This window comes from Haliotis rubra, unplaced genomic scaffold (genome assembly GCF_003918875.1).
Source record: "Haliotis rubra isolate DU_JTF1 unplaced genomic scaffold, ASM391887v1 Scf51, whole genome shotgun sequence".
NCBI classification, from domain to species: domain Eukaryota; kingdom Metazoa; phylum Mollusca; class Gastropoda; order Lepetellida; family Haliotidae; genus Haliotis; species Haliotis rubra.
The window spans coordinates 2,834,916-2,979,094 of NW_025767202.1; the positions used below are offsets into that span (position 1 = coordinate 2,834,916).

Here is a 144,179-nt window from a genome sequence, read left to right on the forward strand (position 1 = left end):
TTAATTATGATGTACAAACAGCACAAGGTACATACAACATGCATGGTAATGTACAACAGATGGCACATAGAAGTGTTATACAAACCATAATGTATAGAGAATATTAACCGAGTGTGTTTCCGTATCATTAAATATCATATACGTGTATTAGGAATACAAGTTGTATTATGTTCGCCAAAGGCTCGCATAATACATATTGTTCATTCCTAATACATGATGTTATTGATACGGAAACACATAATCTCTTTATCATATAATGTTATTCTTAAAATTACTCTAAAAAAAGAAGCAAGTCGTACACGTGAGTTTATATATGAAGAGAATCGAGCATTCGTGTAAGAATACTTAGCGGTACACCAAGGTGAAGGTCGTTCATGACGGCGGCATGTGGTTGTGACTAGTCGCTAATCAACAGGCTTGGGAAGCAACCTGTTAGGTTGTCTCGCAGACTGGTGCGGAGTTGGAAGTTGTCTGACCTGTCTGGGCGATCTTTCAAGTCTTGGAGACTGGAACCCATTATCAGGATGAGATCTGAGTGAACCTGGTACATAGTCAGGTTCTACATCTGGAGTAAGGTAAGTTTCATCAAGGGTGACTGGAGGCTCATTTGACTTTCTCAGATGTCTTCTGCTTCTTCTTAGAACTCTGCCATCTGATGTTTTGACTCCAAAGGATCTATCCCTGTCTTGTTGTTCCACTATGCTTTCTGCAAATAGTCTGTGTTGTATAGTTTCACTCTCACTACATCTTCCTTCTTCAGATAAGGTAATGGGTCTGCTGTTTTGTTGTAGTACTTAGCTTGCTTTCTTTTCCTGGTTTGCAGTTTTTTAACCACTTTCTCACTGTTTTCAGGTTTCAGCGGAGTTTTGGCTGTTGACAGAGTAGTCTCCGTTCTACGACTAAAAAGTCGCTGTGCTGGAGATGTGCCCACTCCTTCAGTTCGGGTGTTTCGCCAACTAGCAAAACAAGATAAGGATCTAGCTTGGATTTCTTCATCAACCTTTTCATTGTTTTAACTGCATTTTCAACCTTCCCATTTGATTGTGGGTATCTTGGTGATGACGTCACATGATGGAATAAGTACTGCTGGGCAAAGCTGGCAAAAGCATTAGAATTGAATGTCGGGCCATTGTCTGTGATCATAACACCTGGAATACCATGTCTGGCACAGAACGCTTTGAGTTTAGAAATGACTTCCGAAGAGTTTTCTTCTCATAGACGATCAACTTCGAAGAAATCAGAAGAGTAGTCCACTGTAAGGAGATAGTCTCGTCCATCAAATTCGAAGAGATCACATGCGATCTTCTCCATTGGTCTTAATGGAATGTCATGGCTGATGAGTGGTTCTCTACCTTTCTCTTGCTGTACTATCTTGCAAATCTCACATTTGCTGATGTATTCGGTCAGATCCTTCATCATGTTTGGCCAATAGACCAGTTCTCTTGCTCTGCGAATGAACCCATTGATTCCAGTGTGACTTGAATGTATCCTTTCAATATTCCATAGTCGGATACTTGGTGGAATGACAACACGTTCACCTTTAAAGATGATGTCATCTTGAACTGAGAGTTCATCTCTGAAATTGAAGTAGTCTTGGGCTGAATTCGGAAGACCGTTTCTCGTTTCAGGCCATCCATTTTGTATCAGTTCTTTCAGTCTCTTCATTCCATGGTCAGCACGAGTAGCAGCTTGAATTTTCTCAAAGGACTTGTTTGAGATTGACACATACTGCTTCATGTCAATGGCTTCAGGTTCTATTTCAGTGGGTGATCTGATAGAGAAGACATGGTCGACATCGCTTATAATTATTTTCTGTACTTGCAATGATATACAGAAAATACCGATAGTTGTAGAGTATTTGCCAGTTTCAACAAGTAAAGAGATTTTTGGGATAATTTACCCCCTGGGGAAGATTTGTTCAAATCTCTGCAAACAGACTATGAAATGATGACCCGAAATTGAAGAAATTTGAGAATGGACAATTCTGAAAATAATGTATCTTTGTTCCCTCATAATAGTTAAGTATCTCTCTCTTATTATGTCTAAAACATTACTGCGTGTATAGATATTTTGTTTGGCAATAATACTGATCCCATTCAATGGATTGTTATGTTTCCCTTCAATCCAAGAATCTTTTTTTCATTTGTGAAACAAATTCTTCCTACAGTTACAGTATTTATCCAATCCGACAAGTAACTCCATAATCTTTTTGCATGTTCACATTCAGGGTCCAGGAAGACATGGTTGAGTGTGTTATACATCACCTGCCTGGTAACTTAATGCGAGCAATACACATACCAGTAAACCCGGTACCCCATGTGCCAAGCTGACCCGTTTAATATAGAACAGGGAAAACACTTACGACAACGTTGCCATATTTACGCAAACGTACAAAGGTGGGCGTGTACTTACAATATAGAACAAGTTTTATGGATAACAACTGCCATAATTGGCTATTGTATAAACATCGCACCTATTGTATAAACATCTCATTGTAACTACTCCTGTATTTATACATCTCTGGCTTCCATTCACTATCCTTTGTGTACTCACTGGCTTCACCAGCTTACCGCTTAGCCAATTATGGCAATTATGTTGTGTCCTTTGTCTAGTATGTTGTTTCATTGTTATATACAGTATAAATATGCAGCTCCTACACTTCATGTATCACTCCTGCTTGACAACGGTACAAGCATCTGTATCGAAACGTCGCATTCACGAAATAAAGAAGTTGTTATCCATAAAACTTGATCTATATTGTACGTCTCAACTTCTAAAATGCAACTCAAACAAGTTAGGCGTGTATTTAGTTTCACCGAAGGTAGACTGAGCATTAGTAATTTTCTTTATCTTAAGTAACATTGCTTGTTATAGATTTGTATCCCTTAAAAAATAATTCAACTATGTCTGTGGATCATGATGTACTTGACGTTACGAAAACCGTTACGTGTAAACACAACACCGGCACGCCCAGCCCGAAATGATACCAAGAGCAATGTATATTACCCATGTCTGTCACATCTGCTGCAAGGGGTTTTGTTCTGTAATTTAATCTGATCTTCCTGACACGCATGCGCACATACATGTACACGTACAGTTAACATGATTACAGCGACAAATATATGGACATTATTAGTCATTCTCTAAAGTGACAAAACTATATCTTAAGCATAATAATTTATGTTATTGAATCTACACTGTCATCATTTCTTTGAAACGGGATATTGAGTTGTAATACATGTATACATAAAAAGTGGAACACTAATCTCGAATTCGTGACAATGAGCTATCTAGCAGATTGAGTGAGTGAGTGAGTGAATATGGTTTTAGGCTTCCTTTAGCAATATTCCAGCAATATCACGGAAGCAGACACCAGAAATGGGCTTCACACATTGTATCCATGTGGGGAATCAAACCCGGATCTTCGGCGTGACGAACGGGCGCTTTAACCACAAGGCTACCCCACCGCCCCTCCAGCAGGGTGAACCATGAAGGCATATTTTAACTCAGTATGATATTGCTGGAACATTGCTAAAAGCGGCGTAAAACAATACTCGCTCACTCACTCACTCATACTTTAACAACACATTTGCCCACTAACAGTTTTGAGCGGTGCCAACAAGCATCTGACATTGCGAATGTCTTGATATCTTCAAAACATTTCCTCATGCAGTTACTAACATAGCTGTAAAAAGTACATCGCAGTTTGAACTAACGGCACGTACCTTTCCATAACTGTGTACATGGTAATTTTTATTGACAAAAATCAACATTATTAAAAACACGGCACCGTGTCCTGGTTACATCAACATGTGCAGAACAGAACCAGATGAACGGAACTGAAGCCATGCCGTTCTATTGACAATATGCAAGGAATGAATGAACAAGGCTGAGGCGAAAGTGCACTTTGTTGTTTTCGTCAAGGGGGCAGATTACATTTAAATGAGCATTCGAGGTAACGTTATTACACTATGGAAAACGTCTCGCATGTTCGATCCACCGACCGGTCGGAAAATCGTATTCACTGCTGAAATATTGACATTTATCTTGGACTAGAGCTAAACCTACCGGATACAAAGGCAGTCCCTTTGTCAGAGCTAAGTGTATTACACAACCTCAGCAACAGACGATCAAACTCTTTTACCAAATCAATAATATTCTACAAGAAAAAGCGCCTACATCAACTACCATTATCACACACATGCAATATACCAAGGCTAGGTGATCACATTAAGTTTACTAAGGAGATGCAGAAGATATACGGCATGATACAGGCTTATCATTGTCTTATTATCTTCGAGTGTCCAGTGACATGACATTAAAACAGACATTTTCAAGAAAAACACGAAATAAATATAAATTGCTAATAAATACAAATACTATTTTCCAATCCCCCAGCCGTTGGTGGACGCCGTACATGCTGTACATGTACACGTTGTTTTGCCAATGCTACATATGCAATGTACACAACACATCGTAGATGGGATCCATCAGTACTGAGAAATCCATTGCATGTGTTGCGTTCTAAATTTCAGGTGAGAGCAATCCTGTTCTTAATCATATTGCAACTATTATTTGATTTGTCTGGCTGTGAAAGCTTTTGTATCTCCAATGTCACAGTTCCGACAATGTCCCAACAATGATTCCGAAATGTGACAGCATATATGTGATGTTAATTTGTTTGTGCTCATTCACATTATGTTTGCAATCAGGGCGGTGGGATAGCCTAATTATTAAAGTGTCCGCTCGTCACTCTGAAGTCCCCGGGTCGAGTCCCCATATGGGCACATATGTCCCCCGCTGTGATATTGCTGGTATATTGCTAAAAGCGGCGTAAAACCATACTCACTCACTCAGTGGACAATCAACAAGTCAAAAGGGTTGGTAAAGATGTAGTTGACGGCAGCACACAGTCCCAGGACTTATGCCGAAATATAGCTGGAATATTGCTGGAATATTCCAGCAATATTCCAGCTATATTCCAGCAATATTCCAGCATATTGCTGGAATATAGCTGGAATATAGCTGGAATATTGCTGGAATATAGCTGGAATATTGCTGGAATATTGCTGGAATATAGCTGGAATATAGCTGGAATATTGCTGGAATATAGTTGGAATACTGCTGGAATATTGCTGGAATATAGCTGGAATATAGCTGGAATATTCCAGCAATATTGCTGGAATATAGCTGGAATATTGCTGGAATATTGCTGGAATATAGCTGGAATATTGCTGGAATATTGCTGGAATATAGCTGGAATATTGCTGGAATATTGCTGGAATATTGCTGGAATATAGCTGGAATATTGCTGGAATATTGCTGGAATATTGCTGGAATATTGCTGGAATATAGCTGGAATATTGCTGGAATATTGCTGGAATATAGCTGGAATATTGCTGGAATATTGCTGGAATATAGCTGGAATATTGCTGGAATATTGCTGGAATATAGCTGGAATATAGCTGGAATATAGCTGGAATATAGCTGGAATATTGCTGGAATATAGCTGGAATATTGCTGGAATATTGCTGGAATATAGCTGGAATATTGCTGGAATATAGCTGGAATATTGCTGGAATATTGCTGGAATATAGCTGGAATATTGCTGGAATATAGCTGGAATATAGCTGGAATATTCCTGGAATATTGCTGGAATATAGCTGGAATATTGCTGGAATATGGAATATTGCCGGAATATTGCTGGAATATAGCTGAAATATTGCTGGAATATTGCTGGAATATAGCTGGAATATAGCTGGAATATAGCTTGAATATTGCTGGAATATTGCTGGAATATAGCTGGAATATTGCTGGAATATTGCTGGAATATAGCTGGAATATAGCTGGAATATTGCTGGAATATAGCTGGAATATAGCTGGAATATAGCTGGAATATTGCTGGAATATAGCTGGAATATTGCTGGAATATAGCTGGAATATTGCTGGAATATAGCTGGAATATAGCTGGAATATTGCTGGAATATAGCTGGAATATAGCTGGAATATTGCTGGAATATTGCTGGAATATAGCTGGAATATAGCTGGAATATTGCTGGAATATTGCTGGAATATAGCTCGAATATTGCTGGAATATTGCTGGAACATAGCTGGAATATTGCTGGAATATAGCTGGAATATTGCTGGAATATTCCTGGAATATAGCTGGAATATTGCTGGAATATGCTGGAATATAGCTGGAATATTGCTGGAATATTGCTGGAATATAGCTGGAATATTGCTGGAATATAGCTGGAATATTGCTGGAATATTGCTGGAATATAGCTGGAATAAGCTGGAATATTGCTGGAATATTGCTGGAATATTGCTGGAATATTGCTGGAATATTGCTGGAATATTGCTGGAATATAGCTGGAATATTGCTGGAATATAGCTGGAATATTGCTGGAATATAGCTGGAATATTGCTGGAATATAGCTGGAATATTGCTGGAATATTGCTGGAATATAGCTGGAATATTGCTGGAATATAGCTGGAATATTGCTGGAATATTGCTGGAATATAGCTGGAATATAGCTGGAATATAGCTGGAATATTGCTGGAATATAGCTGGAATATTGCTCAATGCGGCGTTGAACATCAAACTAACCGTGGAATTAATGTTTGGGCACTCTCAATATTGTCCTTGTGGAATGTCTTGAAAGAGATCTGTCCTGGATTCCAGAGTGGTGTTCGAGGGTGCCCATGATATGTTTGTGACGGGTGTTAGTGCAGGATACGTTCCACTTTTGGCGAACACTGGGTGCTATCGTTGGGACAAGACACGTTCAGCTTTTAACGATCACCAGGTTTCATCCCTGTATGACTGTGATGCATGATGATCCCTGTATGACTGTGATGCATGATGATCCCTGTATGACTGTGATTCATGATGATCCCTGTATGACTGTGATGCATGATGATCCCTATCTGACTGTGATGCATGATGATCCCTGTATGACTGTGATTCATGATGATCCCTGTATGACTGTGATTCATGATGGTCCCTGTATGACTGTGATGCATGATTATCCCTGTATGACTGTGATGCATGATTATCCCTGTATGACTGTGATGCATGATGATCCCTGTATGACTGTGATGCATGATGATCCCTGTATGACTGTGATGCATGATGATCCCTGTATGACTGTGATTCATGATGATCCCTGTATGACTGTGATTCATGATGATCCCTGTATGACTGTGATGCATGATGATCCCTGTATGACTGTGATTCATGATGATCCCTGTATGACTGTGATGCATTATGTTCGCTAATTGACTGTGATTCATGATGATCCCTGTATGACTGTGATGCATGATGATCCCTGTATGACTGTGATGCATGATGATCCCTGTATGACTGTGATGCATGATGATCCCTGTATGACTGTGATGCATGATGATCCCTGTATGACTGTGATGCATGATGATCCCTGTATGACTGTGATGCATGATGATCCCTGTATGACTGTGATTCATGATGATCCCTGTATGACTGTGATCCATGATGATCCCTGTATGACTGTGATTCATGATGATCCCTGTATGACTGTGATGCATGATGATTCCTGTATGACTGTGATGCATGATGATCCCTGTATGACTGTGATTCATGATGATCCCTGTATGACTGTGATTCATGATGATCCCTGTATGACTATGATTCATGATGATCCCTGTATGACTGTGATGCATGATGATCCCTGTATGACTGTGATGCATGATGATCCCTGCATGACTGTGATTCATGATGATCCCTGTATGACTGTGATTCATGATGATCCCTGATGATGCATATGACTGTGATGTGATGCATGATGATCCCTGTATGACTGTGATGCATAATGATCCCTGTATGACTGTGATTCATGATGATCCCTGTATGACTGTGATGCATGATGATCCCTGTATGACTGTGATTCATGATGATCCCTGTATGACTGTGATTCATGATGATCCCTGTATGACTGTGATTCATGATGATCCCTGTATGACTGTGATGCATGATCATCCCTGTATGACTGTGATGCATAATGATCCCTGTATGACTGTGATTCATGATGATCCCTGTATGACTGTGATGCATGATGATCCCTGTATGACTGTGATGCATGATGATCCCTGTATGACTGTGATGCATGATGATCCCTGTATGACTGTGATTCATGATGATCCCTGTATGACTGTGATTCATGATGATCCCTGTATGACTGTGATGCATGATGATCCCTGTATGACTGTGATGCATGATAATCCCTGTATGACTGTGATTCATGATGATCCCTGTATGACTGTGATTCATGATGATCCCTGTATGACTGTAATGCATGATGATCCCTGTATGACTGTGATGCATGATGATCCCTGTATGACTGTGATGCATGATGATCCCTGTATGACTGTGATTCATGATGATCCCTGTATGACTGTGATTCATGATGATCCCTGATGATCCTGTATGACTGTGATGCATGATGATCCCTGTATGACTGTGATTCATGATGATCCCTGTATGACTGTGATTCATGATGATCGCTATCTGACTGTGATTCATGATGATCCCTGTATGACTGTGATGCATGATGATCCCTGTATGACTGTGATGCATGATGATCCCTGTATGACTGTGATTCGTGATGATCCCTGTATGACTGTGATTCATGATGATCCCTGTATGACTGTGATGCATGATGATCCCTGTATGACTGTGATTCATGATGATCCCTGTATGACTGTGATTCATGATGATCCCTGTATGACTGTGATTCATGATGATCATCAGGTGATGCGTATGGAATGGTGGCAATCGTGCAGTGGAATTGCGCTATGATTATGGAAATTGTTTTTTTGCTTGTATTTATCATATTGTTTAGTTTCCGTTACGCAGCCACAATCTTGTATCACGAACATCAATACTGCAACCAAATGGACGTGAAGCACGCAATCTGCTATCGGCAGCAATAGTCTCAGATTGAAATTGGAATAGCTATTTTTGAAGATTGTACAAATCGTGCAATGAACTGGATGTGCTTTGAGATTATATTATGGAAACGTTTTGTGTACTTCTTCTTCCAGACTGAGAACAGCGATTGCCACGTTGAATAGAACCAATCGACCTGTTGTTTCAGCCAAGCCTACCAGGGACGCGTCCCAACAAGACATCTCTAATTCTAGTGCAAACCATTCTGGAAAGTCCTTTCTATACTTTTGGATGTTGTTCAAATCTCGTAAGATTCCACAAATAGCTCAACAATTTGCAGCAATTCTTTGAACGGTTTAATGCACTCAAAACTTTCTTGAAAATGGACCTCATTGTTTACACACTATATCAAAGAACCTAAAATATGAATATGTCGTACCTGTATTTGTGTATCGACTTAGTCACGTGGCTCTACAAGAGCACTGTCACACTGCCCTTGACCTCGGTATGCTTGAGGTGTGACGCGATAGAAACACATCTTGTGTCATACTTCATCTGAATGTAAATACAAATACTAAGGCAGTGAAGACTTGATATCAGACCAAACACACAGACCAGGTCACAGGAAGCAAGCAATACGAACACTGACTATGGGGATTCCCCGTGGGGATTCCGTATTACAAGGATGGTTCCTAGCAACATGAAGTTATATAAATCGAGCGATCACATTCGGTGACTTGGTTGGTCACTATCTTGCTCGTACTGGATTGTCTGCTCAAAACTCGAACAGCTACAAGCCAACGTCATAAAGCTGGCGCAACAAACCAACCGGTGTTAGTCAGCGAACCAATACTATACTGAACACATGCCTCCCTCCAATAAGATAAGCCTTATTTTCCCACGACAGACATACAAACTGGGAGGTAAATATTTAGAAAGGAGTGTGACCAGTGTCTCTATCCACAAACCGTAGTGTCAGGAGCTATCGTAACTTTATAACAGGCTTGCGGTTAGCCTTGCTCTACAGGCGTAGTGTCAGGAGCTATCGTAACTTTATAACAGGCTTGCGGTTAGCCTTGTTCTACACATGTAGTGTCAGGAGCTATCGTAACTTTATAACAGGCTTGCGGTTAGCCTTGTTCTACACATGTAGTGTCAGGAGCTATCGTAACTTTATAACAGGCTTGCGGTTAGCCTTGTTCTACAAACGTAGTGTCAGGAGCTATCGTAACTTTATAACAGGCTTGCGGTTAGCCTTGTTCTACTAACGTAGTGTCAGGAGCTATCGTAACTTTATAACAGGCTTGCGGTTAGCCTTGTTCTACAAACGTAGTGTCAGGAGCTATCGTAACTTTATAACAGGCTTGCGGTTAGCCTTGTTCTACACACGTAGTGTCAGGAGCTATCGTAACTTTATAACAGGCTTGCGGTTAGCCTTGCTCTTCAAACGTAGTGTCAGGAGCTATCGTAACTTTATAACAGGCTTGCGGTTAGCCTTGTTCTACACATGTAGTGTCAGGAGCTATCGTAACTTTATAACAGGCTTGCGGTTAGCCTTGTTCTACACATGTAGTGTCAGGAGCTATCGTAACTTTATAACAGGCTTGCGGTTAGCCTTGTTCTACAAACGTAGTGTCAGGAGCTATCGTAACTTTATAACAGGCTTGCGGTTAGCCTTGTTCTACTAACGTAGTGTCAGGAGCTATCGTAACTTTATAACAGGCTTGCGGTTAGCCTTGTTCTACAAACGTAGTGTCAGGAGCTATCGTAACTTTATAACAGGCTTGCGGTTAGCCTTGTTCTACACACGTAGTGTCAGGAGCTATCGTAACTTTATAACAGGCTTGCGGTTAGCCTTGTTCTTCAAACGTAGTGTCAGGAGCTATCGTAACTTTATAACAGGCTTGCGGTTAGCCTTGTTCTACAAACCGTAGTGTCAGGAGCTATCGTAACTTTATAACAGGCTTGCGGTTAGCCTTGTTCTACAAACGTTTTGAAGGTCGGACCCCAGACCAACGCCTCTGCGCTATATTTTCATAACGCACGCTCTTGTCACAGGTATAAAAATGTACATGCCGATACATCATTAGTCATGCAATTCAGTTTAAGCATCCAAGTAAGTAAATAATATGAAATTATTCAAATAAATCAGTGGATGGTATCCTTTAATTGACGCTAATGAGGATTCACATGAATGTATTCCAGTTGGTAATTGGATGTTTAAAGAAACATTTGATATTTTCCTTGATTTACACTTTTCCGAAAAAAATGTCCAATGTCTGTAACAGCACGGTAAGGATAATATGGATAATTAACTACAATTGTTAAGAAGCATCATCACACAAAATGACTGTATTACCCAAATTTACTAACGTTAGGAAATATACGTTTCATCCGGCGGCCATATGAACAACGTTTGAAATCTACGTATCATCTGGCCGTCAGATTTACACACGTTTAAAGGGGTGTTAAAATAAACGAACACTCAACTCTGCATTTTTCATGTATTTCACCGGTGTGTAAATCTGGCCATTGTTTTCATGTGTATTCTAGCATGTGTAACATATGTACATGTAAATGCTGTGATTGTAGGACATGCATTTTAATACCTTTGACATCTCGTATGACCAGGGTTAGGTTTGTCATATATTTAGTACTCGTGTAAATGGTTGGTAATGGGTAAATATAGTGTAACAAGATTAACAGTACTTTAACATGTATAACAGTGGTTCTGTAATGTAACTGTCACATTGGGTTCGTTAGCGCATCGGACCACGCCATAATGCATGGAGATCTTTAGAAACACATGGCGAAGTGATACCCATGACTGAGCACCACTATTAACGTGCCTGCCTTTCTTGACATACACACGATGTCTGTTCAAAAGGTTCAAATATTGGGTCTATGGGCCAGAGCGATATGTATGTTAGGGTGTGTGTATGTGTGTGAGAGGGAGAGGGTGTGGGATGGGGTAGGCCTAGGGTGGAGTGGTGGCGGTGGGGTACTGATAAGCCTTTCTGATGAGTAGGTAATACCGTTTATACTTTTTGAAATGGAAATTACATTGTAGTTTAAGTAACTGACCTTAGGTATACTTCTTATATAAGACATACAAGGAGAGACTCCTTATTGCAACAAAACACAGACAGGTGTGTTCACACAGACATGAACCGGTAGGTCCCTAATTTTAGTGCACACTTGTATGAGTTATCATACTCATGATCACAGCTGCACAAATTTCTATACTTTCAAAACAGATGATTACAATGTTTTAATGATTCCCGATGTAAATTACTGTTGTAAATGTGTAAATATGCACATACGTGGTATTAGAGTTTTGTTTCGTAGCCTAAGTAGGGATACGATATATCCTGATACCAGTTTAATGAGGCGAGACGAAATATCATGAGTGAGTAAGTGAGTTAAAGTTTATAGTCACAGTGGCAGTATTTCAGCCATATCGTCACTTAATATAGTTATAAATTCATTAAAACCTGTGTTATATTCACACACACACTTAAAGAGCTGTTGATCAGCATTTCATGTTGAAGAAGGTACAGTCAAACATGTTCACCACGCATCAAAAAAAATTTGAAACTGGAGTTTCCTTTGGGAAGTTGTGTTTCTACACCAATTCTTTCACAAACAACTCAATGTAATTTATATCAGAATTCAGAATGACTGAAAAAAACTCGTAAGTCTGCTGTCTAAATTGTATCTTATCTTTGTTCTCTTTCTTAACAAAGCTAAGACATCATTCATAGTTGTGAATAAATGGTGTTATTTGTCAAACAACTAAAACATATTTCAATTACTTGAAGACAAGTATTGTACAGTTCACAGAGTTTGAAAATGTTCACACTCTATCACCCTATCACTCCTTTGTTCATGTAACAGATACAAACAAATTCCTATAAGGCTCAATTTGTTTTTAAATTTCAGAATAATTTCAAAGAGACTCCCTTCCTATTCCTAATGCAATACTCCTTACAACGTTAAGTAGTACTTAAATAGTATCGGGATATATCGTCCCTTGTGGCGATACATCGATGTATCCTCGTGACATAAATATCCTGATGTATTGCCTAAATGTGTTTTGTATTGATGCATTCGTATCGCATATTTGACAATGCAAACATGGATACTATCGATGAATCGTTACACCACTACTTGGGATGGCCTCTTTTTTATTCGGAATACAGATATTTTTCTATACGGACGTTTTCTCAAATTTCAGTTACCTGACGGAATATACTGTAGACCCATTCTGATTCCATGTCTTGGGTAGATTATACAAACCTCTAGTGATTGAAATTAGTTCATAAAGTTAGATAACTAAGCAGTTTCTGTAATTGAAAGCTTACTACATGACATCATTTATGTTGCTCGTGCGTTTTTAATTTTTGCCTTTTCCTGTCTTATTATATACATTATATAATAATGTTAATCATTTTGGCATCCCAATATCATGAAATATAGTGTGAACTTATTAACCTATCAAAGTACCGAAAGGTATTATTTGTATGCTTTATTGTTGTTGGGTGAAACTGTTAAATGTACCTCCGTACAAAATTTCCAGAAAATAATAGAAACTGAAAATTGCTAAATAAATGGAAAACAAATTGGGTAAAGATTGCAAACAGTTATTATTTATATACCTGTTTTAAATCATCAATGTGCAGATCATGTCACAAACATAAAAACTGAAGGATGGGTGTGGAAAGAGTGGGGGAAAACACGTGCAGAGTATCTGAGTCAACTGAGATTATCTTTCAAAAACATCATATGTACATTTAACAATCACTTATCATTAAGTGCAACCAAAGCATTACAAAAAGCTATATTTCCAGACAGCATAACATCACCTTTAGCCGGAGTTCCAAATATTAGATACCGAAAGCCTGTCAGTTAACTCAAAGGAAATATCCCTTGTGTTTTACAGTGATGGCTTAATCATAGTCACAATGAATTATAGGCTGCTATGTGTTTTCCAATGTGATTGAGTCAGTGAAATATTAATATTTACCTAATAAAATTCTGAAGGAGCCTTTCTTCAAGCAGTGACTTAAAGCCATACATAGCTAGACTTGCTTAGATTATAGACTTCATATAAGGCATCATAGATATTTCACAAACATGGTACAGGACCCTTAGCCTGATTAGCGTATTGCCTCACCACTTGCGAATTAAGCGTTGGCAGATGTAAATGTTACTGGAGATGTTGGTCCCGCCAGCCACGGTGTGTTTCGTATGTTTAGTCTGTAACCCGAACCCTGCAGTGAGTTTTCCTGCAGATTATAACACACGCTGAACCAGGGAATATCTAGATATGGTTCTTAGGGCGTAAGCATTACAGTAAGGGCTGGGCGGAAGGGGAAATAATATCTTCCTGTGACTATGATACAGCAGAGACCATGTAATATGCTATTATGTGGTCTCTGGATACAGATTGGGACAAGATATGGAAAACAAAATACTTGGACAATAGACCATTTTTAATTGTAAATATGATTCAAATAGCTAAACCTAGATTTCGATATCCTTCGAATGTACATTTTGGTTGAAACTAGAAAGTATACATTTATCCCGTAACAAAAAACGAATGTTAATTATAATTCAAATGTATAACAGCAAGAGTATCCATTTTGTCTTTTGTCTTCTACCCGTCCCTACATACGCTCAATCACATGTGTCTCCAGGTCACGGAGCATCAGTGGTTTAGGGTCCCGTATTGCAATTCTCGTGCGTTTCCATGTATTGTTGACGCGGCATGGACGCATTGTAACATCATTATTTGGTTATGATTCACAAACACATGCTCTTGATATGGTTGGAATCGTGCCACTGATTAGCAGATATTTAGCATGAAAGTTTTTTATGTAGGAGGCTTGAAAATCGCTTTTACAAAGGCCTATAGGTTCGATCACATTAATATTCGTTTCACAGCTTCTTTTCGCGCACGTCAAAACTGATTTAAATTCTAATCGCAGATAAAAGAATAAGACAATAAATAGTATGCCAGATTATCGTTACTATGACAACCCTGTGATATTTCACCTTATGTAAGAGAGTAATAAATACGATGCTAGGTATGGCAGTACTACTGTAGATGATAATGTATGTCGTAAATTTCAATAAGTTGCTGCAGCGCTATCCCTAATCACTCGGTATATATGTGTGATGGAGGAGAACATGCGTCGCTACTTTTCTCAATAATCTGAATACATGTATGTAGCTCGAAACCGGCAGATACCTATAGAAGAAAGTGTTTGCCCTACCTGTAACAACCATGTCCCGTGTCTATAAAGGGGATATAATGTGGGAATGGGCCCGTCTATGATGATACATATTGCGATCTTTCACAGTAATCTCACTGGCTATCAGATTGAGGGTATTTTTCAAACATAACCGGTATTTCTATCATTGTATTTAAACAGCAACATTCTTCGAACTTTCTCCATAAACGTCCGCAAGATACATCGCACACTACCCCTTTCTCTCTTGATCTCCTGAAACGACTGTTGCAAGGTCGAAGAATCCTGGACAAAGTAGAAAAGTCTTAAGACTATTCCCTACAATTCTGTAACATACACATCGTACCCTTAATGGGTAGAGCTTCCGTTATCAGAAGGACAACGATACCATTATCTCCAATGTTGTAGAAAACACCCCACTTACTTAGGAAAACAATAACCCACTGAGATATTGCTTTCTTGTCAGAATCAATATTTTCGGCACCTGTCAGATATGAACTTGAACATGCGAAGTCTGCCTCTATGTCAGGTTAAAGGTCTGTAAGATGTTTAGCAACACTGGGGCGTAATAGTCATAGGCCTGCTCCAAACAACGGAATATATATCTTGTGAGAAGGACTTCTCCGACAGGGAAAAATATAGCAATGCAATATCACATTTACTTGTGTGACATTTGCTTTCAGAATCTGGGTTTATGGATCGTCAATTTAAACGGGCAGAGGTCCAACATGTAGGGCTGTGCAATATTACCGGTAAACCGGTATTTACCGGTACAGTATCTGGCGATACGATTATCGCTATATGGTTCAGATTCTGCAATATATCGGGTCATCCAGAGTTAGGTCCCTTTGAATTATCTGAGCTTGATTTCCATAGCAACAAAATGTGATCTAAAAGCGACAAATATACTTTTGTTTCCTTTCTGTTTCAAGTAATATTTTACAAGTGGAAGTGTCTTTATAAGTGGCTCCAAAAGTGCCAAATATTCTACCAAATGCTTTAGGTTTTGGGGTTTGAATGGTTTCATATGTGACGTGTTGGAGGAATTAAGTGGCCTCATATGGACCAACCTCTTTAGAGAAGCAAGAGTTATGTTCTTGTTGTGAATAACACAACGTTTCGGAGTGTATACTTGCTCCTTCATCAGGTCATGAATATTCACAATAAAGAAGTTGACATCAACAAATTTTGCTTTTCTTATTCATTCCACTTCTAAATGCCCTTCAAAGATTTGACCAATCTTCTATTCGGACTTATAAGAAGAGCTACTGGCTCTGAGTTACCATTCCACAATTCACATCATTTTGTTATTTTTGTTTCTGTTTCATAATGGGACCTATGTTATCAATTAATGATAACAGCCAAAGTTTTATAAATTTTGTAGGACTGTATAATGACATTCTAGTCAAGGATCTTAGTTATTGGAGGTCACATGAGATTTTAAGCTCATGTAGTTCACCTAAATCATGTTTTTGTTTCATTTTACAACAGTCCATGTTAACACGTTTATATTGGAGTTTAATCTGTTTGTGGATATTATGTGCAGTTCCATTGATACTTTCACACAGAACTTTGATAACAATATCCATAAGGACATTAATAAAACCGTAACCTGCTTGCTTGACCTTTTCAGACACTGTTTTTCTCTAACTGATACCCAACACTCCCATACACGCAAGACCCACAGACCAAAGCACGAACAGACAAAACCTAAATGGTTTGACAAAGAATGTGAAATTTTAAAACGCAGAAAGTATACACTTCTCGATAGATTTAGAGTGACAGCCGATCCTGTGCATTGCACCAAGTATCTCGATGCAAAACGAGACTTTAAAAACCTATGCAACCACAAAAAAGCGGTATATGAGACAGATATTGAAAATGAAATCTTAGATGCAGCAAAGAGCAATATATGTAAAGACTTTTGGAAGGCCATTAAGAAACACAGCGAATCGAAACGTAGTTGTTGTAACATATCAGCTGATAACTGGTTTGAATATTTCAGTTCACTGCTCAACCCACATAACGACCATAAATCCCACTTTGATGATGATGTAAAACACTTTATCGATAACCATGATGTTACAAATTGCGACCAATGTAAAGACTGTGACCATATGTTGTGTGATGAAATTACGGAGGAAGAAATTAGAAAATCAGTTCATAACTTGAAAAACGGTAAATCCCCTGGGGCAGATGGTATCCCGGCGGAGGCTATCAAAGCTACGTGTCATGTATTGTCACCTTTCTATAAACGTCTTTTCAATGAAATTTTTAATACGGGGAAACTGCCAGAAGCTTGGCATTTAGGCATTATAGTCCCATTGCACAAGACAGGAAATAGAGATGACCCTAATAATTATAGGGGAATAGCGCTTCTAGACATTATCAGTAAAGTTTTTACATCAATACTTGACACGCGTATAAAATCCTGGATATCAACCAAAGAACTACTCTCTGAGTCACAAGCTGGCTTCCGAAACAGTTACAGTACAATTGACCAGATATTCATACTTAACTCAATAATTCATAAATACATAAGAAAAAAACGTGGCAAATTCTACTGTATATTTGTAGACTTCAAAAAAGCCTTCGACACTGTTGATAGGAATAAATTAATGTATGTTCTTTTGAATAATGGTTTACATGGCAAAATAACCTCTCTGCTTCGCAATATGTATTCGAATGTGAGAGCAGCTGTGAGATGCAGTAAGCAGACTATGATTGATGTATTTATGTCGACAGCCGGAGTCCGACAGGGTTGTATACTGTCTCCCGTTTTATTTATTCTATATATAGAGGAACTCGTAAACGATATTGTGAATAGCGAATACAGTGGTGCATTCATTGATGAAACTGTAGATGCATTATCTATCTTATTATTTGCGGACGACGTCGCCATTTTGGAGATAGTGTCATAAACTTGCAGAAGAAAATAGACGTTCTTAAATCATATTGCAAAAAATGGGGACTGTCGATTAATACCGAAAAGACTAAGATTGTTGTATTTAAAAAGGTGGTGGACTTTCAAAAATGAAAAATGGTTTATTGGCTCTGAAAGACTGGAATCTGTTTCCTATTACAAATATCTCGGAATAGTGTTTTCATGCCGGAACCTGTTTTCAAGAGCTTGTGAGGTTCTGTGTAAACAAGCCGAGAAGGCGTTATATCCTATCAAAAAATTTATATGTCGATTTAAATCTCTTCCCCCAGATACATGCCTTAAGATTTTTGATGGCAAAATTCAACCAATCTTGCTCTACGGCTCAGAAATTTGGGGAACAATGTATCGTCATAACATTGAAAAAGTCCACTCTAAGTTTTGCAAATTTGTCCTAGGAGTTGGTTATCGCTCTCCTAATAAAGCTGTTTTAGCGGAATGTGGAAGATATCCACTCCAAGTCAATTATAAAACAAGAGTTATATCATACTGGTTACGACTACTTAGCCAGCCAGACGAATACGTTTGTGTTAATGAAACAAATATGGACACCTTTAAGTTCATGTATGGCGTTATTACAGCAAAGGCTTAGCGGAAGGAGAAAGAACACGGTTCAGGCACTGTCAGACTTTTAAGAAAGGTCACATGCAGCGCAATAATGTTCCAATTATGTACTGCCAAAAACTATTTTACGGTAGTGATGCGCGAGCTGAAGAGACTTTAGAAATTACGAGTTGGTTCGTGTAGCGTGTTTCACCTTGCTCCAAGAGAGATAAATTGCTATTCTGTTGGGACAGCTAGGGACACTTGCAAGGACAAAGGGGCAGCTCATCGGCCTTTTGTTCACCACTCACAAGATTTGCCAACACCGCAGACAAAGCGTTACTGGTACTGGTAGCAAGAGCGAGTGAAGCTTAATAAGCCATGTTAGCTTGCGTAATACTGCTTTCTTAATTAGGCTCTTTTGATGATAAGAATAACGAGGTCACGTGAACGTTGATTTCAAACGTACTAAAATGTGTGAAAGTGAAATTACATGAACCAAGTAATTCACATGATGGAAACAAATGACCATCTTGCTTGACCACAGGTAACATGAAAGTGTATGAATCGTTCATATACATACTCCTGAAATCCAGTATGATACATAAATATCTAAGGTGTGTAAACATTTGCAAATTTGCAAATTTACATGTGTTTCCCCACCTCAGTAAATTTACGTGTTTCCAACCTGAGTAAACTTAGAACGAAATCGGAAATTTCAGCACCCATTGAAATTCAAAGGAATGCATCGGAAATACTGTATGATTATGTATTTACTGGGGTATCTGTTTTGCAATTCATGTTTGGAAATACTTGACAATCCGGTCATGGCATACATGAACGAGGTACTTGTGCATACGAAAATGTACGATGAGCATATGTTTCAAAGGTATAGATTCATATGAAATATATGCCCGAAGTTAGGAAATATCTGAAAACATACGTAAATCCGGTCATGGCATGCATTTCCTACTGTTTTTACGTTTATTTCAGTGGTGAACTATCAGGCTTTTGATCCTGTGTATTGATTTCACTTCTTAATCATGTTTAAATTAGCATCTGTGACACTTGTATAACCCTGATATATAGACTTTATACAAGTTCCAATTTTGTTTCCTGACTAATTCATAATCAGAGGTTTAAGATGACAAGGTATGGTACGATCTGGTATCGATAAGAAGCATGGCTTTTGAAACGAACCTGCGACAATGTAGTGTACTGACATACATGGAGCACCTACTCTAATATGCGCCGTAAACAAAAACCTTAAGCTTTTTAGCACCAAGTATGAGAGCTTTGCACAATAGTGCCTTCAGCTATAGAGTCGCGACAGGGAATGATAATGAATTAATTAGCTTACTTGTATTATCTAGAGACTTGATTCGTGGAGCTGAATGGATTTAACGATGTTGTGACGTCGCGTAAAACAGATACAGTACCACTGGATCTCATGTCAGTATACAGTCGGGATCTGGGTCTCTGAAGGTGAATCTTGGTCGGGACTGGCACTTGGCTGTTGGAAGAGATATGTTAACATTGCTAGCAAACGGTGGCTGAGGTACGTAAAGACTTAACAGTTACATTTGCTTTGTTTGTGGGACTGATTCCTTATGCTTTACATTATTGCCGTTACATAGATGTGAACTTGAGATTACAGATTATTGTGACATCGTCAGATGTTACGTCGTCACAGTCAATGGAAGTCAACAGTGCACTTAGTCTGCTTAGCTGTACCTATTGTAATGATCATTATTGCTGTTTACTAACCGAACGGTTGAAGGAAGGAATTTTGGTGATCAATAACATCTCATTTCCCTGTCATTTGATCATAAATTCATACGCTCGTCGTTAATGGTGATGGCTTTGTCACGGATATCACAGACGATATCACAGGCAGCATATCAATGAGTATCTCACACACGACTCTTTTCAGTCTAGCAATGTTTGTAAGTTTAGATAATTTCCAAGTGACTTTTGTCCCGCAGTTCATTTAATGTCAAATGAGTTTGAGATTATCTGAACATATGATACACATCATGATTCGTGCATTCAACAGAGCTGCTTTGAGTTCTTTAGAACGCAATAATCATTCGACAGAAATTTCTGTAAACGAGGGAACTGACTAGAAGTCACAGGGTGTCTCTTGACATTGCAGCGTTTGGAAAGCGTAAAATATTACGTCAGTAGGTGTTTAGTGTCCGCTCGTTTGTTGTCCTCAGAGGACATTATGGCCACAGGTGTTGTCCATAGTTTAATGCATGATTTGTGTGACTAAAACGTTAGCAAGATTTATATGACGGATTAGAAATTTGTTGTGACGGTTATGAACGCCTATATTGATGTAGATCATATGCTGTGTTGATGGGGATATGCTGGGTCAGGGGTGTGCCCTTTGGGGTTGCCCCAAATGACAAATTCTGGGTTCGAATCCCAGATTCCCTCAATTATGCTTCTACATCTGTCATCGCCCGTGCTCCTGAGATCACCAAAGTGGTAACCATCGACCTGCATCCCTTCAACTGAGGCATCGCGACGTCCACGGTGGAAATACACTGAACCCACCTGTTGTGGAAAGGGAAGTTGTTTGTCGGCCATAGGTATCATCGCCTGTCAATATGCTTTTTTTCATGGACTAATGCTAAAGTATAATGCTGACTTCCTTGTTTTGTAAAAGCACATAAGTGTAAGTTGATGTTATGATATTCTTTGTTTGTGTTTGTTCTGTTTTATGTTTGTTTGCTTAACGCCATATTCAACAATATTCCAGCTATATGGCGGAGGTCTGTAAACAATCGAGTCTGGACCAGACAATCCAGTGATCATCATGAGCGTCGATCTATACGCAATTGGGATACGATGACATGTGTCAACCAAGTCAGCGAGCCTGACCACCCCGATCCCGTTAGTCGCTTCTTTCGACAAACATGGGTTGCTGAAGACTAATTCTAACCCGGATATTCACGGGTCTTTGATATGAGTATTCAGATATGAATAGGAATATTATTAAACAATAATTTTGTTTAAAGTTTTGTTTGACCAAACTCTCATAGTAGATAATGATTATCTAAACACATTTCTGGCAAACATTATATCAGCTGAATGTAGCAAGAGGTAACAGCCACACACATCGCACCATGTCGAAGATATCATTCATTTTCCTCACAGTCTTCCAGCGTTACATCTTGTTTTCTACAAATGTTACTTAAATCGCTATCTTGAATTTACGCGAGAAAAGCAGTTTCCGGACTTGGAACATGATGGGCAGTTTGTAGGGATGAAGAAGGACATGTTATACTAACACTGTCATTCTTTGGCTAGCAGTGGGATAGAATAGATTCCATACTTTCATTCGCAACGATGTGAATCATCGGATTGCCTGCTCCAGATTTGATTAGTTACAGGCAGCTGTCATACCTTTACCATACCTTTTTGCTCACAGAATATTTCAGTTAAGGATGCGCAAAACTTCTCATACCTTTACAACGATTTTCTGGACACCTGCTTGTTATGACGGAGTGTTCAGACGGTAAATGTGGCTAAATTACATTTGCCTTTGACCCACTTAATATTAGAAAACAGGAAAGGGATTAACTTACCTTAACGTAACGGGAGATTAAACGTTCGACACCACTCTCTTCTTTTGAACCCAACAAAAATCCTGCGAAAACTCCACAGAATAACTGTAGTGACAAATGAGAAGCCTGTATCGACAAGAGCCCGTGAACAACAATAGATGAAAGCACATGGCATAAAATATCCAAATATCTGAAGGAAGTAGTACAGCTCAGTTACAGTTCTTGCGTTGTTCACGGTTTCCCGAGTCAGTACAATAAGGTTGTAGCATTTGGAGGAAAACAGTTCTGGTGGACGGGCCCCATGAAGTGGGTAGTTGGTCATAATATCAACCACACAAGGTAGAGACGACAGAATGTATAACAAGTGATAACAACAATCTTTAATAATCTGTCATTGATCAATTTACATTTGTTTTCCGTGTATGAATCTATCGCTAGTTCTTTCGCCGCGCTATTTTGAAATGTATCACAACATTTATCTGATCTATAGGTTTTAATTCAGGCATATTTCGGTATGTCAACATGTAATGAGCGAGTGAGTTTAATTTTACGCCGCTTTTAGCTATATGTCAGCGGGGTACACCAGAAATGGGCTTCGCACATTGTACCCATGTGGGGAATCAAACCCGGGCCTTCGGCGTGACGAGCGAATGCTTTAACCATTAGGCTACCCTACCGTTGAGTTGAGTTGAGTTGGGCTTTACGTCACATCGGCATTATTCCAGCCATATAGTGACGAGAACAAGTCTGCATTAATATACATTGTAAGTACAAAGTGGTTTCGTTTCAAAGTCATACATTCATTACGTTGTCATAGCACTAGATTGAAAAGCAGATACATTCGTTATTGACATTACACAGTTACATTTTATGATATAGATCGACTTCCCTCAGGCAGTTTAGTATCAGATGAGCGCTCACGCTTGAGAACAGATCTTTCAGATTGGTTGCGTGATAATGCGAGTCCCTGCAGATGTAAAATCCACACAGTCAAGCAGAATATGCTTGACGGTGAGAGCCTCATCGCAGGAGAGACATATGGGGGGTCCATCCCCATCTGTTTTTAGCAGATAGTCATGTGTAAACCGACTATGGCCAATACGACATCGTCGTAAAATTACTTCATCATGTCTTGACTGGCAACCCAAGCAGGTATAACCGACTGTTGGCTTCAATTCATGGAGTTTGTTTCTTCCTACTTGGGTGTCCGACCTTTTTGGCATCAAGTCCCGAGTATAGCTTTTGATAGTGGGTTTGAAATCACTGTACGGGATTAGCAGTGGAGATAGGGGCTTTTCAAGAGCTGCTTTTGCTGCAGCATCGGCCTTAGTGTTACCTGCTATGCCGACGTGACCCGGCAACCAGCAGAGGATGATGTCATATTGGCTAGTAGAAAGGTCGTTGTACAGTTCTAATATGTCCAGGATGATTGGGTGACTTGAAGTCACGTTTAGAAGTGCTTGAAGGCAGGATAATGAATCTGTAAATACGATGAAGTTTTTGGACTGATTTTGCTGTTGAATGTAGGTCAGAGCTGAGAAGATAGCTTTGGCTTCAGCGGTGAAAATGGAACTGTTGTCGGGGATCCTAGAGGAGACAGTCTTGGCTCCAATGACTGTAGCGCTGGCAACTTGGCCATCGTCCTTGGACCCGTCTGTGAAGATGGATCTGTGAGTGTTATACTTCGAACGTAACTGGTTGTATTCCTGTTGGAACACCAAGGGATTTGTTTCAGACTTTTTGAGTTTGGTGAGGGTAAGATCGACCTGTGGTTTCACCATTTGCCATGGTGGTGAGGACAGAAGTCGGTAAGGCGCAATGATGTTGAGATCAATTTTAGCTGCAGATATGAGTGGTTTGATCCTTATTCCAAGTGGTGGAACCAGGCTTGGCAGTTTAGGAAATAAGTTTTCATAGAGCGGGTTGAAAACACAGTTGTATGCTGGATTGGACTCATTTGAACGTAATTTAGTGATATACTGCAGTGAGAGTTTAATGCGGCGTTGTTCAAGGGAAGGTTCATTGGCCTCCGCATATAGACTGTCTACCGGAGAGGTCCTAAAAGCTCCCAGGCAGAGCCTTAGTCCTTGGTGGTGGATAGAGTCTAATTTTTCTAAATTGCTTTTGCAGGCTCCACCGTAGACAATGGAGCCATAATCCAGTTTACTGCGGACTAATGATCTGTACAGGTGAAGGAGGGTGGTCTGATCCCTTCCCCACTCTGTATTTGAAACTACTTTTAGCAAGTCTAAAGCCTTCAGGCACTTTGTTTTCACATATTTTATGTGTGGTAAGAATATCAGGTGGCGGTCGAATATGAGTCCAAGGAATTGGCCTCTTCTACTACTTTGATGGGAGTACCATCTAAAGTTAGGTCTGGATCCTTGTGTGGTTTGTACTTACGACAAAAGTGAATACAATTCGTTTTGGATTTTGAAAACCTAAAACCATTTTCATTGGCCCATTTTTGGATTTGTTAAGGCAGAGTTGTAGCTGCCTGTCTATTGCGTGCATGTTCTTACCACGACATGAAATATTGAAGTCATCCACGAAAAGGGACCCATCAACGCAACTGTTCAGAACGTTAGTGAGGCTGTTAATTTTGATGCTAAAAAAGTGTGACAGACAGGATGCTGCCTCGGGGGACGCCCTAATCTTGGTGGAAGTAGTCAGACAGTGTGGAACCCACCCGAACTTGGAATTGTCTGTTATTTAGAAACCGAGATATGAATTGAGGTAGTCTACCCCTCAATCCAAACTCGTGTAAATCTTTTAGGATACCATGTTTCCATGTTGTATCATATGCTTTTTCTAAGTCGAAAAGACCGCCCCCCAATATGTAATGATAATGGCTTCTGTACTATACTAACCCAAAAAAGAGGCATTTTGTATTTTTAAAAATCTATTAATTATTTCAATCAAAATCAGTCAAAGTATGTAACAAAAGTGTTGATAACATGATTTTACACAATTGCACAAGTTAAAAAACGACTTTACCTGAAAATGTTGAATTTTATGATATTTCTAACAAGGATTCAAAAGTCATCGCCACAACGCAACATAAATCACCTTCCAGTTGAAATTGTGCAGCAAAAAGCATGCACTGTCTGGCTATAAAAAATCCAGATTACTTTCGGAAATCGGCATTCGTTTTGAAGGAGTTTCAAGGTTAAATCAGTCACCACTGCAGCCCAAGATCGGTACATCCGGGTACTACATTTGCGTGATCGTACTGCTACGGGTGAGAGCATAGCAGCAAGGGTGCGTGGACTTCGGAGGATATCCGAAACTCTTTTTGTGGATGAGTTATATATGTTTGAAAATACAGCAATTTCGCAACAGATTTCTGAGTTATGCGTTTCTTTTTGGAATAGCATATATACATTTGTGTTGTCCCCAACAGGGCAGCCATGTGTACAAGAGACTACAACACACAACTGTATATTCAGTTACGTTTCTGGCATGTTCAGAGAAGACGTAGAATACAATAGTGAAGGATGACATGAGACTTAATGATCTAAAACTTAAATGACTTTGGTGGAATCACGTGAAGTAGTTAACATGGCGTTACAATCAAATGTCATGTCTAATTGTTGCCAGTGAAGCAGGTCAACTGGAATTCTCTTTACTGTTATTACTGTTTCTAACATGCTTCACTAAAAGACCAAAGGCGCCCATAACGCAAGTCCACAGACCCACAATGCATCTGTGGAATGTCGCGTGACTAGTCAGCTTCATCTGGAGGTACTGATCTAAACTTTTATTGGAAGTAGAAATGCGACGTTCATATTGCTCCATATGGTTTACGATAATCTCAGATTTAATTAAAATAATAACGAGAAGATATTTAACCCAAATGTAAACCGTCTTCAAACCGTTTATCATTTGTTTCCTTGGTTAAGCGCGTCTTAACGCAGGGAGCAGACACGTCAAAAGAACAGCAAGTGAGTCAGTCCTGAACGAAGATTGTTACTTTAGGTCGCCGACACCGTCGCTTTTCTGTTTGTTTTCTGCCTTAGATTAATCGTCGGTAAGGAATACAGTTCGCTCAAGCAAGAGTCTTCAAGATTTAACCATAATAGTTCAGGGCTGTCACTTTATAGTGTATTACACTGGGGTGGTGGGGTAGCCTAGTGGTTGAAGCGTTCGCTCGTCACGCTGAACACCCGGGTTTGGTTCCCAACATTGGTACTATGTGTAAAGCCCATTTCTTGCTTCCCCCGCCGTGATATTGCTGGAATATTGCTAAAAGTGGCGTTAAACTAAACTCACTCACTCACACTTATTACACTATACATAAGAGACAGAGCGCTCGGCATTTCTTAATTATGAGTTGGAGTGAGTGACTGAGTGAACATAGTTTTACGCCGCTTTTAGCAATATTCCAGCAATATCACGGCGGAGGACACCAGAAACGGGCTTCACACATTGTACCCATGTGGGGAACGAGCGAACACTTAACCACTAGGCTCCCCACCGCCCCTCTGGGTTGGAAGAATCCTACCGGTGTGTCTTGTGACATCAAATACTTCAACAGTCGTCGACCCGTGAAGATCCGGGGAAGAATAGGTCTTCAGCAACCCATGTGCTTGCCATAAAAGGCGACTATGCTTGTCGTAAAAGGCGACTAACGGGATCGGGTGGTCAGTTTCGCTTACTTGGTTGACACATGTCATCGGTTCCCAATTACGCAGATCGATGCTCATGCTGTTGATCACTGGATTGTCTGGTCCAGACTCGATTATTTACAGACCGCCGCCATATAGCTGGAATATTGCTGAGTGCGGCGTAAAACTAAACTCACTCACTCACTCAACAGTCGTCAATACAAGTGTGCTATTCCTCTGTAAGCCAAGGCTCTGACTTGTATCGGCTCGTGATGAGGGTGCGAGTCTTTATCTATTATGTGTGTGTAATCCACAGACTAATAGCGTTGTGTTGATTCTATTTTATCGGATCATATCCCGGAATACAAAGAAACAATCTGGATAAGTAACATCGCCAGAATACACATACATCCCATTATAAAACCGATCTCCCTTTTTCTATTTGCACGAGCATAGCCTTGTTAACAGGAAAACGAACGACGCGCCCTGAAAGGGTGGTATTGTAATAACTCAATAAACATGTCAACATCGGAAGTGGCCTCCATTTGCACAGTTGATACAGGCTAGGACCCGACGGCGCGTTGTTTAAGACACTACAACATTACTAACAGCCTGGGGATGTTCCATGTCAACCAAAGCTTGGGCTTACTGACCTACCGCTACCGACAGGTTCGGGATCTTCCGGCCATGAAGTTCATCAATTCATGTTTCTTATGTCACAACACGTGTATATGCGGCCGTGTATTCGCTCAGCGGGTTAAACATTATAACCAACGGGGTTGTTACGACGTAAATTGTAATAAAAAACGCAAATTGTAATACTTGCAGCCAAATTGCAATAAACTTGACGTAAATTGTAATAAAAACGTAAATTGTAATAAAAATTGACTTAAATTGTAATACGCAAATTGTAATAAAAATTGACGTAAATTGTAATAATTTTCGTTGCGGTAAAATGTAATAAGTATTTACGTAAATTGTAATAACAGTTTTAATCACTCGTAAATACGCGGGTGTTTGTTTTTCAAATAAGCTTGTTAGGTCGATAACTCAAGAAAGAAATGATGGATTTCGTTCAAATTTGGTTCCAAGATATATTGGCGAGATTCACCGACACAATGAAATGGAGTGACCTTGAGATAATTTTGTATCATGTCTTTTCGCAAATATCTTTTGAGGTTTTGATATGTATACATATAAAGTGGGGGTGGGGTAGAGGTGGGTTTATAACGGGTATATCTAACACACTTGCATGCATGTAGAGTCGGAGAGGTGGGTGGGTGTTCTAACGGGTATAACTACGAGGGACGTTCAAATAGTAGTCAGCCTCACCTAGAATATGATACAAATGCAGCTGTTTTTATTTTTCTACATATTATCTGTCAGCCTCAAGCAAATTGGTTTTGCTATGTTGCAGCCTCACGATCCCCATTTTTTGAGACTTTGTATCTTGGCTTGGTACTCCGGAAAAACGTAAAATCGGCAATAAAATGCATCACAAACTTCAGGAAACAAAATATGCTATGTTTGAGATTGGTAGAAGTCGGCTAGAATCAAACTTAGATATTTAACTGCACAAAAAAAGCAATTTCAAAACTACAATCGCTTGTTCAAATGACTCTCCATTCTGTTTACTGAAAGAACTCGAGTAAGAAATGATGGATTTTGTTCAAATTTGGTACCAAGGTTTATTGACTGGAGATTGGAGATTTACCGACACCACTTGAATTTAGTGACCTTGAGGTCATTTTAAAGGTCACAGCGAAGGTGTAACAGTTTTGCACATGCCAAGCTTGGTAGCCGCGAACTCAGGACAGAATTAATAGATTTTGATCCAATTTTATACCAAGGTGTATTGGCGGGAATCCCCCAACACCAATTGAAACAAAATATGCAAAACACATGTTGTATGTTGGTAAAAGTCAAACTTAGATATTAAACTGCACAAAAAAGCAGTTTTAAAACTACAATCGCTTGTTCAAGTGACTCCCCCTTCATGTTTACTGAAAGGGCTTGTTTTGGAGACACTACCCACGCACCCCCTTTATATCAAGATGTATTGGCGGGATTCCCCCAACACCAATTGATTGGGAAACTTGTGCTCATTTTAAGTTCACAGTGAAAAGTGTTTTGCACATGTCTAGCTTTATAGTGCAAAAATACAAGACAGAATTAATATGTTTTGCTTAAAGGTAGTACCAACATGCGTTGGACGTATCGTCTAACGCCAGTCGAATTCAGTGACCTTCGGATTATTTTCAAGGTCACAGCGAGTATTCTTGCGATATCTCCAAACCTAATGGATGGAATTTGTTCGCATTTTGTATCAAGGCATCAGATGACAGTTTCGGTAACGTTTACATAATTTTCAGAGTCAGACAGAGGATAATTGCGACATTCAGATATCGACATGTGGCGGGGGTAATAGCTATGTTTGTGACAAACGCTTTGTCAGTACTAATTTTCAAATTTTTGTTAGCATATGGTTTCTATAATTTCATGTTAATTCTACCAGCTGTGAAATTATTCGTGACACGTCTTAAAAAAGCCAGAGATTATTTGTGTATGTTTCGAAAATTAAAGTTAATTGTTTTTCATTATGGAGTTATTTTCGATGTTGACGCAAGGACATATTTTACGAGCAATAGCTTTCAATAATTTAATGTTATTTCTATTACATATTGAAGTTCTTCATAGCATATCACCAAATAACAGGATATTGTTTGTTTACGCGTTGAAATGTACGTTTATTCTTCTTCATTTTCGAATTATTTTCAATGTTGACGCAATGACATATTTGAAGTTAATTTCATGTTTTGATCATATGTTATTTATTATGATTTATGTTTCGATCATACATTCATATATTGCGTTGTCATAGTTTAACCTGGTTCGCATTATTCTCTTCATCATATTACTACATATTATTGTATTTTTATGAGAGGGAATTTTAAGTTACATTTGCTAAGGATATCATAAATCGCTGGCGCCTGGTTATTCCTTGCCACATAGCAGTCAGTCTGTCTACTCAGTTGTTGTATTTGATCTATGCATTTAAAATAAAATGTAGAAATGATATTGAATTGCATCATTTGCTTCAAGGAATTGATCAGTTGTGCTCGTTGTTTCATCTTCATTAAGTTATGATGGCTTGTGAACACAAAGATTACACATGGATTGGACATCATCAATTTATTTGATCGGTAGCCATGTTGTGTACATCAGTGACGTTCTTTTACACAAAAGTTGTACAGGCACCCAAAGAAGGAATCAGATTAGGGATGTATGTAAAAGTTGGAATGGTTATGACTAAATCGGAATATGATTCTTAAGTACCATACATTACATCCCCTTCGTTTTACTAAAGAAAACCTTCATTTAAAATTTACCAAAACTTATTCATATTAACACATAAGCAGCTAATAAAATATTCAAACTGTAACTGCAAAAACTTTAGGCTAAACTCTTAACACTTAACTTTCACATTGATAAAAAAAATATAGTTTAAAATTAACAGTCTTTCAAAATATGTTTCAACAGAATGCTTTAAACTGAATGTCAATCTTCAAACCGCCCCGGTTTGAACACTGGTCGACCACTTGACGTGCAGGTAGTTGGGTTTCTCATCAGAATGCTCTGAGGTCGGACTGGATAGTCTTGCTTCATCGATGAGCTGGACGTTGGTTCAGGTGTTGTTGGTTGGTCTGGAAGAGTTCTTTGGTGGGGTTTATGTCACGTCGATTTCTCCGATATGCAACACCGTTCATAGTTTTCAGATGGTAAGACCTGGGAGTATCAGCTGATTTTGTGATCGTTGCTGGTACCCAATCTCTTCCAAGTTTCACTCGCACTTTGCCGTCCGGATACAGGGGTTGTCGAACTTTGGACGTTCGATCATAATACTGTTTCTGGTACATTCGCGCCTCTGTTATTGCCTTCCGAACATTCTCTGGGTTGACCACTTTCGGTTGCAACATCTCATTATGGCAAGGCAAGTTTGTGTTGAGTCTTCGACTCATCAGCAGTTGAGCAGGCGATCCAAGAGCACATACAGGGGTGTTCCTATATGCAAGGAGTGATAAGTATGGGTCTTCATTTCTTTCCTTTGCTTTCAGCAACATTCTTTTGACTGTCTCAACAGACTTCTCGGCTAGTCCATTAGCCTGAGGATAGGTTGGAGAAGATGTCACATGTTTGAAGTCGTATGACCGTGAGAACTGTTTGAATTCACTTGACGCATATTGGGGTCCATTATCCGAGATAACTTTGTCTGGCACTCCATGGCGTGCAAAGATTGACTTCATATGGGTTATTACAGAAGATGCCTTTGTGTTTGTCAGTGCAGCGATCTCTATGTACCGGCTATAGTAGTCAACAACTAGCAAGTGTTCACGCCCACTGAAGTGGAAGACATCTGTTGCCACCATTTTCCAAGGAAGACTTGGAATATCTGTGGGAATCATAGGCTCTTTGCTTGGCATCATTCGATATTGTTGACAAACACTGCACAGATCTACCATCCTCTCAATGTCACTGGACATCCGAGGCCAGTACAGAAGATCCCTGGCACGATCTTTGCACTTTTGCATGCCCATGTGACCTGTATGAATTCTCTCCAACATCTGCTCTCTCATTACAGTGGGAATAATTACTTTTCTCCCTTTAAACAGAATTCCTTCAACACGACTTAATTCGTCACGAAATGTCCAATAGTCACGGGTTTCTGAGACACATTCCTTGACCGGTGTAGGCCATCCATTGTGGATATACTTTGCTACTGCTTGTAGCGATGTATCCTGACTTGTTGCAGCTCTGATGTCAGACATCTTGTCGTTGGAGATTGGCAGGTTGGATATGACCATGTGTACATATGCTTGTACATCGTCATCTAGCGAGTTAATGTTGAGCAGTTTGTCTGTCTCTTTAAAGTGTCTCGATAGCATATCTGCCACTGGGATCTCCTTCCCAGGTGTGTACTGAACGGTCATGTCGTACATCTGTAGACGAATACGCATTCTTTGCAGTCTCAGCGGAACAGCATGTAATGGTTTTTTAAATATTGTCTCAAGTGGTTTATGGTCGGAGATGACCTTGAAGCTTTTTCCAAAGAGGTAGTGGTGAAAGTTTTCACACCCGAACACGATTGCCATCATTTCCTTTTCTATTTGTGCGTAATTACGCTGTGAATCTGTCATTGCCTTTGAGGCATATGCTACAGGTCCTTTCTCCTGTAACAACACGGCTCCAACGCCATTTTGTGATGCATCGACCTGAGGAATCACATCTTTCTTTCGATCAAAATACTGCAGCACAGGCCCTGGTGACCTTGTGATGAGATCTTTTATCTCACGAAAAGCTCTGTCATGATTTGATGTCCAATCCCAGTGTGAGTCGTTCTTAATGAGCTCACGGAGGACATGTGTTTTCTCTGATAGAGATGGCGCATACTGGGCTAAGTAAGTAAACATACCCAGGTATCCTTCAAGCTCTTTCTTGCAGGTTGGTGTTTCCATTTGTCTCACCGCCTCAATCTTCTCTGGGTCTGGCTTCATGCCCTCAGAAGTAAGAAGCTCGCCAAAGAACTTGACTTCTGTTTGGCACAGTTGAAGTTTGTCAACATTTAGTTTGATACCCTTCTTGCTTGCTGTTTCCAGTGCTTCTTTCAGGTTCTCGTCATGCTCCTGAATAGTTCTGCCTGATATCAGAATGTCATCCACAATAGGGTGAGTGTCTTTCAGATCTTCAAATGCTTTGTCCATACGTTTCTGGAACACTTCACTTGTACTTTTAATTCCGAATGGTAAGTGCAGGAAGCGATACCGCCCAAACGGTGTGTTGAATGCTGTCAACAGTGATGACTCGTGGTCTAAGGGAATCTGCCAGTATGATGACTTATCATCAAGGACTGTAAAGTACTTGTGCCCAGCTACTTTGCTTGTAACATCTTCTATTGTTGGCATTTTGTAATGTTCTCTGCGAACTGCTTTGTTAAGATCTGCAGGGTCCAGACACAAACGAATGTCACCCGAGGGCTTGGTGACTACCACTATTGAGTTTACCCATTGTGTTGGCTCATCAACCTTACATATTACTTGTAGGTTTTCCATACGCTGAAGTTCCAACTTGACTTTCTCTTCCATTGCTATAGGCAGCTTTCGCGGTGCATGAATAACAGGTGACACACTGTCACCCACCTGTATCCTGTACTCTTCTTTCATATGACCAAGTCCCTTGAATACATGTTCATATTCCTTGATCATGTCTTCAGCTTTACTTGAATGACAGATTCTCTTGGCTTCTACCGATAGAAGAACTTTTACGAGTTTCATGTCTTCACATGACTTCAGACTCAATATGGAAGGTCCTTCTTCACTCACAACAAAGAATTTGAGATTGTCACTTGTACCTCCATACGTACATTTCAGTCTAACAGTTCCACGAACATCCAGCCATCTACCTCCGTACGCATGTAATTTTGAGTTTGCTTTCTCCAGCGGTCCTAGAGTGTCAGCATAATTGTTGTAGTCACTTTCTGAAAGAATGTTTACTTGTGCACCAGTGTCAAGTTTCATGCTGATGGAATGATGATCATTCACTACTATATCTGCGAAAACTTCTGTTCTGTCAGCTTCATCAACTGCGTCCACATTGTTGTTGATACTACCAATAAAAAAATCATCCTCGAAGTCTTCTTCTATAGCATGAACTTGAGAATCAGGATTGCGTTTGTTGTTTTTTCTGGAATATGTCTGTTTATCAGAATTCCTGGGAGGCGGCCTATGTGACGACTTGTATCTGCATGCTGACGCAAAGTGGTTCATCTTATGACAGTTGAAACATTCCATACCTTCAGCTGGACATCTGTCTGTCCTGGCATGTTGCATAGCACATTTCGGGCAATGTGGTTGTAGGTTCTCACGTCTACCATAGTTCTGTCTTCTATTCACTTGTGTTGGGGGTCTAGAGTTTTTTCTGATTTCTTCAGTGTTACATGATGAACCTGGGATTCTGCACTAATTTCTTTCATTTGTTTCTTGCTAACTTCTACACCTCTGGCGATTGTGAGTGCTTTTGTCAGATCAAGATCATGTTCTTGGAGTAAACGTTCTTGAATTTGTTTACACACAATTCTGTCTCTGATCATATCCTCAGAAATTAGACCAAAAGCACAGTCTTTAGCCAATGTTCTTAAATCTGTGAGATACTGATCAACTGATTCATTTGGGGCCTGATTTCTTGTATAGAATCTGTATCTGTTGATGGTGACATTTTGTCTAGGTACACAGTGTGCTTCAAACCTTTCCATCAAAGTTTTCACTTTTCCTTTATCACCTTCCCCAATTGTCCGTGTATTGTAAATATCACGACCATCCTGAACAATGTATAGCAGAAAGTAGCTAAACTTTTCACTGTCTTGCTTGTTTGTAAGAGGGCCATCAAACAATAGTTGAATTGTCTGTTTCCATTTCTTCCAATTTTCCGCCAAATTATTTGACTCAAAGTTCAGAGGATGAATGTCTATTTTAGTTGCCATTTTCACTTTAAACACTCACATTTGAGAGAATCCCACTTCTGACACCATGTTTCATCTTCATTAAGTTATGATGGCTTGTGAACACAAAGATTACACATGGATTGGACATCATCAATTTATTTGATCGGTAGCCATGTTGTGTACATCAGTGACGTTCTTTTACACAAAAGTTGTACAGGCACCCAAAGAAGGAATCAGATTAGGGATGTATGTAAAAGTTGGAATGGTTATGACTAAATCGGAATATGATTCTTAAGTACCATGCATTACACTCGTTATCAGAGTAAAGTCAAAACTTTTTTCTGTAAGGTATACAGTGGAAGTTGACACCTTAATTGTTATGGGTAGACCAAAGAAATCATTTATTTAGTTTCACCGCTCAAAATACAACAAAGAATTCAACGGGTGGCATTAACCTCAAAGAATGATCATAGCAATGCTTATAACCTACGAGGGCAAACATATCGGGGATAATTTGTTTTCATGCGATATGCACCGGGTAAAATATCACTTTGTCATGGTGACATGACATCATGAACAATGTTATGACGTCACGTTGCTTCTAAGAAGCCGCCTTCTAAATACAACGATGACGGGGAGCCTGCCTTTGTTGGAAAGTAGATTATCGCGTAATTTCCGCAATTAAAGACTTCGGTAATAAATAGAAAATTATATTCGTGACCATAATATGCTAGGTTAACGACCTAAATATCGGCATATCCCTTCTCTGGTTCCGAAAATACCAAGATTTAGGCAGTTGTGTTGTAAACTGATATTTATCTTCTATAAAGTCGGCTATATTTAAACCATGAGAAATGTCGTCAAATAATGTCTGATGACAGTTACCAACGTCCCAATAGTGTCCATATATATTAGAAATCTAAAACAATAAAGCACAACCTCACTACTTTTATTGATAAATGACAAAGGATTAATCAACCATATTAAAAGGTTTTCAGGCTTGAAGGACGAAGCTCATTAAAATCTATTGCCAGCTCCCTTTTAGAGACTGATAAAAGGTTCGAAAATGTGGGTCATAAATGCATGAAAGTTTTTATTGTTGTTCATACCCGTTAGGCCTCCCGCCTCTACATGTATTTGCGATATAACCGTTAGAACCACCACCACCCCCTCTATGTCTTAACACCCGTGAAGATCCGGGGTAGAATAGGTCTTCAGCAACCCATGTGCTTGCCATAAAAAGGCGACTATCTTGTCGTAAGAGGCGACTAACGGGATCGGGTGGTCAGTTTCGCTGACTTGGTTGACACATGTCATCGGTTCCCAATTGCGCAGATCGATGCTCATGCTGTTGATCACTGGATTGTCTGGTCCAGACTCGATTATTTACAGACCGCCGCCATATAGCTGGAATATTGCTGAGTGCGGCGTAAAACTAAACTCACTCACTCACTCACTCTATGTCTTAAAGTATGCTAGATATAACCGTTAGAACACACCACACCACTTTTCTGCCCATTTATTCAATTGGGCTAAATCATAGTTGAGAGTTGCTTCTATGGATTTTACATTTTTTCCCGCAACACCGATTGATGTGTCATCGGCCAACATTATTGTGATATTTTGTAAATTTCCAGGTAAATCATTGATATATACAAGGAACACAAATTAACAAATTAACAACACGATAACCCTCTGCTATGTCCTACGTAGGAGATATGTCCTACGTAGGAGATACTAAGTCCTACGTAGGAGATACGTAGGAGATACTAAGTCCTACGTAGGAGATACGTAGGAGATACTAAGTCCTACTTAATATCTCCTACGTATCTCCTACGTAGGACTTAGTATCTCCTAAGTTCTCCGTAGGACTTAATATCTCCTACGTAGGACTTAGTGTCTCCTCCGTAGGACATAGCAGAGAGTTATCTTGTTGTTGAAAACTCTGTTAACTTTTAACAGGCTGTTAACGTGACGTTAAGTTAACACACCTAAGGACCGCCGCTAACTTTTTAACAGTGTGGTTAACTCGCAAATGGCGTTCATGGCTAACACTGCTTTCATGATGCCAGTTCAGCAAAGAAAGGATAGGGTGTATCGTGGACTGGACTTCGATATTGGAAATTTTTCTGACGAAGAGTTACATACGAAACTGTATCTATGCACATCATAGGAACTAAAATACATGTTGTATAAGTACATGATGCCTACGTTTCATCTTTTAACACTTGTGGAAAGGTTTATATATGCTTTACTACACTAAATGTGTTAACTTCTTCTGTAAATATTATTCAAACAAACACTTTCAAAGAATATAACACGTACACCCTATACCCACGTATGATATGATATTGAACAAGGCTACATGTAGATAATTAAATTAGTTTCATGAAAAAATATCCGAACGATTACCTTATGATACTGAAAGTGTAATCGGCTGGATATGGTGATTGTGTATACTCTTATTCTACCGACCTTCACCTCAGAGAAATTGCCAAATACACTCCCATTTTAAGAAAGAGAAGAAGCCAGAAATGCCGATTATTACCGTTGTCGTTCTGCGTGATTTTGCGTCAGTCATGGCGTCACGCAGCACAGAAACTTGACAGTTTCGTGTAAACACATCACATTTCTGTATTGTATCTATTTTTAATTTCCTATTTCTTGCTACTATGCTCTTTCCATGCAAATTGGGTGTCTGAAAATTTGAGAAAATGCTACACAGTGTAAAGTCTGAAATTTTCTTTGTTTACATTTCAAACAGGTGTTGTCTTTCGAGCACAGCAGTTGTTTCCACCCCCAATATCTTTCGTTTCACTTTATCTAGACACTTGGTATTGGTGCCAAAAAGACCAGTTGTAATTAGATTCTAAAGATGTATGAGGAATTCAGTAGGGCTGGGACGAGTAGGAAACAATGGAATCGAGTACCCGCATGTACGTACCCGAATCGGAATCGAGTACCCGGAAATGTAAGAAATACATTCGGGTCAACTTTCTGAAAATTCAGTCACGATTTGACAGAGATTATTGTAGAAAACTTGAACAGTTGGTAATAAGATATTAAAACTGACCTCAAGCTATTTAATTTTACGCCTGTTTAACCAATATAGAGAGTAACACCATTACTTACACTCCTCGTTATAACAACGAACGTTTTGTTCCTGCTGCTACTGTAACTTAACTACTCACTGCTCATGCACAGATAAACTACAGTCATTAAAACTATGCTCCATTAATCGGACAATACCAATTATGTAAAAAACCCGTGAATTTCCGGGTTAGAATATGGATCTTCAGTAACCCATGCTTGTCGTAAGAGGCGACTAACGGAATCGGGTGGTCAGACTCGCTGACTTGGTTGACATATGTCATCGGTTCCCAATTGCGCACATCGATGCTCATGTTGTTGATCACTGGATTGCCTGGTCCAGACTCGATTATTTACAGACCGCCGCCATATAGCTGGAATATTGCTGAGTGCGGCGTAAAACTAAACTCACTCACTCACTCACTCAATGATGTAAATGTGTGTTACGTCAAATATGAAAAAGACAAGCTATTGTCTGCCCTTGTCATTATAGAGCTCTCTCACTTTCCGGATAATCGATTCCTAGAAATAGGACTCGATTCCAGCTGTACCCGACCCGGATTCGAGTACCCGAGTACCCGTCCCAGCCTTAGAATGCAGTGATTCATTTGTCGCCGCTGGATATGAAATATAAGTGATGTAATTGGCGTTTCAATACCGGCCTTCGCGAAACGTGATTTTGTAAACACTATCCAATAGGGCGCAAAGTGCACTTGGGCGTTCGTGTGAGTGTATTTATGAAAACATCTGAACACGATTCCAGGCTTATCGGCAACGTGTCAGAATTATTAGTGATTTTATTAAAAACTGATATCATTGTTAATTAATATGCTATTTTTGAAAGTCTATACTCCAAGTAATTATCCGGTTTTGTTTTGATATGTCCATCTGGCATCCCTTCCCATAGATGGATTTTAATTATATTTTTACTAATCATTTCAGCAATAGGCCTAATTTCTTTTTCATTCTTCGAATGTTTTAATTGAAGCAAATCATCTTTTAAAAATGCTGTATTAATTGACGGAAACTTAGTTGGCATAAACATTGCTCTCGCAACTGATGTGTTGGAAAATAAACATAACATTATTATGTATCTATTTCTGTTGTGAGTGATATGCAGGCCTACTTCGTAGTCACTTTGATTAAATGTTATATTTGAATATCGAAACCTTTTTGTCACAGCGAACGCAACACTATCTCTTGTCATATTACACGATAATATTTGGAATTTTTAACTTATTTTATAACAATATCTGAATGCTAATGTTATACACTGATAGGTTCATATAAGGAATACTATGGCACAATAGTATTTCTCTGCCGAATCGTTGCAGCGTTCTATAATACACTTATGAAATATAATACATGTTTTCCGTCCTTGAAGACATTGAAAAGAACCATCTATGCATTAAATGGAGGTTCACCTGATTAATGAGTATCGAGGAAATTATGTTTATCTACTACAGCGTTCTATAATGCACTCATGAAATATAATATGTTTTCCGATCGTGAAGTCATTAACAAGAATTATGCATTTTCTGAAGTCACTTGTGAATTGCACTAAATGAAGGTTCATCTGATTAATGAGTATCGAGGAAATTATGTTCATCTATAAATTAGACGCAGCTTCATGTTTTTCAAGACATCTTTCCGGAATATGCGTCTGTGAAGGCGTTCAGATAATGACGATATTGCACAGTATTATTCTTGAGATTCTTGTCAAAAGTAAGGTCGGATAATAGATCGATTTTATTCAGCAGTGTTTGCCCTGGGGCCTATAGTACGATTACAGTTTGATTACTTGCACGTGGTGCTAGTAACATATTAAGTTTCTATTGGTATTGAATGCATATTTCAGATAAAAGCTATGGTATTAATTACACAACATCTATATTGTTTGATGTTAAAAGATTTGGCAATGTTTGTTCATACATTACAATTTTTGACAGACTTGGCAAATAGTTAATAAATGATATTGATAGCATCTTCACGACTTGGCCCTACAGTCATGACAATTTCAGGAGCGAAAAGTGAGCGATAGGTCTTGTGGGAATTCAAAGATTCATTAAGACTGTAACCGTCTAAGCGTAACTCTGTGTGTAATATTTATACATTTTCTGTCCACGGACAACATGCTTCTAATATTAATATTATTTTCATGGATTCATCATATTTTATCTAAAGCTGTTATATAGTTTTTCATTGAAATGTCTTTTCTGTTGCTGGAATTGAAGTAAGTCCTACACGGAGCTGGGATCATATGTCTTTGAAATATAAATTATGCAAACGGCTGGAACCTTGTGTTCCAATAGAAAACGTTCGTAACGCTACGACATTCGCATGCCTATGATAAACTATAGTGTTGGCCTCAACCATTGACTGGATTACATTCTCTTCGTCAGCAGAGAAATTTCGACTTCTCTTTTTCCTCGGGGTGCAGGCGACATTTTGCGTTTCCATTTTTGGTAAACCGGAAGCAAACAGAAAACGGAACTATGGGATATATGGAAGCTAACCAGTGACGTTAACCACACTGTTAAACTTTGACGGCGACGTTAGCTAACGGCATGACTAACCATGTTTTGAACAACGCATATTTAACGTTCGGTTACCTAACGGCGGGTTAAGGTTTTTACCGGCCGTTAGGAGTTAACCGGCCGTTAAGATAACCGAGTATTGAACAACCGGGCCCAACTAAGTACATTTCCACGAACACCATCATTTTCTAATTTGTGCAATAAACCTTTATGCCATGCCCTGTAAAAAGCTTTTGAAATATCACAAAACAGCGTACAGTAAAGGTGGTGATTATCTAGGACTGAGCATATATTATGATAAATGTCTATGTTGAGATGTAGTAGAATGACTAGCAGTAAAACCTGATTGGGATTTACTTCAAATGTTATGTTCATGGAAGTGGTCGTGCACATGCTTTACCATTATTCTTTCAAGGATTTTCCAAAGGACAGGTAATAAACTAATAGGTCTGTAGCTAGTTGGGAGGGATGCATCTCCTTTTTTCAAAATAGGAGTAACATTACCCGTTTTCCACAATGTAGGAAATACAGTCACTCAGTGATATATTATACAATAAAAACAGGTCCACTAGATTTGTTTGCTGGTAAGGTATTATCAGATACCTCCTTTTCGGTTACAATGACATTTGTTATACTGTTAACACAGCGATGGCTAACAGGTGGCAAAGTCTTGCCGCCATCAGTAACATTTGAAACAGATACAAAATATTCATTGAATGTTTGAGCTTTATCCAAATCTGTAAAAACTGAAGGTATCCCAGAATCATCAGTGACAAGAAGGGGAATGGGTCCCGATGAAGTAGTAACCACCTGATTGAGTAGACTGAGGTGATAAATAGTTATCAAAAAAAGTTTCCCTTGGCTATTCTTTTTAGATTATTTACTTTATTCCTTTGCTTTTTGTATTTAAATAGCTCAGAAGTATTCAGAGATCGAAATGCTATTTTCCTTAGACGTTCTCTTTTCTTTTAAGTATGTTACGAGGGGCGTTGAAAAAGTAGTCAAGCTAACTATATTCTCGATGTCCAATTTTTCGAAAAGAAGCTTCCATTTTATTTAGAAGGAATCATTAGCAAAGTCATATCCAAAATTTCATGTGGGTAATGTGGTTAACGAGATATTAGTCATTACAACATTGGGGTATTATGTTTCTTGCAAATTTGCAGAAAATGGAAAACGATCTCCCATTTGGTATCTAGTAATAGTAATAGTCCGCTTATATGACCCTCACATCCAGGCACATTGCCTGCTCACGGCGCTACGTACATTACTATTCCCGATCATAGGACACTATCGTAGTTTCCGATACTTTTTCAACTCCCTGGGGACTGTGCAGCCATGCTGCCTGTTGGGCGCAATGAACTAAACACTCACATTGCCAGCACATACTCACGGGTACCCATTTTACAGCTGGATGAACTGAGACAGTGTAGATCTAAGTATCTTGTCCAAGGATACTACGCAAATGTGCCCATCTCGGGAACCGAACCTCGGTGCCTCCTCGAAACCGGGCCTTCAGCGTGATAGGCAGACGCCTTACAACTGCACTATTGCGCTACTTCTTGGATAATGGTATACCCTCAGATAATATCATATAAAATATGTTCAGCATAGTATTGGATGACTTCCCGTCATCATCAACATTCAAAGATTTGGATTGCTTGATTTACATTTAGACGGGGACACCCTCATTTAAATTTTCAAAACATTGTGTCCAGATATACAACATATTGAGAGCTGACACTTGTGTGACCATTCAGTATTTAGTTTGAACCCTTGACACCATGTAGGAATAAGTGAAAACTTTAAAATTTAGGATGAGGTATATCCTTATGATGACGTCAACTGAAAGGGGGTGGGTAGTGTCTCCAAAACAAGCCCTTTCAGTAAACATGAAGGGGGAGTCACTTGAACAAGCGATTATAGTTTAAAATTGCTTTTTTGTGCAGTTTAATATCTAAGTTTGACTTTTACCAACATACAACATATTTTTTGCATATTTTGTTTCAATTGGTGTGGGGGGATTCCCGTCAATACACCTTGATATAAAATTGGATCAAAATCTATTAATTCTTTCCTAAGTTCGCGGCTACCAAGCTTGGCATGTGCAAAACTGTTACACCTTCGCTGTGACCTTTAAATGACCTCAAGGTCACTAAATTCAAGTGGTGTCGGTATATTCCATCATTTCTTTCTCGAGTTCTTTCAGTAAACAGAATGGGGAGTCATTTGAACAAGCGATTGTAGTTTCAAATTGCCGTTTTGTGCAGTTTAATATCTAAGTTTGATTCTAGCCGACCTCTACGAATCTCAAACATACAAAAATGTTTCTTGCATATTTTGTTTCCTGAAGTTTAATTTGTGATGCATTTTATTGCTAGTCAGCTAGGCTATTCCATTTGTCCGAACCACAACATACGGAGACAGATCATTTAGCAGACCGGGTGCTGTAATCTGGAATTGATTACCTGAAAATGTCAGAAAATCGGAAAATATCAACAGTTTCCGATCTTGTCGCAAAACCATCCTCTTCAAACGAACATTCGACTAAGCGCACATAAGCAGGACTCTGGATATGTAGCGCTATACAATTGTCTAATTTGATTTGATTTCATTTGATTTGATATACCCGTTAGAAACCCACCCCCACCCCACCCCACTTTATATTTATACATATCAAAACCTCAAAAGATATTTGCGAAAAGACATGATACAGAGGACAGTTTATATCGATTATATATCAGGACGAATATCATTTTCGTCATTTAGCTAAGATTTGTCAATTCTTTCTTTATATGGGCAAAACCCTCAGATTTTTTTATCTTGGTACCAAATTTGAACTCATTTCTTTCTTGAGTTATCGCCCTAACAAGCTTATTTGATGTATGAAATGCAGCGAAAAACAAACACTCGCGTATTTACGAGTGATTAAAACTGTTATTACAATTTACGTAAATTTTCATTACAATTTGCGTATTACAATTTAAGTCAACTTTTATTACAATTTACGTTTTTATTACAATTTACGTCAAGTTTATTACAATTTGCTGCAAGTATTACAATTTGCGTTTTTATTACAATTTACGTCGTAACAGGGGTCGTCCCTGCATCGTTCACCGTTCACATTGATATTAAAGGGGTGACAGTCAAAGCTATTTAAGGAGCACTGCCTAATCCCCTTGTCGTTTGGACAATAAAATATTGACATTAACAATAATGAGTTGTGTTGCTACTTCATATTACACGACTATGTAACGCTAGCGTCAGTACAACGTTGCCCTGGAAGCGTGTAGACCCTTGCACGACCATCGGTGTTGTCCCGATGAAACCGGCACTCATATGTAAACTGTCCGGTCTTGTCTTCTGAAGCCATCCCTACACCACACTCTCCTTCACAGACAGTGACGTGGCAGTAACATTGTGTGTATCGCTGGACGTTGGTACCGGATGTTGAGCTTTCGACCGGTTCTGACACTCATTGGTCGGCACTCAGGAGCTGTCGGAGCTGTTCATGTCGCATTTAGGTATCGAGCGTATGGAATCCTAGAAGGGACATTGTCGCGTTGTCGCATTGTCGCGTTGTCGCGTTTTCGCCCTCCCAAAAACAAGCAAAAAGAGACAAATTAACCAAAGCGCGACAAAGCTACAATGCGACAACGCGACATTTCGGCCATTTGTCGCATTGTCGCTATGTCACATTGTCGCGTTTTGAATAATATTTTTCTATTCATCCAAAGGGCGACAATGCGACATAGCGACAATTTTCAAGGTCACAATATTGTCGCCCCTTCTAAGATGTGCCAAAAAATCCCCAAAATACCCAACAATGCGACAACGCGACATAATGAATGTGTCGCATTATCGCGTTGTCTCCCTTTTCGATTACAATGTCCCTTCTAGGATTCCATACGAGTCAGTAGATGCACCAACGGAAGATGGTTGACCTGACGTCACACGTGGACCACGAACCCGTGTCAGGTGTTGCCCTGCTGGAGAAAACGTCTCCAACACTAAATGTCTGGCTATCTTCTATTACACCAGGCCAGCATGCTGGATGATTGTCAGCAGACCGGCGCATTGCGTAAGCGTTTGTTCACCGAGTTTTATTAAATAGCTCAGCAAACAGTGTAAGTAGGAAACACGCGCGTGAGTAACATCAATATTGCGCATGCACGTGCAAACTGTGAACCAAGAATCTAAAGTCGAAGAGATGTCTCGATGAGTGTGTATTAAATGTGCCATAACTAATTTCAGATAATATTGCTTTTACTTAACTTGATATAAAGCACAGTAACCTTCTCAGTTACAATATGTACTACGGTCGATAATTTGGAATGTAGCTATTCTTTATTTATAGAGTGTACATTACCGCAGTGTTGCATCTGTGTGCAACATTTGATCAAAATAAATTTTTACTTCATGCACGAAAAGCTCGTGATGCCATTACGTAGATGCCAAAGTGTATGTGCCTTAAGGAGAACTTGCAATCACTGCTGGAATGAAGCTAAGCTTGAACATGCCTCTAAGACAGCATCTCAGTGAACGGACAAAGGGCGGTTTGTGGGTACGATGAAGGAGACGCAATATCCCACGATATCGTGGTTGTGACACGATGCCGTGCTGGATCACTTGTGAGTTGGTCATCATGGATAAACACGCCATATGTTGACCCAAATGCACCGTCCTATTGTTGTTCCATTCGTTTATCAGCAGACATTTTTAACTACGAGTGGACGATTCCAGAACACATCGTCACCGATTATCGCCGTACGGACATTGTAATGGCGCCATTAGTCCCCGGATATGCTCTGAGGCGGATAGTGTACGCCAGATACCCGGCAGCCGCACACCGGGACAATTTTGGGGTAGCTCTTCAGGGTCATGTTAAGCATAAGCAACTTAATCAACAGGAAACCTTCAAGATGGCCTGTGTGTACCACTCACCTGACATTCCTACTCCTTAGCTCTCGTTTAATTAGTGACAAGACACTGTCCATAATCTCTTATAATCTTTAGTTTTCATTTAACGACAGTAATGACAACAGATGTTCGCAAAAGGTGAGCTTACCCTGCCCGACCGGTTCTCCCATCACAAGCACATGCAAAGGCAAGGCAAGTTTAACTGAACGAATATATGGTACAAGTAGAAACACATACTTGTATCGGGCATCCTTTTGTCACCCATGCGTCAGAAATGAAATTTCTAATATATAAATCTTTTGCAATTTGAAATCTTGAATGATCTTCTGATCTTCCCTATTCTCAAAAGTTATGTGAGTTGCAGACGCTGTCTTCTGACGTTATCGCAGCCCAGCCACGTGCCTCCCTTCCAACAAGACACGAAAAACAAGGATTGAATAATAAACAGCTCTGTGTCAGTAAATAGATTATTTTGCTAAAAAAAAGAACGTACGGATAGATACAGACTGACCTTTAAGGAACTTTCAATATTACTGTAAATGCAAACACGTTTATGTAGATCTAGCTCGATGCATGTTTGTAAAACCTGCGTGAAATGAATGTAAACACGCGGATTTCGAGGTCGATGTGTGTCTAAACAATATGTAAACAATGCGTTGCTTTGATATGTCAGATATGTTTGACAACGATAGTTTGCTTGTTTCGATGTGAGCACGAACGCGCTTTTAAAAATTCAAATACACTTAAGGAATTCAACAGACAAGTCTCTTTAAAAATAAAAATAATATCCTGGCTTTTTATATTGCGACTGCTATGATGTAACTGTTTCTCGTTGTACGGAGAACAAGTGACCTCCACATTAAAACCAATGGACTAGACAATCCACTGATTGACGGTATGAGCATCGAGTGGAAAACCTTAATATCTATTTCACCAGGTAACAGAGCGTCACCATCCGATCCATTAAACCTTTTTTCCGATAGGCAGAGGATGCTGGGGACTGATGTTCCTAATTATACTACCTGGAATCCCATTATGTAATACTGTAAGGTGGAGACCGACCTGAATGGGGAGAAATACTTAGAGATTGGAACTAGGCTTTGCCAGTGCTTTCAGAAATCCGGTCACGTCTGGTACCTCCGTGGAGAGGAGTACGGGTTGTGGAACAATGTGCAGATCCAACTACTGGACCCGTAGACATCGCCACAATATTCATCTGAATCCACATCTGACTCGTCACATCCTCTCTCACACGCTAACTCGTTAATTGAATACATCCGGGGTATCCGCTTGCTGTATAGGTGCACGAACCGACAGAACATATTTAGGTATAGCAATTCCGAATCAATAAAATTCAGATTTTATGAAAAAGGTTTTATATACTTGGATGCGTACATCAACTAGATCAACGTTTATTCTCTGCATATATATAATTTTGATATTAACAAATAAACCCATTTATATTGAAGCTCCGGTGAGTTGGAAGGAATGCAAATTTGCTTTATTAAGGGCTTTAGCATTGCAGGGAGGGTTAGGCAGAAGGGAAAATAATGTGGTTCAGGGTCTGTAAGACAGACTAAGTTTGTACGTGTGTTGAACAGCACGGCGTCTCTGCTTAAAGGCGCTTTCATAAAACGCCTAAACAGACTGACAAATATTTCTACTTCTTTCATTATTGTAACGAAATTCATACATTCCTTCACCCATTGACTGAAAATAATATAAGAAAATGAAAACCAGCGTATTATATATATACCTCTGTTTGCCTCTTATACTTGTATAGCCTGTCTATTGCGATGTTTTAAGTCTTTGTGAACTTCGTAATAGTGTTCAGTTGATCTGTATAATATATGGACAGTTTAATCAGTAAATTTGTAAAATGATTGAAATTATTTAGTTTTTATTTGTATTTGTTTTTGTAAATTTCCCAAGTGCCCAATTTGCACATCTATTGAAACACATAAACGGGAAGACTTGGGGACACGTCTCAGTGACAGCATGTGTAAAGGAATTACAAAAAACGACTCTGCCCAATGCTGCTGTAAATTAATGAAAACTATATTGAACCACTAGCAGCGTTATTACAAGCGACACAAAACTTACATGTAGGACATTAGGGGGAACGGACAAAATCCCAACCGGACAAAATCCCACTCAGGACAAAATTTATTGGGACAAAATCCCACACCAAAATGACCAACATAGGACAAAATCCCTTTTTATTTGTTATTGCAACCCTTTTCGCCAGTTTTAATTAGCATGTTTTCATGACGGTGAGATAAGTCGATTAGCATGTTTTGGTAACAGAGGCCAGTGGCTGCCTTAATAAATGTATAAATGTGTCTGTGATGATAACAGTTTTTATCAGTGTTCCAAAATGGAAGTACTGAAAATCAATAAGGGAGGAGTGAAAATAGCATTAGATCGATTATTGTGCAATTAAAGGTTTCAAATAAGAGTAGTATTAGGTGGGAATGTTCAAGAAAAATTGCATTGGAACGTCGTGGGTGCATGAAGATATCGTTGACAATGGAGCACCCGGTTCTCGTTACATCTCACGGTCATCAAGTCATACATCAATTAAGATGTACAGAGATGACGATATTCTAGAATGATGGTTTAGATGATTACACGAACCATTATAATATGCCAGGATGATGCATTATGTTATGAGATTGTGTTGAATCATGGTATTAGTGCTAATGATCAATACTGCCTATTTATGAGGAAAAATAAAAAAATATCTATTTCCAAATAAATTGTATGTCATTTTTTAACATTTTGTTGGGGTTTTGTCCTGGTGGGATTTTGTCCTACACTCAACATTAGGCGGTTACCTTCTCCGAGGAATGTATCCGTCAATATCTATATATAGGAACTCTGTCCCATACATCTGCAGGTCGTATAAACTAGAGTGTTCAATGTTACGTGTCTGTGTAACAATATCACCTTTTATAGTATATATAGTTTGATATTGTAACTTTGGTCGTTTCCCTACTGAAGACGTAGTTTTGTTTCACGTGTTTCTCACTGGTGTTAAATCTCATTGGTCATCTCAGACAGCACACGTGACAACTATTTTCTTGTTGATTAGACATAGACAATGTGATAATCAATTGTTATCAGCTAATCATTCAAACAAAGTATAGAAGGAGGCAGAAAAAAATGCGACAAAAAACTTTATTCTGTTGACTCGATCCTACTATCAAAAAAGCCGAAATACATCGTTTCTAGCCGCCAGTAGCTTGCCTCGTTGGTATGGAATTATCTCCCTTGGTTCAGGGATGGCTTGATCACGTGACCTTGTTGCTAGCAGACGATACCGAAGCTTTGCCATGACGTTACAAAACAACAGATATCGACTCTTGGCATATTATGAAGCAGGTATTACATCCGTAACTAGACTTGTGAAACTGACGGGATTGCATCGGGCCTCTGTTTACCGAAATTTGAAGAAATTTGACGCAGGGTTAGGGACAGAGCGACAGGCTGGATCGGGTCGTCGTGCTACTCCTGGGGCAAATGACAGACGAAGTATCGCGCGTCTCGCGGCGGCGTACCCAAACTGGTCTGCAAAACAGCTTGCTGTGAAGGCGTCAAGTCAAGGAACCCCTAAGGTATCAGAATGGACAATCAGAAGATCTTTAAAGCAATCTGGATATGTCAAGCGAGTGCCGAAGAAAGTTCCATTGATGACAACAGCACATATGGAGAAAAAGCTCGAGTGGTGCAGGGAAATGCAGGGAACAGACTTTTCAAATGTGATTTTTACGGATGAATCAAAGTTTCAGTTTTATAGGATCACAAGAAAGAGGTGGTCAAGAGGTGGACGTAGCTGCAAAATGGTTCCGAAGTCTCACCCAGTGTCATGGTTTGGGGTGGTATAGGCAAACTCGGGGTAACGCCGCTGCTAACTATTACAGGAAGGATGGATTCACGCAAGTACCATCAACTTATACAAGAAGGCATAGTGGAATCCCATATACGACAGAGTGGAATACCTTTCAAACATTTACAGGACAATGCACCTGTACACAAGTCTGTAACTGGTTTGAAACCTGTTACGTGGTTTACAGAAACAGAGTCACGTGACCTTAGAGACCTGAACCCAATTGAAAATGTGTGGCAGATTACGAAGGACAAATTAGAAAGGTTGGAACCGAAGAGTGTCGTTGAGTGGTCTAATCTCATCAGTCAAATATGGGTGGACCTACCCCAGGACTACATAGACAATTTGCAATTGATTGACAGCATGGGACGCCGTATTCAGCAGTGCATCGAGAGAAACGGTGGACTAACAGACTATTGACTTGCATAAATGTAAACTTCAGTATCCAGAGTGGATGTATGCAAAATATAACTGAATTTATCAGTAAATACATTTTGAAACTACGTCTGTGAAAAGTCGCATTTTTTCTGCTCGTATGTTGATTTTACACATGCACGTGACGTCCAGATATTGGCGCATTCCATCTACTTTAGCAAACCTACATAATTTTAATATAAACACATTGCAAGATAATCGTAATTAATCAATGAACGTATTATTGGTTAATCCTTTGATCGATGACACGTGACCTAGCCAGGTCAGGTCATCCACGTCTCACAACTGTAGCGCAGGACAGGTTCATACGGGTTCAACACATACGTTGTAGACGCACTAAAGTACTGTCGGAAATGCTAGATACAGCTATACCGGGACAGTACGCACTAAGACCACCTCTGCAGATACGGCTATACCGGGACAGTGTATGATTTCAGCCGAGACAGCGACAACTGCTGCGTGAAGACCAATGAGTAGCAGAACCGGACGAGAACCCAACATCCGGTACCAACATCCCGGTACCAACGTCCAGCCATACACACACGTCTGGTATCTCCGTGGAGAGGAGTACGGGTTGTGGAACAATGTGCAGATCCAACTACTGGACCCGTAGACATCGCCACAATATTCATTGGAATCCACATCTGACTCGTCACATCCTCTCACACACGCTAACTCGTTAATGGAATACATCCGGGGTATCCGCTTGCTGTATAGGTGCACGAACCGACAGAACATATACACTATGTCTACACGCCGCAGGTAGTCGCCCGAGATGACCAGTTACAGGCATCATTCTCACTGTTGGAAGAAGTCGTGTTTACCGACGTCGCCGGACACGTTTGTGCATACAGGAAGTGGGTGTGCTATAATATGTGCCACCATCTCCCATACCGGTGGAACAGACTTGGTACTTAACTGCACAACGTTACACAGATGAAATTCTTCGGCCATATGTCTTTCCCATTATGCGACAAACAAACGTCATTTCTCAACACAACAACGACAACCTCACACGGCATGACTTGTAACGGCCTTTTTGAGGAACCACACCGTCCAAGTATTGGCATGGGCATCAAGGTTTCCAGATCTACCACCCCTGGGATGTTCTTGATCAAGGACTGCGATCACGCCAGCAAGAGCCACATAATCTCTAACAGTTGGCACAAGTACGGCAGGAAGAGTGGTCAACATTTCGTAATCTGAAGATTTTGAGAACAGATGACGTTCACCTTGACATTTGATTGTTTGTGCAATGGTGATGCTCGTCATTGAGAATGCCTTGTTTTATTATGATCTGTTGATTATTTATATAAAAAAACCCACAAAACATACATCTGAAACCAGTTATACGTTTCTTTTTTCGGAGTATATACTATATTTATGTGTGAATCAAACTGTATTTTTGTTGTCGAATTTAATTGCAAGGATTTACCATCTTGTCGGATCACTAAGGCGTGAATGAAGTAAAACCGATGTACAAACTGTATGAATCAATGTAGCACATAGGTTTTTCGATTCAAACCTCAGTGGACCGATCAAAATACACAGTCAATCCTTCAATACAATGTGATGCAATTTGGTAATATTTGTTGCACGATATCCTGTACGTGACGTCAGCATAGCAACAGGGTTGATGGGCTCATCGAGCCTGTATAGGTTCCCCTCTGACAGGTAATGTCAGTGAATATGCCAAGCGTTATTGCGAGTTTTCAATATTTGCTAGTCAAAATCGTTCCAGTACTAAATATTCACGGACGTTTGTATTAAACACCGAGCAATGCACGCGTGTTCTTCTTCAACAACGAGTAATAAATGTAACCTAATCTTAGAGGAACGACGTCTGTTGTTTTTGTGGTTTCTTTTGTGTTTGTTTTGCTTTTGTTTATGTTTTTTAGAAATCATTATGAAATAGCAAACCGTGATTATGCCAGGTTTCGGCTAGGGTAAACAGAGAACTGCATATTTTCGTTTTGCTATTTAGGTATTTTTATCACTATTTTCCCAAAGGAATCTCTACCAACAGATATTCGAGACTGATTATTATTCGGCGTTGACATTTTAGAGAATAACAGTACGCCTGAAAATTATCCGGCGAATCGATCCCACTTGGGTAAAGGACAAATAACTGTGAACCTTGACGAATGGAGCACTAAACACGAGTGTTGAAAATAGGTGTTTGCGAAAAGGTCACATAATAATATCTTCATCTTTTGTTTTTTACAACCACAGCGTTACAGACCCATTCCCTAGGTTTCAATTGAAATCAATAACTCTGTCTACACTAAGGGTAAGACTTAGAAAACATTAATTGAGATTCCAAACTAATAACCAGTTTTGAAATATAAAGTACATACATGATAGCTGATTGACATTAACATGACAGGCTAGATTAACGATTTAGGAAGAAACAACAGATGATACTTAACATGATAGTTGAGGCAAGGACCAGCATCGACAAGGCCATGCATGATGGCACACAATGATTGGTGTCAGCCAGTAGGAGTTCCAGTTAAGCACGCCGCATTAGATCCTTACTTTCAAGACATATACATCGGGTAAGTGCAACAACTTCATGGAACCTCTTCCGATCACCATACCTCTTCCCCCAGCCCTTTCTTCTGGAAGTTAGTTCCAGTGTTGTCGTCTCGCATCCCCCTTCAGCTACATCTGTAGGATCTACTTGGAAGTATGGGGTGCGATATAGAACAGTGAAAGACTTAACCTTCGATATCATGCATCCCGATGTTTGTATGCAATGGTAATGAGATCCGGTTATTCAAGAAACGGTACCAGGGCTATTGTACGCTACTGTTGTGGAAATTCGACAAAACTCGAAGATGAATTTCTCCACTAACTTGGGGGAACCAACTGCAAACTTGATGCAGATGAACTGCACGAGGATCATGCATCAAATTGCTGAAAAGCACATGCTAATATCGTGCATGTGAAAAGCTGCGGTTTGGTGTAAAGTTTTGTTAAGTATTCGCCAATTTTCACTGAGTTTCATCATTTATTGAACTCATGACTATAACCTTTTCAACGTTACGAATGTGTTTTACAATACATCAGTTTAGTGTATTGTGTAAACAGTACCTTTTAACAGTATGGAATATTTTGCAAAATCTAGTTTAGAACAGATGACTGAAGTAAGTGGCTACATTTACACTAGTGAGTGGAAACCTTTGATGGGTAATGTAGTTCCTAAACACCAGGTGTGTACTTTCTCTTTAACGTCAGTTTATATTGAATATTATATTAATCATGTCTGTGTTGATTTAAACACTTCGCAAATTTAACTTTACGAACACAGACTTTGCCGCCGTATTGGTGTTTCGTATCAAAGGTTTGTTTTAAATTTGTATAGCCATAGCCATGCTTCAAGTTTGGCACTTGCTTCTAACATAATGGCATGGTTACTCACCAGTATGACTCCTGTTCGCGAACATCGGTAAGGGTTACAGATTGCCAGTAATCAATTCATATATTGTTCGCAGCTATTAGGCCTTTCACGAACAATGGCGTCCATATTTAGCCGAAAAGCCCGGCTTATTGTCCTCTAAGTGTACATTTAAACGTATTATCGACGGCGCTTTTAAAACGGAATTCTCATGAACAATATAGTGTCTGGTCGCTTTTATATAACAGTTACCACTGAGTTATGAGTTATGAAAGTAGTATATATGTATGGAGAACTGTTACAACTGGGTAATGAAAGTAGTGTATATATATACTACTTTCATTGGGTTAACTTGAGTTGAAAATAAGCAATGTATATATGTACTTTTTAAATGTCATTTCGTTTAGAGAATCTATTCATCTTTGTGGTGTTTTGTTTACGAACGTGTATAAAGATTCTGTTCTTCAGTCACGATCATCTTCAAACACGTTCGTAAACAAAAACACCACAAAGATGAATAGATTCTCTTAACGGGAATGACTTTATAAAAAGTATATGCATTGCTTATTTATCAACTCAAGTCACAACCCTCCATGATTCAATAAAGTTCAATGGATACCGAAGCGATGGGAGAACAATGCCACTGAAATCATGTAGCATAGCTAATGGAGATATTGTTGTCACGCCCGGGTCGTACGTTACACCATTGTCTTCAAATTGATTTAGAAGAGTACCCCATACACAGATACCAACAGGTTTAAATGAATTCAACAGAATGGCTGTCATGCCATAATTCAACCATAGAATTTTTACATTATGTTTGACTGTCAAGCTATGTTGTACATTGCTGTCAATGCTATGCGCGGATATTGTTTTGATAGCCCATTCTGATTTTAACTGTCACCTTTTTTAGATACACATGATCATGCTTATGGTAATGATTTGTTTTATGCCAGACAGGTATGATCATGTAAGAGTGGTCTGGTATGTCAGAGGGTCAGGTATGATCATGTAAGAGTGGTCTGGTATGTCAGACAGGGGTATGTGAGATGTAAGAGTCTGGTATGTCAGACAGGTATGGTAAGAGTGGTCTGATGTCATGATCAAGAGTGGTCTGGTCATGTAAGAGTGGTCAGACAGGTATGATCATGTAAGGAGTGGTCTGGTATGTCAGACAGGTATGATCATGTAAGAGTGGTCTGGTATGTCAGACAGGTATGATCATGTAAGAGTGGTCTGGTATGTCAGACAGGTATGATCATGTAAGAGTGGTCTGGTATGTCAGACAGGTATGATCATGTAAGAGTGGTCTGGTATGTCAGACAGGTATGATCATGTAAGAGTGGTCTGGTATGTCAGACAGGTATGATCATGTAAGAGTGGTGGTATGTGGTATGTCAGACAGGTATGTGTAAGAGTGGTCTGATCATGTAAGAGTGGTCTGGTATGTCAGACAGGTATGATCATGTAAGAGTGGTCTGGTATGTCAGACAGGTATGATCATGTAGGTATGATCATGTAAGAGTGGTCTGGTATGTCATGTAAGAGTGGTCTGGTATGTCAGACAGGTATGATCATGTAAGAGTGGTCTGTATGTCAGACAGGTATGATCAGACAGGTATGATCATGTAAGAGTGGTCTGGTATGTCAGACAGACAGGTGGTATGATCATGTAAGAGTGGTCTGGTATGTCAGACAGGTATGATCATGTAGAGTGGTCTGGTATGTCAGACAGGTATGATCATGTAAGAGTGGTCTGGTATGTCAGACAGGTATGATGTGGTCTGGTATGTCAGACAGGTATGATCATGTAAGAGTGGTCTGGTATGTCAGACAGGTATGATCATGTAAGAGTGGTCTGGTATGTCAGACAGGTATGATCATGTAAGAGTGGTCTGGTATGTGGTATGGTATGTCAGACAGGTATGATCATGTAAGAGTGGTCTGGTATGTCAGACAGGTATGATCATGTAAGAGTGGTCTGGTATGTCAGACAGGTATGATCATGAGTGGTCTGGTATGTCAGACAGGTATGATCATGTAAGAGATCATGTAAGAGTGGTCTGGTATGTCAGACAGGTATGATCATGTAAGAGTGGTCTGGTATGTCAGACAGGTATGATCATGTAAGAGTGGTCTGGTATGTCAGACAGGTATGATCATGTAAGAGTGGTCTGGTATGTCAGACAGGTATGATCATGTAAGAGTGGTCTGGTATGTCAGACAGGTATGATCATGTAAGAGTGGTCTGGTATGTCAGACAGGTATGATCATGTAAGAGTGGTCTGGTATGTCAGACAGGTATGATCATGTAAGAGTGGTCTGGTATGTCAGACAGGTATGATCATGTAAGAGTGGTCTGGTATGTCAGACAGGTATGATCATGTAAGAGTGGTCTGGTATGTCAGACAGGTATGATCATGTAAGAGTGGTCTGGTATGTTATGATCAAGAGTGGTCTGGTATGTCAGACAGGTATGACCATGTAAGAGTGGTCTGGTATGACACTGTTAGACTGGTAAGATTATTCATGACATGTACGACAATCAGACATATGAGTGGTATGTCAGACAGGTATGATCATGTAAGACAATATGTGAGACAGGTATGATCATGTAAGAGTGGTCTGTATGACAATATATGAATGGTATGACAATCATATGGTCTGGTATGTCAGACAGGTATGATCATGTAAGAGTGGTCTGGTATGTCAGACAGGTATGACCATATCATAGAGTCTGGTATGTCAGACTATGATGAGTGGTGGTATCAACAGGTAATCATGTAGAGTGGTCTGCATGTCAGACAGGTATGATCATGTGACAATGGTCTGGTATGTATGACAATGATCATGTAAGAGTGGTCTGGTAATGTCAGAGTGGTATGATCATGTATGAGTGGTCTGGTATGACAATATATGATAGGTATGATCATATAGTGTGGTCTGGTATGTCAGACAGGTATGATCATGTAAGAGTGGTCTGGTATGTCAGATGAGTGGTATGAGAGTGGTCTGGTATGTGACAGGTATGATCATGAGATATGGAGTGGTATGATCACAATGGTATGTCAGACAGGTATGATCATGTATGATTGGTCTGACAATGTCAGAGTGGTATGACAATATAAGAGTGGTCTGGTATGTTAGACAGGTATGACAATATATATGAGGTGCATGGCAATATATGACAGGTATGACAATAGAGTGGTCTGGTATGTCAGACAGGTATGAGTGGAATGACTGGTATATGAGGTGTATGGCAATATATGAGTGGTCTGGTATGTCAGACAGGTATGACAATATATGAGTGGTCTGGTATGTCAGACATATGATTGGTATGTCAGACAGGTATATATGGTCTGGTATCAGGCAGGTATGTAGAGTGGTCTTGTATGTATGACAATATATGAGGTGCATGGCAACATATGACAGGTGGTATGACAATATATGAGTGGTATGACAATATATGATTGGTATGACAATATATGAGTGGTATGACAATATATGATTGGTATGACAATATATGAGTGGTATTTCAATATATGAGTGGTATAACATATATGGCAATGATGAGTGTATGGCAATATATGAGTGGTATGACAATATATGAGTGGTATGACAATATATGATTGGTATGACAATATATGATTGGTATGACAATATATGAGTGGTATGGCAATATATGAGTGGTATGACAATATATGAGTGGTATGGCAATATATGAGTGGTATGACAATATATGAGTGGTATGACAATATATGATTGGTATGACAATATATGAGTGGTATGACAATATATGAGTGGTATGACAATATATGATTGGTATGACAATATATGAGTTGTATGACAATATATGAGTGGTATGACAATATATGATTGGTATGACAATATATGATTGGTATGGCAATATATGAGTGGTATGACAATATATGAGTGGTATGACAATATATGAGTGGTATGACAATATATGAGTGGTATGACAATATATGAGTGGTATGACAATATATGAGTGGTATGACAATATATGATTGGTATGACAATATATGATTGGTATGACAATATATGATTGGTATGACAATATATGAGTGGTATGGCAATATATGAGTGGTATGACTATATATGATTGGTATGACCATGTAAGTCTGGTCGGATTATGCATGTCATTATGACTATATATGATTGGTATGACCATGTAAGTCTGGTCGGATTATGCATGTCATTATGACAATGTAAGATTGGTTTGATTATTTATGACACGTATGGCAATGTAACACTGGTATGACCATGTAAGACTGGTCTTCATGAGAAGCTTGCTCATCACTGACTGCGAGTCAATACGAGTTTGTGCACAAACCCCACGGAATATACATATGCGTGCTGGTTTCAGTGGTCGGCACACGTATCTGCCTGTCACCGTTGTCATTTATCAACAGCTTGTGTCACTTCCAGTGCCCCTATAGAGGCTAGGCTTTCACGGAATGTATAAAACAACATCCATTACTGTGTAGGCTTGTCATGGAGACCGTGTGAACCATCTGTTATAATTACCTATCACAACAAAGTGGTCCCCTGTCGATCTTCACGGATGACAACACCCATCCTCGTGGAGCTGTAAATAGCATCCATACTAACGTGCAATAACCAGGTCTTAATATTGTATACATGTGGAATCCAGGACAAAATCCACCCGGACAAAATCCACCCCAAAACTGCAACCTAGGACAAAATCCACCCCTGACAAAATCCACCCCTAATAAAATCCACCATAAGGCCATACATGTGCTGGACGTGCAGACGTCGGCAGTTGAGCCAATGGTCAGCAATTCTTTTACATTCCATTATCATATGCCAGTTTATTACATATTTTTAAAAATATTTAACATCTTCTCATATATTTTCAATAAATATGATTAAATAATACACAAGTCATGATCTTCTTTGAGTTGCATTTTTAGAAGTTGGGAAGTACAATATAGAACAAACTATAGTCGCCGTTAGTCGCCTCTTACGACAAGCATGGGTTACTGAAGACCAATTCTAACCCGGACAAGTCATGATCTGTGTAAACATAAGCGAAAATACACTTTCCACGGAGATATTCGTCAACATCCATTTTGACTCCAACCACAACGTGCTCCCAAGCGCTTGGCATCGTGTGATCACTTGAACCGAACACGTGTGTCTGTGGTTGTAGTCGAAATAAGGTATTAGAACCATATTTATACTACAAACAACAAGTATGGGAACACCCTAAAATTTGATAGTCATATATAAACTTAAACGCGGTGAGGCCATTTACACTCTAAGGTAGATGTGACTTTTTGTGTGCTTAATGGGTACTTTAAGCGATATGTTAGAATTTGCAGTGGAACAACTGATTCAATATTCGTTGATTTGATTGAAATGAAACATTGTCAAAAACAACGAAAAACAAGAGCGGGGAAACACATCAGCACCGTGTTTGATTCAAACACCCAAACAAAACAGGCTGGTGCATGTGGAAGACAGACTTCCCATGCAGCCTGTGGAAACTGAGAATTGGCAGTTGTGAATCGGTTCCGAAGGGCTTGGAGCAGAACATATCGGTCATCTGCCGTTGATGTTTTTCTGGGTCTTCCAGAGCGACGTCTGTCCTGTACTCAACCAGTGGCCTGGAACCTGTCCCTCAGCCTGTGAATGACAGAGGGAGACACATGAAGACGGCGAGCAACACTTCTTATGGATTCGCCATCCTGTAACCATGCAATGTCCCTGCTTCTGTCGTGTGCGCTTAACCGTCTGCTTCTTCGACAAAATCAAAAATTCTGAAAAATCCTTTGTTAAACTGGAGCTCCTTTGTACTTTCTTTACTCATGAATGCTGTTGGAAAGGCGTATTGAGTAAACGACAAAGCATTGGTGAAGGGTCGTGTATTACTGACAGTCTCGTAATGACGGGATTGTACACACCGTTGTGTCGTACAAGGTACTTTATAAATATGTTGGTGCAATCGTTACTTATTAATGTTTTGGTTATTAGTATAAGACATGACATGTTCATTCCTTTGTCGGGGACATTATAGTCATCCGATCATTTAGTGTTCCTGCTAGTTTGCCTTTCACGCATAACTGCGTCTGTTCCGTAGGATAATAGATGCTAGTTATTCCCTGGCGTTTATGCTTTGTATATACTTGTAACGGGTCGATGTGAGAGCTGATAGACTGAACACCTCTTGCTTTATCGTAAGAACTGATCCATTGAGTTCTGGTCCATTGCCTGAATATGTGGTTTGTTTTCATTCCGCTTTCGTACGTCTGGAGGAGTGCTGCGTGGCACCAGGAGACGAACCCATACACTGTTATGTACCTTGAGTGAGTCGCGAGTGATAAGGCAAAATATGATTCCCTTTTTTGCGTGCGACTGGCGTCTTTTGTGCTGAAAGTTTGTTAAATGACCATTGAAACTCGGGTAAAAATGAAGTGTGCACCCCTCCTTTTCTCAATAGTGTGCACACACACATCCTCCCCTTTCTCAAAAGCTGTATCCGCCCCTGGTGATTCTTACAAGCGATGTTCGCCACTATGTTGCCTACTAATCTCAAATGAATCTGTTCCGGTGGCCAATCTCTACTGTTCACGTGTAGGTTTCGAACATGCTTCCATGTTTATGCAGGTATCATATCATGTTAGACATGATGTCCCTGTATTTGAGAAAGAAAAATTAATTCATATTTACAACACATTCATTTTGCACAAAGCCGCTTTCGACAAGTCGACACAGGCGATGGAGTTAGTGTGATGGTGTGGGCAGCCATCTCCTACACTCGGACATCTGACTTGGTGTTGGTTCAGGGGAATCTGACATCGACCAAAGTTCTTCAGCGTCCTCTTCTTCCTATGATCGACAGTCAGAGGTGGTTTTCTCAACACGACAACGCTACACCACACACAGGTGGTGCCACTGCTGACATCCTTCATAATTTAAACGTCAACGCCTTGCCATAGCCTTTCAGATCTTCGGATCTATACCGGGTAGAACATATGTGGGGGGATGTCAACATATACCTACACTGGCCTTGGCAAAACTAGAGGAGAACTCCAGACAAGCGTCCGTAAACAAATTCAGTCTGTACCAAGGAATTGCAGAGCAGAGATAACGTTACCCGGTGGTGACATACTCCCACACTCATATATCCTTTCTACAGATCCTTTCTGTGTCCATGTAGAAACATACACTGATCCTGACAGAGAGCCATATGTTGAAAAACTGTAACACAGAGGTAAGAAAAAACCGGAACACAACTTGGCGCTCCAAAGAAGAACCATAGATATTCAAATTCCATCTGGTTTTCTAAACAGTCTAAAATCTACCCATTGGCTCATTGGAACTGCGGTGAAGACCGGATTGAGTTTAAACAAAGCTCCAAACCTAAAGAGGTCTTTGTTTGTATGTTTACATAAATCTTTTTTTGAGTTATGCTTAAGCTTATAACGCATGTTCCACACATCACTGTCTCCGTCTTTGTATTGTTACACCTACGTGGACCAGCTACCTATCAAATCCTTCTCAAGTTTTGAGTAACATAGAGGGAGCCTGATGTTGTACAGAATGCCAGCGCCCACAACTTCAATGCTGTATATAGTATGCAATCTGTAGGGGCATAATATCTGGATCTGTTTCTTAATCCTTCAAGATCGTTAGCTATTGAATATATCCTTCTTCTTTATTAACAATGCTGTCTAACCGGAATCATTTATTCTGTACTTGGAGCATAAGTGTTCCATGAGTGAAGTGAACAGGGTCACACACGTACCGGACTATCGATCTACACAGCGTGGGTACACAATCATCAACAAAGGGATTGTATTTGAACGGATTATCAATGAAATATTTCAGCAATGAGATTAGCCTTTGACAGATATTTGGACATAAATATCTAAAATGTCATGGTGACAATTAAATGGATTGTCGGTCATATCTCCTTCGCCGATGGACATGCATAACCAAATGGTCGTTATTGCAATTGCAGAGTTGCCTCCCTTGCGCACGGCAGGATCCGATGAACGTTGGTTCCAATAATGATTTGTTGTAGCAGTGTTACGCATATCCGCCCTGTTCGATTAAAATGTCACGCTGTGATATTGCTAAAGTAATGTCAAACGGCAACACGTGATCATTCCTTTCAAACAATATGACCTTATTGACTTTCTGATGTGTCGTTAAGAGGCTTATCGCCATGTAGAAGCACTATGCACATCCAGCCGTGTACTATCTAATGGCACCAAGCGGACATGGTATTGTTCTGCTGTGTAGAAGGGTGTTTATCCGCGCTCCTTGTGTCATCCCGGCACATTGGCTGAAGAATACATTGTGGACAAATCAGGACGCTCTTGATGGAAAATACACATTTCAAACAATTGGCAATCTGCTACTGCCGTGAGGTGAAGTCAAAGTATGTTGTACTTTGTCATAGCTTTACGTAAGACAACATCCTTAATCGAGAATAAGTTTGCTTTCTCCCTTTGAATTACGTGACGATCGTTGGGGAGTGCTGTGCCGTGTTATTGCAACACACGGTGTATCAACTCGGAGATCTAATGAACGAGAGATCGTGGTTTTGTTGTATGTATATCTATAAAGATAGTATCTGGCATAATATTTGAAAAAAAGGTTTCAAAGAAAAGCTCTGTGTTTGTTCCTCCAGAATAATGAGGGACATATTTGAATGAGCGAGATCTCGCGTGGGGTCAAATTACTATTACGTTCATGAACTTCCTTCCCAGCGAGTTACTATTTATGAATCCAAATTATACAAGTGTAATGAAGCGTAATCTGTTAGATTCTAGACTCGATTCTGTCAGTACCTGTAATAATTTATTAAGAGAAACGTGCAGGGAATTTCGGCCGGAAATTTAACAGTCGCTATTTTTTTTATCTTACCAACCATCGGTAGTATCGTCTCTTGTATCACATAAACTGTACGCTTGCCAAAGTATACCAACTACATCACATTGGGAGGATTTATTAAAACCCATCTTGACATAAAACAAACCATAAAAAGTACAAAATATACACCAAGGTTAAATCGGTAATGTTAACATCTTGTCACTGTCTGACCTTAACCTTGAACGTAGGGTTGCTGATGGCAGGTAATGTGACTAAGTAACAATAATTAGCACGTGTAGCCACGAAACATCACGTAGTGCCCTATGGAATTGGCCATAAACATCGAATTACTGGATGTGGTCTGACTAAGCAGATTGATGCTCCATGCCAAGTAGAGGTGCCATGTTTTGGTACTTTATTAAAAGCAGCCCCCATTTCCATTGCCACTTTGGTTTAACAATCATTGGATCCAACAAAATACAATTGGAGATTGAAAATCAGCTTAGTTATTTCTGGGTATGAGCAGATGTACTGACTCACTACACATGCACACGATTAAATAAACAATGTCACCCAGTTTAACGTCATTTTCACTCACTTAAGACATTTAGTTGGGGCGACTGTGCGTCATATGTTGACCTTGTGAATTCGTTAGGTTATCATATTGTTGTCTTTTGTCGAATAAAATGATATAAAATAGCGGGACAAAACTACAAATGACAGAAATGTCGCATTGTCGCCTTGCCACACTTTGGTGACAATGTCCCGCCAGGATTTCATATGTATGTCGCATTGTCGCCTTGCCACACTTTGGTGACAATGTCCCGCCAGGATTTCATATGTATGTCGCATTGTCGCCTTGCCACACTTTGGTGACAATGTCCCGCCAGGATTTCATATGTATGTCGCATTGTCGCCTTGCCACACTTTGGTGACAATGTCCCGCCAGGATTTCATATGTATGTCGCATTGTCGCCTTGCCACACTTTGGTGACAATGTCCCGCCAGGATTTCATATGCATGTCGCATTGTCGCCTTGGCACACTTTGGTGACAATGTCCCGTCAGGATTTCATATGTATGTGCCTACTATCACTAAACTATTGACTCATCAGATTTACACCAACTCACTCACCCTCCTTACACCCATAACGGATGTACTGTTTTAAGAACAGTTGGACACCTTTCTGTGGTGACTGTCAGGTGTAAACGACTTCTGTTGTGTCTCCCAACAAGGTTCAGGCAACAAAGGATATATTAAATGTCAAATGACGTTTTTACTTTGACATGATATTTCTTCAGAAGTGATGACGAACAGTGTGTGATGTATAGTCTGCGTTGCTATGGATATTTGAGTATATGAACATAGTCCTTGACGGGTTTTGTCATGCTACAGTATTGACAATTTGACCAACAGTGTGCTTGTGCAGAGGGTTAGGGGCTGGGTTGGGTTGGGTTTAGGGTTATTGTTAGGATTAGGGTTGGGTGTAGGGTGTAGGGTTAGGGTTAGGATGGGTTAGGGTTAGGATTAAGGTTAGGGTTAGGGTTAAAGTTCACTTTGGGTTTTCAGCTAAAGCAACAAAGTACGAGATTTCTTGAATATTAAAGAATGGGTGTCCTTTTAAGCTTGTCTCGGTCTGGAATACAACGTTCTACATGTGACAGGCAAGGAAGTATGTTTGTGTATGTTACTGCGAGGAACATATTTTGCTCTATGTCCATGTTGATGTTATAGCATGGTATAACCTTCTCTGTCTCAGTGAACATCGTTTATAGCTGAAATATGTAAACGGACACTTCCACGTGTTTGTCACCACGTGAAATCACTGTATGGCCAAACATGCATGTTCCTGGTATAAATATAAATTAACAGATGGCGGATACTGTTCTGTAATACTTTGTCTCCGAGAGACCTGTGAAGATCTGGATTAGAATTGGTCTTCATTTAACCATGCTTGTCGTAAGAGGCGACGAACAGGGTCAACATGAGAGCGGAAGGTCGCGGGGTCGAGCCCCGGCCGCGTCATACAAAAAGACGTTAAAATATGGTACTTGTTGGTCCCTGCCTGGCGCTCTGTATTAATGAGTACAAGGACTGGTCGGCTCGGGGTCAGTATAGTGTGTCTGAGTGGGGTATTCATGATATCTCAGTGAGCTAGCACTATAAAACCAGCTTAAGTCTGGGCCAGTACAAGCAGCCACACATGCACGCTAGTGTTGGGAATTGGTGTAAATCTCATATTTGATGATTGGTTCATTACAACCGATCAATCATCGAAAATAATTGGTTAGCGTCATTTATAAAATTTTCCTGTTTATGTTTGTTAATGCACAAAAAATAAAGAAAAAACATGTAGTTCTCTCGTTTTTTTCACAAACTGCACAAAATGTAATTGCAAATTTCACATCTTTAAAGGATGACTAGTGTGTTAGGAACATACATTTCCTGGAGTTGTTAAGATAACTTTATTCATGACTTGGAACGAGCTTGTAGTGTTTATGCAATGTAGAGACAAAATCAACCTTTTCAAATTTATATTGTTATTGCAAACAAGTGCTCCAAAATTGTTTGTGTTCGATTATGAGAAAACATGATCGATTGCTTGGTCGTTATGTCATTGCGACCAATCTTCAATTATTTCAATTAATCGGACCACCACTAATGCCCACGCATGCACGTCGTCGAATGAGTGAAATATTCATAAGCGTTAAACCCCATGTCACCTCACCTCACCTAAATATAGAGGAATATGTGTATTTAACTTCCAACTCAAACTTGTGTCTATAATTTCTAATTGACATTCACCGAAACGTAACATACATAACTCGTTCTCTAATAGAACAACCAATATGGATTTAAGCACAAAAAGAACAAATGCCCTTTATAATTTGTACTACAAAACCAAGATTGATTCGATGATTACACTTGTAAATTTCCCGTCCGACTAAAGCAGTTATTGATTGTGTAGGATGATATGTGCGATCTATACATGGATCCAATACAGATATCTGTGAGCTGACCAAATAGAACAAGATCATAAATAGGTACTGTTTCAGTTGCTTGTTGCTCCTTGTTCGTATCGTCCTCAGTTACACATTGACGTGAAGCCTAAATTATAGGATAATTCCCTGAAGGCATCACTATATCGATCGTGGTTGATCTGTTCGCTCGGATGCAAGTACTGTATGTATACAAAATGTATAGTGCCATATGATCTCTGCTATAGACTGCACGCTTGGTGTTTGTTCCTCCTGAAGTTATAACATTTATTTCTTCAGCCGATGGAGCTTGTCAGGTACATGGACCCTTGGAACACCATGGCGAGGCTTCTCTACAACAAAAACAAGGTAACATAACTTTGACGATACGATTTGTTAAGACTGACTGACTGACCGAGTTTGGTTTTACGCCGCTTTTAGCAATATTCCAGCAACACCACGGCGGGGGACACCAGAAATGGGCTTCACACATTGTGCCCATGTGGGGATTCGAACCGGGATCTTCAGCGGGACGAGCCAACGCTTTAACCATTAGGCTACCCCACCGCCCCGATTTGTTTAGAACATTATGCATTGTAAACATATATATTGTATATACATGTATATAGCTTTTGTGTTTGGTTCTTGAACTGGAACCTATCATTTCATGATTTTGTGTGGAAACTTGATTCGAAGTAGGCACCGACGATTTAGGGACTTGTTTGGAAACTAAAGAATGTATTCAGTAGCAGCAGACCTAATAACAGTATAATTTGTGGTAGATAATAACTTTACAAAAGTTTGAAACATATTGTTTTCAAACATTATCTTGGACCCGTTTAGGTCCAGGTTAGAATTGGTCCTCAGCATTTTTTGCCTTCTATAACTCAAACATGTTTTCAGATATGTAGCAGTAACGTGAAACATGTATAGGCCTGGCCAGGGTTTATGATCATCACACACAATGTTCGTCTTCTTGTGGTGTGAAATGTAATTTGAGATGAGAGGCAATAGCTAACTCCTCTTTCCAGATCATTCTATAATACGTTCTGGGTCAGAACACGGTGGAAGCCTCTAAAACAGTCTCTAAATATATCTCACCATGATGATGTAAGAGTGAGCTCCGTTGTCTGTTTAGTCCGTTGTCTGTCCATAAGTACTAAGCGTGGTACCCTTTTTCCTCAAGAATGCTCACAATATAAACATAATATGTAAATTCCACAGCATGTTTGTCAAGCCAATGGCTCCAAGAAACCATAGTTCCATTTTGCAACATTGTCAAGGCCGTCAGAAAAATAGCACCGCCTTCTTGTACTATAACATATTATCCATATTGCTTTCATGTTCAACGCTCCTTCATTAATTATAGTTGGGTCTGTTGAAGAACTATGTTATTAGTTAAAACATGTCAGCATGGGTCACCGCGTGGCGCCACACTCGAATGGTCTGTATAGCGTGTTGATTCCCAAGTTGAAACTAAATAGCTAACCTGGAATCAGTTCGCAAAGGTCTATGTGTGAAACTTCAAACAACAAAGGAATGTAATGTAACTAACAATGGTATTTTCACACCTTCAGAAACCAATACCGCAATTGGCATGTAAACATCCATAGAGATTATGGTAAGAAACAACTCGTGGCGGAAAACGTTGGAAAGTTCATGTAATTTGAATTCTAACGTCTGTAGTACAAATTCCAGTAATCACGGGGAAGGGTTTGTTACATCTTGATTGACACTAATTACTCTCTGCTAACTTGGATGTCTATGTCTGTGCACAGTAATAGTGATACTGGGTAACGGGGTAGGTTATTCATGGATGATTCTTGTGAGAGAAGTTTTACCAATTTACCAATTTGCACCGACCGGAATGTTCCTGATTACTGTTACAAGACTTATTGTTCTGTGGCATTGAACTTCTGTATTTACATCCGCTACTCGAAGGTCATGTAATGACCCCAAACTTTGATGTTCTTAAACGCAATTGTTCAATGCTAATTTACAATCATGTAACATATGCTAGCTGCTTTGAGCCTGCCTTCAATGAGTATACTATTGGCGATTTGTAATACAGGCCCGTCAGTGCCAAAAGCAAAATTATTTGAATCTTTTTAAATATACAGCTATAACGTTCGAGATGCCAAAAAGAGACACGAGGAAAAGATGGTAAATATCTTAGAGCGAGAAAAAATACCCTTAAACATAGACATGAAGACATCACATATATGCATTTGCAACGAAATATACCAACACAGAAATGGTGACCGAGGTCGAAGAGACAAAGACTTATTATATTGTCACTCCATTAGAAACAATACATGTGCAAATGTCGTTGGAAAGGAAACCCTGGAGAAAACGCTAAAGTCGATAAACCTCCATTTACTCGGCAGACAGGGAGATGTACAAATATGTATCTACCGATACACAGGGGTTTATAAATAAACTGACAAACGAACGTTATTGTTGCAAGCTAATACACGTGTGTTCTGGCTACTGATCATGTCTATGTTTAACTTGTGAAATGTAGTAATTATGGGTTCAGGTTCCCCTACTTCTGTGAGAGTATGTAATAGCAGAGGGGTTCAATGCCTGCTACTTCCACTTTCCATGTGCGGACACGATAGCATCAACACGTGTTAGCCCCAACACTAGTTTGAGTTCTTAAAGATCATTAAAGTCATCTAGAAAGACGTAGTTGTGTATGTTCGGGTGTAGAGACACATATGACCCTTCCGAGTATTGTTGCTACCACATGTTCCATCCACTGGTCTGACTTGTGTGATAATACATTAATCCTAGATGTTTCATTGAGCTTGTGTGTGTGTTTTACTATTTAATAATCTGATTATGTACGTATCGGTATCCAGGTGCAAGTTCTGCTTTTCGATTTGGAATCCGACTCATCATGATATGAAGCGCAAACACTTCTCTTATTTCAGATTCTGACATCACTGATACTCGTGGCTGTTACTTCATGTGAGTGTTATGTGAGACATAGCTATTCATTATCTATTTATTACCACATAAATTCAAAGGTAATTCATATATAATCTGCCAGACAACACATTGTAACATCAGTGGGACTTAATCCAATTGTTGTGGAACTTCGTGTCTAGATAACAAGGTAACTGTAAGCAGACGTTTCATTAGGAAATCCTTACCGTGTTGAAGATTAGCCAAATTAGTGTTTTGACCTGGCTGCCGTTCCACTAACCGATCTTATCTAAGATCAATCTTAGCAAGTAACGCCAATTTTACAATCGTCTTAGCTAAAAGTTACACCCGTTCCACTAACCGATCTTAGGCCGATCGTAGCCGGTCCCGATCTTACGATCCGATCCAAGCTTAGATCGAGACTCTTTCGTGCGAGAGACAGAGGAATGAGAGGCACGAGTTATCTCCCTTTGCATAGTCTAGCAAATGATGGAAGTACCGTAGTTTACGAACCAACTGAGTGAGTTTAGATTTACGCCGCACTCAGCAATAGTCCAGCTATATGGCGGCAGTCTGTAAATAATCTAGCTAAGATGCATAGCGTTCACTAACATGAGCGTTTATGTTAGTGAACGCTATGTATCTAAGCTATAAATAATCGAGTCTGGACCAGACAATACAGTGATCAACAACATGAGCATCGATCTGCGCAGTTGGGAACCGATGACATGTGTCAACCAAGTCAGCGAGCCTGACCAGCCGATCCCGTTAGTGGCCTCTTACGACAAGCATGGGTTACTGAAGTTCAATATTCTAACCCGGTCCTTCATGGATATTTTTCCAACCAAGTGTAAACGTGGAGAAAAAACCTAGTGCAAAATATTAGGGTAGTGAGCACCTTGGTTTCAGGTGCAAGTTCGTGTGAACGCTGGGTATCAGGCATAATATAATAATAATAAATGCATATTTATAGTCATTCTCTTCTCACAGAGGTTACTTGTCATATCTTCCTACGAACCTCTCTTCTAATACGGCCATATTTCCCGGTTCTGGTAAAATCCCCTAGCGGCAAAAGATCGCAACACGAATTATCTCCCTTCTTTCTATCCAATCAGAACACGTGTTACATCGACTTAGATTCAACTTGACTAACACAAGCAAATGTGAGGCCACAAATATCCCCCATCTGCCGGGGCCTTGTGTTGATGTAACACACAAGACGTTTAATGGCTAGCTTGTCCGTTGTCAACGAGGGCGATGGCGAGACGCCACTGATCCGCCATCACATGACTGAGTTCTGTCTAGAATAAACGTTTGCGCATCGCGCAGGGGAAGAAGTTTAGTTTTCTCGAAGTATACGGAAATTACCAAGGCCTTGCGAATGATCACTTTTGAAACAACGTCGCTGATTGCACAACTAAATCTGATTGCCTCCAATCACGAGTCTTCAAAGCTCACACCATGAAAGGGCCGTATTAGAACAGAGGTTACGTAGGAAGATATGACAGGAGTAACCTCTGTGGGAAGAGAATGATTTATAGTGCGCCTATTCCACATCCTGGGGCATGCTCAAAGCGCTATGTACAGATAATTTACACGAGAGTATTTACAGCCGAGATTATAAGTAATATACTGAGAACAGTTTTTAAGTCTGAACTTAAAACTGTCAATTGTGTCAGAGCTTTTAATATGTGCCTGAACCTTGTCAATCAGAATAAACAAGCCGTGAGGAGGCTATAACGTATGTAGAATCTGTCAGTGGTCTTGAATAATACGCGGCCTTCCTTTAGAATCCCCCACCAAATATCCGCAGTGAAATCAAACATATTAGCCCAGCGGATAAGTGATCAAATTGTGCACTTTGTGTTACAAGCATGAAATTTGGCATGATTGTAGCTTATACCATTCTAATTCAATAAAGATCGAGAGGCCTCGCAGATTTTATATATTTTCCATAATTTTGGGGGAAAAAGTATAAAAAAATCATTTTTTATACTATTTTCGTCATAATTTTAAAAAACATTCTCCAGAATTCTCAAAAGTCGTATATCAAATGTAGGAAATTCATAGCTGGTCATTTTCCATCTATACATGTCTTTTTATCTTTAACGGTTAGGTCTACGGAAGTCAATTTACATCATGACTACCCGAAAATGGGAAAATTGGCGGCCATTTTTCAAAATGGCCGCCATATAGAGTACATCAGTAAAATAAGTATGAGATCATCCCATGATCTAACATATTTTTATCATTTCTTTGCAAATTCAATACGAGAAGCCTCTCAGTTTGTGGCCATTTTTCATATTTGGGGGGAAAAAGTGGGAGAAAAATGGAATTTTCCCAAAAATGTTATTTTAACTCAATTTTAAATCCCCATAAATTATGTATCTAGAATATTGTGAGAACAAATGAAAGTTTATTTTGAGGAATATATCATTAAATTTACTTACATGTATAATGTATGAGCTTGGTTGACTATAGATCACCTATGAAAACTTATCAAAATCAACGCAAACATATTTCATTTCAATGTCAAAGTAGCTATCTCATTAATCTATGGAAGGTTACTCAATCCTGTGTAATTGTATCTAGGTTGACTGAATCAGAAATGTGCAGTGCACTTCAGAGCTGCTTTTAAACACTTGGACCGGTTTGAACATTTTATACACATGCATTTCAGCAATTCCTGGCAGCCCTTTCATGCCAACAGAAGAGTTGTCCATACAGGTCCAAGCTCTCCCCTAGAGTTATTGCCAACCCTACGCAGAGGGCTTGGTAACTCCTGTGATTTCATCAGGGATTGCTCTGAAAAATAACTCCCCTGATTTACAGCTCTTTTTATATGTTGGATCAAAGCTGATTCTGTTTGGGGAATATTGTCCAAAGTTCTCCCCTTCCTGGTGGACAAATGCTTTCTTGCTTCATTCACTTTCATAAGGTGGCTTGCTCTGTCATACAGCAGCACAACAAATCTCTCAAGCTGATGAATCAGCATTAGTGATTAGTGATTTAAAGTGGTGGACAGGTGAGGGAAATAGAGGTGCCCGTAAGTTCAGGAAAAATTGTCACAGAATGTGAAGCTGTGAAACATTGGAAGGGATCTACTTTTCTCAGGACCCAGACCTGATGCAAGTTCATGAATTACAATATAGCGGAAGAGTTTTCCGGTACCAAACCCCACCCATACTTCTTCAACATAGAGAATGCCTGTTGCAGCTATGGCCAACACAACAACATCAGTGTCAACAGTACGGCTGTAAAACTTCTTCCATCCTTTATGTGAAGCATCAGTGAAGCAACTTTCTTTTATCTTTTTATCTCTTCATAGTTACAGGGTGCCAATTCCAAAAGGTCTTTTGGTTGATTGGACACCTCATATTCGCCAATTGGGCTGATGACTTGTTTGATTCTATCAAGGCTATTTTCTGTACAAGGAAAGCAAAAAGTTATTTCTTGCTGGCATCACACCTCGGGAATTCTTGCCAGTTCTGAGGAACTGGCTTCCACTCGTCGTCTTTTTCCACTTCCGCTTTTTGTTCTTACACTGGATTTTTACGCTGTCCGTTTTGTATTCGTCCCAGACAATATCCACTCTCTGATTAGTGTCCAGAAGAGACTGCAAGTACTTCAAGAACACATTATCAGCATATTCATCAAATGCTATTGGAGCTGCTGGTTTTAGCATGTTTATTACTGCAGATCCATCAAGGATTGATACGTCAACATCTGGTTTTGAGTCAGTTGGTGGTGAAATTTTCTTCAAAGCAATTGAGAAGAACTGATTTAGCGCATGGACGTAGAGAACCTTGATGAGATATAGTTGGTGAGCAAGACTGATTTTCATGTCTGACAAACTCGTGTGTGTATATCTTGTCTTCATGGAAGAAGTTCTACATCCGTATTGTTGACTCAGATGTGGTTGTGTTGGCCATTGCTGCAACAAGCGTTCTCAGTGTTTCACAGCTTCTCAGGCCATGACAGTATGTCATCCTTTGGTGGAATCGAAAAGAAGGCCTCGCGGAATACATGGAATGCTTTTCCTGAACTTACAGGCACCTTTTTTCCCTCGCTTGTCCACCACTTGAAATCCTAATGCACAGATTCATCAGCTTAAGAGATTTGTTGTACTGCTGTATGACAGTGCAAGCAACCTCATGAAAGTGAATGAAGCAAGAAAACATTTGTTTGCCACAAAGGAGAGAACACTGGACAATATTCCCCCAACAGAACCATTCCCCAAAACAGAATCAACTTTGATCCAACATACTAGTAACTATGGACAACTCTCACGAAGGCATGAAAGAGCTGCCGGAAATTGCGGAAATGCATGTGTATAAAATGTTCAAACCGGTCCCAGTGCGTTAAAGCATCTCTCAAATGCACTGCACATTTCTGATTCAGTCAAGCTAGATACAATTACACATGATTGAGTAACATTCCATAGAGTGATGAGATAGCTACTTTGACATTGATTTGGTTTGATTTTGATATGCTTTATAGGTGATCTATAGCCAACCAAGCTCATACATTATACATGTAAGTAAATCTAATGATATATTCCTTAAAATAAACTTTCATTTGTTCTCACAATATTCTAGATACATAATTTATGAGGATTTAAAATTGAGTTAAAATAACATTTTTGGGAACATTCAAGTTTTTTTCCACTTTTTCCCCCCAAATATGAAAAATGGCCACAATCTGAGAGGCTTCTCGTATTGAATTTGCAAAGAAATGATAAAAATATGTTAGATCATGGGATGATCTCATACTTATTTTACTGATGTACTCTATATGGCGGCCATTTTGAAAAATGGCCGCCAATTTTCCCATTTTCGGGTAGTCATGATGTAAATTGACTTCCGTAGACCTAACCGTTAAAGATAAAAAGACATGTATAGATGGAAAATGACCAGCTATGAATTTCCTACATTTGATATATGATTTATGAGAATTGGAGAATTTTATTAAAAGTTATGACGAAAATAGTATAACAAATTATTTATTTTTTCACTTTTCCCCAAAAATTATGGAAAATATAAAAAATCTGCGAGGCCTCTCGATCTTTATTCAATAAGAATGGTATAAGCTACAATCATGCCAAGTTTCATGCTTGTAACACAAAGTGCACAATTCAGTGAAAAAATTGCACTTATCCGCTGGGCTATATTTGTATCTTTTTGCTTCAGAACATTGTTCACTTCACGGCTGTCCCTATTCTTAACCATGACGTTGCAATATTGTTGTACAAATGTGTTACACAGACTCGCTCGGTTGTGTTCCCATGACGACAGTGGTCAGACTGGCCTGACATTTGTAAGGCTTCAGTGCAGTGTTTGTTTACATCACAGAAATGTACAAATTCATTTCATGGGGGATTTTAGGGGACGCTCACGGTGAAATGCTCGCTCTTATTTTTCACATAGAATAGGAAAGCCACTATTTTGGTTTCTCTACGATTGATTTTAGCTATCCTAAGTTGGTCATGAGCAACTTAGACTTTTAATCTTAACTTTACGATTAACTTGGGTAAGATTGGTTAGTGGAACGGTAGGCCGATCGTAACGTCACGCTAAGATTGGGATTTTAGGGGTTTACGATTGGCATAGGGCTAAGATCGGTTAGTGGAACAGCACCCAGGACTCTTACGAAACTTAAAAGGCAAACAGTTTGTTTCCTGGTTCTCTACTTGTCAACTGATAATTGGGGGATCCTAAAGTGATGCAAATAGTAGGTCTTACTCTGGTGAAACCCTCAGGAACGTGTTAATGTGCTGCTGTAAAAAAAAACAGAAATAACTGAACATCTGGTAATCGATCGCTCTTCGCACGGATCCTGGCACGATAGAGGGTACAGCTTTGTTTTGTTTAGTGTTGGGAATTGGTGTAAATCTACTATTTGATGATTGGTTCATTACAACCGATCAATCATCGAAAATAATTGGTTAGAGTCATTTATAAAAATTTCCTGGTTATGTTTGTTAATGCACAAAAAATAAAGAAAAAACATGTAGTTCTCTCGTTTTTTTCACAAATTGCACAAAATGTAATTGGAAATTTCACATCTTTAAAGGATGACTAGTCTTGGAACGAGCTTGCAGTGCTTTTGCAATGTAGAGACAAAATCAACCTTTTGCAATTTATATTGTTATTACAAACAAGTATTCCAAAATTGTTTGTGTTCGATTATGAGAAACCATGATCGATTGCTTGGTCGTTTTGTCATTGCGACCAATCTTCGATTATTTCAATTAATCGGACCACCACTAGTTTTGTTCACCGTGTTGTTCTCTATCAAGGAGCGAGGCGCCATTCCCATGTTTCTTGAGCATGTCACCTTTTGAGGAAGAAAATGGAACAGACATAGGCCCAAAATACATCCTTTACAGAATGTTTAACCTATGTGCGAAGTAAAAACGTAGTAGCAATCTTTTTCCTTAATTTTTGGACTTTCTCCAGATAATGACATACATTATGAATGACGTTATTTTTTGTTGAGGACATCAAATTTAGAAGTGTTGTACAGATTGACAATCTTTCTGTGTAAATTTACTAAAATAAGTTTTTCTAAGTGAAATGCAACTATTACAGATAAACATTATATGTAACATATGTTATATTTGAGATTACACTTTCAAGTACAGATTCTAATACTTTTTGTGTGTAATCAAACATTATATGGAATTCATCTTCGATATAAAATTCGTTATTCAGTTTACAAAATGGACAGTACCTTTCAGGGAACAAAATATTACAATATCTGATTAGAGAAGACGGTAATATGTAAAGGGACTTGCTTATCTTTGAGGTTATTTGTACAAAAGATGATTTTCGCAGAACTGTGTATATTGCAGGTGTTTTGAGTGACAGTCTAACGGGCAAGACATTCTACATCTACACCAATGAGAAAACATGGAATGAAGCAAGGACTATTTGCGAGGGCGATGGGAGACGCCTGGCGCAGATAGACAATCAACAAACCAATGATGCTTTGAAGGCTTTTTCAAGCGAGAGCCTTTGGAACAACAAAATGTATGTTTTCTTACAAACGTTTTCTAAACATAAAAATTTAACCATCTCGAAAAATAGAAAGGGTTTGGGATGGGTGGATTGGTGGGAGGTCAATATCCTTTTCAATTGAATGGTAAACTATCAATTGACCTTCGTCAAAAAAAGAGAACCGCATATGAGTTTTGTGCAGTTCATTTCGATATATTTTGACAGCAATCGTCATTAAGACAATTCCTATGTTTGAATTCCGCTAATCATGTCCTGGTTGTTGTGTACTGCGCGCAAACGCATCCCAGACTGTGTTTGTAATCGTTTGTCATACAAAAAAGAAAACGATACGTGAAAAGTGCATACAGGAAACGTTTTCCACGAAATGCACGTGCAATGTGTCTGACACATGAATAGAGACATCGGCTATTGAAGACCAATGCAAATTCATCATTTCATTACGAAATTTACGACGACAACGAAGATAAGAAAATGCCAAGATTGAATGCTACTGATCGAAATATTGCCGTTGGACTTTTGGAAGCAGGGGAGTCACAGTCTGCCGTCTGCAAGACACTTCAACCTCCACCACAGCGCCATATCTCGACATCGAGTTACCCGCTTCAATTCGACCCAAGATCGTCCCAAAAGTGGAAGACAAACAGTGACCACACCTGCTTCGAACGTTAGCGCCGAACTGCGTTCGAGAAGTGGACAGATTTCTTGGAGAGGCGTCGTGATGTGGGGAACCATGTCCTACACCGGTAGATCAGAGCTAGTGGTGGTTCAAGGCAATCTTATAGAATATCGCTACATCGACCAAATCCCTCCCGAGACGTCACCTCCTCCCACGTTTTACCTGCCAGAGGGAGCTGTTTCAACACGACAACGCTCGTGTAACAGGTGCCTATCTCGTCAGTGCAAACGTCAATGTCCTTCCCCCTGGCCTTCCAAATCGGCTGATCTGAACCCGATCGAGCATCTATGGGATGAACTTGTCCGTAAACGTCACCATTGACCTTTAGACACTTGCAGAATTTGCCAACGCGAGGAATGGCGAAGAATTCCCCAAGCAAAAATCCGACGACTTGTGCAATTCCTTCCTAGGCCGCGTCGAGCAGTGACGGCTCCAAGAGGTGATGTCACCAGGTACCGACTTGACCACCCCCTTGTGTCCACACGTCATGTACAGTGAGTGAACTGAATTAATGCTGACAATGACAACGATACATATGTTCATCCGTGTGTCGAATTTTCTCCATCTATGTTCAGGCTTAATCGACTTGTGTATACTTAAATACGTTTAATACATTTTCTTATTTTTGGTCTATGCTTTTATTTTTTTGAAGAGTGTATATGACCCTGGCTGCCTCGACACCCTTATGATGCCGAAATCCCACTCAATATATAGACTTATTGGCACATAGAGAGTCCTTAGTGAGACGTCGTATATTTTGTCATTACATCATTACGGTGGCGAGATCTTCTCTGGGTTCTGTCAGGTGGTCAGTGTTTGAGACTATATCAGATGGATGGTATATATTTTAATTTCAACTTAAAGGACGGAGTAATTTTCAGAACTGAAATGAAGATAGACACAACTGGATATATTTATTTATTTCTGCTGATGTTCTCTAATGTTAGAATCATGTCCATACCCTGCTTTTTGTCTCTCCAACATAAACCAATTCAGAAAAGGTCATGCCGTATATTACGTCTCTTGTTTGGCATCATAGGTCTTCTTTGGTTGAACATATTGTTTCCATCATATTATGTCCACGAGAAGACTGCAATTTAAACCACACGTTGCAGCAGTCCTTTTTGCAACAGTGGGTGTCCAAACCGGTTCTGTTTGTTCGTTAACATGTGTTTGTGAAATGCGAAGAAGTTACGGATAAGTCAACATTATGACCCCCAGCAGACAAGCAGGCCTGGTTGGTGTAAATGACAGAACTCTTACAATATTCATAAGAATACATAAGAAATCCCTTTTCTCGTTGCGGCGTGGATTGTTCGATTCCAACTATATCAGGAGCATGTATGTATTGGCCTCTACCATACATGTGTACAGATGATACTTTGTGTTTGCCTCGCAGGTGGCGCTGCCATAAACAAACGCAGAGGTTTACCAAGTATCTGTTACATACACAAGGAAAACATGTTAGTTGTTTACCTGAAGAAAACAATGAACGTTGGTAACTCAATGCTGTCGGTTCGTTTGAGTCCTTTTCTGAATATTATTTTATATCATCAAAACAAGCAGCGATCTGCTGCGTGCAATGTTAAAACAACATACAGTTTCCAGCCGATGAAATTCAAATTATAGTGCGCATGTAACATTGTACTGATTCTAGGAAATATATCGAGAACTCGCACTCCGCCATTTTGAATTCAGAGACCTGTGATGAGCTCGCGTCCTCGAATGTTGAAGAACGAACACAACATTAACCTAAGTAACCTTTGATGAATCAGGATATATGTAATACGATGGATTTATGCGGATGATTGTCTTCGAACTGCTGTTTGGGGATCGAAATAAGAATATGAAGAATTGAACTGACACTTTTTTCCTTGTTACTTTCGACAGTATATTACAGCGCAGATCAAACTACTTTGTCAACTGACTACAATATATCTTTGAAACCATCAAGAGATATATATGAGTTCTTTTTTTAAAAGTTTGCAAACAAAACATAACATACATAACGGGAGTCCTGTAGGCGTTTGTAATCGCCTTGCATCTAGGTCATAACGGGTGGTTGTGAACACTGGATAGTACAAGGAAATAAGTTGATGACACATTGATGCTTCAGGCTCTAGGGTATAGACTCATGTGTTTCTGTCGCTAACCCTGTGTTAAGTATATGGGTTTTTTCGAATATATGTTAATTGTTTCTCTTGACCCTGAGAATTACCAGACTGATAAATACAATGGCTCCTGTATGTAGGGTTCGAGTTGTCTGGTAGATTTCTTAATGCATTGCTGTATGATTTGTGTTTGAATTATAACTAAACGCAAGAACTGTTTTGCCTACCTAGGTCTGGTCATTTCTGGATTGGACTTAATAAAGGGTCATCAGGTTATCGCTGGGACCACTGTGAACCCGTCACCAGTTCATCTTACACTTCCTGGGAAGGCGGGGGTCCTCAAGCCAGTGACAAACCCTGTGTGTTCTCCGAAAAAGACACCTTCGAATGGAAGAACGAAGTGTGCGACAGCAGTAGCTATCAGTTCCTGTGTGAGAAGGCTACAGGTAAACAGATCACTACAAATACCTTGAGCTGACAGGGCGGTGGGGTAATATGGAGATTGAAGCAGTGTTTTCGCGCATGTTCCGGTTTCCAGTCGGCGCAAAATTATACTCACGTATTATCGTTGTGTTACCGGAGCCTGATTCAACAACGATTCACCTCCGTAACGTTTTGAAAATCAGTAATGACCAAAGACAAGTGTTTCACAATGCTGGGTGGGTAGGATGTATGACATCGGCACAAACATGACATTGCAACCACTAAAACAGATTAGTGTTACTGTAATCAATGGTAAGAATAACACAATCGTTAGGCGTCATTTCCAAAAAATAAACTAACTGAAAAGATAGATTTGTTTCAGCCAGTGCTTCGAAACCTGCAATTTGTTCCATACAATGCTCCATACAGGAGATCCACCGAACCTTTTCCAGAAACTATTTCACGTTATGTATCCTTCCTAGTCGCAGTGGTTCACTTCCGATCGACTACTGCAGCTGGTATAGTTAATATGACGTTGGAAGATAGTTGGTACAATGAAACACCAAAGAAACGAAAGCGACAAAATCATTTCAACATCCACAAAAATCTTTGTCATCAACTATATAGAGGCAGGTGTTCACGAATCACAATGAAAATCATGATACCACGTGAAACTCATGATACCACGTGAAACTCATGAAACTCATGATACCACGTAAAACTCATGATACCACGTGAAACTCATGCTCATGATACCACGTGAAAATCATGATACCACGTGAAACTCATGTTCATGATACCACGTGAAAATCATGATACCACGTGAAAAATCATGATACCACGTGAAAATCATGATACCACGTGAAAACCATGAACGCATCCTGTCCCGCTGGTGCTGTTCGTCATAAACACATGCAGAGGCTTGTAATCACGGAACGTAATGTACAAGGGAAAATAGACAATTGCATTGAACATCAATGTAGTCACTGAACCTTCAAATTTGGAAATGTTCTGCACATGTTTATGAAAAACATTTCAAAATGGTTCTGAGGACTTGAATGTTGTAACCTCAATCGAACAACTTCAGAGCAAGAGTCACATAACGATCTTTGAAATCTTGATAAAACGAACATGCTCGATTGTGCCGTAAACGTTGTGGCATATAAGCACCAGTGGAAGGGAATAATGTGAGTGAGTTGGATTTTACGCCGCTTTTAGCAATATTCCAGCAATATCACGGAGGGGGACACAAGAAATGGGCTCCACACATTGTACCCAGGAAGGGAATAGGCTATTTCACTTACATTGTAAGACAACAGATCATCAATATAACTGAAGCGTAAGTTCTTGGTCAAATTACTTTGTTTTGTTTTCCCAACGTGAGCAGAAATTCCGATTCAATTGCACAAGAAACAGATGCCCAGGGAGAGGAGCACTGTTGGTACCCAGAGGATGCTTACTTCTTGTCTAAATATTTTACGGCCAGATTTTATATGGATGTTTTCAACGAGGAAGTCAGTACCTACTGTGGATATGTAGTGGTTTTGTTTCTGGCACCCGTGGAGATCCGGGTTAGAATTGGTTTTCAGCAACCCATGCTTGTCGTAAGAGGCGACTAACTGGATCGGATGGTCAGGCTCGCTGACTGGGTTGACACATGTCATCGTATCCCAGTTTCGTCGATCAATGCTCATGCTGTTAATCCGTGGATTGTCTGGTCCAGACCCGATTATTTACAGACCGCCGCCATATAGCTGGAATGTTGCTGGGTGCGGCGTAAAAATAAACTCACTCACTCACTCATTATGCTTCTGAGAGTATAAATGTCCCCGTCGTGTCAGGACACCCAACATTTGTGGGTTCGAATCCCAATTTTGCAGATTGCACAATAAAACACATTTTGAAATTCAGGAAACCCAGGTTCAAACTCTAAAACAAATGGCTCTTCCATTTGTGAAATAAATGCACAACTGTACTATGTCACGTATCTGTCATATTTGTCCACAGGCCCATGTACTTATACAGCCTTTAGCGGATCCTGTTCAGGAACAAATCACGACAATACTGCCAGCCACACAGTGTCATCTGGCTCAGACTGCGAGGCCCTGTGTAGCACAGAGCTTTCCGGGACACGTGCATGTTGGATGTACAGCTTCGCTAACCCCAACTCCTGTACACTGTACTTTGACAACGATCCCTGGACATGTTCAAACCCTGCAGCAGGAACAGCAACAATAGTAGCCAAGACACGTACTTGTTTCACTTGTACGTATATATATCCTGTTTTCGACACTAGGCTATGTACATGCCATAGGGTTCAGTCATCATTCATATATTTAAAGGCTATTTTGCCCTTTCAGTCCATTGAAATCTCTGTCGTCGGAAGGTAAAAGAATTGGTATTGTATTGCAATGTATAATTTACTTTTATTCATTTGTTTCCATTGCAATTCGTTTGTACATTTCCAGTTTATATTCATTTGAAGTACTCAGGGATAATGTATCAGGAATATCAAATGGACATGGTGGAACTGGTACACAATACATGGCAGGGAGAATTGTTTCAGTCTATCATGTCTTCCGCTCAAAGTGGCCTTACTTTTGTAATGATGTAATATCGATTCCCACTGATGGAAATGAAACGTTGGACTAGGTTTCAATAATAGGTGTCTGATCAGGGTTGGGTTCACACTTAAAGAGTCTTTGTTTGTGGGAATACAAACAAACTGTGTTGTTTGGTAAGTTTTATTGTAACATCAGTTTTTTGTAACAATCCACTTTCCCAGTTGCTGCCAGATTCAGAAATTCATTCACTTGTCATATTGTCCTGTTGTATCTATTATCAAGTATAAATTGAACTCCCTTTTTATTCTATCTACGGTAATAGACTACCTTGTTATCATTTCGGCTATATTTGTTGTACCAAATAATTTCAGTTGTTAGACCAGTGCTACTTCATGAACATTGAAACTTTAAAAGTATACAGTAAATAGCTGACAGTAAACTTAGAGTATAAGGCCTTGATTAGTTAGGCTTGGGCAGAACGGACAGAGACAATCTATTGACTTTCGGAATGGTAACAGATATTAGAAAAGTATTACTGCCCAGTGGTGATAAGGTACATTGTATCAGTTGACCAGATGAACACCAGTGTTTCTCAGAGTATACATTTAGAAGTACTTTCATCAATTGTCATCAGTTATCCCAAGTATTTCAAAATCTTGAAAACCGCCACTTGTAAACATTGTGTTGTCTACTAACCGGTTTAAGTGATATTTTAGATTACCAATGTAGATTCTTGTAAGTGTTTTGTTTTATCGCAATAAACACCATGTCCTCACATCGTATAGATATTTGGGGAAGAGTTGGTCACCCAATTACAAAAAGCACTTTACCATCTGTGATTATGGACAAGGAATACTTTATATAGGCTAACCAGCGATGGTTGATTTGCCTCTGCATGTGTTTGTGATAGGGCAGAATACGTTCACCATTTTTTTCACCAACTGAACGTGATTAATACGCACATACATTTTTTGCATGCGTGGTCGTTCACAAAGCATACGTCTCTGGCAACCCGATCTCTGCTTTTCGTCTTCATTTACAGCGCCAATCCTGATTCGGGGGAATTTTTATAATAATTATCTATCTCCTGTGTCAGAGATAAATACTTTATAAAATATGTCTTTTGTCTAATGATTTATAAAATGTATAAAAACAATGCCATTTACCGTACGTTGCTTCTTTTCAAACAGTCCAGGCCGTGACCTCCTCATCAAGCGTAAGCAACGGCAACTCCAACCCAGTAATCAACTGCAACTTATATACAACCCAAGCTCCTACTACTACTACTACTACTACTACTACTACTACTACTCCCACTACTACCACCCCCACTACTACTACTACTACTACTACTACTCCCACTACTACCACTCCCACTACTACTACTACTACTGCTACTACACCAGGTCCTACAACACCTTCAACAACTACTGCAGCTGCTACTACAACGCCTGCCACTACGACTCCAACAACCACTCATACTATTACCACATCGACCACTACAACACCACCTTCCACGAGTACTAACACGATACCAACAACCACCACAGCTACAGCAACTACTGGCATACCAAATACAGTCACAACATCGGCTACGACAGATGCAACTACTGTCACAATTACGACAACCGCCACACCAGAAGCATTCACGTCACCAGCTACCACATCTGTAACAAGTGGTACAACGCCCGCAGTATCACTGAGTACATCCACAACGTCAAATATTTCAACAGCTACGGCACCAACCATCCCGTCTGCATCGTCAAACACTAACACAAGCTATACCGCTTCATCTTCTAACCCCGGCACCTCGACGAATACTCCAACAACGGCAACAGTAACAACGCAAAGCATGACAACACCAACCTCATCAACTGGAACGGCAAACTCTACAACAGCCGGAACGTTGGCATCATCTTTACAAGGAAGTAAGCTATAATGTTAGAGACGACACCGCCTTTTCTTTAAGACAGCAAACTACGGTAAAGGGTAACATGGACCAGTAATGTGTGTTCGGTCCAACTGTCATCCGTTATACGCACTTCTCTCTATGTTTAACAGCTAGTGACCGGAACGAAAATTGTTCGTCATATCAGTCAGTTCGTTATAAGAGCGATCGTAATAAACGTAGTCAAGTGTCTATACACAAAACTACCTATCCGGTAGATATATTAATAATCAAATAGAAGTCGTTAAGTATAAATTAGAACTAAATAATATGCGCTTCTGTGATTCATATACGTAACAAACCTTGGGCTTCTACAGAGTGTATGACATCAACTCGGTGATGACCATATACAGATGAGCATTTGTGTGAACTACTGTCATCCAAAATCGAGTAGTAAAACAAATTATACTCAACGGCAAAGGTTACTGTGACACACAAACAGCATCAGTATTTAACATTTTCTAACGCGAATCAGATGTTAGTACATGGACCAACTTGGTTGATGATCCACATCAGATGGTGGAGTTCACATCCACGGTCACTCAGTCAGTAGAGAATGTGTCCATCTTGTGCATCCTTCTGCGACTGTTGTCCTTCCCCAGGTCATAACGTCCCCACGTTCAAATCGTCCCCTTCCAGAACACGCTTCCAATCGTCCACCTATATGCCTCTATAGACACGTGTCCTGCCGTCGTCCCCTTCCAGAACACACTTCCGATCGTCCACCTATATGCCTCTATAGACACTTGTCCTGCCGTCGTCCCCTTCCAGAACACACTTCCGATCGTCCACCTATGCCTCTATAGACACGTGTCCTGCCGTCAGCTCGGCGAAGAAGGAAATGTGACGTATCGTCGAAGATAAACTCTTTTCGACTAACGTGCTCCCTATAGCAAGTGCTGTCTAGTCAACTGGTGCAGCTTTGGCAGATACACCTCTATTGCCTGGTATGGTACGGGCTGTGTTGGAGGTGCTTGGTTCTCACCAGCGATGTTGACATGGGGCCGTTACTAGTCGGCGGCCACAACAGGTCGGTCGATAACTTAGATGTTTTGCTGAAAACGTCATCATAAGTATCCAATGTTGTCTCTATGGACGCTGTGTCATGATTCGAGGTACCAGACTGGAGCATACCTATAGCTTTCCATCTGTTATTGTCCCCGAGGTGTGGCATGTCGCACGTGCTCCAGTACGCTGAATAGATGCTTTTTCTGCTTTCTGTGCTTCTTGAGACTGCATTCAGTGGAAATGAACCGAAAGTGAACATTGCTGGCCGTTTCTTTGAATGCTCCTTTCAAACTTTGTGCAATTTGAATAACAGAGGCATGGTTGCGTTTCTTCGACCAGTTTGATACATTTTTTTCTCTGGTTCAAATCCAAAAATTCACCCACAAGATTACCAATGAAAACAATCCATGTCACAGTAGCATTTGCCTCTGAGTATATATTGGAAATCGTGATTATAATCAACTTGTTCCCATTGTCGCTAATATACCAACTGTGTTGTTTATTTTTCAGATGGGACTTGTCCGTGTTTGGTGTGTTTTGGAATAAAAAATAGGACAGAGATGCAGAGTCTTATGGACGAAATTTTACTGATCCTGCAATTAGACAAGTCGAAGCTATCAGCCACGAGAAGGAAGCTGGAGTCAGCACAGGACAGCAGACCCTCGGCACAGGCCATTGGATACTCTGGAATAGTCTTCATCGTCATCACATTCAGTTTCTTTGTCCTTGTTGATATGATGCGACTCTGTCAGTTTATCGCTGACAAGGATACCAGAACGAAGACACAAAATCGTAACATATGATTATTTAATGGTCGTTATACTTTAACAAAGTGTGTGTAACAGGAATCCACTACATTAACCAAAGGTTCAGACATCTATAATGACACGGGACAAGGAGATATCCTTTCACCAGATATCCTGTCACCAGTAAAGACATTGTCGCTAACAATATATGTCCTGAATGGCATTGTGTAATCAGAACCTATGTCGTGGACAGAAACCGTTTTTTATGGACACACAAGTTCTTTATTGCAGTGGATGCGACGTTTCGGTGTAGATGCTGACACCGTTATATGGCAAGTACTAACGATCTTGTCTATCCATTAAACAATTGCTCCTCTTCATCTGTTGTTCATCACGCCAGCTTCTAAATGCCACTCAAAGAAACTTATGTCCTTATTATGTGATAGTGACTCATGATTTTGGCAGAGAATTATATAATTATGGATATCGTTTTGACACTTATATGTACTGGAATCAACACGTTGTGTCTTTATACCATCATTATAAACATACACTACATGACTGATGATTTTGTAATATTGCAAAAACGCCAGGATTCAGGATGCATAAAGTTTGAACTAGTTTTGCCCTCCTTTCAGCATGTGCATGACATCACAGAAGAGGGGATTTCCCACACAATTCTAAACTGCAAAGTGATGTATTTCTATCTTCTTTCAATATCAAAGTGAGGATTGTAGAGGAGGGACATATATTTTACGATTTAACGATGGCTAGGTCGAAGGTTTACTAGACAAAACGACAAAAGTCAGACTATTTTTTCCATAAAAAAACAGAGAGAACTTTATGTCTTCCTTTATGACAGATATCAGCCCTTTGGAGATATTTTGAGTATTTGCGAAGTTATGACCTCTCGAATTATGTCTTTTACTTTGATGTCAGTCACCAGAAAAAAACAGCCAAACTTTTCAGCGAAGAGCACATGCATTTGCATTCTTGGGATATTAAGGTATCTTTAAGGAATCAATCAAAATGAATTATAAGTACTCAAAGATTGTTTGAAAATCAATAAACAAAATGTTTTCATAGGTTATTTGAAGAAAAATCTAATCTATGTTTCTCCTGACTTGGGCTGTTCTGGCCGGTACCACCTGGATATATCATTTAGTATTTGTGTTTACATTTCTTCTAAACTGCTTAATTGTCATATGCAGCCATCATGAGCTGCTAACTGGGGTACAGGGCCTAAACGTCCTAAAAAACTTTTTTCGTTAATAAAATCCAATGTAGTATGTAAGTATCTTCCTCCTTGTATTCTTGTTAGATATATTGCAAATGTTTCCACACTGTGGCATAATATTATCGTCATTTCTGGTCCAAACCCAACCTGTACCTTCAGTGTGTAACTGCCTGTGTAATGCGGATGACCACATTGCCGTTTCTCAGTACTTTTGTCTTTGCATGAATGTCAGAAAACTTAAACACTGCACATGTGTCATCCATACATTTGTGGGGAACCAACCATTCCTGAGTGGAGTCTGACATGTTAGTTGTGTGTAATTTACTCTTACTCATCTTAAAACGCATGGTCGGACTGATATCACAGAAGATGACCCAGTCACCATTGTCAAGGCCGGGCCAAATTTCCGGTAGGTGGAAATCTGTGATTCTGTAATTCTGCACCATCGTCTCCATTGACAGCACATCGGATGCTAATTGACAATCAAACATTAGCTTCTATTCGAGTTTTCCCAAATCCTAAAACTGCTGAATTGTCCCAATTAGTGAATGAATATGCAGTATAGTATATTGCAAATTATCCCCGATTCTCTTCTTACACACCGCCTTTGAGTTTCCACATCTTCCTGCCCAGAGACATCAAGTTCTTGTTATGATGATACTGATTGAAGATTGCCAGATAAGGTATCTGTGGCAGAACTTGTCGTACTTGAAACTGACAAGGCACCCAATATTTGTTGAATGAATTACGGAAAGGAAAGAAAAGCAAGCAAGGATAATGGGGTTACTATCAGATTCTGATGACAGTTTGTCTGAAGCTGCTAATTTTGGAGATCCAGATTATGTCCCTGACTTGCATGGCTGATCTGATGAAGCAACTCGTACGTGAATTAATTGGAAGAGAATCGAGCATTCACGTAAAAATACTTAGCGGTACACCAAGGTGAAGGTCGTTCATGATGGTGGCATATGGTTGTGACTAGTCGCTAATACAGTGCAAACATAACTCATGCTTAAAATAAGATCTTTCTGTCTTAAAAAGAACAACAAAATCGGGTACGTTTTTTTTAGCTGTGTTTCTATTTTCATTGCGGGTAATTACCTCATCAATATCAGTTTCTGATACCTGACGGAATCGATTCGTCGTCTGTGTTATGATCGATAGATCGAAATCCTTGGTTGGTACCTTTCTTAGACGATTGCCTTTCAGTGGTGCCTTATAATCCGTACCTTCAATTTGAACGAAGTACTCAGTTTCATGTTTTCCAAAGTCAATTACTGCAGTAACGAATGAAAATCTCTGTCGTCAATTCTTACAGAATCACCAATTTTGAGAATGGGGGCTGCCATGTTTGTTTACAAACAATGTAAACTCGCAACGACGTCATCAATGAAATGTTAACGTTGTAGGATTCGCATGGCGTGTATGGAGTTTTGTGAAAGTAGTTCGTGGACTGACGTACTTTGCATAGTTATCAGACTTGGATACCAATTTTATCAGATTGCTTTATTGCACCGATAACACCCTCCATTAGATGATGAACAAAATTATTAGCTTGAAGTAATAAGTTCATGGTTATATGCTTGTCGTGAAAAAAGAGTTTACTTTTGAAACACATATAAATTCTAATTTACAACAAAGATAAATTCACTGGCCCTGGGACAATTTCATAAGGTATTAAATTTAGGTATTTTTGTATTGCAAAGTAAACAAACTACTTTTTTCAGTTAACTGTTTTCCAAATATCATTATTATGCATTCATAATTAACTGGGATATATGTTGAAAGTAATATAATTTATGTCATCATCTTGATTTAGGTAGTTTGAGATGGACAAACCATTAATAAGGCTGTTTTGCACGTTTGACTTGAGTAGTTTTGCTTCATACTTACTTTACCCAGAGCTGATGTCTTTCCGTTTCTCACTAACTAAATTAATATTTCCGGTGTACGGTTTGGTTCCATTAGCTAATATAGTCGTGTTGACTGGTATCTAATCATGAAGCGCCTTTATGTTTTTATAAAGAAGACACTGCCAGAAAGACAATTGACTCAAGTTGAATGTTTTATAATTTGGTTATACTGTATGTAGAAATATGACAGTTGGAACCTATTCTGTACAATGTATACGCTTTTGAAATCTCAGTGCAGCACTGAGCAGCACATAAGATTTAAGCCAGGTGATGGCCAGGCACCGTGAGTGTTAAAAAGTAGGCTGCGAACCGAGCCTTCAGACACAAGAACCACGCACATGTACCTGCACCACGTGAAATGGGTCTGATACGGTCTAATTTCGTCATTCGTCATTCGTATTTCAAGTTTTTGAAATAGAATTCTCGGTTAAAGCGCAAAATATGTATCGACATAATGCAAAAGATAATTTAGTTACTTGTGGTATCTCTACTGTTTTGGCTATGAAACTACTAGATATATACTTGTTGACGAGGTGCAAGACACAAAGGTTTATTTTGTGTATACCTGCCCCTTAAATATCGTCATAACTTCCCTCGTCCAACATACAGCTTTTTATACATACAAAAGATTCACTGTTGTCTTGGTAGCCTCACAAGAAGACCAGCAGCTGAGTGAAGATCACTTTCCGCCCTGGATTCTTATCCTAGGCCTGTTTTGGAGGTTTGATCACAGTGGCGGGACGAAGTGAATATTGTCATCACTGTAATTACTATTATAATCACTGCTTATATATACTGGACAAAAATAGTTAGGGATATATGTAAATTTTGACTTACTGACTGAGTTTAATTTTACGCCGCTTTTAGCAATATTCCAGCAATATCACGGCGGGGGACACTAGAAATGGCGTAAATTTTGAAATGATGAATAATGATCTATTTATTCATTGACACACTGATAAATTTCAATCATAAAAATACCAATATCCCTGACTTATTTTGTCCAGTATATTATGTTTCCATTGCAACTGCATCGCCATTGAATTTGTCACGCCATTTTAATTCCTCTGAAATGATTTGTTTTGATTTGTAAACTTGGTTAATTTTAGAATACAGTTGTTTACCATATCAAATTACTTAGTTATTTGTTGGTATCACACCGAAGTCTTTTATACTGAACCACAAAAGAAACGTCGCCTTTCAAAACCAAATGCAAGATTTTGTTCTTACAAAGTGGCGCTTTTATAATGATTGTGTCCTTTTGTTAAAATGTTTTTCAATAAAAATTGACAATTATTACCAACATCAGTGTGTTTTCTGATGAAAAAGCATATCGACCAAACGCACCTTAAAAGGCAGACGTGGCGAAAGGTTCCGTATGGCATTCGTGAAAATGAAAATGCACGTGTATATCGTGACACCCGTACCAATGAAAGCGAGTCACAAACTCGCCTGAAATCATTCTTGTTTTGACACAATCGCCATGGCACAACTTACGAGAGATCAGAGGAACCAAGTCTTGGGGCGGTTGCAAGTTGGCCAGACTGAGTGAGTGAGTTACAATTTAACGTCACATCGGCAATATTTCAGCCATATCGTGACGAGAACATACTTGACATTGGAATGGAATATATGTACATTATAAACCTGTCGACGAAGGACAGTAAAACAATATAGAATATCACAATTAGAATTAAAACTAGCGTGGAAAGTTAAAGTTAATAGCACTATTTGGACAATACAATATAAAAACAGGCTATAGATCGCAAATTGGCCAGATTGCACGGAGGGTAGCCAATTATTTTACTGTTCATGCTAGGACAATCTACCGACTGCAGGAGCGGTATCAGGTCACGAACAGCATCCAAGACCGTCCACGCAGTGTGCGACCTTCAGTAACATCATAACGTCAAGACCGACAGATTGTGTGCAACCCTCGCTCAAGGATCGCTTCCCCAGAGCGACGGAAACAGCACGAGAGACCATTGGGACTCATCAGTGCCGATACAGTCCGTCGACGTTTGCGCGGAAGAAACCTCTGCTATCACAGACCATATCGTAGTCCTGTCCTCACCGCTCATCACTGTCAAAACCGACTGCAATGGGCAACTCAGCATCGAAATTGGCGTTATCGACAATGGAGAACTGTGCTTTTTTCTCATGTAAGCCGATGATGCGTTTCGACAGTCGATGGCAGAGTGAGAGTATGGTGAAGGCATGGGGAACTGTTTTCCAATGAGTGTATTGTTGAAAGAGACTCGTTGGGTGGTCCAAGCATCATCGTGTGGGATGCAAACGGTCTGAACCAGATAGTTGGCACCATGGTGTTCCAGAATGTCGGTCCAGGATGAGGAAATGAAGTGACAGCTGCTCGCTATATTGACCAAGTCATAGGACCCCACGTTGTACCACATTTTGGACGTTACAAAAATCACATCTTCCACCAAGACAACGCCCGTGCCCACACTGCCAGAGCAACATTGGACTTCCTAAGACTACATGGCATCCAAACCCTACAATAACCTGCACTCAGTCCGGATTTGAGTCCAATAGAACACCTTTGGAACGAGATGCAAAGAAGACTGAATGACCTACAACCAAGGCCGACAACTGCGGCTGGAATCGATCAGGCATTTCACAGAGTAAGGACCCAAGTGCCTATGTCCTTCATCAACCGGCTAATTCATTCCATGTACAGACGATGCATCTCTTTCATAGATGCCCATGGAGTCCACACACAATACTGACTTTGGGGCATTTTAATGGTACCATTTTTGGGTGATTTTGTTTGTGTGAACTCCAACTGCGATTCCGAAAAATGTGTTAACCATAATTGTCAAGTTTTTAACTCAATCCTCCTTTTTGATTGTTAGAGTGAATTAAAGTGTGTGCTTTAAAAAACCGCTATCGGTGCGACATTTCTTTTGTGGTTCAGTATACTACAGATTTCCAGTTAATTTTGCTTCTTTATATGTCCATGGAATATATGTCCATTTATACAATACGTTTGTGTGCATTCTTTTTTACATTCGCACACGACCAGTAGAAGGTGAGGTGAGGTGAAATTGGGTTTAACGTCGTGCTTGAGAATATTTCGCTCATATGACGACGTGCATGCGTGTGTAGGTGTATGTGTGGCTGCTTGTACTAGCCCAGACTTAAGCTGGTTTTATAGTGCTAGCTCACTGAGATACCATGCCGCAGTGAAGCATGAATACCCCACTCAGACACAGTATACTGACTCCGAGCCGACCAGTCCTCATTGTACCCATTAATGCTGAGCGCCAGGCAGGGACCAACAAGTACCATATTTTAACGTCTTTTGGTATGACGCGGTCGGGGATCGAACCCGCGACCTTCCGCTCTCCAGGCGGACGCTCTAACCACTACACCACTGAGGCGGTCACGACCAGTAGAAAGGTCCGCTAGGCTGCTCTACATAATTATATCGACGGTCAGTGTGTATCTATTTTCGAGGAGCAGTGTCAATATTATAGTAGTCTACCGGCATCTTTTAGCAATCTTCCCACGACACCAGCGCAATGGTTACAAGAAATGAGATTTACGCATTGTCACTCTACCGGGGTATAGAATACATGCGTCCGCTTGATGACCTTGACTGTCTCCTCCGCTGCTTTCCAGCCTCCCCTATGTGTAATTTCAAGTGTGTCAGGTAATACAGAACACGTAGGCTGGTAGTATTTGGAGGTTTGCTCCATACTTCATCCCGGATAGGCTTTGGTTGAGTTATTCGCTCGTCACGACTCAAACCCTCGCTTCACACTGAGGACCCGATCTTGGGGAATATACTCTTTGTTCCTCGTAATGTTGCATCAAAATCACTAAACGCGGGGTAATTCCATGCTCACAGCTGACATAAATTTAATCAATTTCTTCTTGAAACTTATGTTTATAATGTCACTGAAATTGAAGAGGATGCATGGTCTATATTCTGGTATGTTATATTCCCTTAATGTGTATTAACAAAATAAATATACCTTTGAATTCTGCACGGTAGTTTTTTTCAATAGTATTCGTGTTCAAGTACACATTGTGCTCTGTAAACAAGGGCATGAAGTCAGAATGCACTTTCATCAGGACAATACATTGAGATATCGATTTCCGCCACTTTCTAATAAATCTATTTTACATACACTCGATGTAATATTTACCTTAGGAATTGCACTTCGAATCAAAGCAGCAATGTATTTTTACATGACAATATATTTCCTTGTGGGATGGAAATCTTGAATACAATGCTTTATACGTCAAGTTTGGAACAGAAATAATGAATATTTGATGTTATAATTAACTGCATCTCTTTGATGTGAAAGTGCTGAGCCTACATAAATAGGTTCTAAAAAACGGATGGTCACTGTAAACACATATTACCATTTCAAAAAATAAAGAATCACACTTTCTCATTATTTTTGTTTAATCATATCTTTAATTTTAGACACGACTACCTCTTTTTTTTTCTGTAATTCTTCAGAGAAGGGGTACACAGGAGAAAAGTAAATTTGTTGTTCGCTTGCCACAGGTTTCAGTATTATTAGACCGTATACTGGGATCCATGAACTGTATCCTTGTGATGTACCGTCACTATCTGATGTTTGTCTGGTCTTGGTGTACATATATGGACATATATTTTGAATATCATATAGAACCCTCTTTTTAATTAGATATTCCAAATCTCATGAGTCTCCCATTGCCACCAGAACAAGAATGGTGTCAGTTTAAATAGGTACACCATACTCACTATAGCTAGTGGTGACGAAAGTGGACTTGATGGTCCAGTTCTCTGATCTCCTATAACATGATCCTATGACAACACATTTGTCTATCATTTCGAAGATCTTGCACTGCCTTTGTTGGTCCAGTTCTCACCTCGACAAAAGAAAATGGCATCACCCACGACCTGTCCGTCGCCATGCATATATTCCTTCTTACAGAGGACATGGCAACCAGGAAACGAAGAGTACATAAAAATTTGAAGAAACATAAGTTGCCATTTAGAAAACGGTGGCCATTAAAACTCAGACTCAGTCTATGGGTTCGACCAATGTCCAGGTGGTCAACTGGTCTGTCACATTCTGGAACATAGAGAGTAAGTCAGTGGGCAGTCTAGATTTCATACATGATGTACAGGTGTAAGGAACGGTATTGTCAAAGACAGTCAATAATACATTAGTAGAAGTCGAATTGATGAGTGTGCTTGAACACATGGAAGACAAAGAATGCTGTTCCAAATGTCAACCAACGATCGACCAACTCAATGAGCTAAATTCGTTGTTGGTTCTGGTCCTCTTGTAGCCGTCCTTCCATCTCATGTCAGGGTAGATGTCAAGAGAAACAGCCTGGCGCGGCAGTGTACCGATATTACATGCTGCCTTGAAAGGTCTGGGACAGCACGGTTATCCGGCTGTAACGTTAAGTAATAATCTCGAACTATAGCTTTATGTAGGACATAAACAGTGACGAGTTTGTTTTCCCATATGCTGTGATGCCAGCCCATACCATAACACTTCCATAAGTTGCGTTTGTTTTTCCTAATGGTATTGCAAATAATCCCGGACGACTGCAAATACTGATTAAAGTCAGTTAACTAAATATGCTCGGGGCGGTGGGATAGCCTAGTGCTTAAAGCGTTCGCTCTATCCGTGTTTCGATTCCCCACATGGGTACAAAGTGTGAAGCCCGTTTTGGTGTTCCCCGTCGTGATATTGCTGGAATATAGCTTCAAGCAGCATAAAACAACCTTAATTATACCCGTCTTCTACCGAACAGCCATGCTATAACTGAAAACAACTAGGGGGCACATACACCCCATTTCTCTCGTCTTTCATTCACATAACTATAGAACGAAAACTCTATGAAAGCATCACAGAAAGACTAAACTAGTAAGGATATCGTGTTATACCGGTTTCCACCGCCAATTACAGAATTTAAGTGAAACAGAAAGCTTTTGTTTCTTGCCTGTCGCCGGGGCAGAGCTTGTCGACAAAGAAACGTTTACTGTGAGGCTTCAACACTGAGTACTTCAAACCGTCGTTGACGGTGGCATCTGTCTACAAAGAAATAAACGTAGGTGTATGTCTCTTTACAACAAGGGTAATATATTCCAAAAATTTCAAACTACGGAGCAAGTGTTATCATGACAACATCATGCCGAAAAAAAGGACATTTAATGGAAATTAACTACTTTTGTGTTTGTCCTGCCTATGTTGAAAATACATGAACGAGTGTTTGTTTCTGAAAATGTTTGAATTTTTGTTTACTAATGTGACTGAAGACGAAGGCCTTAAACAAGGATGATGATTTGAACGAACTGATTTATTTTCAGACAAATGATCATGAATAAGACATGAATTCTATTTCCAAAACAAACGTGACAGATTAGCATAAAAGTAACCACGCACCCTGTACATAACAGTACATCTGTAGGTTTCAAAGCATTTCGGATGGTACAATCATGGCTGGAAGATCTTCAGTAGTGATTGATATACATCAACAGTTCTCATTGTTGTTGAACGTTTGTTGTTACCAACAATCCATCTACACGACCTTTATGACGGAGGTCTATAAATAATCGAGGCATGACCCAGATAACCCAGCGACTGACATGAGCATCGATCAACGTCAATGAACTAAACAGCGAACCTGACCAGCCAACCCGCAAGTCCTGCGACCAGCAATGGTTGCTAAAGACACAGTAAAAAACAACTGAGTTAGTTCTACCAATGGCATAGCATGATAACATTTTCCGAATTTGTTAGGCCATTTCTGAGAGTGAGTGAGTAACTTTGTACGCCCCTTATAGCAATATTCAAGCAATATCACATCGGGGTAGACCAGAAATGGACTTCATACATTTTACCCATGTAAAAGACTCGACCAGTGCATTACCCACTTGGCTTCCTTAACGCCTCACGCTTCCTACAAAGGTTGCAATAAGCGTCAAACAAATCAAGCTCAAAGTTAGTTTGACCGGGCTCACATTGAAGGCCTTAGCAAGGCTTCAGTGAGGTTTATGGTCGAGGTCATTTTCTAATCAGACAAGTAGCAAGACTCAGATACGATGTAATTCCAACTTCGATATGTTCCTGTGTTTGTTCAGGTGTTCAAGTGTTCAGGTGTTCAGGTTTGTTCAGGTGTTCTTGCCTTTGCCATTTTACTTATACCACAATCAGATGTCGATTCTATAATAATGTTGATTTTTACACTAGTTGCATTATTTATCTCAGTGACAGGCCTTTGATCAAAGAAGGATCTATTTTAAGAAAATAGAATTTACTTTATACATTGTTTTTAAAATCATGTTTTGAACTGAAGTAATGAATATTCAGTATCATATTCTTTTTTGAAGTGCTGAGCATCTGATGAACATTGTAAATAATATATTACTGTTCCCAGTAATAACACTGTGTCGATGTTATGCTGCTTGCTTTATGTCGTCAGTTTCAGTAAACCACAAAACACTACCTCCATTAGTAATTCGTTCGACCCCGGGGGCATCGGAGATGCCTGAGAACAGAGATCATGTTATAGGTGAGAATCGATATCAGATGAACAACACTATTTTCAGACAAAGACAATTTACTGAGTGTAGTGGTGTGAGGCGTTCCAAAGGCTATATTAATAAACCATTCTGGCAACCAGGGAACCATGCCTCAAAGAACGTAACAGTTTAAAAGGGAAAACGTTTTGTGATACTTGCATTTTAAAACCCTCTTTATTACCTCCAGTATGTTCAGGAATTCAGTCATAAACAATTCAAGAAGCAACATTGACGTTCAGGCGAATACTGAATAGACATATTTTTACATATGATGTCTCACTTCCTTTCTCACGATTAAAATTTTCGTATGATCCGTATTTTCCATCCACAATTAGAATGTGGAATGAACTTCCAGTTGAAGTGAGAAAAAGCGTGTCATTGAATTCTTTTAAATCTAATATTGTAATAAAACATAAAACTGCTCCTTAATGCTTTGATTATGGACCGAGAATCACTAATATCACGCTTACAAAACTACGTTACATGTGTAGTCAATTAAATTATGATCTATTCCGTGCTGGTATAAGAGATAACCGAAGTTGTTCTTGTGGAAATGTTTGTGAAAATTCTTATCATTACCAATTTGACTGTCAATTATATACGGTACAGAGAACTACCATGGTGGCTAATTTACGCAGTGTTACAAATGTGAATATAACCTATGAGTTACTATTACATGGCAATGCAGATCTGACTGTTCACAAAAATCAAAACATTCAAAATTGTTCAAACATATTTGTCAATCCAAACGATTTTCTTAATTATTGCAATTGTTCCACTCTTTCACATCTTTCTGTTCTTCTCTGTCCATCTTGTAGAATGAATGTAAATAATACTATGTAAATACTACGGAGAGGGTGTTCTAAGTTGTATAACTTGTACCCTATCCTTTTCTCATGAATAAAACATGTTTAAAACAAAACGGAGCATTAACTTTCAATACTTGCATTTTAAAACCCTACTTATTACCATTTGCTAAATATATTCAGTATTTTCAGGATTTCAGGCATGAACAATTCAAGAAGCAACAATGACGTTCAGGCGAATACTGAATAGACATATTTTAAAAAATAAATGATTGAAAGAAAAAATAAAGGACAGTAAATGATAATACGTTTTATTATATAGGTAGTATTTTTCTTGTACCACGATTGGTCAAAAGACCGTCACATGATTGACTACAAAACACGATATTGACTTGAGTTTTCTGATAAATTACGATATTGACTTGGGTTACTAAAAATAGACAAGGAATCCCGTACGAAGGGGCTTCCCCCGCTTTTCAGCCAATCAGATCACTCGGATACATGGCACAGTGTGTGCATTAAAAGTTTATGTTAAAACCCGTTTCTCTTTCATTATATAATAAAACAATTATAGACTCTTGTAGAGGTCGATATCGGTTTTTATTGACCTGAGAAAAACAATATTTGCGAGGTCCATATTGTTTTACTCAGGTCAATAAAAACCGATATCGACCTCTACAAGAGTCTATAATTGTATATTATACATCTATCGTGAATACATTTAAACATATCATGCATTATATATATACCTGTATTTGTTTGTTCTTTCACAACTTTTCACCTGCGGTCCATTTATCAAATTTCTATTTTGTCCTGCCAACGCTGTATGTTCGGCATACCGCTAATACCGTGCAGTCCTACTCGCCTCAAACCGGGGAGGGGGACACAGGGATTGCGTCTATCCTAAGTGGAGACCAATGTTTTCAAAAACTATTGAAGTTGGAAAATGGAACTTCTACACACTGATGGATACTGACTTAGCTAATTAAGTATGAGTAGTTGGAATATCAAATTTTAAACAGAAAACCAACTTATGTTACTGGTCATGATCTAAAGTGACTTCTAATAAGATTGGAGTCTCGAATAGACCTTGAATCGAGATATGGAAATGGTTCCATATTGGTCAACTTTGTGCAAACTGCTAAATGCTTATTTCTTGAGCACATACACACGCATGCACGTCGTCATATGAGCGAAATATTCTCAAGCACGACGTTAAACCCAATTTCACATCATCTCACCTCATTTCTTGAGCATACACAACTATTGTCCTTAATCGATCTGATTGTATTTTATATTTCGTAGATATTAAATTATGGAAATTAAAATACAATAGCAGATATATAGAATCATTCATTCACTAAGACCCCTCCACGAGATGTATGGAGTCCTTCATTCACTAAGACCCTTCCGCTAGATATATAGAATCATTCATTCACTAAGACCCCTCCACGAGATGTATGGAGTCCTTCATTCACTAAGACCCTTCCGCTAGATATATAGAATCATTCATTCACTAAGACCCTTCCGCTAGATATATAGAATCATTCATTCACTAAGACCCTTCCGCTAGATATATAGAATCATTCATTCACTAAGACCCTTCCGCTAGATGTATAGAATCATTCATTCACTAAGACCCCTCCACGAGATGTATGGAGTCCTTCATTCACTAAGACCCTACCGCTAGATGAATAGAATCATTCATTCACTAAGACCCTTCCGCTAGATATATAGAATCTCTCATCCACTAAGACCCTTCCGCTACATATATAGAATCATTCATTCACTAAGACCCTTCCGCTAGATATATAGAATCATTCATTCACTAAGACCCTTCCGCTTGATATATAGAATCATTCTTTCACTAAGACCCCTCCACGAGATGTATGGAGTCCTTCATTCACTTAGACCCTTCCGCTAGATATATAGAATCATTCATTCACTAAGACCCCTCCACGAGATGTATTGAGTCTTTCATTCACTAAGACCCTTCCGCTAGATATATAGAATCATTCATTCACTAAGACCCTTCCGCTAGATATATAGAATCATTCTTTCTTTCTAAGACCCTCCACGAGATGTATTGAGTCTTTCATTCATTCACTAAGACCCTTCCCGCTAGATATATAGAATCATTCATTCACTAAGACCCTTCCGCTAGATATATAGAATCATTTTTTCACTAAGACCCTTCCACGAGATGTATGGAGTCTTTCATTCACTAAGACCCTTCCGCTAGATATATAGAATCATTCATTCACTAAGACCCTTCCGCTAGATATATAGAATCATTCTTTCACTAAGACCCTTCCACGAGATGTATGGAGTCCTTCATTCACTAAGACCCTTCCGCTAGATATATAGAATCATTCATTCACTAAGACCCTTCCGCTAGATATATAGAATCATTCTTTCACTAAGACCCTTCCACGAGATGTATGGCGTCCTTCATTCACTAAGACCCTTCCGCTAGTTATATAGAATCATTCTTTCACTAAGACCCTTCCACGAGATGTATGGAGTCCTTCATTCACTAAGTCCCTTCCGCTAGATATATAGAATCATTCTTTCACTAAGACCCTTCCGCTAGATATATAGAATCATTCTTTCACTAAGACCCTTCCACGAGATGTATGGAGTCCTTCGTTCACTAAGACCCTACCACGAGATATATAGAATCATATATTCCCTGAGTCCCTACCATGACATGTATAGAGTCCTTTATTCCCGGAGTCCCTTCCACGAGATATAGAGAATCCTTCATTCACTAAGACCCTTCGATAGGACTCCCTAAACCTATGAAAAGAATCCTTCATTCACTAAGACCCTTCCACGAGATATATAGAATCATATATTCCCTGAGTCCCTACCATGACATGTATAGAGTCCTTTATTCCCGGAGTCCCTTCCACGAGATATAGAGAATCCTTCATTCACTAAGACATGAGATGTATAGAGCCCTTCTTTCATTAAGACCCTTCCATGAGTGAGTGAATGAGTTTAGCTTTACGCCGCACTCATCAATATTTCAGCTATATGGCGGCGGTCTGTAAATAATCGAGTCTGGACCAGACAATCCAGTGATTAACAACATGAGCATCGATCTGCGCAATTGGGAACCGATGACATGTGTCAACCAAGTCAGCGAGTCTGACCACCCGATCCCATTAGTCGCCACTTACGACAAGCATGTGTTACTGAAGGCAATATTCTAACCCGGACCTTCACGGGTAGACCCTTCCATGAGATGTATAGAGCCCTTCATTCTCAAAGACCCCCTACAGCCATTGAAATCTTTCCCTGGGATCTACAATGCCTGCACTGCACCCGAGCCACCTCATGCTTTTTTCTTATTAGTGTGACACAAACAAAGGATGGTGGCCTTGAATTTCAGAAGCAACACAAGTGTACCATGTGCGACACGTTCCTATCGATCTATGCAGCACGGATAGACATTGATCAAAACCTGAGATTGTTAGCAGTGTATGAAATTTGATTACCATGCCAATAATCCATATATTATCCAATATTTGGATAACTCATCTTGCATACCATCGTTGCAAACAGCTGAGTTGTCGGTCATTCTTCGTTACGTCTTGGCGGCCAGGAGGTCAAACATATTCAGATTGCACAGTTGCGGGCCTTAGACATGGCAGGATTCGATGGACAATGGTTCTAATTATTTTTCATGTAGCCATGCTGAACACATACACCCTGTATCCTGTATGATGTCAATACCAGAACATAACCAGGCTTGGTCATCCACAAGAAACGATTCTTTGTGGCGACATAGTAACAAAATAGTGGTTAATGTTAAATGGAGCGATTACTGATACTGAGTGATGCTCTGCTTATAGTGGGTACGCACATTGGGCTAACAAACTCTGGATAGCGAGTCTGCTCCGTGTGTGACTGCAATATTAAATAACATAGGGAATAGTCTGAATAGTAACGGTAGATGCTGTGTCTTATTCAAAGAGGAGTACATGTGTTTCATTTCCATCTTTACTCTGAGAAACAATTTCATATAGAGCACCTTAGCACGATGATTGATATATGAAAATTGGAATTGAAAATGTAAACCTCATATGAATATCTAGAAAGTGTGGGTTTGATTTCACATTATTGTATATTGCATAGGATACAACTTGGGATCTTTACACAGATTTTTATACATATGGCTTTGAACAAATAATAATAAGCAGTTTGTTCATTAGCCTGCATCGATAATATGTAAATCAAAAGGTTGAATTAAAGACGATACTTACCATGCATCAATATCGATCATAGCTGATCTATCAATGGAAAGCTCATTATGGGTGTACAGTAGGGTGTAGCACTTGTCATATCCCGGGTTCTAATTAACGTTTCATTATTCATCCATCACTATAACAAATGTAACAACACAGAGAAACAACTTGAAAAGTATAAGATATAGTCATATTATCAGTAAAATGGTTTAATACATTCTAACCACTTGCACATCAGTGGATAACGACCTGTGATACTCAACTCATTTGGCTGTACATGTAGATCATTTTACGTTTGTGCAAATGAGCGAGTCGCTCGTAAAATATCGGTCTTTAATCGCTCATCAACCTTTAGTTGTTGACTCTGGCAGAGGCAACATGGTTTTGGAAGTTTCGGAAGTTGACTGGTTTGAGAGAGCCACTTGTAGGCGAATCGAGGCTTCCTAGGACCTGATTTGACATATCTACTTGAATACATCGGGCAGCATATACTGACTACTTCCTGAGTGAGTTTAGCTTTACGCCGCACTCAGCAATATTCCAGCTATATGACGACGGTCTGTAAATAATCGAGTCTGGACCTTACAATCCAGTGATCAACAGCTCGAGCAACCGTCTACGCAAATGGGATACGAAAACATGTGTCAACCAATTCAGCGAGCATGGCCACCCGATCTCGTTACTTGCTTTACGACAAGCATGGGGTACTGAAAATCAATTCTAACCCGGACCTTCACGGGTCCTTGACCCCTCAAAACCAGAATTAAAGAACATCTCAGCTCAGTGTCTAAACAGACTCGATATGAGCTCTACCTCTATATTACAGGTTACAATCTAATGAGCTAGACATTCTGCATCTGACCAATGAGAAACCATGGAATGAAGCAAGGATTATTTGCGAGGGCGATGGGAGATGGACATTCAACAGACCAGGGATGCTCTGAAGGTTTTTGAGACAACAAAATGTATGTTTTCTTTTTCTATCTTTTGTTTAAATTTCAAGAAAGTAATTTAAACTGTGAATGTTCTGCAGGCCTTTTAATACCAGATAACTGTTACAATGACACATGCGCCTAAAAGTCCAGTTCGAATCTCACAGGGGTCCACAAAGTGAAGCCCTTCAATTTATGTTTTCCCCGCAACGATATATGTTTAAACGTACTTACTTTCATAACAAAACGTTTTCTACCCTGTGTAACACAACATGCTAACTGGAAATGATGATGTATTCAGGGAAGTACAATTGGTGTTGACTTTGGTTCTGTTTTCACCCAGGACCCTTCTGCTGTTTGCTTGTTGTTTAACACAGCACTTACCAATAATCCCGCTATAATCGAGTCTTGACGAGACAATCTGGTAAGCAAAAGTATGAGAACCGATCTGCTCAACTGGAATACAATGACATGTGTCAACCAAGTCAGCAAGCCTGACCATCTGATCCTGTTAGTCGCCCCTTATAACAAGCATGAGCTACTGAAGATCAATTCTAACCCGGACCCTTCTACTGCGTGTTGCTGGTGGTGATGAAGCTTGTTCTGCGTCCCCCGTCTCTGGTAACACATTCGTATTGTGTAGTTAGTAGGCTGCTGTCCTTTGGACCCCATGACCAACAGCGACCAGTGACACATGATGACCTTTCTTGGCTCCACAAGTCTTGATACGTTGGGGCTCTCTGCTCAAGAAGTCGTTCATATACATGTACATGTCTGAATACAACATATATAGCTTGTTGGTGCCGTGGTATTCCAGTAGTGTGACAAAAGTCAGACTGTCCTTTTGAAAGTAAAATGTTTCTTGACATTGAACTTAAACATATTTCTTTGTCAATATTAATATGTGCTCAGCAATTTTGAGTGCACTTTCTGCAGTAGCTGCTCATTTTAATAACGCGTCTGACCTTGTAACTGAGGGGACACTGCTGGCTTTTGTCATGTCTGGTTTCACTATTTGCTGACAATAAAACCAAGGTAATTTGTCTCCTCATTCATTTAGATGCACCAACTCGAGATTTGTTCTCTCAATTTGTCAAATACTATGCCAATGTGTTTCATGTGTTCGGCCTTGCTTAATGAGAAAACGAGAATGTCATCAAGAAATGTCATGAATTACTGGCTGAGGATGTTATATTTGTTTTGTGACCTCGATTGATTGTTTAAAATTGATACTGGATCGTCTGTGTCCACTACTACAATATGTAAACCTCACCTTGATCTATATATCTTCATAGCTACTTCCCTGCAGCTAATGTGTGATTTTTGCTTTGTCATCATTTGGTGCTGAATGATTGCATACCTTAAGCCTTCCTAGGTCAAAGTAAAGTCTTACTCCATTGTCTGTTATACAGTCACAACCAAGGATATAGAATTTTTGTTTCACGATCTGTTTTCTACCCTTAATGGTAATGTAATAAAACCTTCTGCATCGAGTGAAATTTACCGATTGTAAGGAATGATTTTGTGAAGTTGACTTTGAAGTGTCTCTTAAAGTCTCTAAAAGTTTCATGTACATCCGGGTGAATTAAGGACACTTCTGTTCCAGAATCAATCAAAGCCCTGCGCCTGTGTGTTCGTCCTGATGTCACAAATGAGTTTCTCTTCCCTTCAAACTGGTCATAAATGTTCCCTTTTGTTCGTTCGTCTCCGCCAGTATTCCCCCAGGGAGAGACGTATCTAGTTTAAATGAGATCATGAATCTTTCTGTCTTTGATTCCCACTTTGAATCGTATCCTGGCATTGCTATTTATCATGTCCAGGTTGGTTGCAATACCAGCATAGGCCTGTTTCTTGTTGTCTGCTGTCAATGCTAACCAAGTTAATTATTTAACCTCCGCGTCTTCTTTCCTTGGGTCTGTTCCCAACAAGGCCGCATTTATAGCATTTAACCTTTGCAAAAGTGCAAATGAGTTTATTTACCTTGGTAAAGTGTGCAATGAGTTATTTTGTCTTGTAACAGGCTAGGTACTGCCTTGGTTGTCATGTAAATATGTTTGCAAAAACTTGCAGGACCACAGCTGCTTGGAAACTACTAATTTTGTTTTGTCACGGGGATACCTCTTATCAAGGGATTTGGTCCAATTTCTAAATCGTTTTGGCTCCCCTTTGAATGGTCTCATATGTTTGAGGGATTATCACCTGAGTTAACTGCCTTCTACAGTGACCGATATTAGCCTCATTCCATAGTTTCCAGTAAATTCCTTAGTTAAACCAGGCTTCGATATCGTCTGTCATGTTAACAACTACTATTACAGTAGCTAAACCTTCTAATTTACTGCTTCACTAGTGATAGTAATCGCCAGAAATATGCACACAGTTCAGAAATGGTCCCGAAGAGAAATGGTAATGGCAGTCCGAACCGGATGACAGACCCTCAGCACAGACCACTGGCTGTTCAGGAATACTCCATGTCGTCATCACATTCAGTCTTATTTTCTTTAATGATCTGATACAACCCTGTCAGCTTAAGCCAAAACTACACCAAAATGGAAGAGAATCGTATTTAAATGTTGTTTTTCTGACAGATCTGGTACAACTGTCGATTTTTTCTCAAGCAAAGATGCCAAAAGAACGTAAAGAACAGAAATGTCTAAACGTCTCAGTGCACAATATTTATACCCCAAAGCCAAGCAACACCCAGAAGCAGGGAGATCTGAAGACAAACTTCTATTCAGCACAGACTAATATTGGGGTCTACTTGTAAGAAGTCCTCGCTTACGTCATCGACGTTGCAACGTCTTGGACCGATACCACTTCGTCCACGACGTAGCGGATGTCATGGACGCAGACTTGACGTGCTCCTTAAATGCGTGAGGACGATCTTGATCCAGGATTATGACACGTGGTTGTCCTGGGCGTGGTCGATCAGGTGTTCTGTCAGTTAGTCATAGGCGCTCTGATAATGGAACCTTCTGGCAACTTGACCTGTAGATAAACCAGTCTAGAAGAACCTAACAGTTCTTTCTCAACAGCCAGTCAGGCGCGTAGCAAGCCAATGTTTTCGTGTAAGCCCGATAGGTTGCAAAGCTTTAAACTTAGATAGTCTTGAGGGCTTGTCCAATCTTTTTAGCAAGAATTATATGTAAGCCCGGTTTTTTTAATAATGGTAGCTACGCCCCTGCCAATAATCATTGCTTTCAAATTCATTTTTTCATATTCTTCATGTTCCTTCATATTCTTCATTTTTCTTCATATTCACGCAATTTTCACATGAAAAGGTGATTTTTCAGCAAATGATGGATCACATGATGACACAGGGATGGGCATGCTTCTCGGTGTGCATCACGTGTATCTGTCTGTCAGATAACTTCAAGCACAGTTTGGGTTCAAAATTCGTTCCGCATTTTCCATGACCAATGATAATTAGGTGATGCGTTTCTAATGGATTCATTATATTTCTCCAACACACTTTTATTCGACAGGATATTTCTCATTAAGCATGACGGTGCCAGACTTGAAGGTTGAGAGACAAATGCTCCTCCAAGATACAGAAAGTCTGTTTTCTGTTTTACATTTACTAAACACTTCAAGGCGTGTTCTCAATCTCAAAAGTATTTGTTTGCGAGTCCTGTTATGGATTATAAGCATCGCCACAAACTAACGAACGTGACATATTCAAAAGGGCTATTCCATGAGACTATTTTATGGACCACTCAATCACCTTATTTGTCTCCATAGGCCTGGGTGGAAATATAGATTTTATGGCGCAAATTCCAAATTCATCCATGTACTCGGAAAGATATGCTCATGGTCTATGCCATCAAAACAAAGTGGAGGATATTCCACTTTAGAGTGACACTATTTGGGAACAAAGTTATATAACTGCATACGGATTCAGACAATGATTATTCCATTCACAACGTTTTATGAATTTCATGCAAACACGCCAATTTTGTGCAAACGCTTTTTATATTGTACACCTGAACATGGTTAGGGTCAAATTCAAGCTTTACAGTGAAAGGTGTCAGTGTTACTAGACTGAAAGCTGTTCTGATATTCCTTTAAAATATTGCTTTATTATATGGGGTTTTTCTGTCAGGTCAGGAAGGTCTACGTGGAAATAGCTAGCATGTAGGATGTTGGAACATAGGGCATTGTGGCAAGGGCTTTTAACGTTTTAAAGTCATCAACTAGAAGATTACAATCACTATATCGACAGACAATAACTTTGATGATGGATGTGAATCTGGTCGACCAAGAGCGACAACTGGAGCAGAGGACCGTTTCATGACTGTGATACGAAGCAGTGGTCAAGACAAGACAAGACATGAATTTTATTGCATTCAAGGTCTCCGGCCCTCATACAGTTTACAGAGTTATACATAAGTGTTTTTATTTTTACAAGTCAATTGTAACTATTTTTCAGCAATTCATCTCTTAACTTACTGGGGTGTTTTATAAACAATGACAGAATTCTGATATTTTGTTCATTGTGAGAACATAATAGTGATTTAAAAGCTACATCGGGAGGTGTTGACAGATTATACTCTGGTATACATTTCTTTCTAATGTCAGCATATGATTTACAGATAAGTGAAGTGAAATTCTTTTTCCACTGCTTCTGTGCATAATGGGCAGATTCTTTGATTCCTTTCAATGGACAGTTTTCTTCCTTCATTTACCGTCAAATTTAGCAAACCTAGTCTAAATTTTATAATCTTAAATCGTTGTATTTAAGTACAGATAACTATTTTCTGGTTGTAGTGAAGTTGTAAATGTCCTGTAACAATCATAGCGTGTGCTATTATTCAACCTTGATTGCCATTCCTGGTGAAACATAATATAGCTCGATTGCTAAAATCGTTAATAAAAACATCAATATGACAGTTTGGTCTAACCCATAACCGTTAGAAAATAATAAATATATTATGCTTGATGCCCATGTTACTTTGCTAATACATCCAGTTACGTTCCAAATATGACACCCATAGATCCATTTTCACAGACGGATCCAAGGATGAGGGCCAAGTTGCCAGTGCTACAGTCATTGGATCTAAGACTGTCTCCTCTAGGATTCCCGACAACAGTTCCATTTTCACTGCCGAGGCCAAAGCTATCTTTTCAGCTTTGACCTATATTAAACAGCAGAATCATTCCAAAAACTTCATCGTTTTCACAGATTCATTATCTTGCCTTCAAGCACTTCAAAATGTTACTTCAAGTCACCCAATCATTCTGGACATTTTAGAACTTTACAACGACCTCTCTACTTGCCAATGTGACATCGTCCTCTGCTGGTTGCCGGGTCAAGTCGGCATAGCAGGTAACACAAAAGCCAATGCTGCAGCAAAAGCAGCTCTTGACAAGCCCTTATCTCCACTGCTGATCCCGTACAGTGATTTCAAACCCACTATCAAAAGCTATACCTCATGCAAAAAAGGTGGGACACTCAAGTAGGAAGTAATAAACTGTATGAATTGAAGCCAACAATTGGTTATACCTACTTGGGCTGTCAGTCAAGACGTGATAAGGTAATTTTACGACGATGTCGTATTGGCCACAGTCGGTTTACTCATGATTATCTGCTGAAAACGGATGGGGATGGACCCCCCATGTGTGTTTCTTGCGATGAGGTTTTTACCATCAAGCATATCCTGCTTGAATGCGTGGACTTATCGTCTGCAAGGGACTCACATTATGATGCAGCAAATCTGAAAGATCTGTTCTCCCGCGTGAGCGCTCATCTGATAGTGAACTACCTGAGGGAAGATGATCTGTATCATAAATTGTAACTGTCAAATGTGACTAACAAATTGCCTACCTTTAAATTTGGTGCTATTCCTTTTTCTGCTTTTAAATGACAATGTAATGAATGTATGTTTTTGAAATAAAACTCATTCCGAGTATGTACTTAAAATGTTTAAAAATGCAAACTTGTTCTCGTCACTATATGGCTGGAATAATGCCGATGTGACGCAAAACCCAACTCAACTCAACTCAACTAAGTGAACTAACATATTATAGGACAGTTTTGGAATGCGATGGTTAGGCAGTTTTAAGCCAGTATTTTAAACATTTTATCTGTGAATCTATGTAAAGTGGGTATCTCCCGCACTCCCCATACACCATAATATTCGGTGTTCGTTATCCAACACCCAAAAATCTTTTACATGCTAATAGATGTATTTTTTCTAAACAACCGAAACGTTGAAATCCCCGTATTTCTGAACCATATAATAAAATTGGTTGTATTTGGGCATCAAAAAGTTTAAAGAATAGACCTGGTGTTAACATTCCAGTCTTGTGATAATTGATATTGATGGAAAAGAGCTTTTTTACCGCGTAGGGAGAGATCATAAACACTTTTTTTCATATTGAAGGTATGATAAAAACGAACACTGAGATACGTGTAACAGTCAACTGTTTTCACATTTAGTCAAGTTGATAACCAAGAAACCATGTATCTTCTTGAGACATTTGACCACCTCTCCGAAACATAACTACATTGGTTTTATCAAGATTTACTGAGAGTTTCCATTCCTTAGTGTAATTATCTAGAATGCTAAGTAATCCCGCCACTGTATCTGATAGTAAAATCACATCATCTGCGAAGAGAAGCATTAAAATTTCCAAGTAATCTGGAAACAGCTGAATACCATGTTTTCCATAAGAAACAATGTCATTATATAATTCGCTGATAAAAATGAAAATAGAATGGAACTGAGGATGCAACCTTGTCGCAAACCTATTGGACAATCAAAATAGTCTGTTGTACCCGTCTCACAACGGAGACAGGACTTTATGTTTGAGTACATTTCCTTCAGCATAGAATACATTTTGCCCCTGAGACCAGCATCTCTTAAGCAGTTTGAACCTAGCAACTGTATCGAATGCTTTTTTGAAGTCTGCAAATGCAACATATAATTTATGTTTTCTACGTGATATACATTTTTGAATAATAGCACATGGTGAGAGAGTTCTTTATTTCTGAATTGTAGGCCAGAGGACCGTAGTACAAGTTAAAAACAGTTACATTGGGTGTGTGGTACAAGCGCGTTTGCGTTTTAACAGTGCATTGTGTATAAACGTAGAATATTCTGAAGTAGCTGTACATTTTCTGTTGACATTAGTATTCTGAATTTGTAAAATCTGGGACAGGACGTGTACTTAGATGGTATATAATACTTCATACTGTGGACAGATGAGAAGGACATGGTATTCATCTTCAGTAATATCCCTGTCACAGATTTTGCAGGATTGGCTGTCAGTAACATGACATATTCTTTTAGAATACATTAAATCATAGTAGCCACATCGAAACTGCGATAACGATATTCTTAATTTCCTTATACTTACGACTGTTAAATACTTTTCACACATTATATGTTGTTTAAACAATGAATACGAATATGAACATTTTCCAGTTTGAATATTTCTGGTCCACTCTTGCTGGAAGCAATCCTTACATCGTTGTTGAACAATGGATAAACAAGCTGTAGCATCCCAAACTCCCTGTCCGACCCATGCATATCCAAGACCAAGTTGAAACAATGTCTTTTTGATTAACATAGCCCAGTTGTGCTTATTTCTAGCCTCGCTAGCATTTTCAACCAGATACAGTAGCATCTTATAGGCTTGTAAGGGGTAGCGGTGAGGACGCATTGAGATGACTTTCAACCAATATAAGATAGAACGTTTCAGTGCCAAGATATAGATTGGGTATCTTCCGCATTCACCTAATACAATATCACTGGATGTTGATCTGCGGATGCCCAGAAAACGTTTACAAGATTGCAATTGAATTTTTTCAATGCTTTTAAATCTTTGAATACTACACATCTCAGGAGCATATAATATAATTGGCAGGATTTTAGTGTCAAAGATTTTAAAATATAGTTCATATGAGAGATTTTCAAACTTAAACAAGCTACGTTGAACAGTTATAAGAGCCTTCTTAGCTTTAATAGCATATAAAGTGAAGATATGATCAGTCGTGGAGTAGTTTTTTCTAAAAAACTTGTGTTTCTGGAATTTTTTCGCGCATATTTGCCCACTGGGCATTATCCTATTGTTCAATATTGTTGTAAATACCTTCCCTAATAAACTCATCAGAGATATTCTCCTGTAATTATCTGGGTTACTAGAGTACCCTTTTTTATGCAGTGGAATAATGATAGAACGGGACCAGCTAGCGGGAAAAGTGCCGCTGTGAAAAAGGTAATTGAAGCATTTTATGAGAAAAGGCATGGTTTCATTTTGCGAACATTTTAACATTTCTATAATAACATTATCACGTCCAGCTACTTTCCCCCTCTTTAAGTGTCTTATAGATTCCCTTATTTCCCTTTCTGTTATTGGAGAATCTAACACTTGTTCATCAACGCTATCATCGTAATCGGAGTATATGGTATCACCTTCAATTGTAATGGCATTGTTGTTGAATTTATCAGTATTTGCAATAGATTTTTGTCCGAGCCATTCAGATTAAGAAATAGGAGAAGTTATCTTTTCCCGATTCTGTAGCGATCGTATTTGTTTCCAAAATTTTGAAGGAGATTTTAAAGATTTACAGAGATCAGCTAGTCGTACTTTAGCGATATCAGAGTGCCTTCTTAAATAGTTCATAACAGTTCCCTCAAGTGAGTGAGTGAATGAGTTTGGTTTTAACCCGCCTTAAGCAATATTCCAGTAATATCAGGACTGGGAACACGAGATATCGGCTTCACACACTACCCATGTTGGAAATCGAACCCGGGATTTCGGCGTGACGGGCGAATCCTTGAACCATCGGGCTACCCCACCGCCCCTAGTTTCCTCAGGAATTACAGATAATTCACATTTGAAGTTGCATGCAACATGACGTCGCTTGTTTCAATCCTGAAATATCAGTGGACGTATATGTGTAGAGACGTTGGGACTGAAGCAGTGATTTCGAACTTCTCCAGGATATTTTCATCAACTATACAATTACAATAGAGGCATGGTTCACTTGATAAACGTCAATAATGAAAATTGATCTTGAAGAAACAACTTGTGGACCCTATAGTCGATCTTCAGAGATCAATATCCGGGACAACACGCTACATTGCATAGTTTCCAGCTGGCGACTCTTTTTTGGACTATGTTCTGATACAAATTTCCTTTTCCTTAACAAGCAATATCCGTTCCAAATGTAACCTGCGCCGTGAGGGGCTTTACAGTCAGTTATGTGCTACGGCAACGTCACCCCGGGTACAAAGATCCACGGGCCACTATAGTAACACACTGCACACAAGAAACATGACGTCCCTCGCTGCATACCAACCACATGAACTGGACTGAGACGAAGCCTACACACCATCATCATCTCAGAGGTCGTAATGAAGTACTTCCGGTGCACCAAAATTGTAAGTTTTGGAAAAGCGACAAATACATTTTATATAATCTTAAGAAACCTGAACTAGAAGTAGATTATACTGTATTGTACATTCCCGACTATATAAGCATCATGTGTTTACCAATTGCTATGAAATAGTGATATACCAGCTCTTCGGGGAATGTAAGAGCATTGCTGCTTTCCTGGAACACATACTACACATGGGTAAAGTGTGTGGCTACCTTAGACTATTTCAAAACGGTTTACAGGTAATGTTAGATACAAATATTGCTGTGAATAACGAACATATACAAAAGCAACTTCAGCAATCAAACACACAAATGTGGCTGTAGCTGAGCAAGATATAAAACAATGCAAACAAAGACCTCATTCATTCAGTCAGTCACTCATTACCCGTGCTTAATTTCATTCACCCATTTATGATAACAAAATCTATATTTGTGTTTATCCATTATCACATGCTTACATGGTTAACCTTGCCTTTTGTATCCCTTTTATTAATCACGTTACCCATATTTCATTATAATGAATGTAAAGTATTTATTTGGCTATTTAAACCAATAAGATCACCAAATTCACAGTAATATGCATTTGAGACTAACACACAATGATACAGCTACAAGGTATATCCAAATGATATTACATGAACAATAAATAGATAAAACATCAAAATTACCTCAGAATTCGATCCAAAGATATGATCCAAGGATATGTCCAAGAAAATCAACAGGACATGTCAACACACTGACTATTGAATGTGGAGTGACCACCAGCCTTCTGATGTGTAAAAGTGTAGAAGTAAGTTGATTACCCAAGCTGGCTATAAAGACAAAAGAACGTAGGTGGGGAAGGGCTTATGTTATTGTGCTGTGTGGTGAACATGCGGTAAGCATGCTCAGTGAACTGGCTGTGAGTGATAGTTAGTTAAGGCAGGCTAAGTATCGTGATAAAATAAGATGACTAAAGCTGTGCAATGAAATTTCAAGCATTTATTTACATGAATTCTAATTAATATACAAAATGTTAAAATATACAAAATCTGTTACTGCCACAACTACATGGGATCAGGTTTCAGGCTGGTATAGTGCAGGATGCGGCGTTAAACAGTATTCCAACCAACCAACTCTCTGACGTGGGTGATGCATGTCATATTAAACTAGGGTCTCAGTTGCTTAGATCGATCCTCATAATGTCAATGGTAGATACTTTACAGACCGTCTTTATGTAGAGGAAGGTCGTTTGTACATCAAACAAACAAACATTACTATAGTGGAATGGAAAGACTGGATCCGCTTAGTAAATATCTGGCTAAGTAACGTTCGAGTTACCGGCTATAGTTTAACATTAGAAACATATAATAGATCAATTTAAGTTAGAATTCAATACGGCTCTAACACACGCAAGGTAAAAAGTTGTCCTTGGGAATAGAGTAGGTGTGTCTCCTTGAGAGTGATCAAGGTCGATCCTGCCCAGCAGATGCCAGTGTTCCACACTGATGTAATGTTCTAGGTGTTTCTGGAGTGAACGGTCCCGTGGAGGCTCACAAGCTTCTGTGAATTGTGGATGTCATAGGAACTACCTGATGGTTCTTATTATTAGGCAGTGGGTCCTTCATCATAGTACTTAACTCTACAATAGCAAGGTAACAAAACCGTTTTCTTCTTTTTCAATTTACTTCCATTCTTTCAATGTGTGTATTGAACTTGTTTCCAGTAAATGTGTTCCATTGAAATATTTGGGGGCATGTGTATGGTTATTTTCACCTACCTTGTTGAGATAAAGTTGGTCCATTCTAAACGGAAACATTCACACTCGAGAAAAACATACACTGAAGAACTATTGGTTCAAGATGTTTAACAACTTACAGTAAACAATTGTATAGAATTCAAACTAGATAAGCTGTGAAATGGCGACTTCGACCAGAACAAAATGTGGTAGATGTTTGCACAATATTTAACCGCGTGAACACATTTGATAATATATTTGATAATACAGCCCACGAATTTCCTCTTCATTCACAAAGACTACAGTGCACGGTCAATTATAACCATTGATTATGGGTTCAAATATGTATAAAAGCGGGGACAAAACAGAAAGTCCGAACTCCCCGAGCTGATTTTTGGCGTCTTGTAGAATTTGACTATTTCTGAAAACGTGTCCTCATTGCCTGTGCAGGGGAGGACAGAAGCCCTCGAGTCGTTGCTGAAATATTTCCAAATCAATTAATATTAGGAATGTCAGAAATGCAAACTGTATATTTCTTTCACAAGGCCAGACACTCCAAATGGAACCGCTCGCCGTGCTTATCTTTTTCTGAAGTGAAATCGCAAATCTCGCAGAGAACTTGATAGCAACCATGTCTTGGGTGATAATTCAATCGATTCCAATACATGAGACATCTCGAATCTTTATTACTATTGAACAAAATCGACTGATAGCTGTCGACTCGCCAACTTTGAGTCTTTGTGGCCGCTTGCACGGGTTGAGAATTATGCCTCAGCCCCAGTGAGATTCCATCCACGGTTTAACATGGATAACCAACACGGACACATGATGATGTCCATTGTGCGTCACTTCGGCCACACTTACCATACACGATAACAGATATTCTACCATGACTTAAGTAAATATTGGATTGTGATTGGTTAACCGAAGTCATTCAGAGGTATATACCCACGTTATACACCTCTGATTTTCAAACAAAGTGTGTTTATCTCCTAATTGTATCACCATGAACATCTGAGTTTGGTTTCAGAAATGTTAATGTCGGTGTTGATTTCCCTGGTGAAAGAAATGAATTAAATATGTTTGTACTTGTGTATATTGCGTTCCACCCCTTTCAATCAAATACCGACTATAAACAGAGTCGATTACGTGCTGTCGACTATATTTTGATCCTTCCAAATATGTATGAAACTGTATGCCCGCAAAAGGATGGGCCTATAGGTAATACACGTAATAAACACTTCCAAAGGGACGTCAACTTGCACTCGCAAACAGGGGCAAATGTTACAACGTCACACCAGACAACTGCATCAGACATTTTGCCACAGATGGATGCAGTTTGGATACGTCTTCCATATATCTACCAGAAAACTGAGGCCTTGAATGCTGTTCAACAGTCGCATTGAATACTAGTGGCAAGAGCATGCTCGGCTGGACCTCAACACTTACGAAACGAAGACATCAAAGTCTGGATGTGCTCGAGTAATGCTCGACATAAAGAGAAAGTTGACCATTAGAAAGTCGAAGTCATCTTATGTTTCATACAGTGGATAGCTTTGACATTTATACGCATTGATCTTAACATGAAACCGATGAGGGGATCCTAGTGGTTTTCAAGTTTACGTGGGTCAATCAGTATGAGCAAAATGGCCATTGTATGGTTATTAAAATATATCGGATTATCAGCTCGTTTATAGCTTCGCTGAAATTCGTTGTGATTTCGGTCAAAACGAGCAAACATTTCTGACTACTATGCAACAAGGGCAAAGTGGCAAGAAGGGAATCACAGTTGTTGTCCACGGGTACGCCTATTTCTTGCCGAAATGGCTTATCAAGTTATACATAGGTGGATCAAATGAGGACGTCAGGTTATTCACATGTTTTCCCAGTAATCCTCGGATGTCATTTGCTTTCATTTTTGACAAAGTGTCCTGGACCTCTGAAAATAGATCTGAAGGTCAGGGAATGCTGTGTACAGATGACTTGATAATGTACTTAGCAATTTAGACAAGTGTCCTCTAAGGTTGTTTGGAAGGGCAATTATACACGAAAATAAACCTTTGTGTCGTACATTTCTTCAACATTGAAAGTATGTATCTCGTAGTTTCATAGCCAACAGTTCAGATATCAAAAGTAACTATATCGATTCGTGTTTTGCACTTTTACCGAGAATTCTATTTCCAAAACAAACACACCAAGGCTGATGTCCCTTGCAGTATGACGTCACTGGTGGCAATTAATCAACAAATGACATCATGAGACCTTATTGGACCCATTTCACGTGGTGCAGGTACTTGTTTGTCTACTGTTTTAACCATCATGGCGTCTGGCCGTCAACTTGCTTTAAAAATCTGATGTGCTGCTCAGTGCTGCACTGTTATGACGTCGCGATTTCAAAAACTTACTTTTGATTTGTACAAAATGTGTTACAACTTGCGAATATGTTTTACAATACAGGAGTTCATGTGTAAACAGTACCTCTAAACAGTGTGGAATATTTAGCAAAATCTAGTTTGAACAGTTGACAGAAGTAAGTGGCTACATTTACGCTAGTGAGTCTAAACTTTTGATGGGTAGTATATATACGCACTATATCTATCTAGCCATCGTTTAATCGTAACATATATGTTTCTCAACTTCAGTACTCACTTTGATATCGAATTAATATTGTTTGACATATCACCATTCACGGCTTTATTTAGTGTATGTTTTTAATCTAAATATCTAATATTCATTCGGACAACTGAATTCTAAAAAAGAATATTAGCGATCACCGGGACTTTTTTATCAAATCGCCAAACTGAATGATCATCTGAAACGTTTATGACACTAGAATCGGTAATGATGTTCTGGAAAATACGAAAACACAAACGAGTGTTTATAAGCTCATGTTACATGTATGTCGGTTATGTTACGCCTATTATACCAAGTATAATTCAAACTCAGCTTCCATTACATGAGTTCCTAAATTCATCGAACATTTTATAATAAAGTGATAACATGGTCTTTGTCACCAATACCAAGTGTCTCGGTAGAATCAACGAAATGCATCAGGCGTGAAATCGAACAGCACTTGTGTGAAGTGTAAACAAAACTATCAGTTTCTCATATTGTGAGAGATCCGTCCGTCTTCACTTCCTCGTGAGTTATAGAACGTTCATGGGAAGAGTATCAAAGCAAGAATTACAGAAGTTAAAACAGATAAAATTGCTACATTCAAGACCATTGATAATAGTTTCCGTCTAGCGTGACGCCATGACTGATGCACATGGTTAACGACTTATTCACTCCATGCACCACAGAGGACTTGCATAAGAACAATCGGCATTACCTCTACTAGTGTCTCAATCAATATTGACACAAAGAAGATTTGCACACAACATGATGTAATAACATTTTCGCGTTTTGTTTATTGTTCGCTTAATGGATAACATTCCCTGGTTATAGCAGTTGATGGACTTTGTCGATGGAACTGGCTTGCATACATACAACTGACTTTCACAAATGGTTTCAGAGCAGGGGAGTGCTACTTTTCACCGTCCAAATCATCACTGCTGGATCCCACTAGTCGCCATTTGATTGTGTACAGTATATTGGCTTGTGGCTGCAGTCATGGTCTACACAGAGACATGGTATGTTGGTCGGTCATTAGATGTGGTAGATTAACAACATGACGAATTTCGCAATAACCAGTCAAACCGTGTTTATGTTATTTACTATTATAAATATATACATTTTACTCATTCGTATAGAAATACTGTTTCAGAGAACGTATGCATTTGTTACAGATTACCTCAAAACTAACAGTCCTGTTCATCATAGCTGTTGTATCATGTAAGTAGAATGTATAATATATTATTATTAATTTTAGAGACAGTTCCGCTAATATGTTCATGTTATAGTTTATATCATGGATGCAATAAAATTTTATATCTGTGAAGTATATGCATATGGAACTCAATTAAGCTTGCCCTAATATTTCATCATAGCAATGTACCTATCGAAGAGGATATGTCAATGTTGCCATTGTTTAGTAGCATATGTCAGGTAATGAAGAACAAGGTTTCGGTTTGCAAGGGTTCGCCAAAACGTAGCCCATATGCATATGAAGCATGCTGGCCACTCACATCATGAAAAGCAGCATCTCTGCCTGGCCGTTCAAGAGTATATGACTTGTACCGAAAGCATTTTGGAACAGGGTTTTTCAGGGATATTTATGATATTCCTTGAGTAATGTAAATTGAATATCAGTCTAAATAATGACCTGGCTGTCAATAGAAATGAAATCAGCGCAGCTTGACCATTGTCATCATGGCCACCATCCAAGAGTCATTAGCTGCATATAATCAAAGTTAGACAAAGGCTGGTTGGCCACTGAAGCATGACATTGTGGATGAGGTGCGGGATACTGCAGGCTGACCACACATCTGTCACAAATACGTCACGTGACAGTCTGATCAGGATTCGACCCTTAGGGATAAACTGAGAATGCTTTGGGTTAGTCGAGACTTGACCCTCGGACAGCGCCTAGGCAGGTTGGCTGTCCACCCCCTCCGCAATGCCGACTAGTCATTGTTATAACATAATGTAGTTATACACATTTAATCATGAATAACGTGTTGTGGACCCACTGATGGACCACTGTATTCAACGAGACAGTTATCCCTTCTCTAAACAGCCCGGGATACTTGTGAATATCTGTTTCACCTATAAACGTTAACATGGCGAAGAGAAGACTTTATAGTTTGATGCAACTCGGTGTGCCCAACAGACGTTTGTCAACCAGGATTCTGCGCAACACGGCCTTTGGTTTGAGGTCCCAAAGGGTCATCAAACGTCAAAATCTGACCCATTAACATCAGAGGCAACATCTGCAATGGGTCGTTCGGACCTGGAGACGGATCCAGGGGTCAGAAAACAGTAGGTTCCTGCTTCATGTTACAGATCGTTGTCGGGAGTTTGGAGGCGCATTAACACTAACTCTGCTTATGTGCCGGGGAACATTCATTCATACTGTTCCCTTTGGCGGAGGTTCACTTTCCACATGGTTCCCGTGCTCTGGGAGAGTTCCTAGATAATAATGCTACTGAGACTCTCTGCGAGAAGCCCTGATTCGTGCCCCATCGGGAACATCCGGGGCATTCTTGATCGTCGTTTGCAGGAAAGGGTCTCTTCTGTAAAAATGTGGTTGACTTCGAGACAGGATTGCACGAGGAGTGGCGACAACTGCCTGTAGAACGTATCCACATGCTCACTGGTGACATGAGGAGGGTGGAGGCTGTCATCCAGGCACGTGGCAGATACACGAGGTAGATGTCAAACACCTCGGGGCATATAATGACAGCGAGGTCCGGCCCAATCTCATCATGTGACGTGACAGGATAATATTTATTCAGTGAAATGCTTTTCCACAAAATCAACAGTGATGGCATTTCTCTCGTATGGAGCATACGCATTTAGATATTGCCTAGATTTTTGTTTTTCTACGGTCAATTATTCACTCTCCCATCCGATACTCAGGAATGACTGTCCTTCTAGAAGGATGAGGGTTCTGAAATCTTTCTGTTCATATCATTGTTCTGAAACAGCGGTGACGGTGGGGTAGCCTTGTGGTTAAATTGTTTGCTCGGCAAGCCGAGGTCCTGGGTTCAATTCCCCACGTATTAATGGAATATTGATAAAGCGGCGTAAAACTAAACTCATTCACTGAAACCGGGGGTGCTTAATTAAGTTCCATGTGTATATATATATGTTTATCTGAACACAGTTATACATGTATATTCTAACATGCTCTAACATTTTGTTTTCTGGACGCTCGCAAACAGAAATCAGTGGTGTAGCGTCCGACAACTACTAAAGCAAAGATCCAGCTGCAGTCAAACGGAGTTGTCTCGAACTCCAGCATGTCGAATCTCATGTTGTGTCAGATGTGAAGATGTTTTAATCGCGATGTGTCAAACAGTATCGATTTCACTCAAGTTTTGAACTTCATGATCATGTATTTGAAAAGAGTTAAAAACGGGGTTCGTTTGAATATAAATCATTAATGTTCATCTTACCTGGATCAATATGTAAAATCTTCCTACTTAAAGGCAAATTTCGTTGATTATTCCGCTTTCCAATATGTAAAAGCTTCTTGTGTTGTCAATGAATAAACTTTCTGTCATGCATAAATGGTTTTTGCAGTCCCAAGAGTTTAAAATCGATATTGCAGACTCCAGTGGAAAATGGAGGAAAACAAGATAAAACATTTACAAAAACATAGCAAAAATAGCTTCATATTCTCGTACAAAAATAGCAACATTGAACATACTTGTTTTAAAGAAACGGTTCATCGTTAATGTTATATGCACAATCCTATTACAGCAACACATGTATGCTTATCTGGTTCCAACATAGCTTACTGAAAACATAGGACTTTAGACACAAAGATGCTAAGACTCAAATAGAAATATGTTGGATCATTGCATATTCACAGATTATACACCTTTGTTGTGACATCACATCCTATTCATATATCGGTCATACGTCAGCCTGTTGTCACATGCCCTCTGTGGAGTTGCCTTCCTTGGTTGTGCCAGGAACCATTGAGTCTTATGCTCTAGTTGTGTATCCGCCATATGTGTGCTTGTAGGTTTCTATTGAGACCCGTATCATTTAAATTTTGTGCTTGGCTCACATATGAAAGGTACTTGCCGTGATGTAACTACAATAATGTTTAAAGCGAATTTAAACCTCAATCACTCACTCATTATCATTCTCACCGCAGGCGTTCAGCGTGACAGTCTGACAGGCAAACAGTTCTTTATCGGTACTAACAATAGAAGATGGAACGAAGCACGGACAATATGCGATGACATTGGAGGACGCCTGGCTCAGATAGACAATCAGCAAACACTGGATGGTCTTCTTGCCTATGCTATGACTACTCATTGGAAGGACGTCATGTACGACAAATAACCCATTTTTGATGAACTACTTCTGGTTATGCTTCCAAAAGTTTTAATGCATCACATAGGACGTATATCATTATTAATATTATAATTATAAAATGTGGGGGGCGTGGTGGGCGAGCTCGATAAGGCGCCAGGCTAGTGATCCAGCGAGCATGAGGTGCCGGGATCGAGCCCACCTGTGACCGGATGTAAAAACCTTTGTGTGCAGTCTCTTTCACAGGGTCTTGTAATGCAAAGGGGCGGTGGGGTAGCCTAGTGGTTAAAGCGTTCGCTCGTCACGCCGAAGACCCAGGTTCAACTCCCCACATCGGCACAATGTGTGAAGCCCATTTGTGGTGTCCCCCGCCGTGATATTGCTGGAATATTGTTAAAAACGGCGTAAAACCATACTCACTCACTCATTTGTAATGCAAAGATTATACTGTCACTGACGGGTCAAAACACTATATACAAAGGTATGGTTGTAAGTTCGTTTCAGGGCGAATTCACCAATGCTCACTGTATGTACCCCAATAACGTTATGCACGCATTTCAAGCCGATAGATTTACTTACAAAATGAGACATAGATCACAAAACTCGAAGCAGTACTTTGGGAGGTAGCGTCTTCGGAAGCTCTCAAAATTGTGATTTCTTGATTCCGAGACAAAATCAATACTCAGAATCTGACGTATATACCATGATGCCTGCGCCTGAAGTAAGTATGCAAGTGAAACCACTGTCTGTATTGTTTCCACGATTAGAGACGATTCATTACTATACAGATTATATAATTTGTCTGCGAATCACTATCCAATAGTACTGATACCAGTTATACACGGAAATGTATTTACGTATCCTCCCCTGCGGTACAAATAGGCATGGACACGTCATGTGTTCACAAACACAGGGATATACACTAAACGACAAAAGAAACGTTACCCTCCTACTTTTATGAATTACTTAAAAACTATCAAAGATATGTTAGAATGTATAAGTTTACAAGAGAGCTTAACAACGCAGCTTTATGCAAATCACGAAAAGAATTTCTCAAATGCATTCATATTTAGGTGAAATGAATCTTTTTCAGAAGAGTTAAATTGTCCTATTTTCGACCATGCCAAAATAAACCAATAACAGAGATTTAGATGTCCAAAATAAAGGTTGAAATAAAATTCTGTTTTGAGACAAAGATAAACCATTTAAAGTCACCATTTTTCAACTATTAAAACAAGAAACAACTGTTGTAGAATGTGTAAAATTGTAAAAGAGTCATTCCTATGACTTCAGTCTTTTAAAACATTTTCTGCTGATTGCATTAGTGAAAACAAATGAAACGTGTCTTTGATATTGTGAAAAAGTGTTCAGGAACATCTAAAATTATCTTTGTTAACATTTTTGCTTGCAAAGTAACATTTTTCCATTTTCTGTTTACACATAATAATATCAAACGACAAAACGTAGCAATATATTCAATTAGTATTTGCATCCATTTCACGTGTGGAATTATTCTGTAGGGTATAAAGAGAGACTAGAATGCATGATTTGATACACAAGTACGAGAAATATGCCACGATTAACAGCTGAAGAGACAGAAATAGCCATTGGGATTGTGCAGGTGGGGTCAACATACAATGCTGTTGCCAACGCACTGGGATGCCACCGTATCAGGGTTATAAGACTTATTCAGCGTTACAGACAGACTGAGGTCACCGTAGACAGACCAAGAAGTGGACGTCCACGCCTGGGGGATACTCATTCGTAACTACTCGCCTCTTTCCGTGACCTTCAAGAAGACTCGTACCCCTATCCTACGCCATTATTGCCAAGAATCGTGGCAAACCAATCAAATTGCGCGTAGTAAAACGCATTTCGAAGCATGAAAATGGTGGCACCGTTGAAGTTTGAAACTTCGGTAAACTATGCAAAGTACAATTTAACCATAAACTTTGAGTTAAAGGATCAAAAACTTTAAACACTGAAACATGTTTACAAAGGAAATGACTGTATTGCTGTTTTGCCCACGGGATATAGGATATTCTAGGAGCCATGTTTGGAAATTTAGAGTTATCTTTCCTTGGTATGGTACTAGACTATTTTCATCTCCATGCCCGTTTGCGCTTAGACAGGGCCCAGTCGTAAACATGGCCACGAGAGGGGTACGAGACGCCATCCGGCTTGCCGGAAATTTACTCGAGTAGTTACGAATGGGGGGATACTCAGGCTGTTGTACTGTAGTCCCACAGTGTCGTATTGGTTGGCCTCTTACACGGACAAAGAATCCGGAATGCCATCATGGGAGTTGAAGGAGTTTGTTTAGGGATTCTTTCTGTTTGTTAATCAATTCTATATCGTCTTTGTTTCAAATATACCTCTGCAGACTGATTTGAAAAGTTACATTTGTAAACATAGTGCATGTACGGGGTGCATAGTGTTCTTCTCATTAAGTTTAGAGACATATAATTTTTGTGTGTATCGTTGACCCTAGGAAATCACATTTCTGGATTGGGCTTAACCGTGATGACAAATCATATACTCTTCGCTGGGATCACTGTGAGAGTGTTGATGCTTCATCCTTTACATTCTGGAGCGACTCATCCCAGGACCGAACTAAACTGTGTGTGTATGCTGAAAAAGACACCTTGGGTTGGTTCAGCGAAGTCTGTGACAGTAGCAGCTACCAGTATCTGTGCCAGGTGGACACAGGTAAGTAACCGGAAACCAGGGCTTCACGAAGTAAGGTTGTGACCTTACACTAACATTAACCTTAGAAATTGGCAGTGACAGAAAGACGCTGTTAATAGTGTTCATGTAGAGAGATTATTTCCATTCGAAACTATACGAATATAAGCAAGACACGACTGTTGCTCCGTTGTGTTTGTTGGTTCCAGGTCCCTGTACATACACAGAGTTCAGTGGGGGGTGTTCGGGATCCAATCATGACGAGATTTCTGATGTTGCTGATGTTGATGTCGCTCAGTGTGAAGACTTGTGTAGTAGCACACTACAGAACGGGCTAGCATGTTGGATGTACAGTTACAACAGTCCCATCTGTACGCTGTATTTTGACAAGGACCCGTGGGCATGTTCAAAACGTCCAACGGCAGCTGTAGTCAAGACACGGAACTGCTTTACATGTATGTAAATATCATTGGCCATTTTGTTACCTCTTCGTCTGGCTCAAACTGTTTTACATCCCATCTTGACCACAGGCCCTCGTGTCTTTCAGATGATTAAAGATTAAGAACAAAATATAAATTAAAAAATATATTTTGAGATGACCCCCGCCTCGAAATGCTTCACAGTTATTATACTTGGAGCATTTCGAGTCGGAGGTCATCTCAAAATTCTTGATTATTTTGTAAAAAAAACACCTAATGTTTAATTCTCACAAGGACACGTGGGCCTGTGATGTTGGCATGGGATATTGTCACCGAGAACAGTCAATTTGTATACCAGGCTTCGTTAAGACGAGTACATACATGTAGACTAGCTAGAGCGACAATAATACTCCTGGAGCCTCGCTCGGTTTAGTGTAAGTTTGAGTAACCATGACTCACTGCTCCTACAATACAGACAGTACAGTAATAAATGGACATAACCAGTAAACAGGTATCTTTTGAGTAAAATGCGACTTTGCCCAATATGTATTCGTAAAATAATCCGCTCAGATAGAGTGCAGGGTGAAAATTTGGATTTAGGATTCAACTAGTTAATTACAATATATCTTAAGAAACAGTTCACACGAAACAGTGAGTAGGGGTATGATTACCAAAGTATTATAGTACTGCTGCTTCTGTTCAAATATAGCAACACGGCTTGACATAACCATGCTGTTATCTTATCTCACACATAAATTGACTTTTTTCTGATTGGCTGAGCGCTCTTATATTATGTTCAATGTACCCCGCTTACAAGCAAGTAACATTTTCTATCAAACACGACGGGAATGCCGAACTGTGTGAATTCATTTGGTACTTTGTATTAGTATTTCTTTATCTTGAATAACTGAGTCACGTATGATGTACGGAAATTACCGATGTTTTGCGAATGCAAATCGATGGAAGGGACATAACTCTAAATTTGTTTTCTTGTTTGTCGTTGTCATTATTGTCTATTTGCCTAACTCTGGTACTCCTAATTATGATCCGATACCCGTGCTTCACACTGTACAAAATTAACATTGGGGTGTTCGGAAAGATAAATACGCTGTTCACTCGTCCCTCGGAACCAATGGGTTGATGTACCGGGCCAGGGATCATAAACAAACAAAGATGGTACATCAATCCATGACCCCTCGTGACCAGTGAACATATGCCACATAAACACCTTCTCATGCCCATAACGTCTGTGTAATTTCATTGTGTTCCGACAGTTGAAACACTGACTTCGTCCTCTACCTACACCAGCTCTGACAACATACCAGTCATCAACTGTGACTTGTACACAACCCAAGCTGCAGCTACTTCAGCACCAACAACGCCATCACCACCTACAACCGTGGCAACTACCACCACAATTGCTCCATTTGTTGATACATCTATCGCTACCAACACTTCTACAAGGGATACTATTTTACCTGAAGTTACATCGGAAAATACCCAAACAGAGGCAACAAACACTCCTGGACCAACAAATACTTCAAACAGTGACAGCATCAGGGCTCCCACAACATCGCATACGACAATGGAGACTACCATGTCACTGGCAACAGACCCTTACATCCCAACCACAACACGTTTCACCATGACAGCCCATACAACTAGCCCAACCACAACACGTCTCACCATGACAACCCATACAACTAGCCCAACCACTACACGTCTCACCGTGACAACCCATACAACTAGCCCAACCACAACACGTCTCACCATGATAACAGATCCAACTAACTCAGGCACTGTGGGTACAAGAACGGTAACTAATCCTACTACCCCGGCAACAGCAAGTATCACCATGGCTACCGATCCTACATCCCCACCAACTGCATATATCACCATGGCAACTAACCCCACTATCACCCCAAGTATCACCATGGCAACCGATCCTACATCCCTGTTTACTACAAGTATCACCCTGACAACTGAGTCCATCATCCCGGCCACTACCAGTATCACCATGGCAACTGATTCCACTTCTCCGACTGCTGCAAGTATTACCATGGAAACTACCGCGACTTACCCAGCAAGCAGGCTTACGGGAACATCACTTCCTACTACTGGAGAAGCTCCGTCCTCAGCAGCAACAGGCACAGCATCCTCCACTGCACAAGGTGTAACAAGTACACCCACAGCACCATCTCAAACGACCACTTTTTCAACAACCGCCGTGGCGACTTTTGTTGGAGGTAAGCACAGATCATATCAGTAACAGTTAAAAACAGTATAGGGTTTTGCCATGCAGGCTAACGTAGTTTTATGTTGCATCATTATGTATATACGGTAGTCTGTTATCCGAATTCATGTGCTTGCAACCAATCAAATATGAGAAAAAGTAAACAGTGTGCTTGTAAAAACATTATATTTGTCATATGAAATGCTTCTCCTCTTCTTACAAAAAAAGATATGGCAACAAATTGTGATTTCACGTGTACAATATGTTTTCAGGCTCTTCTGGGATCAGAGACATATGTCCGTGTTTGGTCTGCGTTGAAACTAAATCAATGATAGAGACACAGCGCTTTGTTGACGCCATTTTACTACTCCTGAAATTAGACAAGTCGAAACTGTCAGCTACCAGAAGAAAGCTGAAGTCAGAACCGGATGACAGACCTTCAGCACAGGCAATTGGCTACTCCGGAATAATTTTCATCGTCATCACATTCAGTTTCTTTGTCCTCAATGATCTGATGCGACTTTGTCAGCTTTGGTCGGGCAGAAACACTCAAATACCGATCAGGAACAAAACTGCTTGAGGAGTGAATATGTATTTTATGAAGGACCTAGTCCTCTGGTGGGACACACTGCAAAGGCAAGTTAACAACACACCTGAAAACAAAAGCACCTGGACATCTGGTACAAGTCAGAACGGAGCACTGCATCGGATACAATCTTCGTCAAGGAAGAGTCAACCTTCCCTATGTTTTCGAAACGTTTTATCATAACTTTCGATTCACGAAATTTACTTTCAAGAAAATAGTTAGGAATCTGAATATTTTTGGTGAGTCCCTTTCAGTCTCAACACATTTACCACATCCTTTAAACATTGTCATATATAAATGATTTTCCGAATCACTTTCCTTGAAGTCAGACACCAACTTATGTAGTTTATCTTTAAGTTTACCATGTGGGATAGTTGTGTGAATGGTGACAAAATCCAATGTATATATGGGTTTTGTTTGAGATTTCATAACTTTAATTACACCGGTAGACGTTTTCAACATACACGTGTAATTAACCTATACATTCTTTGATAGTATTTAGTATGACCTTGCTGTGTTGTCGTCAGAAGTATTGATATTGGCATTTGACACGAGGATCGTAGGGCACGTACTTGGTTCTGTAATATCACTGTCGATACGTGTGTACTCTGGTGGAGGTCAGGAATTCAACATAAAGCTGAAATAGAAATATTCTTAGGTCTCAGAACAAGCGGCGCCCAACATGGCCGATCCTTTATCAAAGGGGGAATATACGGGAAAGTGTATTCCGTGATTGTTTGCCGATAGACTTGACCCATCTTTTCAGGTTGCACCATTGTCCCACCAAAAACCATGTCAAACAGTCCCTGCGATTATAATTTCACAGATGGAGTAATAACCGGCTTTCTGCTGTTTATCGATCTCTCAGAGTTCATAAAAACAATTGCCGGTGTGGCTTCTGGTCTTTCTTTGACGGGTGCTTGCTGCCAAGGGTAGTCTGATAACCATCTGGAGGATCGTCAGGAATGGGGCTACGACGACATGAGGCCTTTTAGATCTATTATTATGTCATTATTTTGTCTGTGTTTCTGTATTTCGTTTCTGTGCAGCATGTTTTTGGGTACTAGTGGGCATTTTGAACTTGTGACTCCCTTCAATGACAGTGTTACTAATGGATTTGATCGAAACTCTAATTTGTGAAATGCACAATGCCAATGCCAATTAATACTTATCAGAGGGGTACACAAAGTCCGCAGTCTAGACTACCAGTCGTCCGACTTCCATTTTTGTGGAAGCCGCGGTGGCTGAGCGGTCTAGGCGTCTGACTTTGTGTACTGGCGATTAGGTGCCTGACTCTGAGGGTGTGGGTTCGAATCCCGGATGGGACTCAACCCAACAAAAGTACTAGAATCTGTACTTTACAAAGAAAGTGCAATCCCAAATATAACATATGAAACTCTAATTTGCTCATGATCATTCGCTATTTGTATCTCGTTTTGGCATATACTTTGACAGCATCCATCATTAAATTGGAATTACTGCCCCCGACTGAATCCACTCTGCAAAAATTGTCGGAGGGAGATATTGTTAATTATGGAAAGATAACCCGTGATGGCATATCCAGTAGGTGAAACGCAAAAGCGAAAGTTTTGGCTGTCGCATTTGTGTATGTTCTATAAAATTTAGTTAATAGTACACTTTCCATTGCCTGGATGTTGGTGTAGGATTATTGATGTTGGAAATGTGGAGGAATGGCACATAAAACGAATTTGTTTCGAAAGATATCGCCTTAATATTATTACCAGTTGTCATCTTCCTTGATTTAAGCACCGCCGAGCCACATCTGTTTGGCGAAATTGGACAAATATTGTGTCACGTTTTATGAAAATGGATAATGTGAATGTTACAACCTAACCGCCTTTGTTCCTTTGTCTTAAACCTGTCAACGAACACATTGAAACCAAGTAGACGATTAGAAACCATTTTCAAATTACATCATGACTGAGGAACAAATCTTCTGAATATGTTCCCCCCTGATCCTGGAACTGCTTCCGTCATAAAATTGATAAAATCTGAAATCAGACCAAACAGGGACACCAGACATCGATGTGACTTGTGATCCGAAATGGGGTGACAAGGAGTCTTTTTACTGAGCTATCTCTATCCCAAGACGATGAAGTGCTGAAGCTGATCAAACAACTGCAAGGCACAAGCTCTCAACTCCTCTTCAGGAAAATACTGACCAGAAATAGTTTGCATGTGGACTACGGAGTATCAATACAGTCACCAAAGAAATCCTACTATCTTCTAACAACGGGCAGATTTCAGCTATAGTTTTGTTAGAGATATCCGCAGATTTTGATACAGTGGACCACAGAAAAATGTTAACAACTCTTGAACAGGAACCGAGCATCACTGACACTATACTTGTGTGGTTCAAGTCATATCTGTCAGAGAGGTACCAGAGTACAGCTGTCCTCTCTTCCAGATCGCTGGTGAAAGGTGTACCCCAAGGTTCAGTACTGAGACCAGTTTTGTTCACTCTAACACAAGATGTGTCGCTGCAATACATGGCATGCTGATGACATTTAGTTGCATGACAGTGTAACATGTGCCAACTCAAATGGGTATGCTGATCATAGGAATGTTCCATTGATATCACGCACTGGGTGACGTCACACATGCTTACATTTAATTTACTGTGATCGGCTCTCATAGAAGGATTCAGAACTGTACAGGTTTCCAAAACTCTAACCGTTTCGGTTCAGCAATTGTTGCATCTAACAAAGGGAAAAACTTGGAGGGATAATTGATCAGCAGTAGGACATGAAATACAAAGTGACCCTACTGTGCTGAACAGCTAATTATTCACCTTCGTAACATTGGGGCTACGGACATATCTGAAAAAGATTAATGTGTGAGTCTGATGTTTTCTCTCGTTTTGACTATTGCGCAATAGCTGACTTGCTAAAGTAACAAAAGAACGACGTAACCGACAACAAGGAATTCACAATACAGGGGCCAGGATTATATTTAGGTATTTCCTTCACCACTTCTGAGAGGACTCCAGTTGCTTCATGTTTCGATCAAGATCAATCCTATTTGGTAATTGAAAATGTCATACGTGTTTGTATATTCTCATTGTAATGTTGCTGTTCACAGATTATGCCAATCCCTGTTGACTTTATAGCAGTCACGTTAACTGTGTTACCTTTTGAAATATGTATTGTGTCTGAACTAAAATGTATCCCTCGGGAATGCCCACTCGGGCAATGGTTTGTTAAAGTGAGTCGGGTATACTTCATTCAATCATATTATTTCTGCTGTATTGTGTACCTTGACTAATGCATTATGTATCTTGAGTAATGAATCTTTGTCATGTGCATCTATTCTATAATTCTATGACGTATTGTAGTAATGCTCTGATGACTGTAAACATTCTATTGTTGACTGAAGATAAATATCTGTTGGTGTCCAATAAACTTTTCAATTCTCTCAGATCTTGTGTTGTTTTGTGGGTAAGTAGTGCACAGGGGTACATCTGCCAATCCAGTTGACCTTGAAGGTGTCCTTGAAGTTTCGAAAGTATACAGATCACTGCAGTCAGCAGATTTGGTGTTTCTTCTTCTTTCTTCATGTTCTTATCGAATCTGTTTTTCATATGTTGTTTGATACTCTTTCTGTGGTTAAAGGCACAATGTCACACCACACTTCTTTCAAATACATAACGCAATTCTCTCACTAAAACCAACTATCAGCCCTCAGGGAAGCCACCATATAATCTATTCCCAAAATATTTAGATTACAATATTAAATTAAAAAGTTCGAATGAATTAATGCAACGTTGCATTGAATCAACTCTCGCAACCTCTACCGGCCAAACATTTTTTTTTAAGCGAACCCCATAGAGTTATGTCCCTTGAAGCGCTCTTTACGAATATCCAACGCACAACTTGTCATTGAAACCAGTTCGGCAAACACCGAGTGAGTCAGTTTTCGAGCAGGAATTGTTTACATTCCATGTATGAGAAGTGATATCTGTTTCGAAGCTGTTCACCGCGAAGTTCTAATTATTGATGTCAGGAAAGTCGTAAGGGATAATAAGTCTTTTATTGCATTAATAGGAAGCTAAAGTGGGTGCAAATGCCCCCAATATATATAATATAGGCCACAATATTGTCGAAAATGTGTGACCTTGTGCCTTTAATGAGTTTAACGTATTCTTGAGAGCTGCTCATCTCACAACGTGTGGACAACGGGGTTTGGACCCAACTCACTTTCCTTGATAATCCATCAGCCTGGCACGACTATTCCAAGCTGTCGGACCTAAACGTTTTCTCTTTGAAGGCTGTGTGCCCGGCTGGATGTAAGGCTTATTGGAAGGCTGATGGATGGGTGTTGCTAATATGTTTCCTTTCGTGACATGGTAACAGCTGGAAGGATGATATGGACAGAGCGATCAGTTGTTATAGACACCTGGCCAGTGTTGGTAAGATTTGCTTATTTTTGCCATCAAAATGTGAAACATATGGCCCATATTTATGCACTATGGAAACGAAATTTGAATTGGTACTTTAAAAATATATTGGTTGGTTGGTTGGTTTGGTGTTTAACGCCGTGCTCAGCAATATTCCAGCTATATGACGGCGGTGTAGATAATTGAGTCTGGACCAGACAATCCAGTGATCAACAACATAATCATCGATCTACACGACTGGGATACGATGACATGTGTCTACCAATTCAAGTGAAGACCAATTGAAGAAATGAAGGACAATTCTTCACGCGTCCATTAAAAATAATTATTTAAGAAATTAAATAAAGGTATTCTTGCCAAATGCAAAAATGCATATATGTTCCAAAAGTTGAACATGCACAAATACACATACACACATGCACGTTACTTTTGAAGTGAAATATCCTTGAATGCACCACTGACGCCCAGTAATCTCGCCTCATATTTTAGAGTAGTATACTTTGTTCAAACTGTACAATGGACCCATTGAGATGAAATAATGTTCGCGAGCTTCTTTCACCATTAGAAAATTGTGTCGTGGGTTAATAGGTCCCATCAATGTGCGTTTAATTAGCAGTACAAAGTCTGAGAAAGGATTGTTGCACGGTATATAGAGTTTCAGAAGGCGCTGCTTCCAGAGTAAGACTTTGATGCTTTTCATTGTGTGGCCGACTGTATTCACTTCAGATTACTGGGTTGTTGTGTAGTTGTATTACAATGAACGTTGCTGAATTCGTTCTCTTGCAACCTTAAAGCTTTTGTGTTTTGGCATGGCATTACATCTCGTTACATCCCAGGACTACTGGTCAATAAAATAGAAGCAGTAAGAACATATAATTCAAATCTGCCTGTAAAGATGACCCCAGTAATTACATAGGTATATCCCTCATTGACTCTATTTTTAAAGTATTTCCTTCTATTTTGAATAAACGTTTCAGAAATGGTGTGATAATGATAAAATTATTATTGAGTCCCAAGCAGGTTTTAGAGATAATTATTCTACAATTGATCATATTTTTTACCTCCAAGCTTTAAATCAGAAATATTCTTGTAAAAAGAAGGGTGGGTTTTACTGTCTTTTAAATTGATTTTTCCAAAGCCTTTGACACTATTATACATGCTGGTTTACTTCAATTCCTCTCTGAAGTTGGTACATGTGGTAATTCATTTAATGTTATAACAACATTGTATCAGAATTGTGTGGGAACTTCAATAGGTTTGTACAAATGTTTTTTTTAAATATTGGTACCCGTTAGGGTTGTGTTTTTAGCTCACAATTATTTATCATCTTCATTAACAAGTTATGCACTTGAATGGAACTGGAGGGTGGTTCAGGTGTAACCGTTTCATCACATTTTAATAATGTTTGGAATTAAAGGTGAAAATAAAAGTTTTGTTTGGAATTAAAGGTGAAAATAATAATCCTATAAATGTAATCATCTATTTGCCTAATGTCTCCATTTATCAATTGGTACTGAACAAATGTTGTTGTTTTTAAATTCTGGTCAACGTTACACTTGTTGTTAGGATAGATTTATATCACCCAATATTGCTGTGTACATGTTTACATATTATGTACCTCAGATGAATCACAATGTACTGTTTGCTGACTGCTTGCCCGATCCTATAATGTATGCCTGTAAAAAATATTGAAAAAAAGAAAAAAAATCAATAATGTATATTCATTTATATTTATATAATCATGGAAGGTGACTTTTAGAATAGTTTCACCCGTATGGAAAGAAACATTGGCGTCAGTACTCTCCGTTATTACCCATATAGGAAGGAGGACACAGGGTGTAGCCGCATCACACGCGTAGGGGTATGGGGATTCCCCACATCGCGGGTTTTCTTATAGACAAACTGCTGTTTTCATGTTAGCCTATTTTAGATTGAAAATGGGTAATAAAAAGAATAACCAACTCGTGATAATCTGTCATTCCCCTTTAGTTATTGTCTAATTAATCCTTATCACCACCGCTGTGTATATTGACCGGCCAACAAACAAACCCTTGTCTCTCTGTCTTTTGCATTAATTCCCGATATTCATAGTGTGACATTTACAACTGTTATTGGTTACCCTCATGGTTGTATCTGCCATCACATCAATAAGTCCAAGGCAATGCCATTATCTCATTGACATCGCTTTGATGTCTTTTAATATATATATGTTTAATTGTCAGCTGATCGGCAGTCCGGCATGGTGACTGCTTGTGAAAGGACCACCAGGAGCAGGATGTGATGGTGGTCGGTAACGTCCTGAGACCCCATTGGATCTCCACGTGTCTCTTTTATGTTTGAGCTTGGACTTTCACTCGTTGCTGTCATGTTATTTGTTTATTGTATAACCAACTAAAAAACACTGGGACTCTGAATTCTGAGGTATTACCCTGTTGGCATATTCGCGTTGATAATACGTAAGTATATCTTGGATCTTTATTAACAAATGCCCTATGCATAAACGAATAAATTGTTCCCCAGGTTTGTCGTGCGCGTGTACACCGTTAAACATATTTGGTCGGAACTGAATTCGGTCCTTTTTCTGAGATTGCAAAAAACGTAAGCAGATCCTATGTGTTTTTGAGAATCAACATGGTATTAATTCCGTAGATCTCAAATACCTTCTGTGTATATAGAGAAAATACTTCCTTGATAGTATTAAGGGTTATGGTTCATATTACTGAGTCAAAAAAGAAACTTCACAAAATGTAATTTGAAAAATATTGAATAATTTGTCTCTGATGATACATCTATGTATCCGAAATGGGATCCCTATCTTTCGACTCTAGAAAAACGTTAGCAAAACCCACTCAAACCCATCCATTCGTCGTGCAAATGACGTTAGTGCCAAATCAGGTTTTGCACGTGCAGTCGATCACGTGATCTTCGCATGGAAGTTTTCGTCATATGCACGTGTTTGCATTGGCCTCAAAAATTGAAAAAACACTTTTAAACCACAGTTCTAACGGTACTTGAAATGCCACGAGTGTCAAATGTGCAACGTGAACATGCCGTTGGCATGTTGCAAGCGGGAAGATCAGTTATTGACGTCGAAAGAGCAGTGGGATGCAGCCGTCGTACTGTGTATGACTTGCGAGGTCGTCTACAACAAACTGGCACCACTTCTGATCGCCAAAGGTCGGGTCGTCCACGTGTGACGTCACGAGCAGAAGACCGTCAAATCGTCCTACGTCACCTACGTGACAGATTTCTGCCGGCTACACGAACCAGGGCTGAGATGTTTAGAGGTCGACTGTCTTCACAGACCATTCGAAATCGGTTACGGGCTGCCAATCTCCATTCTCGACGTCCATATCGTGGGCCAATATTGACGCCGTTTCATCAACGTCAACGTCTGCTGTGGGCCCAACGTCACCTCCGATGGACCCAGAGAGACTGGAATCGAGTCGTCTTTAGCGATGAATCCAGGTTTACCCTCAGATTCGCGGACGGCAGGCATAGAGTCTGGAGACGACGTCGTGAACGGTATGCCCAATGTTGTGTACAGGAAGTCGACAGATTCGGGGGCGGAAGTTGCATGGTGTGGGGTGCTTTCTGTGGGAACAGCCGTTCCCGACTTCTGGTCATCCGTGGAAACCTCACAGCTGCTGCTTACCGCGACCAGGTACTCACCCCTGAACTCATTCCTTTCATGGCGGCTCATGGCCCAGGTCTACAGTTCCAGCATGATAATGCTCGGCCGCATACCGCGATGTTGACACAAAATTTCCTTCAAAACGCCGACATCAACGTCATGGACTTGCCATCGAGGTCCCCTGACCTTAATCCAATAGAGCACGTTTGGGATGCACTTGGGAGAAGGCTTCGTGGTCTTAGGAACCAACCTCAGAATTTGCAGGAACTTGGCGCTGCCTTGCAAGAGCAATGGCGCAGAATCCCCAACCACGTGTTCACAAGCATCAGGCAGTCGATGAGGAGACGGTGTTTGGCAGTGGTGAATGCGCGGGGCGGCCATACGCGATACTGAACTGTGAAATTTCGCATTGTTATTCTTGTGACTTGACATTCTGTATACCCATGTTTTGGAACGGCGGTGTAGCCTAATGGAACTGATTATGGCACTGTCAGTGTATCGAGTACATCACACAGATCTCAGCAATGAAATAATAACAATTTAACCATCTTACCATCTCTTGTTCTTTTATAGTGCCCTGAAGAAAGAATGTGAAGTTTCTTTTTTGACTCAGTATATTTTGAGACAGGGATTTGGTGGTACATTTGCTGAACCCGGCAATATGTCTCTGTACTGATTTTTATGGAGCTTTGGAATCAAAGGCGCCATAGGCATGTCTTCAGGTGTTAGAGTCAAGCCAAAAGGTGATAGCTCCGATGAATGGTTTGGCAGATTTCTTCCTCAGTTAACATACTGGCCTTGTAAGCGGTATCATTTGATATGTGTGTACACCAAGCTGCTTGGTCAAACAATTTCTGCAATGGTGTCTACATATAATGGTTCGTCTATGTGTGGTCAGGAGGAACAACTACACAATCATCATGCAGGCCAGCCAGACTTTGGATGACACTTTGTGCATTCTATCGACACACACTGACTTAACCACGTGCCTGAGAAACCTTCCACATGTTCTTCTCTTTTGTCCCATTTTTGACACATCCTTGTACAACATCGATGATGATTTAAATTGGTAGGAGGCTGTCCATGATATTTTACTCCATATTTGAATAGCTGACGAAGGTTGTTATCGTCAACAATGGAGAAGTCACCTGTCATTATATGTTCTGCAGGTTTGTGGCAAAACTGTGTCTTGGCAGCCACATGGAGTTGAATTTATGTCGTTATCTGTCAACTCCACGTTCTGCAACACGTTCCTAAGACTGAACAACCTGAACGCAATTTGTCCGTACAGGAAAAAATTAAATTGTAGGTATTTCCTGAAATCTTAAATGTTTTCGGAAACTGATTTTGGTCTCTGAATATTACGTAAGTTTAAGGCATTCTCTTGTTTGCAAATATAAAATTCAGAAACATGGCCAAACGTTTCGAAGCAATATCAAGAACTACACTCTCTAGGCGATAATGTGGGATTTTGTTGTCTGCAGATGCACCAATCTGCAAAAATTGTACTGTATATTAATGACTAAGAGTATCGCCTTGTTCTCGTTTTGTGCAGTCCCAATGGTTCGTGCAGGAGAGGCAACAACACTTCCAGATGAATGGCGGCATTTGCCCTTCGTCTGGTCCCTGACCATGGCTGCTACAACGCCTTAGGATGCCGGAAACAGACTTTGACGTAGTTTTTCCGGTAGACGAATCTATAGGCAGGAAACTGGCGTCACAGGGCGTCGCTTTTTGCACTATGTTCCATATGCCGTCTCCATTGATTGCATGTCATCCTACGGACATCACAGTAGCCAACTCAGATATCCCACTTTCATCCAGTGTAAAAAACCTAGGTGTTCATCTTGATCCTTGTCTCACCATGGAGCAACATGTGAACCATCTCTGTAGAGTAGGCTAATTCCATCTCCACTCTATTGGTAACATCCGCCATCTTGTAACCACAGATGCTGCTAAAGTTCTCACTCAGTCACTTGTTCTCTCCAGGATTGACTATTGCAATAGCCTACTGTTTGGAATCTCCAATGATCTTCTCTTCAGACTTCAAAAACTTCAGAATGCTGCCGCCAGAGTTGTCACTAAAACATCCAAATGGACTCACATAACCCCAATCCTCCAGAGTCTGCATTGGCTGCCGGTTGAAGCAAGAATTCATTTCAAGATCTGCACTCTTGTTTTCCGCTGCAAACACGGCCTAGCTCCTCCATACCTCTCTGAGATGTTGTCAACATATATGCCTGCCCGTTCTCTCCGCTCTCAGAATCAACATCTTCTCTCAGTTCCCCAAGTTCGTCTCAAACACTTTGGCCATAGGTCATTCAAATTTGCAGCACCAACCCTATGGAACAGTCTTCCTACTCCCATAAAAAATGCTTCATCCCTAGAAGCATTCAAATCGGGACTCAAAACCTTCCTCTTCAAAAAAGTCTACAACCTATAACTGTAAAATACTCTCACGGTTATTTTTGGCTAATTGTCATATCTTCTTCTTGAACTCTAGTCACTCTTTTTATATGTAGCGCTTTGAGCATGCTCTGGATGGACTATGGCGCATAAGAAATATCCATTTATTATTATTATATTACCCCAAAAGATGTGGATCCCCAGATTATACCATCATCATCCTCCATCAACGCTAAAGAAAGATCACACCCTTACCCCCACCTCACTCTCAACACCTTATCACTCTCAACACCTTATCACTATCAATACCTTCTCACTATCAATACTACTTTTACGGCTTCGCCTGCTCAAACGTCACATCAACTCTACCCAGACTAGTAAACGGTATTTCCCTTACACCCTCCATCCTTCTTAACCCACCCTCTGCCTCACGTCCGCCATCCTTCTCACCTCAGAATATGCAATGGTGTGTTCCGTAACATCATCAACGTTGACCGTAAACATCTCTCCATTAAGAATAGAGTATTATCACGTATGTATTGATCGCAGTACATCCAGGCATACAGACGCGACTAGTTTACAGAGATACGAGGATATCGCCATAGTGCCTGCTGTAAGTCGTGGATACTGTAAATCTCCACAGCTCTTGTCATATTCCATCAACAAGGGGCAAAGACAGGGTAAGGTAGCAAATCATTTCTCAATCATTTCTCAATCATTTCTCAATCATTTTAGAAATACTTCTAGAAAACAGGAACTTCCAGTTGATAAGTATTACGTTTAACATGGTTCAATTCGTAACAAGTACATATGTCTAACCTATCTTGTTGTGATAGGTGTATTTAACAAGGAACACGCGAGCGGCTGACAACAACCAATCCCTGTTATTCTTCAATAGATGCGTTTGGGCTGGAAAAGAGAAAATAGTTGTAAGGGATAATGTTTCCTACCCTATTGTACCCGCCACTTCTAAACTTGGCTCTTTTTGCCTGAGCCCCTTGTCGAGTGGAGAGGGCGTGTGCCCGGAGAACAGAAGGTCGGTGGTCTGTACCATAGATTAGACCTTTTACTCTATATTGACAAAAAGGACATTAAACAAGAACTGATCAACTCGGAGTCAGTATGTTGTGTCTGAGCTGGGTACTGCGGCATTATATCTCAATATTCGGGTACAAAAGAAACCGCCAATATTCAGACAAGTACAAAACACACCTGATTACACATCTCCATGTGAATGAAAGAATATGGACCAATGTCTCCTCACCCTTTACTGAAAGATAGACAAGAAAACGCTGACCAGAAGAGGAACTATGGGTTTTTTCAGGTCTACATGTTCCGATAAGAAGGTGTGAGAGTCAGTAGCAGGAGTCCAGTACTGTGTTCCGTGATTTTATGTAATAAATAAACCGGTCATTATATGGCATTAGCGTTCCTGAGATGTAATACCCCGACATTTCCAGGATTGTAACTCGTCCCAAGAAAACCATAAAATCCTTAACGTGATCTGATGGCCGGGTTGGCCAACTTGCTTGATGCATGTCATCGTGCCCCGTCTGTATAGTGATGCCAGTCAGTGGTGGTTCTTTCAGACGCCATTGTTTACATACAACCATCCTCTCGCGGGAATATTGCTAATTGTAACCAATAAATCAAGCAAAAAATTGCGATTCATATGCATAAGGAAAAATACTATGACGAGCATACACGTTGCCTTTGAGGATGCTGTATATAGCCTGTATGGAGTATCCATAGTTTCACATGGATGTTGCCAATTAGTCAGTTTTCTTCTTTGAGTTTTTTGAGCTTGTTAGTGAGGGTTTGATTTTTTCCTGCTTGATGCTGTGATAGGCAGTGTCACGAATATGGTCAGGAAGAGCTCTTATAGAGTCTAGTTTAGACACTGAGCTGAGAAGTTCTTTAATTCGGGTTTTGAGGGTCAAGGCCCCTTGAAAATCCGGGTTAGAATGAACCTTCAGTAACCCATGCTTGTCGTAAGAGGCGACTAACGAGATAGGGTGGTCAGGTTCGAGGACTTGGTTGACATGTCATCGTATCGATGCTCATACTATTGATCACTGGATTGTCTGGTAGAGACCTTATTATCTACACACCGCCGCCATATAGCTGGAATATTGCTGAGTGCGGTGTAAAACGAAACTCACTCGCTCACTTACTTGTGGGGTGAAGATATTTCACCTACATAGGCGTGCCAACAGTTACCGGGATACTGTATATAAAAACCGTTACGTTTCTAGACCTGTATGATCTGTATGAATATTACAGCTCAGTGTCTAAACTAGACTCGAAATCAGCTCCTACAGCTCAGCAGTGACGCAGATACACGTCTGTGACCATCCGGTCTGGTGTTCAAACAGCACTGTTTTTCAGACAGTCCAGCAACATCACGGCGGGGAACACCAGAAATGGGCTTCACACATTATACCCTTGTGGGGATTCGAACCCTTGTCTTCGGCGTGACGCTTTGAATAGAGATGCATGACAAACTTTGTGAGACCTTCTCAAGCAGTATCAGGGTCGACACGGTCAGACTATGTTCTAGTTCTCCCATAAGCATGTTCAGTGGTCTGTATCAAATGTTTTCAGTGACATTTCATATGACATTTTAAACTTTGTAACCATGGTAACATAATCGTTCCAAATTCACATTCCTCCACAAGAATTATTAAAACACACCCGTTTTCCGTATGTTCCTCAACAGAACCAGATTATATAGTGTTGTGATGTCATATGTCACATGGCTAATATGACATTAGAGTTTGACAGACGACTTAGAAGTATTTACACCGTGAACAATAGTAATATGCCAATAGTTTGGTTATCGCGGTCGTGTTGAACGTGAGTGGCAGCAAATTGGATGAAGCGCTCATAAACTTTCAAGTGTTCTATTAGTCTCGGGTTCTCCTTCCACGACAGGTCGCAGGTACAAGTGACCGCCATTGGTTGTTTATATTTCAAAATCCTTCCGGCTTACCCACCTGGCAATAACAACCCGTCTGTGAGGATGTCGTCTACAGTTTAATTTACAAGCATACACTTCAGGGACTGCCAACAGACAAGGCAACATAATGCATGTTATCGTGTACCAATGTGCTATTTGTCACAAAAACTGTGTTAGTACTGATGTCTGTTCTACCACGTGCTATCATACAGAAGACGCGTTTTATCCCATACCTGTTGTACGGATGGTCAGGCCGGATGACTTTGTTGGAGCATGTATCCCAGACCGGTGTTCAAGATGTCAATGCCGGGACTGGCTCGTCTAGATTCGATTATCCAGACCGCCATCGTATAGCTGTAAAGTTTGGAGTGAGTGAGTGAGAGTGTGTGAAGACCACCTCTGACACCGGTTATGGATGTGTATACCTGCAAGGCATACAAACATAGTGCATGCTATCGCCAGTCGTGCTGATAGTTGATAAGTGTCACTTGTCAACAGGTTCAATTACATGTGTAGTAGAGACGTTACTGCACTGAGTCTTTAGCGCCCATTAAACATTGATGGTTTTGGCTTGTGAAATGGAAAAGAGTGAGTGAGTGAGAGAGAGAGAATGGTTTTCTCCATTTTTAGCAATATTCCAGCAATATCACGGCGGGAACATCAGAAATGGGCTTCAGATATTGTATCCATGTGGGCAATCAGACCCTGGTCTTCAGCGAACGAGCGGACGCTTTAACCATTCGGCTACTCCATCGCTCCAGATGGAAAAGAACCCCCGCAACGCTATATATTTCTAAGCGCCTTATCTCTGGCAGTAATATCCTATCGTGGCTCAAGGTAGCGAGCAGACTTGGCCCTGACACCATACAATTGATTCTGGTTGGATTCTGCACTACGTTCTCAGTAATCAAATTTCAGATTCTCAAAACGTTTACGTCCGAGTTTCAGATTATTTAAAAGATCATCGAGACAGCGTTCAACAAAACTTTAGTACAACAAAATCGTTTACAGATATTGAATTAAGATTCTTCTGTGGGAAGTAGTCCATCTACATGCTTAGTTTGTGTTGACAGTGCGGATCTGTAATCAATGGACATTGTTGTGTGTTTAAGCGACACTACCCGACGGAAGATAGAGCGCAACACGAAGTCCTTATCCATCGCTACTTCACAGTATGCTTTGTGGGAGTAACTCAAATCATTCCTGAAGCAGCTCTTAGGCGTGCTTGAGATGCGATTTGATGCAATCAGACAACGCACTATGTTTACTCGACCTTCTTAACTTGGCCGATGTGGACTTTAGATCACGTCATGATCGATATAGAAATATACTCTCCCAAAAGGAAACGCATAAGTGATATATATGCATGAAATTTCACATATGTGTCAAAATTAACGTTTGATTGTTATAATTACGCCGTTATAATGCTGGTTTATGCATAGTGCAAAAACGCACCTTCGAAAGTTTAATGCACGTTTACGTTAATGGCGAGCAGGGACATTGCCCGTATAAGGCCGTTTTGCTTTTAGAAGATCATTGGCATTTTTGTAGCGAACTGAAGAACATTGTTATACCGCGACTTATTACTGTAAATCGAAACATTAACATTGGACGTCTGGAGACTGGGCAGTCTCAGTCTGCCGTTGCAGAGTCTCAATCTACCGTTGCAGAGTCTCAATCTGCCGTTGCACATCACCTCAATGTCCGCCACAGCACCATCAGTTCTTCATGAGACCGATATCAACAAACTAATTCCACGCAAGGTCGGCCTCGAAGTGGTAGACCTCGGAATACCACTGCACCATATCCTACCCACAGGTAATCGTACTTTACCTCCCTGGCAATTCAACTGCTATTCGGTACAGAGACGAAAATTAAGGATTCACAATCATGGTTCCGATCATTGACCGCCAGAGGGAGCTGTTCCAGCAAGATGATACCAAGATGACAACGTTATGAATACACAATGTTTATGTTCCATCCGATCTTGAAACGGTTTATCACGTTGCTTTGTAGCTCTTAATTGATCAGGACAGTTGAGTGATCTCATCAATCAAATCAATCTATAGTTTGGATGAAGAGATATTTACAAAAAACCGGGTCCACATGCATTTCATGCCAAACTATATATGCCAGCACGTAATAGGCTTCAGACCTGCTATATGTTCTTTATTCCTCCAGAGGAGAGTTACACCAGAAATCACGAGAATGTGAGAGAATATACGATTTCAAAAATGCGAGAATGCGGGAGTGTATACAATTTCAGAAATGCGAGAATCCGATATAATGTACAATTTCGAGAATTCGAGAGCATATACAATTACAGAAATGCGAGAATGCGAAGTGTGCAAGCATGCAAGTTTGTGTTCACAATCCAGTGGTTTGCTGTATCATCAATCACATTCTGAATAGTCCATTGATCACCATCGGAGCATAAATGTCATCGTCACCTCTGTTTAGAGATACTGGAGGTCTGCAGGATAACAGGCAGCAAACAAGATCCACATCATTCATGGTGAAGCTTCACACACAGGTCTATTGTATGTATGTATGTATGTATGTATGTATGTATGTATGTATGTATGTATGTATGTATGTATGTATGTATGTGTGTGTGTGTGTGTGTGTGTGTGTGTGTGTGTGTGTGTATGTATGTATGTATGTATGTATGTATGTATGTGTGTGTGTGTGTATGTGTGTGTGTGTATGTATGTATGTATGTATGTATATATGTATGTATGTTGGCTCTCTCTATGTATGTATGTATGTATGTATGTATGTATGTATGTATGTATGTATGTATGTTGGCTCTATGTATGTATGTATGTATGCATGCATGTATGTTGGCTCTATGTATGTATGTATGTATGCATGCATGCATGCATGTATGCACGGACCATTCTAGGTCTTCAAGGGTTAAAATTTCAGTTCTTCTCAAGTTCGACCATAGTTCACACCCCAACAGCTCTTTTGGCAAGCACATTGTTCTCAACACCCTAGCGCTTGTCAACGGGTTTAGGCCTCTGTCGTCGTACCCTGACCTCTGTAGCCCAAACATTGATGCTTTCAGCTTTGTGCAGGCACTGATGGTTCTATCCCAGAAATCCATGGTACAACGAAGGTCAATCCCGACGTGTTTTATGCTTGATGTAGTTGGTATCTCTTTACCATATAGGAGAATTCTGCAATTTGGTTCTCCCCCTCTTTTGGAAAACAATTTGATGTTACATTTTGCTGCTGAAAACACAAAACGCCATTGTGGACCGAACATTTTTCGCATATTCACCATTTCCCGTATGTGTGAAGTAACCGGGCTAAGAAGACTGATGCCAGTGGACCTCGTTACTTCGTAGATCAAACTGGATGACGACGAAAATGTTATGAATACACAAGACCGTTGTTTATCTTCCATCCGACCTTGAACCGGTTTATCACGTCGTCTTGTTGGCTCTTAATTGATCAGGAAAGATGATTGATCTCATCAATCAAATGAGTCAATCTATATGCCAGCACTTAATAGGCTACAGACCTGTAGTTAATTTCACGTATGTGTTGCGCACAATTTACTAATTTCGTTCTATACACAAGAAAATAATCAAAGATTTACAAAATATGCTATTTTGTTCATATTTACAAAGATTAAGCGACCACACAAAACCGAAATCATGTCATATTTTAGTGATACATATTGCATAACAAAACAATGTGATTGCAACTGAAGGACCAAGCTGTAGTTTAGCATCTTCCATTTATGCGTTACATTAATGCCACGGCGAGAAAAAATAACAAATATTTGGCCCCAATATATTTTCTAATGTTTAGATAATTGTTGCTGCAATATTGACCCACTTTATGGATAACTACTTCTGGTGTTTCGTGAGAGCGACGTTGCGCCACAGATTCTTGTACCGTTGTCATGCTTGACAAGTTGGTATCCATAACGTTAGTCAATATTGTACTTCCCAACTTCTCAAATGCCACTCAAAGAAGTTGATTTGTAAAGTTTCTGTCTCTTTGCAGTTCTATACTATAGCTTCATTCGCCTACCTTTTTGTGCTATCTTTCAAAATTGATATTGACTATGTGATAAGAACGATGGTATATTTACCACTAGTATGGCTGGCATTTTCCAAAGACCGTTCCAAGTGTACATTTCAGCTGTTTTCACCAGTTCTGAATGTATGTCTAGTCATTGATCGTATAAATACAAACAGCTAAGTAACATGGATGTAATAAAGGTTGTACCAGACCCACGGGCTGACAGAACACGGTTTATTACATGTGAACTTGCCAGAACGTAATAGGGCTATTGTAGTGGAATACATTCTCTATTAACACCTATCACAAGGGACAGGTCGTTTGGGTTTGTGCTCAGGGACGGTGTTGTACAATTTGTGTATTCGCGAAATATCATTAAAAGAACTGTCACTTTAATCCCGTGATGTCTTTGTTCTTTGGCATTCATGAACTTGTCATAGATAGAAAATGGGTTATAATGAAGCATACAACGTCATAGATGACAGCTTCTTGTGTTTTGCATAGAATACGATGTTAGACACGTTTCGGTGTCGACTCTTACACTTTTATCAAGCTATCAGCTATTCGATATGTTGAAGCTGCATACGATAGCATGAACAATCTACATATCATACTGAATTACCGCCGCCATAAAGGTGGAATTTTGCCGTGTGCGGCAATATTAAACTCACCCACTCACCCACTATACTGGATTGTTTTAATCCCCGTATTTCAGAACAATATCTCCGTTAGTTGGAACATAACAAATCTTTAGGAATGACCTGAAACTTATATCACCAGGAATTTGAACTTTTTCATCATACCAGAGAGAGAGATGCTTCCGTAGTGTGCATAGACCAACAGAGAAGTGAACAGCAACACTTATCTTGCCTCACACATAAATGTCGTTTTCTCGGTGCCCATGGGCTGGTGTACCCTTCGGGCTCAGGGAACATAAACAAACATCGAGGGTATATCAGCCCATGTCCTCCTCGAGACCAGTAAACAACTTATAATATATTCTCCGGTACATTCAACGTCTCTCGCCCGAATAAACACTTTCTGACAAGTCAACAACTATTTTTTAAATATAAGAATTTTAGGTTTGACTCCACTATCAATAAGTTTCGATTATCAGTCATTTTGTAGGATAGTTTGTCCGTCACCCACTGTGCTTTACAAATTAGGACAGGATTTATCTCCTTACACGTAATAAAGGAAAGACTTGAATCGCTGGATGTTATTGAAAACCTCTTGTGCAGCTTTTATGGCTTTCTTATATTAAATATTTGATGAAAAGAGAAAATATTGACGGACTGTACACATCCTTGGCGCACAATGTCCAAGACAACACACAATACACCTTTGTCTTGTACAGATGTTTTATCAGGGATGATCACATGCCAGCGAGGATCAGTGTATGACAACAAAGCACACCCAGCACAGACAGACAAGGAGCCCAGCGTGAATAACCAGCAGCACCACAACCATCAGTAATACCACATTAATCATGACGCCAGTCGTCTTCTTTTTGCATTAATCACAACAGAGGAGTATGACATCAAAATCGCAATACTTTATGCAGAAATGATATTCATGAGCTTGAATAAATTATGTCATTAATCCCTTGAATTCTGTTCTGATTAGTGGTATTTATGGTGGTATTTGGGTTACGGTTGCGCCGACCACAAACAAAAATCAATGAAATAGAAACAATAGTATTCTTATTGGTTTGCTTATAAAAGCTGAACCAGGAAAAGAAAGTTAGTTATAGAATACACCACAAATATACAAACACAAATTGTTCTCATGGCTGATGTGCTCTTTGGGACCAATGAAACGTGCACACGGTTTGTGACAGGCCAGTTCTATTTATAGCTGTACTTATAGAGGAGACGCGCTTCTTCCACTGTTGTGAAAGGCCATATGTTCGACACTGGAAATATTTACTGTATGTTCTTTAGTATAGTGTACACATCCTTAGAGGAAGTGCAGTAGTTTGGAGAGAGAAAAGATGTTTCGAGTTTCACTGGCAGTTAATACCCACATCGTACCACCTCATTTGGTTGTTTCGCTAGGCATTGTTTCACGCAGAGCTGAAAACTGCAGTGTGTATTTCCTCGAAAACAGAGCCATTTTCGAGCTCTCATTGTTGACATTTCACAACTCTTGGCGGATAATCGAACATGCTATCCCTTCCAAGGTTTCATGC

General features: G+C 39.7%; 4 protein-coding genes and 1 long non-coding RNA gene across 5 annotated transcripts in view; 4 read left to right on the forward strand and 1 right to left on the reverse strand.

Annotated features, from left to right (window-relative positions):
- Positions 1-20,039: 20,039 nt before the first annotated feature.
- Positions 20,040-84,226, forward strand: LOC124292238 (putative GPI-anchored protein pfl2). The gene is made up of 9 exons (XM_046729291.1): positions 20,040-20,222; positions 64,756-64,824; positions 67,392-67,428; positions 74,240-74,417; positions 77,424-77,638; positions 79,623-79,880; positions 81,370-81,638; positions 81,708-82,107; positions 83,646-84,226. The coding sequence occupies exons 2-9, from the start codon at positions 64,759-64,761 to the stop codon at positions 83,936-83,938; spliced, it is 1,716 nt and encodes a 571-aa protein (XP_046585247.1). The 5' UTR covers positions 20,040-20,222; positions 64,756-64,758; the 3' UTR covers positions 83,939-84,226.
- On the reverse strand, positions 30,509-33,667 carry LOC124292204 (uncharacterized protein K02A2.6-like). The gene has a single exon (XM_046729256.1). It carries the CDS (start codon positions 33,665-33,667, stop codon positions 30,509-30,511), a length of 3,159 nt encoding a protein of 1,052 aa, XP_046585212.1.
- LOC124292239 lies at positions 62,200-84,802 on the forward strand. The gene is made up of 3 exons (XR_006902394.1): positions 62,200-62,212; positions 63,409-63,413; positions 84,219-84,802. It is a non-coding gene; the product is annotated as an uncharacterized LOC124292239 (long non-coding RNA).
- Positions 84,803-123,428: 38,626 nt separating this feature from the next.
- Positions 123,429-124,829, forward strand: LOC124292218 (cell wall protein DAN4-like). Its single transcript, XM_046729273.1, has 2 exons — positions 123,429-123,961; positions 124,221-124,829. Exons 1-2 carry the CDS (start codon positions 123,487-123,489, stop codon positions 124,526-124,528), a joined length of 783 nt encoding a protein of 260 aa, XP_046585229.1. The 5' UTR covers positions 123,429-123,486; the 3' UTR covers positions 124,529-124,829.
- Positions 124,830-135,420: 10,591 nt separating this feature from the next.
- Positions 135,421-144,179, forward strand: part of LOC124292230 (mucin-5AC-like) — a 17,594-nt gene continuing 8,835 nt past the window's right edge. Inside the window, exon 1 of the mRNA XM_046729283.1 lies at positions 135,421-135,676. Coding sequence (XP_046585239.1) covers positions 135,455-135,676 — 222 coding nt within the window. The 5' untranslated portion in view covers positions 135,421-135,454. The remainder of the gene's footprint in view (positions 135,677-144,179) is intronic.

Excerpts from the sequence above, each read along its gene's own strand:
- LOC124292204 (XM_046729256.1), bottom strand. The coding sequence starts at position 33,667 with ATGAACCACTTTGCGTCAGCATGCAGATACAAGTCGTCACATAGGCCG.
- LOC124292238 (XM_046729291.1), top strand. The coding sequence starts at position 64,759 with ATGGAGCTTGTCAGGTACATGGACCCTTGGAACACCATGGCGAGGCTT. Across the intron at positions 64,825-67,391 it reads TTCTCTACAACAAAAACAAG|ATTCTGACATCACTGATACT; the intron begins GTAACATAACTT and ends CTCTTATTTCAG. Across the intron at positions 74,418-77,423 it reads AGCCTTTGGAACAACAAAAT|GTCTGGTCATTTCTGGATTG; the intron begins GTATGTTTTCTT and ends TTGCCTACCTAG.
- LOC124292218 (XM_046729273.1), top strand. The coding sequence starts at position 123,487 with ATGATAACAGATCCAACTAACTCAGGCACTGTGGGTACAAGAACGGTA. Across the intron at positions 123,962-124,220 it reads CGTGGCGACTTTTGTTGGAG|GCTCTTCTGGGATCAGAGAC; the intron begins GTAAGCACAGAT and ends ATATGTTTTCAG.